This window comes from Rhinoderma darwinii, chromosome 5, assembly GCF_050947455.1.
Source record: "Rhinoderma darwinii isolate aRhiDar2 chromosome 5, aRhiDar2.hap1, whole genome shotgun sequence".
NCBI classification, from domain to species: Eukaryota; Metazoa; Chordata; class Amphibia; order Anura; family Rhinodermatidae; genus Rhinoderma; species Rhinoderma darwinii.
Window position 1 is genome coordinate 22,352,968 of NC_134691.1, and position 120,162 is coordinate 22,473,129.

General features: G+C 43.4%; 1 protein-coding gene across 4 annotated transcripts; it reads right to left on the reverse strand.

Moving 5' to 3' along the window:
- Positions 1-12,552: 12,552 nt before the first annotated feature.
- LOC142651274 (E3 SUMO-protein ligase NSE2-like) lies at positions 12,553-118,895 on the reverse strand. 4 transcript variants are annotated; one of them, XR_012847594.1, is made up of 4 exons: positions 80,310-80,331; positions 17,008-17,114; positions 14,103-14,209; positions 12,553-12,891 (listed from the first exon to the last, which is right to left on the reverse strand). XR_012847594.1 is itself a non-coding variant. In XM_075825739.1 (4 exons), the coding sequence occupies exons 1-4, from the start codon at positions 118,808-118,810 to the stop codon at positions 12,777-12,779; spliced, it is 345 nt and encodes a 114-aa protein (XP_075681854.1). In that variant the 5' UTR covers positions 118,811-118,895; the 3' UTR covers positions 12,553-12,776. The 4 variants fall into 4 exon arrangements, 2 of the variants coding, with proteins under 2 accessions (XP_075681854.1, XP_075681855.1); XR_012847593.1 differs by lacking the exon at positions 80,310-80,331 and adding an exon at positions 53,823-53,845; XM_075825739.1 differs by lacking the exon at positions 80,310-80,331 and adding an exon at positions 118,795-118,895.
- Positions 118,896-120,162: the final 1,267 nt, after the last annotated feature.

Consider the following 120,162-nt stretch of genomic DNA (forward strand, 5'->3'; position numbering starts at 1 on the left):
CGAACGCCTTTTCAGCATCCGTGGACAGGAGCATGAGAGGCGTATTAGATATCTTGGCTTTGTGAATAAGGTTGATGGCTTTAGTCGTGTTATCCCATGCTTCTCTGCCTACCATAAAACCCGCCTGATCTGTATGAACAATCTCCCCAAGCAGCGGTGCAAGACGAACAGCCAGAATCTTAGCAAACAATTTGATGTCGGTGTTAAGGAGGGAAATTGGCCTGTAACTAGCACATTGTAAGGGGTCTTTACCGGGCTTGGGAATCAATATGCGCTCTAAGGGCGTCGGGAGGGGTGGGAGACGAGGTGGAGAAGGAATTGAAGGAGGTTAAAAAATGCGGTCCCAGCGCTGACAGAAATTTTTTATAATATGGGAGCGTAAATCCATCTGGGCCAGGGGCTTTGCCCGACCGGGAATGTTTTAGAGCGTAGGAAAGTTCTTGCAGGGTGATCGGTTCTTCCAGGTCAGAGAGATTGTCCTCTGATAGTGAGGGGAGGCCAGACTCTGCGATATAAGCCGAAATATTTGACCTGGAGTCTCTGGCTGACGTGGAGGGGTTAGTTGAATCCGTATTATACAGGGAGGCGTAGAATTCCCGAAATGTGGAAGCTATATCCATAGGTAATCGGGCACGTGTTTGGGAAGAGGACATAATCGAGGGTATGTAGTTCTGGGCTTGTTGAATGCGTAATGCTCTGGCAAGCGATTTGCTGCTTTTGTTGCCGTATTCATAATAGTGGTGTTTACATTTGGAAAGCGTGGCTTTGGCCCTGGACATCAGGAGAGTTCGAAGTTCCTCTCTTTTATAAAGGAGGGTAACCCGGCAATCCAGATCACGGGAGCGTTTATGATCGATCTCAAGGATTTCAATCTCCGATAGCAGACGGACCGTAGCTGCAGCACGTTCCCTCTTTAACCGGGCACCGTGTTTGATAAACGTACCCCTAATCACACATTTGTGTGCCTCCCAGACAATACAAGGATTAGTGGCCTCTGTGGCATTATTCGCGAAATAGTCATCTATGGAGCGTTGAATATCTGCGTTAACGACCGAATCTGAGAGAAGAGACGGATTCAATTTCCATTGTGATTGGCGGAGGAGGGGGGAGTGTAGAGAGAGGGTCAGGGTGACGAGGGCATGGTCCGCAAAGGAGATTGTATCAATGTCCGCAGAACGGATGGAGTGGAGAGAATGATGTTTGGTAAAAAAGAGGTCAATTCTGGAGTATGTGTCATGCACTGCGGAATAGAAAGAGAAGTCCTTGTCAGCTGGGTGAAGGAGTCGCCAGGTGTCTACCAATTGGTGCTCGTGAAAGGACCTCAGAATACGGCGGAGTTGGGACATCGAAAAGGATGACGACCCACTTGACGTATCTATTGTGGGATCTAATGCTACATTAAAGTCCCAACCCAGAACTATGGTACCCTCACCAAATTCCTCCAAAGCATTCAAAAAACCAATAAGGGCTGTGCCCTGACCAGAGTTGGGCAGGTAAAAAGAGGCAAAGGTGTAAACTTGAGAGTCAATAGTTCCCTTAAGTAAGAGCATCCTTCCCATATCAGCACTGCGAGATCCCAAGAGTTCCCAGGGGAGGGATCTGGAGATCAAAATACTTGTCCCCCTTGATTTCGTGTCAGGAAAGAAACTATGGTATGCATTGGGAAACCAAGTATTAGACAGCTTAAAGGGCTTCTGTTGGCACAGATGAGTTTCCTGAAGGAACACAACCTGTAGGTGTTTGCTTCTCAGCATATTGAAGAGTATGGATCGCTTTCCAGGGCTATGTAAGCCCTTGACATTTAGTGATCCTATTTTCAGGTCCACTTGTATATGTTGCGCCATTTTCGCTGTGGGGTGTAATGGAGGGAGGGAGGGAAAGGTGGGGGAAAGGAAAGACGGGGGTAGAGTAAGTGGGAAAGAGAGATAAAGAGAGAAAGAGAAAAAGATCGAGACTACACAAAAGAAAGAGGCCCAAGGGCCGGCTCCTCGTAGGTGCGAGACCTGTGGAGAAAGGGTGTTAAATTTGTGGGGACCTGGAAAACCACGGGGGGGAGCCCCGCATAGCTAGCACAACCATCGAATAGTAAACCATTTCTTCCATCACTCGCCATAGGGAGAGCGACGGAGGCACATACATTTATAGAACCGAAATCAGCGACTCAGTCCCTATCGGACTGGGGCGAATTACATAGGTCCTGCAAACCATGGTGGTGTGCAGTCCAATAACCTGTTCCAAATATCAGTAAAGTAGTACCCAACCGAACAATAAAAAGAGGCTGTCATGACCGTATGTCGAACGCAAATCAGTACGAATACTTGTCGTGGGAGCCTGTAGCATAACGAGCAATAGCAATATACATGGCAATATCAACAACATAAGCCTGTGAATATGAGCTATATTAATAATGACTCCCCCAGTTTCTTAGGAATGATGTGAGGTGCGGGGGGTACTGTTATAAGTGGCATATAATTAGTAACAGGTAATATCAAACCCCAAAATCAAAATGTTAATCATACATGTGCTGTTCTACACGATGTAGGGAGACTAATACGTTGCAGCCGTTAGTCGGCCCGAAGTGAGTGGTTAAATAGCTGGAGCGGCCACAGTTCCTTAATAGGAATTATGGGCACTGATGGGTTTTACTGAGAGGAACATTAGCTGTAAGGAATCAAATAAGAGAACCAGAGAAATGCATAAACAAGACATAACATATTAAGTCCTTGGGAAGCCATAATTGCAGGCAACATAAAAATAAAAGGATATCAGCGCGTGTGGTCACTCTTAGGCCTCAGGTGGGATCCTGTGGGATAGATCCACTATCGGTAGATGTGGCGCCCCAGGGATAGATCTGTTGAGGGGAGCATGGTTGGTTCTTCTGAGACGGCGTCTTTGAGGTTGGTCGACTCTCTCCAATGCTAACCAGTCGGGAACTGGAAAGTGGTCGATTTGCAGAAAACGAAATAGGCCATCAAGATCCGAAAGGTGACGTAAAAGGTAGAAGCCAGAGTTATTCTTGACGACAACATGGAACAGGTGGCCCCATCGGTATGTAGCGCCTGCCACCTTGATTTTTTCCAATAAGGGGTGGAGAAGTAGTCTCATATAGAGTGTTCGTGGCGAGACATCAGGGTATATAGTGATCGTACTACCCTCCACGGACATAGGACCATGTGACCCGAATAATTGCATCTTTGTCAGTGTAGTAGTGTAGATGGCATAAAACGTCCCGTGGTGTGGACGGATCGAGCGGGCCTGGCCGACTCTGTGAATGCGGTCTATGAGGAAAGTCGCGTCTGGCGGCCTGTTGGTGAGCTTGTTGAAAAGAATAGGGACCCTTATTGATAGCTCATCTCGTGGGCCCAGATCTGGGAGTCCTTTCAGGCGGACGTTGTTCCTGTGTCCCCTATTTTCCTGATCATCTAACTGAAGAGCCAGGGACTGTAAGTGTATTCTAGTGTCAATGGCAGTCCGTTCCAGGGAGGCCACTCTGGAATCAATAGTAGATACAGTTTTCTCAGTATAAATAGCCCTAGCATCAATTCTGTCTACTTCCAGGCGCAGCGCTGCTATGTCTCGTTGGCGTGCTTGCTCAATCCTGGTAACCAGGGAATCAAGGTCCTGTCTAGTGGGGAGGGCCTGGATCATTTCCCTCAGCAGGTGTAAATCAGCGTGTAAGCCCATTGGCCCACTTTGTACTTCAGTACCACGTGGGTGCGGTTGAATGGCGGGCGATTCCCTCATGGGAAGTGTGTTAAGTGGGGATGCAGGGCTTACCGCATTCTGAGCACTGCAGGAGAGAGGGTCAGCGTCTGGGTTCATGTCTGCTGGTGCAGGCCGCGACCGAGGAGGAGGAAGGAAGGGAGCCGACATCTCAGTGGCCAGAAGCAGTGGCAATGCGTCCGCCATTGCTGCTGGAGAGGCCGAGGCTGTTTGTGAGGAGGAGAGGAAGCGTTCCATGCTCTTGCAGCGGCCAGAGGAACGGGGTAAGGAACGAGAGGCTCCAAGGCAAGTTCCCCTTCGTTTACCTGGAATCACCTGCCGGGTTTACCCAGTGTTAATTGCTGTACTGTGCCTGCTTATCCGGAGCTCCCCCAAGATGCGTGCTCGCAGCTCCATAGCTAAGCCACGCCCCCCCCCTTGTCTTCACCATTTGACACGGTCACATCGATAGAACGGACACAGGAGCGCCTCCATTGGGAGTTTTCCCTGTCATTCCTAACTAGCTATTGAATATATAATTTATAAAATACAGAATCGCACATATAGTGTTTCTCACAATTTCAGATATCTGTAATGACCCTACATACAAAGTTTTAGGCTTCTCCCTTAATGATAAAGGGTTAAGATACCTGTACGGTGCAGGGTCATGTGAGTGTGAAGCTGTTAGCAGCTGGGGACATACCTGATATCTGAACGACTATTATAAGAAACGGTATAAATAGAACTTTCACTACAGTTTGTGGTAATTTCCTGTATGTTGCGGTTGTCACCCGCTCCTGTCAGCGTCTGAATCATAGTCTGCATTACAAGGCTGCTCCACCTGCTTCGCTCTCTGCGGTGACACAGTCTTAATCAGGAACTACATAAGTCATTTTCATCTTGAGCAAGAGATATATTCCGCACAAATGACGTCATGTGGAGGAAATCTGTATACTGTAAAGAATCAAATGTCATAAGGTAAATATATTAGTATATATGAGGTCCCTATTCCTTTATATGAGGAACATTCATTTAATTGGGCAGGACCATAGATTCAACCTCACAGATCTGCCCAGCGATTATTTAAAGGAATTCTCTATCGGTATCTAATTTTTTTCAAAAAATCTGATTAATGAAGCACATATGGGGACTCACATGGAAATGGGTTGTTGATCCAGAAAATTAATCAGATTGTCATATTTGGAGTCAGTAACAATTTTTTCCCCCTGAGATGAGAACAATGGGGATTTGCCCTTACTCTGGATCAACGTTGCAGGATAATAGGCCGAACTGGATGGACATATGTCTTTTTTGTTGTCACACTGATAGACTGCCAAGCTGAATTCCCCTGCCAATCTATCCGAGTAATTTTCGACAGGATGGTTTTTAAGGATACACTGACAGCTAAAGCCATTTATATGGGGTTGTCAGGCAGCGCATGGATAGCAACCAGTTTGTCTTAAAGAGACTCTGTCACCACATGATAAGTGCCCTATCTTCTACATAAGGTGATCGGCACTGTACTGTAGATTACAGCAGTGTTTTTTTTATTTAGAAAAACGATCATTTTTGACGGAGTTATGACCCATATTAGCTTTATGCTAATGAGTTCCTTAATGGACAACTGGGCGTGTTTTGCTTTTTGACCAAGTGGGCGTTGTGGAGAGAAGTGTATGACGCTGACCAATCAGCGTCATACACTTCTCTCTATTCATTTATTCTGCATATAGTGATCTAGCTAGATCACTATGTGCAGTCACTTACTCACATATTAACATTACTGAAGTGTCCTGACAGTGAATAGACATTACTACCAGCCAGGACGTGATGTCTATTCAGAATCCTGACACTTCGGTAACGCTTGTGTGAGATTTACAGAACAGCAAGCGTAATCTCGCTAGATTACGCTGTAAACTGTCATTTAAAACGTGATTACGCTTGCTGTGCTGTAAATCCCACACAAACGTTACCGAAGTGTCAGGATTCTGAATAGACATCGCGTCCTGGCTGGAAGTGATGTCTATTCACTGTCAGGACACTTCAGTAAAGTTAATATGTGAGTAAGTGACTGCACATCATGATCTAGCTATCACTATGTGCTGTGTAAATGAATGGAGCGAAGTGTATGACGCTGATTGGTCACTGATTGGACAGCGTCATACACCACTCTGTACAACACCCACTTGGTCATATAGTAAAACACGCCCAGTTGTCTGTTAAGAAAGTCATCAGCATAAAGCTAAAATAGGTCATAACTCTGTCAAAAATGATCGTTTTTCTAAATAAAAAACACTGCTGTAATCTACATTAATAGGGCAAATCAAAGGAGGCTGCCCAAAGTAGACAACCCCTTTTACCCCTTAAAGGCGTGGCCTATTCTGGACTTCAGGACGCAGTCCCGTTTGTCAAATCTGACATGTGTCATTTTACGTGTTAACAACTTTGGAATGCTTTTACTTATCCAAGCGATTCTGAGACATTTTTTTTTAATTGAATAACATTTTTATAAAACATTATAAGGCTTGTAAGTTCAATAGCAGTTTTTATATTTTTCAACAAAACTTGCAAAACCAATTTTCTTGCGGACCAATTCAGCTCTGAAGTGGTTTGAGCCTATATTTTAGAAACCTCCCATGATTCACCCCAAATACTGCACCATCACACTACAGAAGGTGTTAACAGAAGCGCAACCAAATATTTATTACCCAGATTCTGCAGTTTTTAGAAATATCTCTTATGTGGCCCTAGTGCGCTACTGGACTCAAACACAGGCCTCAGAACTGAAGGAGCACCTTGTAAATATTGAGGCCTCGTTTTTATTATGATTTTCTCCAGGCACCATTTCATGTTTAAATAAGCCTAGGCGGAGTTCAATCTGACGTCATCCAGGCCGATCTCCTGGCCTGATGTTTCATCTCATGTGATCGCCGCTACAGCGTCATTTTTACCCAACAGCCGTTTCATAGAAGTTATTAGAATTGGGTTGTAAGAATAAAAAAAATTACATTTTTCCAATCATATGCCGTTTTAGTTTAAAAATGTTTATCTTCACAAGGAATTCAGGAAAAAAAAAAACACACCAAAAATTGTTAGACAATTTGTCCTGAGCACGGCAGGGAATTCGCTCTATTTTGCTTTTTGAGTGCAGATTTTGCTGGATTGGTTTCCTGCTGCCATGTCACATATGTAAAGCCCCTGAGGTCCAGTACAGTGGAAACCCCCCCAAAAAGTGACAGGAAACTATCAAGGAGTGCAGTCAAGCTTTTAGAGCGAGGATTTTGCTAGATTCATTTTTAGGTCGCCATGTCGGATTTGCAAAGCCCCTGAGGTACCAGTACAGTGAAAACACCCCATATGTGATCCCATTTTGTAAACTCCTCTAAAGAAGTTCATTGAGGGGTGTAAGTGATCGTTTTGACCCCACAGGCGTTTCTCATAGATTTTATTAGAATTGGGCTGTAAAAAATAATTTTTTACAATTGTATGTAATTTAAGTAAAACATTTATTTTTTTACAAGGAACAAAAGGGAAAAAAGCAGACCACAATTTGTTTCAAATTTTCTTCCAAGTACAGCAATACCCCATATGTGGTCCTAAACTGCTGTTTGGGCACACGGCAGGGCTCAGAAGAGAAAGTGCAGATTTTGCTGGATTAGTTTTCGGGCGAAATGTAACATTTGCAGAGCCCCTGAGATACCAGTACAGTGGAAAACCCAGAGGTGTGAGCCCTTTTTTTTTAGAAACTACACTGAATTCTTCTAGAGTTGTAGTGAGCATTTTTACCCCAGAGCCGTTTTGTAAAAATGAGCGCGCAATGGATGTTGCAAAGAGAAAATTAAAATTTTTCCACAGATATGCCATTTCAGTGCTTAATATGTGGTGCCCAGCATGTGCCACTATGAATGGACACCTCTCTGATTATTATGCAGTTTCCTATTTTTAAACAGCCTACATGTGGCCCTAATCTTCTGCCTTACGACAGGGCTCAGGAGTGTAAGCGCACCATATGCACTTGAGGCCTAATTTGGTAAATCACACCTCACTGGCCGCCTATTGCGGAGGCTCTGATGTAAAGTAAAAAAATAAAATTGAGAAAGTGGCCCTATTTTAAAAACGACATCCCTCAAGACATTCATCTAGAGGTGTAGTGAGCATTCTGACCCCATGGGGGTTTTCCAAAGATTAGTGCTTAAAGGACGTTGTAGAGTGGAAATTGCAATATTTCCAGTTATGCCATTCCAGTGATAATTATATTGAGCTCAGCTTGTGCCACTGGAGACATACACCCCATAAATTGTAATACCCTATACAGTATGTTGTCATAAACTGCTGTTTGGGCACACTGCCAGGCATGGAACGACCAATATTTGACGTTTGGAGCATGGATTTTGCTCAGTAGTTTGGTTTGGGGTTTCACTGGTATTTCAATTTATAATGTGGGGGAATATGTAATCTGTGTGGAGTACATCAGGGTATATGTAATCTGTGCGGAGTACATCAGGGTATATGTAATCTGTGCGGAGTACATCAGGGTATATGTAAGCTGTGCGGAGTACATTAGGTTATATGTAATCTGTGCGGAGTACATCAGGGTATATGTAAGCTGTGAGGAGTACATCAGGGTATATGTAAGCTGTGCGGAGTACATCAGGATATATGTAATCTGTGAGGAGTATATCAGGGCATATGTAAGCTGTGCGGAGTACATCAGGGTATATGTAATCTGTGCGGAGTACATCAGGGTATATGTAAGCTGTGCGGAGTACATCAGGGTATATGTAATCTGTGCGGAGTACATCAGGGTATATGTAATCTGTGCGGAGTACATCAGGGTATATGTAAACTGTGCGGAGTACATCAGGGTATATGTAATCTGTGCGGAGAACATCAGGGTATATGTAATCTGTGCGGAGTACATCAGGGTATATGTAATCTGTGCGGAGTACATCAGGGTATATGTGAGCTGTGCGGAGTACATCAGGGTATATGTAATATGTGCGGAGTACATCAGGGTATATGTAAGCTGTGCGGAGTACATCAGGGTATATGTAAGCTGTGCGGAGTACATCAGGATATATGTAATCTGTGCGGAGTACATCAGGGTATATGTAAACTGTGCGGAGTACATCAGGGTATATGTAGTCTGTGCGGAGTACATCAGGGTATATGTAATCTGTGCGGAGTACATCAGGGTATATGTAAACTGTGCAGAGTACATCAGGGTATATGTAATCTGTGCGGAGTACATCAGGGTATATGTAATCTGTGCGGAGTCCATCAGGGTATATGTAATCTGTGAGGAGTACATCAGGGTATATGTAACATGTGAGGAGAACATCAGGGTATATGTAAGCTGTGCGGAGTACATCAGGGTATATGTAATCTGTGCGGAGTACATTAGGGTATATGTAAGCTGTGCGGAGTACATCAGGGTATATGTAAGCTGTGTGGAGTACATCAGGGTATATGTAAGCTGTGAGGAGTACATCAGGGTATATGTAATATGTGCGGAGTACATCAGGGTATTTGTAATATGTGAGGAGTACATCAGGGTATATTTAATATGTGAGGAGTACATCAGGGTATATGTAAGCTGGGTGGAGTACATCAGGGTATATGTAACATGTGAGGAGTATATCAGGGTATATGTAATATGTGGAGTACATCAGGGTATATGTAAGCTGTGCGGAGTACATCAGGGTATATGTAAGCTGTGCGGAGTACATCAGGGTATATGTAATATGTGAGGAGTACATCAGGGTATATGTAATATGTGCGGAGTACATCAGGGTATATGTAAGCTGGGCGGAGTACATCAGGGTATATGTAATATGTGTGGAGTACATCAGGGTATATGTAATCTGTGCGGAGTACATCAGGGTATATGTAAGCTGTGCGGAGTACATCAGGGTATATGTAAGCTTTGCGGAGTACATCAGGGTATATGTAATCTGTGAGGAGTACATCAGGGTATATGTAATATGTCAGGAGTACATCAGGGTATATGTAAGCTGTGAGGAGTACATCAGGGTATATGTAAGCTGTGCGGAGTACATCAGGGTATATGTAAGCTGTGAGGAGTACATCAGGGTATATGTAATCTATGCGGAGTACATCAGGGTATATGTAATCTGTGCGGAGTACATCAGGGTATATGTAATATGTCAGGAGTACATCAGGGTATATGTAAGTTGTGAGGAGTACATCAGGGTATATGTAAGCTGTGCGGAGTACATCAGTGTATATGTAATATGTCAGGAGTACATCAGGGTATATGTAAGCTGTGAGGAGTACATCAGGGTATATGTAAGCTGTGAGGAGTACATCAGGGTATATGTAAGCTGTGCGGAGTACATCAGGGTATATGTAAACTGTGAGGAGTACATCAGGGTATATGTAATCTATGCGGAGTACATCAGGGTATATGTAATCTGTGCGGAGTACATCAGGGTATATGTAATCTGTGCGGAGTACATCAGGGTATATGTAATCTGTGCGGAGTACATCAGGGTATATGTAAGCTGTGCGGAGTACATCAGGGTATATGTAATCTGTGAGGAGTACATCAGGGTATATGTAAGCTGGGCGGAGTACATCAGGGTATATGTAATATGTCAGGAGTACATCAGGGTATATGTAAGCTGTGCGGAGTACATCAGGGTATATGTAATCTGTGCGGAGTACATCAGGGTATATGTAATCTGTGCGGAGTACATCAGGGTATATGTAATCTGTGAGGAGTACATCAGGGTATATGTAAGCTGTGAGAACATCAGGGTATATGTAATCTGTGAGGAGTACATCAGGGTATATGTAAGCTGTGAGGAGAACATCAGGGTATATGTAAACTGTGCGGAGTACATCAGGGTATATGTAAGCTGAGCGGAGTACATCAGGGTATATGTAATATGTGAGGAGTACATCAGGGTATATGTAAGCTGTGCGGAGTACATCAGGGTATATGTAATATGTGAGGAGTACATCAGTGTATATGTAATATGTCAGGAGTACATCAGGGTATATGTAAGCTGTGCGGAGTACATCAGGGTATATGCAATCTGTGCGGAGTACATCAGGGTATATGTAAGCTGTGCGGAGTACATCAGGGTATATGAAAGCTGTGCGGAGTACATCAGAGTATATGTAATATGTGCGGAGTACATCAGGGTATATGTAAGATGTGCGGAGAACATCAGGGTATATGTAATCTGTGCGGAGTACATCAGGGTATATGTAATATGTGCGGAGAACATCAGGGTATATGTAATCTGTGCGGAGTACATCAGGGTATATGTAATATGTGCAGAGTACATCAGGGTATAATAAGAGGGTATAATAATGGGGTAAATAAATAAAATAATGAAATGAAAGCAATCATTTATTCACAGGATACATGTCACACTGATAAATGGTGTCCATTATTATATTCTTTTGGAACACACGCTGTACCTTTTTTTTGGGTGCCTACCGTCTTGTCAGTTGGGGGAACTTTGCTGGGAAGGTGTTGCCCCGGATTCCAGCGGAGATGATGACATGGAATACATGTGCTTGGGCCCTCGCCTTCCTGGTTCCCAAATATTAGGGCCTTGATAACCATCTCTTAAAACTGAGGAAATGTTCCCATCTTGCCTGAACATTGGGATAGCACGTAAGCGTTATATAATGCCATCTGTACCACGGGCACGCCCAGCTTTTTGTACCATGGGACATGGCTGTATTGCAAATTGGGCTATTGAACAAAATGTCCGTGCTCAGTATTTCATGATATTTGACTTCTTCACTAGCCCCGTTTACACCACAAGGCCCATAATATCATCATCTCCGCTGCATCTACAGGGTCCACCTGTGGGGTCTAGCAAAGGATGACGTTGAGTTTTATTGCGAGAAACTGCTGGGTGAATAAATTTATCTGGGCCACCTTTTTGCATCATTGCGTTCCAAGAGTCATAACGTTTAAAATTTTTGTCGAAACAGCCCTATAAGAGTTTTTTTTTTCAAAGACGGGTTGTATTTCAATGGCATTCTTTTGGGGTACATATGTTGTTTCAAAAATCTTTTTTTTTTATTTGGGGGTTGGGATAGAAAAAAACCAGTAACTCTGCAATAGTTTTGGGATTTCTTTTTTGCAGCCTTCATTAAGCGTTAAAAAGGGACGTTGTGGGTCAGTATGTTTACGACGATACCGAAGATATATACAGTATATAAATAGATATGTACATGCTAGAGCAACCATCAGCACCCTGTGATCGCATCGCAGGGGGGCTTCTGCCTCTCTGAACCACATCGATTCCGCTGTCGCTATTAACAATGGCATCTTTGGGGCCGGAGCTAGCTTCGGTCCTGGTCCTCGCAGTGGAAGCCCAGCTGTATATTACCTGACACTCGCATGCTTCAACTGTACGGCATTTTGTGCAAACCGCTACCCACCCATGACCCAAGGGTCCTTTTACATGGTCCGACGTGGGCCGTGTAAACGAGCGCCAGTCATCGAGACAGCTCGTTGATCGTCGCTTGTTTGCTCCTTTACGAGGGACTATATATGGGAACGAGTGCTCGTTACTACGATCGCTCGTCCCCATACAGTTCTACCGGTTTACACAGGGAGATGTGCTGCCGACAACGATAATATTTTAGGCTACGATCAGCCGATGAACGAGGGTTTGCCAAATAATTGTCCCGTGTAAAAGAGTCTTAAATGTATGTCATGGGACGGGAAGGGGTCAATTCTTTCTTCATGTATTAACTAAATGTTTCTCAATTACTTACCATAAACCTGCTGTACATGATTCCGGTAAGGAGACTCCGTATAATATGGTAAGCGAAGTAAGTAAAACAACGAAAAAGCAGCAAAACGGGGTAAAACAGCTTTATTAACAAAATAACGAACTAAAATAGAACTAAACTAAGCAGAGTACATAGACTGTGTATGTTCTGGGTTCTTCCCCCCCGTCCGTACATGTTACTCAAACCTTCAACTTTGCTTTCTCTTACCACAGGGTTACACAACGTATGCGTAATCTGCGACCAAGTCACCGGACTATAAACTAGATCCTTTTTTTTTTTGTGATCGAGATTCAGTGCTTAGCATGACCTTGCTTCTTATGTATGTCAATGGCTCTTTTGAGCAAACTGTGTGGAACAAGATCTGAAATATTCATGTCGAAGACATCACAGCCGATTTTTGGACACCTATGAAGACAATACAGATACCACACATTTTAAATTCCCTACGTTGTTTTTTTTTTTAAAGAATGCAAAACAAATTACAGTGCAACACATATTAAACATTATAAGGACTAAATTGTAATATTCGTTATAATATTCTGTCTGGTTTAAAAAAAACAACAAAAAAAAACATTTCTAAATATCCTATTAGGGAATCCTGAGTTAATCGAGAGGTGTCCCACATTTAGGATCCTCATTTATTAGCGACTAAGGCTACAAAGAGTATCGAACCTTAAAGAACCAGTAATGTTCATGCATTATGTGTAGTCCATTGAGGTCAATCGGAAACCCGGGTTATCCAGGACTTTTATATTGATGGCCTATCTCTATCAGGTCGGTGGGGTACGACTCCCTGCACCCCCACCGATCAGATGATAAAAGGGCTGATGCCTCCTCATCCTAAACCAGGAAAAGCGCCATACACTTCCGTAGCGACTGTGCCCGGAATTGCATTTCCGGTCCGGTTAAAGTGATTGGTACTAGGCTGCACAGAACTGTAGTCCCAGAAACAGCCACTATGGAAGAGAACGGCGCTGTGCCTGGTAAACCATGAAGAGGCCGTGGTGCTCACCACCGTGGCCCTTTAATCAGCTGATCGGTGGGAGTGCCAGGAGTTGGACCCCCAACGACCTAATATTGATGCTCCAGAATAGTTTTTATTTTAATGGAGAACATAGTTATTAACTAAAACAGACATGTCAGGAGAGCTTTAATCAAAGGCATGAAATATTTATCTCAGTTCGGTTTCAAGAATCCCAGCGTGTAAAGATTTTTACAAGACGGTTTATTTTTGGGGGCTTAAAGAGTCTGTTTTATTTATTTTCTACTTATTCATATGTAGGTTTAGAGACCCCTTGCATGGTGGAGCCATGGGAACAGGAGGAGGGGGTGCAATATATGGTGTCCGATATATCCCTTATAACAGAACCTCACACTACTGTCATTGCAATTTTTTTTACATCACCCCAATAATATTTAGGACATGTTCCTCCATTGTCTATTTCAACATATTCGTTTTGACACAAGTCCCAGCGCATGGTGAGAACCGTAAATTGCCACGTGAAATGGAAAGGCACTAAAGCTTTATTTATCAGGAAGCAGCAGATCCACTGTCCATCACACAGCTTTTACTTCCGTATAATATCGAGAACAAAAACTGATTTTTGGGAACCCACCTGGCATTTTTATTCTTCTCGTGTTTGCTCTGAATCATCCTTTCTATGGCTTCTCTCTCATACGTGTGACCGCACACTTTGTTTTTCACTGGGTGCACCATATCCATCTGCGACATAACAACAGATTAACGCTAGAGACTTACAATGTCATTTCATAAACTAGAGCAAGCAAAGCGCGTAGCTAATGACCATGATGGGTATCGTAGTGTAGATGGTGTCATGGGGGTGGTGTTGTCCGATGCAACTAATCATATTCCAACCATTACTTTACAAAAATGAAAGACGGTCTCTGCTTGCTACACCACACCGCCCCATCGGTACAGAGATAGAAGGTGACCTACAATCTGTTCTTATTCCCGCAGATTTTCCACCTTGTCTTGCTTGTTTTTGCTCCTATAGTTGCAATCTCCAAATGATTTATTCTATCTATTGAGAGAATTTCACAACAAGTCTGTGCCCTGCTAAAAGGCAGTATGTTGTATAGCAGTATTGTATAACAGTGGATTCACATATTTAGTTGATGGTTGGCCGGATAGTTGCTTCTAGGAAGTACCATAGGCTGAAAAAAAAGATGGTTTTGTCCAATTGGGACGAGCTCTATCCATATGCCCAACTGAGGCACATGAACGTCAGACGTGGCTCTCTCAATCAGGACTTTATTAGCAAGAACAATAAGACTCGAATAATAATTCATGGTCACATTAAAGTGTTTTCCCATCCTAGAAAGTGCCTATCTGATAGTGGGGAGGGGGAGATTACTGGAACTGAGAATGAAGGGGCCACAGCGCTGGTTTTGTGCCCTGCACAGAAGGGGGCCAGGAGCGCCGCTGTGCAGGGAAACCTGTTCCACAGTGCTAAACCAGCGCTGCGGTCCCTTCATTCTAGGGATTGTGGCGGTCCAGCAGGCAGACCCAAACCGATAAGTGATGGCATATCCTAGCGATATGCCATCACTAGAATAGGAAAACCCCGTCTATTTGAATGGGCGCGGTGTAATACCTGCCACATATGTTAAATTTAACTGTGTATTTAAAGGGCACTACTCCATCTTCATTCATCATTACCATTAGAAAGCCGTGCTGCAATGTGTTTTTTGCATAGAAGCATTTCTAGGACTATTAACTGGAACAGTTCCTTTAAAAAAAACCCTCTATACTTAAAGTGAAACTAAACTTTGAAAAAAGTTTTGACATGTCATAATGAGATGCCAGATGTTTTGATCGGTGGGTGTCTGAGCACTGAGACCCATACGATCGCTAAAACAAAGTGACAGAATTGCTCGGGTGAGCGATGTGCCGATCGATACGCAGCTCGCCGAGTCCGTACACCGCTCGTTCGGCTTTTCGAGGAAAGCCAATCAGAAACGAAGCGGCACAGCGCTAACCCGAGCGATTCTGCCGCTTCATTTTAGCAATCGGTGGGGGTCTCAGTCCTCGGAACCCCACCAATCAAAACTTCTCACATGTCACTATGACATTTCAAAAAGTTTTTTAGAAGTTTTGTTACCTTTTAAATAGAATGAAGCAAGGTCTGCGACCAACAAGCCCCTGAGGTGGAGGGTGCATGTATGTAAAGGCTACCATCTATATGTATCTATATATACTATATACTATCTATACTGCATTTGCAAGAGGATCCATATACCTTTTTTTTTACAATGGGGTCCTATGGGCGAAGTATCCCACTGTATGCCTATACAGTGTGACAGCTCACAGCAAACCCTCCTGACGTATACGTCCGACATTGGGCTCTGATAAAATATGAACAGAGTCTTAGCAAAAGGTGATAGTCACATGAGATTTCTCTGGCACCTCAGTGGTCAATTTAACAATTTCACGAAGGGGGGGGGGGGGGGGGGGTCCAATTCCAATTAATCAGCGGTTTTTACTCTTAGCATCTCAGCTTGATCACCTTTACATTGCTGAGGATTAAGTCATCTTGAAGCCTTTAAGCTGATTTCCAGGTGTCTATTTAAATATTACAACCAAAAAGAGAGCGATGATGAAGAGCGTGCGTGTGTCCTGCTTATAACACAACCCTACGGTCTTGGATGAAGTTTGATCTGCTGCAAACTCCAATGACCACATGCGCAGGAACCAAGAATATAGTGATCACTGATCTGAGGGTCAATGAACCTAAACATGTGCAATCAAAGCCGGGAATGCAGCATCTCTTACTGACTGTCTGCCGGTGGAGAAACTGAAGATCGCAATACCTGCAGTGCACCACAGAAACTCCCTTACAAACAGTAACAAAAATGAGCAACATCCTTCATCCTATCCTAGTGACCACCTGGTTAGTTCTGCAAAAACTGGTACTTCTTTTGTTACTTTCTAGCATTGTAAGAGGTCTGTAAAAAAATTAAGATGTGGCGGTACAACCCCTTTATTAAAAAGGGAAGCGATTTATGATATGTGTATCCTACTGCAGACAGAATAGTGTGGGGGGGGGGGAGGGATGGGGCTCCTACTGCAGACAGAATAGTTTTGATCGTTAAAACTAGGCCAGAAATGCTCGGGTGAGCGCTGCATCGCTTAGTTTCTGACTGGTTTTTCCTCGAAGCGGTGTACGGGCTCAATTGAAAGTCTATGAGCTCGTACACCGCTCACTCAGCTTTCCGACGAAAGCCAATCAGAAACAAAGAGGCACAGCACTCACCAGAGCGCTTCTGTTGCTTCATTTTAGCGATTGGTCGGGGGTCTCAGTGCTCGGATTCCCACCGATCACAACTTCTGACATTTCACTATGATATATTAAAAGTTTAGTTACCTTTTATATAGAATAAAGCAAGGTCTGCGACCAACAAGCCCCTGAGGTGGAGGGTGCATGTATGTAAAGTTACCATCTATATGGTATATATTTCTAGGCATAGATAAGACCTGCAGCACTTAGTTAAATACTATACCTGCGTTATGGGACAGGTGAAATTAGAAGTGCTCTGAGTGACTGCAACATCTTCATCATCATCATCCTCATCCTCCGAAGCGTGATCTGACTCTTGAGAAACGCCCACTAGAGGACAAAAGAGAAACAACAACATTAAACTCGTGCGCTTTGCTCTGGTCACTCTGCTAAACACAAATGCACCAATAGGACCTCATAGATTCCAGTTTATCAGATATTCTGACTTATCAGACGGTCATAGAAAAGAATATGAAACTCATAGCCCTCGGCTGTTTATGCAGCTCACTCGTCCTGAAATCAAACCAAGAACAGGGATTTGGGGCCCCTTGTTCTCTCCCGTTTGGAGCCCCTTGATTGCATGAATTTAAATACTCTCATACTTAGAGTAAAAATAATTCTATATCATTTATCAGATCAGTGGCTGAATGGGACGTAAAAAGTGACAACTGCTCAAAAAAAGGTTGTCACTTCCCTCCCCCCACTTCATACAAAATTCACTATGTGACAACAATGAGCACAGGGGAAAGCTCCACCCACTTTTATAAGAATATGAAATCTATATTACAGCCTGAGGCATGAGGGGAGCAACTATGAGAATACAATTTTAAGGAATTTAGCAAAACAATATTTATATAAGTCTTCGCAATGAAACTTAGAAACATTTCTTGTACCATTAATGTTAATATGAATTTTTAGTGGAACTGCCCTTTAAGCCGGTCAGTGACTATGGTATAGAAAGCAATACCCATTGTTCCTGTCCAATATACAACAGGTAAGTGACCTATATTACCTGGTACTCTGAAAAGTGTTTGCTCAAACAGTATAAAACTGATAACGCTTCTTCAAAACAAGCAAATTAGTTTTTTCTCTGCGGATTATTGGCCGGTTTCCTGGAAGACTTTGCCGTAAAGCTTTGAAATTCTTCTCTGGGAAAGGTTAAGCAACTCTCTATGCCCTGTCATCCTGAGCAGTGTTATTTTCTACCAATTCACCGGCCACATTTTCTAGTCTTGCTTTGCAACATTCCTTTCGAGCCAGATGTAATTTCTTGTAAACGGGTTTATTTTAACCCCTTGCGTACCTTCGCCGTAATAGTACGTCGCTGGCCGCATATGCCAGCGTACCTTCGCCGTACTATTACGTCGAAGGATCAAACTGTCACTCTGTGAAATCACAAAGTGATAGCGACATGGCGGCAGCTGTCAGTGATAGCTGACCGCCTCTGTTGCCGTGCTGGGGACAGATCTGCATGCCCCGATGTCGGCGATTGCTGTGATTGGTCAGTCTTTAGAGACTGACCAATGACAGCTATCTATGACGTAGGAAACCGGAGAAAGCTCCTGTCAGCGTCTCTGATCTCCTCATTTCTGTGAGAACTGTGAGGAGATCGGAGAGTGACAGAACTACAGTTGAAAACAGTGGAAAAACAGCGTTTTTTTAGTGCCCATCTGCCCTTTATAGTGCCCATCTGCCATTTATAGTTCCCATCTGCCCTTTATAGTGCCCATCATCCCTCAGAATATAACTAATAATATTCTTTAGTGCCCATTAGGGCCCAGCAGCCCTCTCCAGTGCCCACCAGCCATCTTTAGTACCCACCAGCCATTTTAGTGCCCACCAGCAATCTTTAGTGCCCACCAGCCCCCTTTGCTGCTCATTATAGTGCCCATCAGTCCTCCCTAGTAACAATCAAACCTATATAATACTCTTCTTTAGTGCCCATCAGTATATTAGCCCCCTTTAGTGCCCAGCAGCCCTCTCCAGTGCCCACCAGCCATCTTTAGTACCCACCAGCCATTTTAGTGCCCACCAGCAATCTTTAGTGCCCACCAGCCCCCTTTGCTGCTCATTATAGTGCCCATCAGTCCTCCCTAGTAACAATCAAACCTATATAATACTTTTCTTTAGTGCCCATCAGTATATTAGCCCCCTTTAGTGCCCATCAGCCCTCTTTACTGCCCTATCCTTTAGTTCTTCATAAAAAAAATATAAAAAAAAAAAAAAAACAAAAAAAAAAAATACAAAAAAAGTTTTAGTAATTTAGTAGTAATTTTGTGTGCTACTTTTGCACGTCACAGTTTCCTTGCCAATACTGTTCAGGAATTTAGTTTTGCACGTCAGGGTTAGTGCAGTGTTATTACACACCCGTAATGTCTCGTCTATTTAGCGTGGAGGAGGCATATGCCATTTTATGTTCAGATACAGATAGCGCCAGTGAGGGTGGATCTGAGTTTGTGTTATCCTCCTCCAGTGATGAGGAACCCCCTCAGAAACGAAGCAGGGCTAGTGATCCGAATGAGCCCAGCACAAGTGACCCCAGCACCAGTGACCCCAGCACCAGTGACCCCATATGGCTACCGCCTACCTCTTACACACCTGAAATTCCTGCGTTTACCTCTGCCCCTGGCATAAAAATAAATCCAACTGACTTTCAGGAAATAGATTTTTTTAAATGTTTTTTTTCGGATACTTTAGTTGACCTAATGGTTGTGCAAACAAATTTATATGCACAACAATTCTTAGGCAAAAATCCGACATCCCATTATGCCAGAACCCAAGCTTGGCACCCAACCAATGCAAATGAAATTGCAACCTTCTGGGGGCTCTTGCTCCACATGGGCCTTGTAAAAAAGCCCACCATCAAATCGTATTGGTCCACAGATATTTTGTACGATACACCTGTATTCCGTGCTGTGATGCCGCGAAAACGTTTTGAGGCCCTTTTAAAGTTTTTGCACTTTGCTGACAATGAGCAGTGCCCCCCCCCCCGGATCATCCAAATTTTGATAGGCTGTTCAAAATTAGGCCCATCATCACATATTTTAATTTGGTTTTTGCAGAAGTTTATGTTCCTGAAAAAAACATAGCCATTGATGAATCGTTAGTCCATTTCAAAGGACGGCTTCATTTCCGACAATACTTGCCAAACAAAAGAGCCAGATATGGCATAAAAATATATAAACTGTCCGAGAGCCAGTCTGGATACACACACTCCTTTCGTGTGTACGAGGGGAAAGACAAACAGATTAGTCCCCCAGAGTGCCCCCCAGTTCTTGGCACAAACGGTAAAATAGTGTGGGACCTGCTGCATCCTCTGATGGATAAGGGGTACCACCTATACCTCGACAACTTTTATACCAGCGTTCCGCTTTTTAAGTGCCTTGTTGAAAGGAAAACAATGGCCTGTGGCACTGCTCGCAGGAATCTAAAATACCTCCCAAAGCCTTTTCTTGCTGAGAAACTGTCAGTTGGCGAAACCAGGGCACGATATGATGAAAATGTGCTCCTGGTAAAATTCAGGGACAAAAAAGAGGTCCTCATGCTCTCCACCATGCATGGCAACACCACAAGCCCAGTTTCAGTGCGTGGAACAAGCACCACTGTTTCAAAGCCTGTATGCATACAGGCCTACAACAAGCATATGGGAGGGGTGGATTTGGGAGATCAACTAATGAAGCCATACTGTGCCATGCGAAAGACGAAAGTATGGTACAAAAAACTGTCCGTATATTTAATTGAAATGGCCCTCCTCAATTCTTTTATTTTGTACCGAAGTGCTGGCAATCGTTCTAGGTACCTCGAGTACCTTGAAAAAGTAATTAAAAAATTAATTTTTAAAGACCAAGGGGAAGGAGCGAGTAGCAGGGCTTCAGGAAGTGAGGCAAATAGAATTGTCCCTGGCCAGCACTTCCCCAGTGAAGTCCCCCCAACCGAAAAAAAGAGCCATCCACAAAAACGATGTCGCGTGTGCGCGAAGAGGGGTATCCGAAAGGATACAATATATCAATGCAGCACTTGCCCCTCCAAACCAGGGCTTTGCATGAAAGAATGTTTCAGAATTTACCATTCTTCAGTGGACTACTAATTTTTTTCATGCCATTTTCAGGATGTCCATATAAACTTCATCTTAAATTTTATGTCACCTTCATTTAAAAATTGTCCACTTGTGCACCAATTGGATATATAAAACAAAACAAAAAATCATTATACCCCTAGATGAATACCACCATGGTGGCCCAAAATCACACAAGCAAAAACTAGGCCTTGAAGAGGCTCATGGTACACCTTCACTTCCGGGCCTCACCGTGTGCCTCAATACAAAAAGGTCCTATATAGGGTATCAATGAACACAGGAAAAAAAAATGAATGAATTGTGAGTTCTTTTTTTTCTCATTGGTGCTTGATACATCCCCAAAATGTTTCATCAAACCCACGCGTTTGTAAAATAAATTAAAATTAAAATTCTACCAATTTTGTTTTAATTCCTAATCTGAAAAGTAAAATTTCTCACTATACCACTAGATGAATACCTTGAGCGGTGTCGTTTTCTTAATTGGGTCACATCTTGTGAGTTTCCTCTATATTGGTACCTCATGGGCTCTGAAAACACAATATGATGCCTGAAAAATATTCCAGCAGAATCTGTGATCAAAAACCAAATGGTGCTCCCTCCTTTCTGACCCTTGCCATGTGCACATATAGCAGTTTACAGCCACATATGGGGTATTGCTGTAATCAAGAGAAAATGGGTAACAAATTGAGCAGTGCTCTTTCTCCTATTGCCCCTTGTATAAATGAAAAGTTTGGGGCTTAATCAACTTTTTATTGGAAAAAATGCAAATTTTCACTTTCACTGCCCAATGTTTATGACTTCTATGAAACATCTGTGGAGTCCAAATGCTCACTACACCCCTAAAACAAAATCCTCAATGGGTGTAGTTTCCAAAATGGGGTCACTTCTTGGGGGTTTCCACTGTACTAATACCTCAGGGGCTCTTCAAATGCAACATGGCGCCTGAAAACCATTCCAGCAAAATCTGCGCTCCAAAATCCAAATGGTGCTCCTTCCCTTCTGAGCAGAAGTTTATGACCACATATGGGGTATTTCCGTAATCAGGAGAAATTGCTTTACAAATGTTGGGGTGCTTTTTCTCCCTTTTTCCTTGTAAAAATGTGAAAATTCTATGTTTTTTCAGAAAAAAAGTATATTTTCATCTTCACAGACTAATTTCAATAAATGCAGCGAAAAACCTGTGGGGTCAAAATGCTAACTATACCGCTAGAAAAATTCCTTGAGGGGTATAGTTTCCAAAATGGGGTCACTTTTGGGGGGTTTCCACTGTTTAGGTCCCTCCAGGGCATTGCAAACATAACACGGCACCGAAAACCATTCCAGTAAAATCAGCACTCCAAAATCCAAATGGCGTTCCTTCCCTTCTGAGCCCTGCTGTGGGTCCAAACAACAGTTTATTACCACATATGGGGTATTGCCGTAATCGGGAGAAATTGCTTTACAAATGTTGGGGTGCTTTTTGTCCTTTATTCCTTGCAAAAATTCGAAATTTCTACTTTTTCAGAAAAAAAAGTATATTTTCATCTTCACAGACTAATTCCAATAAATGCAGCGAAAAACCTGTGGGGTCAAAATGCTAACTATACCGCTAGAAAAATTCCTTGAGGGGTATAGTTTCCAAAATGGGGTCACTTTTGGGGCGTTTCCACTGTTTAGGTCCCTCCAGGGCATTGCAAACATAACACGGCACCGAAAACCATTCCAGTAAAATCAGCACTCCAAAATCCAAATGGCGTTCCTTCCCTTCTGAGCCCTGCTGTGGGTCCAAACAACAGTTTATGACCACATATGGGGTATTGCCGTAATCGGGAGAAATTGCTTTACAAATGTTGGGGTGCTTTTTGTCCTTTATTCCTTGCAAAAATTCGAAATTTCTACGTTTTTCAGAAAAAAAAGTATATTTTCATCTTCACAGACTAATTGCAATAAATGCAGCGAAAAACCTGTGGGGTCAAAATGCTAACTATACCACTAGAAAAATTCCTTGAGGGGTATAGTTTCCAAAATGGGGTCACTTTTGGGGGGTTTCCACTGTTTAGGTCCCTCCAGGGCATTGCAAACATAACACGGCACCGAAAACCATTCCAGTAAAATCAGCACTCCAAAATCCAAATGGCGTTCCTTCCCTTCTGAGCCCTGCTGTGGGTCCAAACAACAGTTTATTACCACATATTGGGTATTGCCGTAATCGGGAGAAATTGCTTTACAAATGTTAGGGTGCTTTTTGTCCTTTATTCCTTGCAAAAATTCGAAATTTCTACGTTTTTCCAGAAAAAAAGTAGATTTTCATTTTCACAGACTAACTCCAATAAACATAGCAAAATACCTGTGGGGTCAAAATGCTAACTATACCCCTAGATAAATTCCCTGAGGGGTGTAGTTTAAAAAATAGGGTCACTTTTGGGTGTTTCCACTGTTTTGACACCACAAGACCTTTTCAAACCTGACATAGTGCCTAAAATATATTCTAAAAAAAGCAGGCCCCAAAATCCACTAGGTGCTCCTTTGCTTCTGAGGCCTGTGTTTCAGTCCATTATCACACTAGGGCCACATGTGGGATATTTCTAAAAACTGCAGAATCTGGGCAATAAATATTGAGTTGCGTTTCTCAGGTAAAACCTTCTGTGGTACAGAAAAAAATGTATTACAAATGAATTTTGTAAAAAAAAATGAAATTTTCAAATTTCAGCTCTACTTTCCTTCAATTCCTGTAAGACGCCTAAAGGGTTGAAACACTTTCTGAATGCTGTTTTGAATACTTTGAGGGGTGCAGTTTTCAAAATGGGGTGTTTTATGGGGGTTTCTAATATATAGGGCACTCAAAACCACTTCAGAACTGAACTGGCCCCTGTAAAAATAGCCTTTTGAAATTTTATTGAAAATTTGAGAAATTGCTGCTAAAGTTCTAAGCCTTGTAACGTCGTAGAAAAATAAAAGGATGTTAAAAAAACGATGCAAACATAAAGTAGACATATGGGAAATGTGAAATAGTAACTATTTTGTGTGGTATTACTATCTGTTTTACAAGCAGATAGATTTAAAATGTGAAAAATCATAATTTCTTCATATTTTCTCTAAATTTTGGTGTTTTTCACAAATAAGCAATAAATTTATCGACAAAATTTTTTCACTAACCTAAAGTACAATATGTCACGAGAAAACAATCTCAGAATCAATTGGATAGGTAAAAGCATTCCGGAGTTATTACCACATAAAGTGACACATGTCAGATTTGAAAAAATGGGTCTGGTCCTCAAGGCCAAAATGAGCTGGGTACTCAAGGGGTTAAGAAAATAAAATAATTTTGATGAATTGTTTACATTTTTCTTAGAGGGAAAACAAATATTTAGGGTCACAAAAGAAATGCACATCACGCAATATTCTGAAAACGTGTTAACATCGGTCCCTGTCTTCGTTCGGGCTCACAATCTAAATTCCAAATGAATCTGTTTCTGGGAGAACAGACCAAACACGGAGAACAACCAAACTCCGTGTACATGTTGTCTGTTCTTGGTTGGATTCCAATCCAGGACCCCAGTGTTGCAATGTGATAACCATTGAGCCACCGTGCTGCCCGTATGCCACGTAGTCTTGAATGGGGTTTGCTGCACGCTTGGCCACCTACTGGTTTGGATAACCGCAAAAAGGATAGACCTCTTGGAAGAGCTGGTTTTCTCCGGCTCGCAAGCTGCATGGTTGAGGCGGTGTCTCCTTTCTCTGGAGAGGAGATGCCGCCGTAACAGTGCAGCTTGCGACATATTCCGCAGCGCTGTACAGAAGTTGTCCTCACTCACTGCCCCCGGTGGGGCTCACAATCTAACTTTCCTATCTGTATGTTTTTGGAGGGTGGGAGGAAACCAGAGTACCGTGGAAACATGGGAAGGACATAAAAACTCAATGCAGATGTGGTCTTTGGTTGGATTTGAACCCTGGTGCTAACCACTGAGCCACCGTGCTGCCCATGTTGATTGGTCAGTTCCAATTACCCGTTCTACAGACTACCTCCTGATGAGTCGAGACTGAGTATGTAGTAAGGTCAGTCAGAGCAGGCGGGCAACCATAGGGTTTGCAGGACAGGTGCTGGATGCGGAAGGGCACTGAGCTAGGGTCTGGGGTGCCGGGGTCTGGTATTTTGGAACTTGTAGCATGTATAAAGACATGGTACATGCCTCTAGTACAGTTCATGTGCTCTAATCGAAGGCAGTTGTTGGGTCAGAACATTTGGCGGCGGTGAGGTCACAAAAGTAGGCAGGTTTGGGCTGTGAATGTGGGACCGGGCACCGTCATTCTCAAGATTGTGGGGACGTAGTAGATGGAGCGCCACCGATCAGGCATTTATGGCTTACAAAATTAATATGTTGGAAACCCCAAACACCCAGTTTTATTTGGACAAATTTTTTTTAAACGTTAACTCTTTGTTATCTTTATATGAAGATCCAAGCCAAATCCTAACGTTGATGAGGAAATAAAGAACAAATAAAAGGGGATTTTGCAATTTTCTGTAAATAAAGCTTAGAGGGTGTGCCCACCTTTTTTATTGCTCCGAAGCATCTTAAAAAAAATGAGGCAACTTTACAAATAGCCTTAAATAAACAACCTACCATTTTATTTATAAAGCTCCTGTGCAGATGAGTTTAACATTGTAAGAAAAAAAAAAAAAAAAAGAAAAAAAAAAGATTATTTTTTTTTTTCATTATTTGGTTCAACTCAACAGTTTTACATTTCTAAAGGCTATGGAAACCTTTGAGGGGCATTTTTTTTCTAAACAGGTCGGTCAGTGTGTTTGGTGTAACTTTTTAATTAGTCTATTAAAATATTGTTGTACTTTTTTCTCTATACAGATCAGTTGTATCTTCCGTTTTGACCTGAAACAGTCAGTCCCGCAGACCTGACGGGTTCAGTGTCAGCGGGTCACGCAGGATCCTCCTGTAATCTATCACATCTAAGTTATGAACTTAGATGTAATAGATTACAGGTGGATCCTGCGTGTCAGAGACACGCAGGACCCGCCACTGAACCAGTCAGTCCCGCGGAGCGGACGGGAACAGGATTTAGTGCTGCATACTGTACAGCTGCTCTGTATAGAGAATACAAAGCAGCTGTATCTAAAAAATAAAATTGTTTTAAGAAAGACTAACTCAAGTTACACCAAACACACTGATTGACATTTTTATAAAAAAAAAAAAAAAAAAATGCCCATCAAAAGTTTACATATAAACAGTTATGCCATAAAATGGAGATTGGTGGAGGTCTTACCACTGGGACCTCTAATTATTCTAAGGGGGCTTAGGCCCGGGACTGAGTAGCTATCCAAAGTAGCGAATGGGAGGTAGGGACACAAACAAGAACACTCACTTGGATGTTTTTGTATTTCCCATTTACTGCTATGGAGAGATGGGGCAAGTGGTACCCTATTTTGGGACTGAGGTGGTCCCAATGGTCAGATCCCCACTGATCACAATTTTATGGTATATCTTATTAATATTTCATTCTACTACTTATTCAACTTATGCAGTTTCTTTGTGAATATGATATTCTATATAATGACCTGTAACCTCCCTATGAGGCTCTGGAGTTACACAGCAGGAAAACCCCTAAAAACTCTGAATCCTCTGTATAATCAGTCAAAATGTTAAGATGTAAAGTATGAATATCCTCCCACCACAGAAAACCCTGAAAAGAGACTTAAAGGGACATAGAATAAAAAATGAGTTAACCCCATAGGCCATGTACTGTTGTAATGGAATGCTAACTGTACGAAAACGGTTAGAGATAAAATTTGTGTTTTGTCACCATATTCTCAGAGCCATAACTTTTTTTCTGTTGATTGAGCGGTGTGAGGGCTTAACTTTTGCTGGGCGAGTTGCAGTTTCTGTTGGTACCATTTTGGGGTACACGAGACTTTTTTATCACTTTTTATTCCAATTTTTGTGGGAGATGAAGCGATTAAAAAAACAGCGATTCTGTTGTTTTAATTTTTTTTTGTTTACGGCGTTCACCGTGCGGGTTAAATAATGATATATTGTAATAACTAACTTTTACGGACATAGCGATACCAGTTGTGTTCATTTTTTTTTTTTTACATTGTGCTTGGGGGAAAATGGGAAACGGTTTTTGTTTCTTTTTTTAACTTACATTTTTTTTTAAATATATATATATATAAAACAAATGTAAACGGACATAAGCATGATATACTGCAATACTAATTTATTGCAGTATTTCGTTATACTGACACCCTGCTTCCAGCAAGGCTTCATAGGAGTACAAAGATGGAAGACCTGGAGGCCTTCATCAGGCCCTCAGGCTGCCATGCCAACCATCGGCAACCCACGATCATGTCGCGGGGAAGCTGATGGCACGTCAGAGGGGGCAGCCCTCCTGTTTCTAACCATTTAGATGCAGAGGTCGCTTTTCACAGCAGCATCTAGGGGGTAAAACGAGCGACACGCTCGTTCTATGGAGAGCCCCTTCCATACTCCCCCCACCCGATCTGCGCCGTATATATATGGCGGATGTTGAGAAGTGGGTTCTTCAGCTATTTGTAACTAAACCATAATGATTGTATAATGAAAAATTGTGCAACTTTTTATCAATTCTGCATTTTCAAGATCTATTAAAACTCTTACCATTCCCATTAATAGGTTGCACGTCCTGATGATAATAATCCTGCTGGTCCGACATGGCGTCATTTTCTGACACTTTCTAAGTCCCACCCTCTGAAGCTCCACCCACTGTCCCCAAACATTCGCATGTGTGAGGATTCATAAATATGGCATTTAGAAAACTGGCAAAAATACATAAAAAAAATATGCCTCATTCTTGTTTATGTCCAGAGTCTGAAAGTCTGTCCTAAATTAGTCCTGCTCACACAGCTGCAGGGCTCGCTTCAAGAGAGTTGCAAGGTTGGGTCCTTTTACACGGCCCAATATGGGCCATGAAAATGGGCGCTGATCCGTGAGATAGCTCATTGATCAGTGCTTGTTTTCTCCTTTCACAAGGATCGATAATGGGTAATGCATGGGGACGAACGATCGTTACTACTACACAGCGTTTGTGCATTCGTCTACTGATTGTTGCCCTGGGCATTTATATGAACGCTCGTTTGCCTGATCATTGGCCCGTGTAAAAGGCCCTTTAGGGTGAGAAGCCAAAAAGGAACCAAAACACCATTTTACTAAAGCATCTTGGAACACGGCAAGTGAACGTGCTAATAAAGGGGTTTGTCCCATCAGGACAATCCCTTCTTAGAATTTAGTAATCCGGCAATCAACTGATCCTGTGCGGCCGAGGCAGGGTAGTTACATAATACATAGTCATGCCGAGTCCACCAAAGCGGAAGCTGCTCTATGAGGTCCATATGTCCTACCAGGTGATATGGAAAGGGGTTGTCCAGATGGGCACAAGCAGAAAAGTATTAGGGCAAGTTTTGTTCCTCTGCATGTAAACAAGAATGTTTCCCATCATCGTCGGCAAGCAGAGATATTGAAAATGGTGAGGGATAAACTCTTTACGTACAAGAGTAAAACTGACAAGTCTATTTTTTTACCTTCAAATTGAGGTGTGTGGAAATGTGTTATATCTGTGATATTCAGTAACCATTTCTTCTATATGGCCTGGCCTTAAAGTGGTTAATGAATCCTCCCAATCTCATTGGTCAGCCAATGCCTTACTTTTTAATATGGCAGAACTGGAAGAGATTTGTTTATTCACTTGTTCTGGAAGATGACCGCATATAGGATGGAGGGAGTCATTGTTAGACTGACCTTATCCAATACTGGACAATGATTCTCCTTGATAAATTAAGCCTGAAAATTATATAGTTAATGGAGACAATGGGTCCCAGTCACATTCAAGTCGAAATTATGCTCTGTGACCACAGTCTGCTACTTTTTCTACTATAATAGGATCCCAGTATTGTTTTTACACCATGCAGATAAACTTCCGATGTGGCAGTGAAGCTTTGTACATATCCAGTCCTGGAAGGAACACACTGTATCAGAGGACAGCTGCTCCATTCCCATTTTCAGGCAGAGATTGGTGCCATTATAGGAAGTTTTATGTCGTGGCCTGTGATAGGAAGCTGAATGCAGATAACCTATTAGAGAAGTAATTAAAGGGGTTGTATGGGATTAGAAAAACACGACTGCTTTTTTTTTTTTTTTTTAGAAACAGCACTACATTTCTCCATGGGTTGTGTCTGGTACTACAGTTCAGTTCCATTAAATGATTGGGGCTGAGCTGCTAGACCAGGTGTGGACAGGTGTGGCGCTAATTTTGAAAAGAAAGCAGCCATGTTTTTCTAAATTCTGTACAACCCCTTCAACAAAGCTGCACTGAGCCAACAGCCATCACAGCAAGCCATGGTTCAAGCGTCGAGGCCACAGACACAAGGGATGGAACATGGCACCATTTGATTACCAGGGAAGCTTGGCCAGTCAAACTCACGGGAGAAGATGATAACTTGAAGTCACCAGGACGTGGACACTTGTCCTCAACCTCCAAAAGGAAACCGGACTTATTCCACCGTATAGGCATACAGTAGCATACGTCCAATGTTAAAAAGAAATATACCCCATGGAATACTTTTTTTGCGGCGTGCACATGTATGGAATAGCATAGTTGACTACGCTATTTCATGAAGTTCAAAAAAAGGTATACCAACGTATATGGCCACGACGGTTGCCAAAGGACCCTCTTCTGGCATCAGTTTGGTGAATGGGGCCATATGGGTACGTTTGGCGTAGGTAGGTTTAATGGCGTATAAACTGAACATGCACTGCAGCGTGAATACACCTCAACATGCTGTGCAGTCACCAAGGGGCATAAATTCTACATGGCTTTTCCATTGAACCCTTCTTGCCTGATCTCCTCCTTTTTTACATTCTATCAAAAAATTCCCGGAAATCAGTGTTTCTTACATCAGGCAATTGCTAGAAGAGGAATTGTACAGCGTTTTGAAGGATTTTGCTCCAAGAAATTCCTGTCTTTACTGTAACCGGACTTAAACAGTACTATAAATGGTGTCAGATTAAAAAATGGTAATAAATATTTATAAAATTTTTTTTTTTTTTAAAAAACAAGAAAAACAAAAATAATCTAAAGTCAGTAATGTCATGTCTTTCGTATCCCGAACCTCCTGCCCAAATGTCTGTTCTTGGCACAGTGTGTATGACTAAGACAGTCAGCACTAAGTAACAGCAGGAAGGGGTGAATAATAACATGGAGACAGATTTCTTGTAATTCCTTAAAGGTTTCAATAAGATTACATTTTTTGTCTTAATTATTTCTCAATTATATCTGTACAAGTGAACTAACTTTGAGAAGGGACAAAAGTAGAAATGACCTACCCATCAACATGCCACCACACCACAATATGCAATCCAAAAATGGATTATCTTGAGTGCTGCAGTTCCTTTCTTCAATAGCACATTGATGGTCTCCCTTGGACCCGGGATTCTTTGCTGCGTGCACCACCCATGTTTGGGGAGTTGTTCTTTCACACTGAGGAATTTTTTGTGGCTGTGCTGCTGTTTTCCTGAATATTTGCCACCACACCACATCGAGGGGCCGCATGGCCTAATGCATATCCTTCCTGTTCTTCCATCTATGGAAAAGAATCTCTAATGCTCGTCTCCTCCCACCCATCATTTGTAAAAAAACAAAATTATGGGGCTTGGTTCACCCCATTTTTTTTCACTCCTCTCCACTAGATGTGCACCATAGCAGAGAAAAAGGACCATATACCCTTACCCATGAATTTATTAAATATGCAAACTGTAAAACGATGTCTGAAGGTACAGTAACTTGTAACATTACATTAAATATCTTTTACTGATCCTAAGTTACAGCCTGTATTATACTGCAGAGCTGCACTCACAATTCTGCAACTTCAGAGCTGAAATCTACAATTATTCATTGCTGGTTCAGTGTTGGCATAGAGCTTGTTCTAGATACATGTGGAAGGCGCTGTACAGTTAGTTATATGATGTAGGAAATACTAAGTATCCAACTGCATTACAGGAGCTTAGCTAAGCTGTTAGAGGTGTCTCAGTTTCCAATACCAACCAGCAGAAATATAAATGCAGCTCTGGAGTAACTCAGGATGAGTACAGGATAAGTAATGTATGTATTGTATGTACACAGTGACTCGACCAGCAGAATAGTGAGTGCAGCTCTGGAGTATAATACAGGATGTAACTCAGGATGAGTACAGGATAAGTAATGTAATGTATGTACACAGTGACTCCACCAGCAGAATAGTTATTGCAGCCCTGGAGTATAATACAGGATGTAACTCAGGATCAGTTCGGGATAAGTAATGTCATGTATGTACACAGTGACTCCACCAGCAGAATAGTGAGTGCTACTCTGGAGTATAATAAACGATGTAACTCAGGGTCAGTACAGGATAAGTAATGTAATGTATGTACACAGTGACTCCACCAGCAGAATAGTGAGTGCTACTCTGGAGTATAATAAACGATGTAACTCAGGGTCAGTACAGGATAAGTAATGTAATGTATGTACACAGTGACTCCACCAGCATAATAGTTATTGCAGCTCTGAAGTATAAATAATACAGGATGTAACTCAGGATCCACACTGGATAAGTAATGTAATGTATGTACACAGTGACTCCGCCAGCAGAATAGTGAGTGCAGCTCTGGAGTATAATACAGGATGTAACTCAGGATCAGTACAGGATAAGTAATGTATGTACACGGTGACTCCACCAGCAGAATAGTGAGTGCAGCTCTGGAGTATAATACAGGATGTAACTCCGGATCCGCACTGGATAAGTAATGTAATGTATGTACACGGTGACTCCACCAGCAGAATAGTGAGTGCAGCTCTGGAGTATAATACAGGATAAGTGATGTACTTACAAAGTGACTGAACTATTTTTGTAGATTCATTCTATATTTAAACCTTAAAATAGTGTTTAAAGTTAGGCCCGGCTCACACCTGCGTTGGTATTTCCGTAGTTCTGCTCCGTTAGAGGAGCAGAACAACAAAGATACTGGAAGCGCTGGTTCTATTGTCCGATGGATACCATCTGCATCTGACGGAACCCGTTGACTTTAATAGGTTCCATAGGAGTTCCCATCAGGGTGTCCGTGGTTTTACCTATATTTTCTGTGGCAGAGGCCCCTGACAACACCTCCAATGCAGATGTGAACAGGCCCTTAATCTGGACAGAGCCCGGTTCGGACTATAGTAGTGCTACACTGTGTGTGTTCACAGGACAGTCAGGAGTTTTTTCTGCAGTCCGCTAATCATGACATTCTTCCCCTATGATCTTTTATGCTGATCACTGAGTTTTTGCAGGAGGAAAACAGTTTACTTGTTATGACTGCACAAGGTGATGTTTATCTGTGACCTCCTGCATAATAGAAAGACGTGGTAAATTCTGGCAGAGCGTAAATAAATGCATTCGATAAATTGCCTTCTAGACCTGGATACAAGCCCATTCCCTGCAGCGACAAGTGCTGACTGTACAGCTCTTACCAGAACTTATAATTAACCTGTTCAAGACCAGGGCCTTCAGGTGCCTCATTGCCTCAGCAATATTTCACCTTTTAAAAAATGTTCACACCAATGGTGTGTTGTGGGTGCTTTTTTTAAATATATATACTTTGGCTAGCTATTTTAATTTTCATTTTAAGGGAACAGATAATAAAGGATAATGTGATACAAAAAAAGTGCAAGTTTTTTTTTTCCTTTTTGAATTCTATGTTATTAGTTAAACCGGACAAATGTATTTCACAAAAATAATCCCCGCTCTCTTTCGTATATAATGATACCAAATACGTGTACTTTGCCCTATGTACAACACCACTATGACGCCTGAGGACACGGATCACCATTTTTTTCTAGTATGTGGGATGTGTAAAATTTGATTTAACATGTTGTGTGATATGGATGCATTATTATATGGGTCCATGATGTCCATGTCACAGAGGATAGTACCTGACAGTGGGGGTGGGTAACAGGAAGGGTTCCTAGTTTGTTATTTTACAAACTTTTTACTGTTACTTTTTTCTTCTTCATTTTTTCCCCCCCTGGGTTTAGAGGCAGCTGGGAAAACATGATCTGTGGTATCCCACAATTCATCTGTATTTGGATCATAGATAATAGCGAACAAATGCCTGCTGGCCGTTAGATCACTATTAGTAGTGATCTGCTTACAGAGGAATGCTGGGAGGACACAGATGATGTCATCATGCTCCTCTACCCCCATGTGAGAGCTGGAGGCCCATGACATCACACTGACGTTTCCATGGCAATGGTCAAGATGCCGGAAAGAAGCTCCCTGCATTCGGGTCTCCCTCTAATACACAGCACTCACTTTAAGTGCTGCGTTTAGCATTTTTTGTGACATGGAGCCGATTATTTCAGTCTTCCTTCTCACAAACCTCAGATCAGATTTATCTCTGACTGTACAGCAAGTGTCTGCACCAGGAGCCCTCCCCCGCTGCTCTGTCTACAATAGGAGACCAACACACAGAGCTCCGTCCCCTATTGAAGCAACTATAAAATTAGAGGTTGGAAATAATGAATCATGGGACAAAATCTAGGAAAAAAGTTATTCCGCAATAGGCATTCTACAAGCCGTTGATACGTATCAAGCTGATCATTAGCTTCATATTGGCAAATGTATGGTAATGTGCCAGGTATAGGCTTGTCCATGTAGTCATCTAAATGCATTAATCCGCAGAGGTGATTCCAAAAGTAAAAAAGTCAGTCGGCTGATTCTTGCCCAGTTTGGCAATCCATGTATGCGTCACCAATCTGAATACTGTGCCACCTCATCTATTTATTTCTATTCACTGACTGCATCTTCAGCTGTGGTGTAACCCAGGTCTCCATTGAACTGAGTGGCACAACATTTACTGACTCAATGCCCATCTTCAAGCACCAGCATGTGTCCAGATTGAAGATGTATGATGCATGGGGCATTGTTTTGTTACCAAGATCTCCTAAAATTATTGGACTACTTACAGAAATGTAAAAAATTGGCTGTAGTTAAACTGCAAAGCACCTTACAGGCTATGACCACAACCACAAATGTGGTTCTGCAAAAGAGTAAAACTGAACTTTAAGAATGATTGACTTGTCTTTAACAAAAAAAGATTTTGTGGGTTGAGATAAATCTGTTTCTAAAGGACAATTTACACAGAAATTTTTCAAACCACCAATGAATGATACGAAGCTCTAAATTCTCACAGCAATAGAGTGAAATGATAAAATTCTGTCTTCCTGCAGCCACCACTAGGGGGAGCTTATTATACATTGAACTCCACAACAAAAAAGTTTGCAGTAAATATCTACGCTCCCTCTAGTGGTGGCTGCAGGCAACCAGAATTTAATTATCTGTTTATAGACGCTCTTGTCTGTGGGCTGTGTCTGGTATTGCATTCACTTGAATTAAGCGGAGTTGTAATACCAGAAACAGACCATGGTGTGGGTTCTGCGGGGAAAAATAGTACTGTCTCCCATTCTCTCCCTATACATTATGTAGGCACAAATAGTACTGCCTCCCTATCTTTCCCTGTACATTAGTCACAGATAGAACTGCCTCCCTGTATTTGTTTGTACATTATATAGGCACAGATAGTACTGCCTCCCTATACATGATGAAGACACAAATAGTACTGCCTCGCTGCATATGATGTAGACACAGATAATACTGCCTCCAATTCTCTGTAAATGACATAAGCATAGATAGTTTTCTCTACATAGATAGTACTACCTTCCTATCTCTCCTTGTAAATTATATAGGCATTTATGGTTTTTCCTACACAGATAGTACTGCCTTCCTATCTCTCCCTGTGAATCATATAGACACAGATAGTACTGCCTTCCTATCTTTGCTTGTACATTATTTAGTCACAAAAAGTACTGCCTCCCTGTATCTCTATGTACACTATATAGGCACAGATAGTACTGCCTCTCTGTATCTCCCTGTATATTATGTAGCCACAGATAGTACTCCCTCCCTGTACATGATGAAGATACAGATTGTACGACCTCCCTGTATATGATATAGACACAGATAAGATTGCATCAAAGTCTCTCCCTGTAAAAGATGTAGGTACAAATCACACTGCCTCCCTGTGGATTTTTAGCAATTACTGCAGAAAACAATTGATGCACCTTCCCCAATTTCTCAAAAATCCGGTAATCGCATCTCACGAGATCACAGCACAACACATTGTGGGCTATAGACGTCGTGGAGCCCTAGACTTACTTATATGCCACATCTGAACATGGACTTACAACATTTTCTGGTTAAGAGAAAAACAGGGCGACTCGGACTGGGTCAATACTGGAACCACTTTTTGCAGGTAACATACATTCTGTTTAATATGTACATCTTATTGCATGAGTGTGTGTGATGACCTACAAAGGAGTGTCATTTTATTTCAATTATTTTCTTTTTTCAATTCATTTTTTTTTTTACTTTTAATTTTTAAGCCATATTCACATGTTCAGTATTCTGTCCAGATTTAGACACCTACATCCTGACAGAATCTGCTGACATTCCACCTACAATACACGTGAGTGGGGTATTTTATACCCCATTCACATGCTCAGGAAAATATGTGAGAGGAATAATGAATGAGCTGCGGAGTTTAACCCCTTCCCACACCGTAACTGTACGTAGAGGTTTGAAGCAACTTCCCGCACTTAGACGTACAGTTAAGTCACAAGGATTGTGCGGAATCAGGAACGGTGTCATCACCCTCCGCAGCGGCTGTCTGATGTAACATAAGGCTGGCATCCTGCTGAGGTAGCCGTGATCGGAGCTGACTCCGCTCGCGGCTTTTTAATTCCTAAAATACAGTGGTCAATAGTGACCATGGCATTTAAAGAGTTAAACAGAGGGAGGGCGCTCCCTCTGTTACCCCATTGGTGTGATCACGGGAGGCCAATGGGTTGCCACGGCAGCCGGAGGCATAACAGAGGCCCACATATCTGTCATGTGTATTTATTTACGCAAGACACTGAAAGGAAAAAATAAACTGCAGTAGAGAAATATTTCAGTGTATTATGTAAGTGGGCAGGAGATCGAACTAGGTCCAAAATAGGCTGATCCTGAAGGGGTTAAAAAATACAGCATATTCATTATTGCTGTGGACTAGCTCCATTATATTATAATTGGGCTAATAAATGTGCAGAGCTGATGGCCAATCCGAGTTTCAGACACAGATTTTAGAAAAAATCACAACGGATGTGCCTATGGCAAATCTGTGCCGTGTGAACATGACCTTATATTCTTCTTCTGGGGCTCAGAGCAGTAAGGATAACATGACCTGTTTTAACTTTTATTGCATTCCCTAAATACAGATCATAGGTAACAGTGATCCAATAAATCCTTATGACCGGTGAGCTGTATATAGAAGAATGCTAGAAGGCAGATCCTTCTCCCCACCCTGACATCACAAGTATTCAATTGTATTTAGGGTACTTACCATTTTTTTGTCAAAAAGGGGATCAATTAAACAATTATCATTACCATGTGGACGATTTTAGGCTCTTTAAAGGAAACCTCTCCCATTTAAATTGGAGTCATACCGGCGGGCAGCGGAGCAGGAGGAGCTGAGGAGATGGATATATAGTTTTGCAACAGAAGATTCAGTAGAACTTGTAATTTTATTTATTGAAACTTCAGCTTATTCTGGACATAGGAGTCAGGTGGGCAGCCCTAAGCAGTGATTGACAGCCTTCCCTGTATGGGCATGTTCACACAGGGCAGATACGCTGCGTAAAAGCACACAGTGTATCCACCCTGGTCGGCGCAGAGAATTGCGGACGAAAAACCGCACTACTTATCCGTAGTCATGGCGACACGTCCCTCTGCTGTCCTGGCCTCCTGGGGTGACGTTTCATCCCATGTGACCGCAGCGGTCAACTGGGATGAAGCATCCTCCCAGGAGGCCGGCCTGAACGGAGAAGCACAGAATTCTGTGTAAGTATAAGATTTATTTTCTCCTGAGTTGCGATTTTTCCGGCAGATTTACAGCTTTAATAGCTTAAATCTTTTGCTGAAAAACAAAATCTCAATCTACTCCGCTCCTCCTGTCCGGAGATTAGTCTGCATTTTCAACGTGACAGGTTCCCTTTAACGATACAAAAAGACGATGATGGAATCTACCCTGTTGGTTGGAACAGTTATAATTCCTACTTCAACATTTTTCTCATTAGTTTATTCTATAATTGTCTTTGAAAAATGTGTGGGGAAAAAAATCCATCTCATGAAAATTTTAGTGTCTAGTGCAAAAAAACGGTGGTTGGAAACCTGATGCAACGGATGGCAATTTTTGAATTTGACTCATTTGCCGCTAAACCAAAAAAAAGAAAAAAAACACCCAAATGGCAAATCTGGTGTGAGCAGAGCCTTATATTACAGAAATAGGACTTCCTGTGAATCAAATATACCCCAGTGGGAGGTGAAAGGGACTGATCAAATTACCGCTTTTCACTTTTAGTCAAGGGTCCGGTATTTTTGACAGTGAGAATACTGTGGTCTGCAGCATTGACATAAAAATACTAGGCAAAAACCTAACGGACCTTATTAGAAGTCAATAGTATCCATCAGCATTCGTTGTGATCCATATGAATATGGATTTCTTGACGCAGTCCTGGCTCTGTTCTGAATATAAGTGTGAACTAGTGTGAACAGAGCCTTTAAGGGGTTGTCCAATCCCTAATTGTTCAAAGGGTCTCTTGACAATAAGCGGATTAAAGTTTCCCATTAAAGGGACCCCTCAGCCGTTCTCTGTTGGGAAAGCTGCCAGTAAGTGCTGAATTTCCCTGCAGCGCCACCACTGGGAAAATTAAGCATTATAGAGTGTCCATTCAGATCAATAGGTTGTCTGCGTAACACAGGACAGGACGGGTCCTCCAGAGTGAGAGACGCTCTTAGTAACTGCTTACCACTCTGGCCAAGAGATGAGGATCCTGAACAGTGGACCCCACTTTATTAACTCAGAATTTACATATAGGGTATATGAAAACTAGATAACCCCTTAAAAGAGGATGTCCGAGATGAGACAGCCCCTTTAATTAATGAGGTATTTGCACCAATTTTTGGGGCTCAGTTCACGGATACATGAGCCCTAGAATAATGGCAAATGAATATGCAACACTCACATAAGTCACATGGGAAGACGGGGAAGTTATATTTACAGAGCGACTAATTAAGAATAAGAAGGATGGAGAGCGAGCTGCAAAAATTGCTGAGGACGAGATCATCTAGGTCAGAACATGATGAAACATTAACAAACGACGGCCGGCAGCGAATCACATGTGCTTGGCGCAATTATTAACTCTGAGAGCACCCATGGACTGAGCTGTTGTATAAATAGTCCTGTTTGTGTTAATGAAGGCAGGTACTAGTACAGTCGTGGTTAATTGATGACACTTCCATCTCTCCATGCCGCCTGACTTCACAGCTTCATAACCTTGGGTGACCCGGATGGGCATTATGTTACTCATTAGCATGGTGGGTCAAAAATCGAGAATAGTAGAAAGAAAAAGCAAAACTGCAAAGCCTGAAATGTTGTAATAGACAATTGTGTAAGCATTTATATACATTTGTTTTATGTACCAAGGCATGTCTCTCGCGCTGGAGGACCTGTCCTGTATTATACATACAGCCAATTGATATGAATGAGCAGTGTGTAATACTTAATTTCCCCCTGCGGTTGCGCTGCAGGGAAATTGAACATTTACTGCCAGGTTACTCCACAGATAACAACTGATCACTGGGGGTCCCTGTAGGAGGACACTTATTGATCAGCTTACGGTCAAGGGAGCCTTCTAACAAGTAAGGATTGCCCAAATAGGACAACCGTTTTAATTATGGTATATTTCATTTAAGCTTGGACATGCCATGTGAATAAGGGGTGGATAGGTAAAAAACATTTCTGATGGTCTTTGATCCGTTCTCCCCCTGTGACTTAGGACATCCAGTTTTTGATGATCGCTAAGCCTTGGTTTCATCCCAGGAGCATATTCTGCCACTTTTTCTTTCTTTCTGTCTCATGGAAAAAGTAAGAAAACACGAGATAGAGAGAGCGAGAGAGAAGAAACAAGTGATAAAGTAGATTTCTTCACCCTGAATCATATGCCATTGCTTTGCCTAGAGCCAGAAATAATTGTTAAGACGGATGTAGGGTAGATAGACTATGTCACTTGATTCAGAATGACTACATTTCCATTTAATTTCAGGCCTCACCATTTGTTTATATCATGAGTAATGGGAGAAATAGCATTCTCAGTAACACAGTCAACAGCTGAAAAGGTCTTAGGAGTCACATGGTCTTTCTTTATAGAGATATCTTTAAGGCTAGGGCTCCAGTTAATCAGTGTCAAAAAGTTTAACTTTATTATACCCAATATTATTATTAAAGTGAAAGCATACCTATTTTTTTTGCATAGAAAATACATGAAACTTTGTCCCAAAAAAATACATCTAGAGTGATACAGTACATAGAAAATGGGTAAGGGCCTGTTCACATCACCGTTCGCTTTCCGTTCCGGGGTTCCGTCGGGTGAACCCCGGAACGGAAAGTCAAACTGAAACCACAGCTTCCGTTTCCGTCACTATTGGTATCAATGGTGACGGAAACATTGCTAATGGTTTCCGTTCGTCACCATTCCGGTAGGTTTCTGTTTTTCCGACGGAATCAATAGTGCAGTCTACTCAGCAATTGATTCCGTCGTTAAAACTGAAACCTGCCGGAATGGTGACGAACGGAAACCATTTGTAATAGTGGGGGGGGGGTAGGGAAACGGACAAGTGAGCCCTAATCTACCCGCCACTCTGTCCCTGCCTACTTGCAACGACCCGCCCTAGGCGACGGGGTACAACTGGGCGGCGGTCCCTGCGCTCAGTAAGTGCATGACAAACACGACAAACAAACAAGGGAATACAAGCAAGGGAAATGGGCAGTTGCTCGCGGAAACACCGTGAGCAACAGAGTAGTGAACGAGCCGAGTCAAGCCAGGAGAGTGCGAGGTACAAAGCGAAAAGCAGAAGAGTAGTCGGTAAGCCGTGGTCTGTATGGAGCAGGATCAAAAATAGCAGGAGCTGTAGCTGGGCCAGGAAACCTCAAGGAAAGAAATTCACAAGCACAGATGGACAGGAAGAGCAGGCTTAAATAGACCGAGGGCGGGAGCTAGCTGAGTCTGGCCAGGTTGCGATAGGCTCTCCCACTCCTAAGCCTGCCAGCCTGAGTGGAGGAAGCTGGTGTCTGTCTCAGGGATGTACACTCAGGTGTTGACTGATTAATTCTGGGAGTTAACCCCGAAGCAGTGCCTGGCAGATCCTTTACAGTACCCCCCCTTTTATGAGGGGCCACCGGACCCTTTCTAAGTGGACCTGGCTTACTGGGGAAACGCAGGTGGAACCTCCTGACCAATACCCCAGCGTGAACATCCCGGGCGGGTACCCAAGTCCTCTCCTCGGGCCCGTATCCTCTCCAATGGACCAGGTACTGGAGGGAGCCTTGGACCATCTTGCTGTCCACGATCCTGGCCACCTCAAATTCCACCCCCTCAGGGGTGAGGACGGGAACAGGAGGTTTCCTCGAGGGGGCCAAGGACGGGGAGCAGCGTTTCAGGAGGGAGGCATGAAACACGTTGTGTATACGAAAAGACGGGGGTAACTCCAGCCGGAAAGAGACAGGACTGAGGACCTCAATGACCTTATACGGCCCAATAAACCGGGGAGCAAACTTTTTGGACGGAACCTTGAGACGCAAGTTCCTGGATGACAACCACACCAGATCCCCGACCACAAACAGGGGGTTAGCAGAACGTCTTCTATCGGCCTGAGCCTTCTGTATGCTCTGGGACGCCTCTAGGTTCTTCTGAACCTGGGCCCAGACTGTGCACAGATCCCGATGAACGACCTCCACCTCGGGATTGTTGGAACAACCAGGTGAAACGGAGGAGAACCGTGGATTAAACCCAAAATTACAGAAAAAGGGAGAGACCCCTGACGAGTTACTGACCCGGTTATTAAGGGAAAATTCGGCGAGGGGAAAGAAAGAAACCCAATCAAATTGACAGTCAGAGACAAAACATCTTAAGTATTGTTCTAGAGACTGATTAGTCCTCTCCGTTTGGCCATTGGTTTCAGGATGGAAAGCAGAGGAGAAGGACAGATCAATCCCCAACTTATTACAGAAGGCTCTCCAAAACAATGAAACAAATTGTACCCCTCTGTCAGAAACAATATTGACGGGGACCCCATGGAGACGCAGGATGTGTTTGATAAACAAGGTAGCCAACGTCTTGGCGTTGGGTAGTTTCTTGAGGGGCACAAAGTGGCACATTTTACTGAAGCGGTCTACCACCACCCACACCACCGACTTGCCTTGGGATGGAGGCAAATCGGTGATAAAATCCATGGAGATATGTGTCCAAGGTCTCTGGGGAATGGGCAACGAACGCAGTAAGCCCGCTGGTCGGGACCTGGGAGTCTTGGACCTGGCACAAACCTCACAGGCGGCGACGTAGGCCTTAACGTCTTTAGGCAAACCAGGCCACCAATAATTTCTGGTAATGAGGTGTTTGGTACCCAGGATGCCTGGATGGCCAGATAGTGCGGAGTCGTGATTTTCCCTAAGTACCCTTAGCCGGAATTGCAGGGGAACAAACAGCTTGTTCTCAGGAAGGTTCCCAGGAGCTGAACCTTGATCAGCAGCAATTTCAGAGACTAAATCGGACTCGATAGAGGAAATGACTATACCTGGAGGCAAAATACAAACAGGATCTTCCTCCGAAGGAGGGCTGGCCATGAAGCTACGCGACAGTGCATCCGCCTTAATATTTTTAGACCCGGCCCTATAGGTAACCAAAAAATTGAATCTGGTAAAAAACAACGCCCATCGAGCTTGTCTCGGGTTTAGCCTCCGGGCAGATTCTAGGAAAACCAGATTCTTGTGGTCGGTAAGGACCGTTACCTGGTGCCTAGCCCCCTCCAGGAAGTGGCGCCACTCTTCAAATGCCCATTTAATGGCTAAAAGTTCGCGGTTGCCAATATCATAGTTACACTCCGTGGGCGAAAACTTCCTAGAAAAGTAAGCACAGGGGCGGAGATGGGTGAGGGAGCTGGTACCCTGGGACAAGACGGCCCCCACTCCCACCTCGGACGCGTCAACCTCCACAATAAATGGCTCCCTTTGGTTGGGCTGAACCAGCACAGGGGCCGAGATAAAGCACTTCTTGAGGGTCTCAAAAGCCTGGACGGCCTCAGGGGGCCAATGGAGGACATCAGCACCCTTGCGAGTGAGGTCCGTAAGAGGCTTAGCGACGACCGAGAAGTTAGCAATAAATCTCCTGTAATAGTTAGCGAACCCCAAAAAACACTGTAGCGCTTTCAGGGAGGCAGGTTGGACCCATTCAGCCACAGCCTGAACCTTGGCAGGGTCCATGCGGAATTCATGAGGAGTGAGGATTTGACCTAAAAATGGTATCTCCTGTACCCCAAATACACATTTTTCGATTTTGGCAAACAGTTTGTTTTCTCGAAGGACCTGGAGCACTTTCCTGACATGCTCTATGTGGGAGGACCAGTCCCTGGAAAACACCAATATGTCATCAAGGTACACTACAAGAAATATCCCCAGGTAATTTCTCAAAATCTCATTTATGAAGTTCTGGAAGACCGCAGGGGCATTGCACAACCCAAAGGGCATGACGAGGTATTCGAAATGGCCTTCGGGCGTGTTAAACGCAGTCTTCCACTCATCCCCCTCTTTGATGCGAATAAGGTTATACGCCCCCCGTAGATCCAATTTAGAGAACCATTGGGCCCCCTGAACCTGATTAAAGAGATCAGGAATCAAAGGAAGGGGATACTGGTTCCTTACCGTGACCTTATTCAGGCCACGGTAGTCAATGCATGGCCTAAGACCCCCATCCTTCTTCCCTACGAAGAAGAAGCCAGCACCTACCGGAGAAGAAGAGGGACGAATGTAACCCTTGGCCAGGGATTCCTGGATATACTCCCTCATGGCTTCACGTTCGGGACAAGAAAGGTTAAATATCCTACCCTTAGGAAGCTTAGCTCCTGGTACCAATTCGATAGCGCAATCGTATTCTCTATGAGGCGGTAATACTTCGGAGGCCTCTTTAGAGAAAACATCAGCGAAGTCCTGAACAAACTCGGGTAGCGTATTCACCTCCTTAGGGGGAGAAATAGAATTAACAGAAAAACATGACGTACAACATTCATTACCCCATTTGGTTAGCTCCCCAGTATTCCAGTCAAACGTAGGATTATGCAACTGCAACCAGGGAAGACCTAGAACCAAATCGTACGATAATCCCTGCATCAATAGTACAGAGCATTGCTCCAAATGCATGGAGCCAACAAGGAGTTCAAAAACAGGGGTATGCTGTGTAAAATAACCATTAGCAAGAGGAGTGGAGTCGATACCCACTACCGGAACAGGTTTAGGCAAATCAATCAGAGGCATAGCGAGAGACATAGCAAATTCCACAGACATGATATTAGTAGAGGACCCTGAATCCACGAAGGCACTGCCGGTAGCAGACCTACCACCAAAAGAGACCTGAAAGGGAAGCAATATCTTAGTACGTTTCATATTTACGGGAAATACCTGTGCGCCCAAGTGACCTCCCCGATGATCACTTAGACGCGGGAGCTCTCTGACAGCATTCTTACGCTTGGGACAGTTGTTACTTGATGCTTGACATCCCCACAGTAGAAGCAGAGACCATTCTTCCTGCGGAATTCTCTACGTTGTTGAGGGGACACGGAAGCCCCGAATTGCATAGGTATTTCTGAGTCTTTAGGGGAGAAACGAAGCAACGGGACTTCGGGAGGCATCATGGGGGAGTCGGAGGAAAAAACACATAAACGTTCACGTTGTCGTTCCCTGAGACGTCGGTCAAGTCGTACCACTAAAGCCATAACCTGGTCTAAGGAGTCAGAAGAGGGATAACTAACTAGCAGGTCTTTCAGGGCATTCGACAGACCCAACCTAAACTGGCACCTTAAGGCAGGGTCATTCCACCGAGAAGCTACGCACCACTTCCTAAAGTCAGAGCAATACTCCTCAACAGGTCTCTTACCCTGACGTAAGGTCACCAGCTGACTCTCGGCAAAGGCAGTTCTGTCAGTCTCGTCATAAATAAGTCCGAGGGCAGAAAAGAAACGATCAACGGAGGAAAGTTCAGGGGCGCCAGGAGCCAAGGAGAAGGCCCACTCTTGGGGCCCTTCCTGGAGCCGGGACATAATTATACCCACCCGCTGGCTCTCAGAACCTGAGGAGTGAGGCTTTAAGCGAAAGTAAAGCCTACAACTCTCCCGAAAGGAGAGAAAAGCCCTCCGGTCACCTGAGAACCGGTCGGGCAACTTGAGGTGGGGTTCAAGGGGTGCGGTGAGGGGAACTACCAAGGTAGCATCAGGCTGGTTGACCCTCTGAGCCAGGGCCTGGACCTGTAGGGAGAGACCCTGCATTTGCTGAGCCAGGGTTTCACGGGGTTCCATAATGGTGTCAGGGACCAGGGTAGACTAGGTATAGGGCTTGTGAATTTGTAATAGTGGGGGGGGGTAGGGAAACGGACAAGTGAGCCCTAATCTACCCGCCACTCTGTCCCTGCCTACTTGCAACGACCCGCCCTAGGCGACGGGGTACAACTGGGCGGCGGTCCCTGCGCTCAGTAAGTGCATGACAAACACGACAAACAAACAAGGGAATACAAGCAAGGGAAATGGGCAGTTGCTCGCGGAAACACCGTGAGCAACAGAGTAGTGAACGAGCCGAGTCAAGCCAGGAGAGTGCGAGGTACAAAGCGAAAAGCAGAAGAGTAGTCGGTAAGCCGTGGTCTGTATGGAGCAGGATCAAAAATAGCAGGAGCTGTAGCTGGGCCAGGAAACCTCAAGGAAAGAAATTCACAAGCACAGATGGACAGGAAGAGCAGGCTTAAATAGACCGAGGGCGGGAGCTAGCTGAGTCTGGCCAGGTTGCGATAGGCTCTCCCACTCCTAAGCCTGCCAGCCTGAGTGGAGGAAGCTGGTGTCTGTCTCAGGGATGTACACTCAGGTGTTGACTGATTAATTCTGGGAGTTAACCCCGAAGCAGTGCCTGGCAGATCCTTTACACCATTAGCAATGTTTCCGTCACCATTGATATCAATGGTGACTGAAACGGAGCTGTGGTTTCAGTTTGACTTTCCGTTGTGGGGTTCACCCGACGAAAACCACCGACGGAACCCCGGAACGAAAAGCGAACGTTGATGTGAACAGGCCCTATGAGGGAAGAGGAGAGGGGTACAACTGCAGTATCTCTTCCTGTCTATGAGACAGAATGCTGTGAGGGGGGACGGACGTAGAAGTGCGGAAACACCTGATTGGCTGAGCAAAGTACTAGCATTAATATAAAGGCAGAGCCCACCCCAATAAGCAGACATGGAGAGAGAAAATATATTTTTAAAAGGCAAACAGAAGAATGGAAAAAGTCCCAAAATATGCAGTATGGACACACAACTGCGCCACATTTTGTAATCTGCAGAAGTGACTGATTTTGTTTTGTAGTGATAAGTAGAGTTTAAAGTGTACCATTGCCCAAAAAGTAAACTTTGACTATTAAACAGGGTAACTGTATAAAGTCCCTCTGAAACATGTCCTGCCACTTCCTGTCAGCCATGTTGGTTCCCATGGAGCAAATAACACTGGTCAGCAAAACGCATCAACATGTCTGTATCTGTATGTAATCAGTCCTGACTTTTCCTCAGCCCTCGTTCTGTCAGCTCTCCCTGGCAACCAATCCCTGTGAGACAAACCTCCTATCCTGCACACAATCACGTGAAATAACAGACCGAACATTGACCAGGGGCTAATCACTACAGGGGCAAGATGTTGCACATTTTTACTTACACATCTAGCAATATAGGATCAGGCTTCATGACTGGTCAGATGCCATTCAGCAGTGTGGGAAATCTGCTGTAGTAGTGGCCACATTAGATGTCACCCAACTTTCCCAAAAACGTATTTTTATTTTTTTTGCTTTAAGCTTGTTTTATTTTTGAAATATTTTTCAAAAACATATCTTAAAAACATGTAAACAGAACAACTTGACAAAAGAGGTAAATACATAGAAGGTTTTTCATGGAGAAATGTAAAAAACCCCAACCTGTTCTGCATAGTGCAAGGCCTGAGGGGGCGGAGCATGACAAAGTTATGAAGCTAAGCCCCACCCTACAAGTCCTGCACTAGACGTAACACAGTTTATCATGTTTTTTTTCAGTAATGTTCCTTTAAGATTATTGCCGCGTTCCAGGTGAGATCTTTCCATTGAAATCACGCACATTGTGATTAATATAATGACTGCTGATACATATAAACTGAAAGCAACGTTACAAAACAACAAGTGATTTCCACACGGTGACACTGAGTAAGCCCTGCATGACATCACTGTGCAAACAAAAGCTACTTCTGTGCAATGGGCTGATTGCAGGGCTATTGCAAAAGAGTTGTGCAACCGAATACTTAACTAATTATTGCAAGATCAAATAACCGTCTCCATGGTTACTGCTCGATGTTGCCCATAACAATATTTATCTATTACATAAATCTGGGTGACAAATAGGGATAAAAGTTTACAGCGACCGGTTTCACAGGGACTTTTCACTTCCAGAACGGAGAGGCAGGGAGGACATGTTCATCAGTTTTGCATTGTATTGCTAAGAGGTCGGAGGAACTATATTAAGATTTGGGAAGTCAATTTTACACGTTACATTAAATAGAAAAAGGTCTGAACCACACAGTAGTGGAGATTGTGTAGTGATTGCAGTATGGGTCACCACCAAGGTAGCAGTCTGGGGTCTAGGGTTAAAAAAAAGTTACAACCCGTGCTGGGAGCACAAAAGTCATTGTCACTTCCTATATACTCACCGTATAAATGAAGGGGTGGCAGGCAGAAGTTGGCACCTCCCCACAAGCATCATGGTGAGATATTTCAGAAGAATGGAAAAAGCCGTCCGGACGCAAAATAAAATTCAGGTTCCGTAAAAGATAAGTAACGCCAGATATAAACAAAGTTATGGAACTTCTTAAAGTGGTTGTCTGGTTTAGAATTTTTTTTTTTAATAACCATTAACACCTCTGATCTATTAGCCAGAGCAGGGCGGCTGCAAGGAGTATCTCTCTCGCTCTCTCTCTGGAGGACACAGTCTATTGATTTCAATGTAATACTTAATTTCCCCTGTGGCGGCGCTGCAGGAAAACTGAACACATCTCCCATATAGCCATAGAGCTAAACGATACAGCTATGGCTGCATTCAGCCCCCAGTTGGGGGAGCTTAGGAGTCGATACCAACCTGTTTTATTATTGAGTTCAATGGTGGACAGTTACTTTATTTCAGCAGTAATTTTTCTATAGGTGTCTTACTTTGCCTATTAGAAATATTAAGAAAAACTTTCCTAATATACCAGGCAAGACACAACACAAAGGCTGACTATTAGTAAAAAAGTTTTGATGCGATGGTACGCTGTGTTGCAAGGTTGTTTTCTCTACGGCATAAAAGATTGTAGGGCAAGTTACAATTCCCATATTTTAGATTTATTAAAGGAATACCCCACACAAATCAGAATATTCAGTTTTCTTGTGATGTGTCCTTCCTCATTACTTGTCTTGTGCCACGAGGATGGTGTGTCACAAAGGGATTTGACATAGGGCTAAACCAGGGAGCGGACTAGAGTAAACCCCAGGTATTAGCTTTTTAACCCCTACACAGGGATATGGACTTTGCTGCTGGTGAATCCCCAGGTCGCTACCCCCAGAGTAGTCTCCCTTGGTGATGGCCAGCGTAATTAGACGTAGTACTAAAATCGGCAGAGAGTATTCATAGCATAGCATTCATAGCAAAGATAGGGCATGTGGCAAACGGACACAGTTGGTCGAGCAAGAGATCAGGGCAGGCGGCAGAGGTTCATCACGGATCACTAGGTCAGAGAGGGTGGGAGGCCAGGATAATCAAAAGGCAAAGGCAGGGTCAAAAACAGGAATTCCAAACAAACGTTCAGGAGAGAATTCCTTGCAATCTAGGAAGCAATGAAATAAACCAGGAAGGATTTCTGGTAAAGCTGGGTGGATAATAAGGCGGACACTGGCACTTTAAGAAAAAGGAAGGTCAGCGTATGCACGCACGTGGGAGTGCTGAAGGAAAGCGGCAGCGATGGAGAGCATGTTCAGCCCGTTGAGATGGAGGGATGCGGTGGCGGTCAGAAGCTAGAGGACGCCGTGGAGAGGTTAGTATACGGCAGCCGCGTAGAGCGGCCACCATTACATCCAGGAAATTAAGAAGAGTTCTCCCTTGCCCATCTACCCAGTGCCTAAATAGTAATGTACGAATAGTCACTGCTGTCAGGGCAGAAATCTTACATTCAGGAGCTCTCCAAACACCGCCAAACTGCTTAATATAGTGCTTAGCAGAGCACCATATGGCAGCACAGGTCAATGACTTTGTAGTTGGAGCTGCAGGGACACCATGTACCTATTGTATGTAAATCCTCCGTCACACCGCTCTGCCGTCTGCTTGACGTCTTCTGAATCTACGGCACATTGGAAAACTATCTTCTATATCAGCCACCACCACCTTCTGATTTCGGCAGACTTCTTAGTCACTGACCTTCAACACTAATGATATCAAGGTCAATTCAAAAGTGTAATTGGAAGCATCACTGAGCTACTTTACAGCATACATCGAACTTGTTCAGCACAAGGCCACATTGCAGAATCTATATCTTATATAAGCTGTTTTTAAAACCCCATCCATACGTAGCGGAAAAAATCCACACTGAAATATGAGTATTTGTATAAATCTGGTGGAGTTTAAAAGCAGATTTTATACTTTCAATGCATAGGGTAAAATTTGCAGCAAAATTTTCATGTTTTTTTCACAGCCAAAAAAGTCAGCCACATCAGTACTTATCCAGTGGTGTAACTACCACCGTAGCAGCCATAAGGGCCGCGGCATGAGGGCCCATGCCCGGTGGTGCCACTAGCAGCCACTATGGATGGTACAGGGGTAGCGACGCCACATTTAATAGTATCTGCGTCCTTAGGACACAGATACTATTGAACGCTATGACAGAGCAGGGAGGCATCTCCCTGCTCTGCCATTTACTAGACTACAGGCAAACGGTCTACAGGGGCGACAGTATTGCACAATCTACAGGGGGTCTGTATGGCACTATCTACAGGGGGTCTGTATGGCACTATCTACAGGGGAGACTTTATGGCACTATCTACAGGGGGATTGTATACAAGAATCTACAGGGGGGCTGTATGGCACAATCTACAGGGGGGCACTATCTACAAGGGGGGCTGTGTGTGGCACCCAGGGAAGGGGAGGGGGACCCAGTCAAAAGTTTGCATTGGGGCTTAGTCTTTCCTAGTTACGCCCATGGACTTATTCTTGAAGTTGTTTGCAAAGCATAAGAAATCCTCCTCGACAGTCGTTCACAGGTGTGTCTACCTAAAGTTTAGGACAGCTGAAAGATCCCACTCTATGGTCTTAAGAAACACCCTTTTAAAATCGAATCTTTCCAAAAGGTTTAACTTTTTGATACTAAAAGCCTTTTAGATTCACTCCTTATATGTCTTCATGGAAGTGAATTGGAAGCAGTTGATGACGTTGATTCTAATTTCTTCTCCATAAGAAGGCAAAAACACTGGTGGTATTAAAATCTAGGTGAATGTCCACTTGAGGAAATGATGGTTCCTAGTGACAAATGCTAACGAGTTTGGTTCCCAAAAGACACTGGACCGCTACAACAGATGAGTACACTCATAAAGTGCAAAGTTAGGGTACGTTCACACGCAGTGATACACAATGGCATCACTCATTGCATATTTGAGTTAGACATATCACTCTGAATATTACATAGCTGATCGAGTTGAAAAAAAGACACAGGTCCTTCAAGTCCAACCTAGAATTCTAATGTGGATCCAGAAGAAGGCAAAAAACCCTATGAGGCAGTTGCCAATTGCCTAATATTATGGGGAATATATTCCTACCCGACTCTACATATGGCAATCAAAATAAATCCCAAGATCAACGTCGCATCTTCAGAAATCTAGTACCCATAATTTGTGATATTAGATCTGTCAAAAAAGGCATCCAGGCCCCTCTTGAACTTAGAGAGATTCACCATCACAACATCTTGTGAGAGTTTGTTAGTGTCACTGCTCTTACAGTAAAGAATCCTTGTCTATGATTATGGTGAAACCTTCTTTCCTCTGGACGTAGTGGATGCCCCCTTGTCATGGTTACAGGCCTAGGTAATAAAAAAATCATTACACAGATCTCTGCGCGGTCTATTCATATATTTGTACAAAAAGATGGCTTAGACCTTGGAGAGCGATCTAATTACAAAATGAAAAATCCCAAGTTTGATAACCTGTCTTAATACTGCAATCCACACTTTCACCTTTATTGGAATCTGTCAGCAGTTTTGAGAATTCAAAATAGGGGAGGGCATTGTAAACACACCTTTTTGTTCTTGGTCATGCATTTGATTCCCTCGGCACTGCGGTCGCAAGTGATCTGAGTGACGGCTCCAGCGGCCAATCAAGCGCCCACCTTAGTGCCACTTGTGATCATGGCGTCGGAGGAATTAAACATAATTTGCATGATGAGACAAAATGTATGACAGATTTCCTTTAATTATCTTGACAGCCATCGTTTGCACCCACTCTAGTTCAGATACGTCCTTCTTATATACAGGTGCCCAAAATTGTACACAATATTCCATGTGTGGTCTGATTTGTGATTTTTAGAGGCAAAATTATGTTCTTGTCATGTGCATCTGTATGCCTCTTTTATTGTATCCCAGGATTTCATTAGCCTCGGCAGCAGCTGCCTGGCACTGGTTGCTAATTTTAAGTCTACTGTCTCTCAATATCCCCAGGTCCCTTTCAGCGGCAGTTTTACACGGTATTTCACAGTGTAATGCATAATTTAGTCGCAGTAAACTTAATTTGCCATTTTTCAGCCCATGCCTCCAGCTTCCGTAAAATCCTTTGTAATATTATGGTAGTATTCAATAAAAATATTTAGAACATAAAGCCCAAAAGCATAAAATAAATTCCTCTAATTTTTTTCACTTTTTTAGCTTGGGTTTTCCATATTGACATTAATGGGGGAAAATTGGCACGTCAATTGCATTTTTACGTAGAAACAAATCTTAATACTGCTTTTTTACCTTATAAAAAAATAAAAAAAAAATTGGCAGAACCGGGTCTAAATGTCCTTTAAGAAACAAAACAGACACCTTGGAATCTAGGACACAACTTTCCCCACTTAAGTATTGCATAAGACATTTATAGCATCACTTGGCTACACAAATTCCAAGAATCCCTGTGAGTTTGGCCTAGAAATCTCTATTCTGAAAACATATTCCGAAGCATTGATTGTCTGTTCATGTGGACGTCAAATCATCTTCCAGGAGGTCACATAACTAGTTTTATGTCATCATACAGAATAAACAATTATTAACCAAAGTAGTTCATGACTATTTCCTCCCAGCCGCGGTGTTCTCAAGATATCTCACATATAATACAAACATAAAAACGATATATCAGCAAAATGACACTTATAACAAATGCCCCCTCTGTCCAGGAAGTGTAACCTAGGTAGTTCAAGCGATAGCCTAATAAACAGACTGAAGATTGATGGGTGATTTGTCTTGGTATTAGACCAAGAGGGAGGAACAAAACAAGCGCGGAGGGTGTTCTCGGGGGACTAGGTGAAGGCAAATGCGATAAAGAATTGTTGAGAGTGGGGTGAGTTAAGTTAATTGATCTCTAATGGGAGAAGAGGGAAACGGGGGGGGGGAATGGAGGAGAGGGGACAGAGTGGTGTTGTCATGTATCTGGGGTCAAGATGTCTTCATGTGACTGGAGATGCATTGCGGCTATTCTCCAGATCCTTCAAGGAATTGTGCAAGGTTGGGAAGATAGGGTATGTTTTTTTCCCCAGGACCAGCGCAAGCGCAGCACTTGTCAAGGGCACAGTCCATGGGCAAAGGAGGCAATGTTTTGGGAAAAATTAAAAAAAAAAAGTTCATCTTTTTTGTAGCACCGGAAACCCCTTAAAGAAAGATTTGAAACTTTTTTGAAAAAAACAAAACATTCTAGTGTGGTGCAACAGGATAAGGACGTCTAAAAACCTCTCTCCAGAAATTGTTTTTTTTTTGGGAAATTGTCTCAAAGAAAGGGCTAACTAAAAATTCCTATTGGTTTTGCCAGATCTCTCAAAAAATGCAGGAATGTCTGTGACTAAGCACGATAGTGGATACCTAAACGCATCCAGTAAGTGCTTTAGAACAACAAGGTGTTAGTTTGTAATGTTCTTTTGCCATTGGCATCGGTGTCAACTAAATGGCCTGATCTAATAAAAAAGGGCAGGAGGACTGTACACACTAAATGTTATTACTGTCCAAAAAGTGGAACTCAATAAAAATTAATCTTCACATATGTCATAGATACATGTGAGAAGATGACATAAGTGAAGCCTGTGACCATGGACCACCAACGATTACCATAACGAAAGATCTACAGAGCACTGAAAGCACCATGCAGAGTTTTCTCCTTAGATGGTTCACGAGTCTCCTCCCAACTGCACAGTGAGCTCTCTTAGCTCTCCTCATTGGCTAAAGGCGGCTCGGGACGTGATCACCTGATCTCGTTTACATGCAGCCACTGTCTGGCGGCCGATCCAATCCCACCAACTCCGCTAAATTTTATAGTCAGGGTTGAAGATTTCCAGCCCTTACCCCCAGATGTTCCATTACAGGCTGTTATACTCTAGGTAAATCATTGTTTTAAGGATTTCGCGCACGCATTACCAACTGGGTGCTAGTATTTTTTGTATTTCCTTAGTATATGTTTCTCTTTTTGTGTTTTTCAAAAACGGCAGCCATAAACGGTGGTCATTACAGCTTCTATCTCAGTCGGTGGACACCAAGCTTTCTTAAACTTTTGATTGACAAAACTGTCTAGTTAAGATACTGGAAAGACGGATATATTGTCACCCATCTTTCTCTGACACCGAAAAAACGGAAGTCTTTTTTTACAACTTAACGACCTGGGACTGCTGGTTAGATTGGCAAGAGTCCGACGTGCTCGGCTGTTTCCGTATCTCCCACAGAGAAGTTTTGACTGGCTGCACGCATGCCGGGCCACCGCACTATACATCTTATCCCATTACCGGACAATCATATTACAAGGAACCGAGGATGGGTGCCCCTGTTCTATCAATTAGTAGGGTTCTCAGTGGTCTGACCCCAAACGATCTAATATATAACACCTATCTTATGGGTGGGTAATAAATGTTATTCCTCGTTATTTGGGAAGCTCATAAATGGCTTCATCCACCATAAATTGGTCCTTTATCCTCAGCATCCTACTATTGCATTGATCAAATACGGAAGGTTACCAATGGCCAAAGGCCGAGAACCACTATAATGATGGTTTGAAGTCGTAAAGAGGTTAAGATCGGAACGTCAACTAAAGCATATCACCTTGAGTAAAGCAAAATAAGGAAAATAACATTCAGAACTTGGACGAGGATTGAACTGCTAAGGAGAACAGGGGGGGGGGGGGATGAGTAGACAAAGCCTTAGGAGGTTTGGCTCATGGAAGACACTGGACCGCTACCACATGTAAGTGCAAACTCATTAAGACATTGTAGAGTTAGAGCACGTTCACCAGGAGCAATTCCTTGAATATTTGCATTTGATTATGAAAATAAAACTCTGGATATTCAATTAAAAAAATGGCAAGGCATAAACGAAATACCCTTTAATGCTCCAGTACAGAATACAATGAAGACATTTGGAGCAACCTACATATTACCAAAGTTCCTCAGATATAACATGAGGTTATATGACTTTCTTATATAAAAACACTGACCCAGAAAAACTTGGCCTCATTCTGGTGAAAGATCTCTTGGTAAGTGGCACAGTCATCTTGGTAACGTCGAAGTATAGGATGTCCTCATAAAAAGCAGGTCGCCGCAGCCTTACACCGTTCTCCGTTACATTAATCCTTCTAGATTACGACACAAACCTTCTTCTTAATTAGGTTGGAAAAAAAATCTCCTTTCAAAAACACAGACGAACTAAACCGGTGTATTTCCTTTCTTGTCAATGTTTTTCCTTTCCAGTCAATTAAAAATATAAAGTAGTGAAGATCTGATACAGGAACAAGCCAACGAGCCTGGAAGGAAGCGACGAAAAACAAAAAGCCTCGGAAATTATAGGTATAAACACAACGACATCTTGGCAGCGAGCAGAATGAGATCAGTGACTGCTCTCTAGATATACAGAGACAACCCTGAGATCTAAACAAGATGAAAAAATAAAATAAAATAACGTGGACGCAGCGTATCTATGGGCCGCAGTGTTAAAAATGGAACTAGAAAATAAGAAAATAATCTTACAGCTGGTCTGCCCCATATTTAATATATAGATGAGACATTTTTGAAATTGCTACAGATATTAATATTACTTATCTATATAGCGCCATCAACATCCGTAGCCATTTCCATTATATATTTGATAGGTGCCCTACCCATAGAATCTCTAAGTAATAGGGAATACAAAAGGTCAGGTAAGGGAGTAAGCAATGCTAGACAAGAAGTAGTTATATTCTTGTATATAGGGGGCACTTTTATTGTAGTTATATTCCTGTACATAGGGGGCAGTATTATATTCTTGTAGATAGGAGGCAGTATTATAGTAGTTATATTCTTGTACATAAGGGCTGCTGTAACATCCGTGGTCGCTGACCACGAACTCCTTCCATCCAGCCGACACCCTTCTCTCAAGAGATGTCTGCACATACGGCCGTCCTGCTCCACAGTGACCACCAGGGTGCGCCCACAAGCTCAGTCCAGAGACTTAAGAAGCCAGAGTGCACGCATGTTGGAGATTGAGCTAATTGCTCCCAGAGCACACCGTGCTATAAGAAGGTTCCAGCCCCATCCTCCCACACCTGAGCGTTGTCGTATTCCAAGTTTGTCTTGAAAATGGTCCCCTAGTGATTCCTGCTCCCAGTGTTCCCTGTTCCTGTATCCTGATCTAGTGCCGTGCTGAGCGGTAGCCGTGCTGTATACCACGCCTATCCTGCTTCTCCACGCCTGACATCTACCTGCTGCTTAGTTCCTGCTAGCCTGCCTTGCTACTGTCCGAGCTGCCACAGGTACCCTATATGAACTATAGACTCTGACCTGCGCCCTGTTGGCCAGCTGCCATACCGCCAAGGCGGTACGGCTCAGTGGGTCCACGAACCCTACGTGACAGCAGTATTATAGTAGTTATATTCTTGTATATAGGGGGCAGTATTATAGGAGTTACATTCTTGTATATAGGGGCAGTATTATAGTAGTTATATTCTTGTATATAGGGGGCAGTATTATAGTAGTTATATTCTTGTATATAGGGGGCAGTATTATAGTAGTTATATTCCTGTACATAAAGGGCAGTATTATAGTAGTTATATTCTTGTACACAGGGGGTAGTATTATAGTAGTTATATTTTTGTATATAGGGGGCAGTATTATAGTAGTTATATTCTTGTATATAGGGGGCAGTATTATAGTAGTTATAGTCCTGTACATAAAGGGCAGTATTATAGTAGTTATATTCTTGCATATAGGAGCAGTATTATAGTAGTTATATTCTTGTATATAGGGGGCAGTATTATAGTAGTTATGTTCTTGTATATAGGGGGCAGTATTATAGTAGTTATATTCTTGTATATAGGGGCAGTATTATAGTAGTTATATTCTTGTATATAGAGGGCAGTATTATAGTAGTTATATTCTTGTACATAGGGGGCAGTATTATAGTAGTTATATTCTTGTACATAAAGGGCAGTATTATAGTAGTTATATTCTTGTATATAGGGGAAGTATTATAGTAGTTATATTCTTGTATATAGAGGCAGTATTATAGTAGTTATATTCTTGTATATAGGGGGCAGTATTATAGTAGTTATATTCTTGTATATAGGGGGCAGTATTATAGTAGTTATATTCCTGTATATAAGGGGCAGTATTATAGTAGTTATATTCTTGTATAAAGGGGGCAGTGTTCTAGTAGTTATATTCTTGTACATAGGGGGCAGTATTATAGTAGTTATATTCTTGTATATAGGAGCAGTATTATAGTAGTTATATTCATGTACATAGGAGCAGTATTACAGTAGTTATATTCTTGTACAAAGGGGCAGTATTATAGTAGTTATATTCTTGTATATAGGGAGAATTATTATAATCATTATACACTTGGTGGCACTCACACCAATGTATAATGTGCAAATCTCCTGCAGTGCCAATACAGGAGAAGTGAAGCATTACACCGTTCCCGTTGAAATCATTGAGCTGTCCACGTAATGGGTCCTCCAGAGCTAAAATGTACATCCGTGGCTGTAGCGGTTTTGAGTAATTACAAACCGAGCTTGCATGAAAGCCTCACCACTCTCTTCACTTCACAGTTCAAATACACAAATACAAGCTACATACAGGGCAACACCTTCTCTGGGCTTGACAGTACAATAATTCATACTCAGTACCAGGTTTGCACAGGAAACCATTAGAATCCTTTTTTCTCCCGAGTGGCTATTCTTTGAACATGCTTTTATTCCTCCGTCTGAGAATGCTTAGTGTTCCTACTCAAACCTCCTCATCTTGCCGTGACATTTTGGAGACTCCGCCCCCTTACTCACGTAAGACAGATCCGATTTACTGCACCACACAGGAGAACTGACAGATCCTCTGTACTAAGGGCCTGTTCACATCACCATTCATTTCCGTTCCGGGGTTACGTCGGGTGAACCCCGCAACGGAGAGTGAAACTGTCAGCACAGCTTCCGTTTCAGTCACTATTGATCTCAATGGTGACGGAAACATCGCTAATGCTTTCGTCACCATTCCGGCTGGTTTCCGGTTTTCCGACGGAATCAATAGCGTAGTCGACTGACAGATCCTGTATACTACACCACACAGGAGAGCTGACAGCTCCTCTATACTACACCACACAGGAGAGCTGACACATCCTCTATACTACACCACACAGGAGAGCTGACAGATCCTCTATACTACACCACACAGGAGAGCTGACAGGTCCTCTATACTACACCACACAGGAGAGCTGACACATCCTCTATACTACACCACACAGGAGAGCTGACAGATCCTCTATACTACACCACACAGGAGAGCTGACAGATTCTCTATACTACACCACACAGGAGATGAGATCTGACAGATCCTGCATACTTCACCACACAGGAGAGCTGACAGATTCTCTATACTACACCACACAGGAGAGCTGACAGGTCCTCTATTCTACACCACACAAGAGAACTGACAGATTCTCTATACTACACCACACAGGAGAGCTGACAGATTCTCTATACTACACCACACAGGAGAGCTGACAGATCCTCTTTACTACACCACACAGGAGAGGTGACAGATCTTCTATACTACACCACACAGGAGAGCTGACAGATCCTCTATGCTACACCACACAGGGGAGCTGACAGATCCTCTATACTACACCACACAGGAGAGCTGACAGCTCCTCTATACTACACCACACAGGAGAGCTGACCGCTCCTCTATACTACACCACACAGGAGAGCTGACAGCTCCTCTATACTACACCACACAGGAGAGCTGACAGACCCTTTATACTACACCACACAGGAGAGCTGACCGCTCCTCTATACTACACCACACAGGAGAGCTGGCAGGTCCTTTTTAAAAGTTTCAGCATCCACTTACTATTTTTAGCTGTTTTTCCAATTAATTAATCTTGCCTTGCAGGAAACTAGAACTGAACTTTTGCTTATGACATTCTTAGGTCTTACAACCTAATTTAATAATGGAAATCATGTATGACGAAACGGGTACACGAGCTCTGATACAGAACAGGAAGCATGGTTAGAGATAATTGGTAAAAATGGACATTTATGTAGTTCAATGCAGGCCCGTTCTCCCAAACTGTATACAAATACAGCTGAAAAGTTATGCAAGACGGTGACACATCTGTTTACAGTTCACTTACAGGAAGTTGAAACTTATTGTTTTTTGCTCAATTAAATAGAATTTTAGGAACATTTTATTGACATTTCTGTATTCGGTTGAAATGTTAATTCAGTTATAAAATAGAATACAATTGATTAGTTCATCAATATGACCTACTGGATATCCTATTACGAAAGATTTAAAAAAAAATATTCACATCCACTCAAATCCAGGAGAGACGAGTTTTAGGTAACCATTTTACTTCCTTTTAGTTTTGTTTTAAAGGGTATGTACATTTTTTATACCAATTTACATTTTTTTTTATTACTCCAATGTATCTAAAATAAAAAATTAAGTAACGCTGCAAAAAGTCTTGTTTAAAAAAATCTTGTATTTTGTGTATACAGCTTCTATGAATACCTATGTGTCTCCATGACAACAGACTACAAACAAACCTTTTGTAGTCTGATCCTAAAGTGATGTAGTACTCTTTTTCATCTGCCTGACTGTTCCGTTGTCTGTAGGTTAGCAAGAAGACATGACTGCAGGATCAGATTATACAGGATTTATTTGCAGTATCCATATTCATGGAGGGTCTGCATTGGAGCTGTATACAGAAAAACTGGTAGCATTGTTTTTAATCAAGACTATTAGCAAAGTTGTTTCATATTTTATTTTAGATGTATTGCAATAAAAACATCGCTTGAAACTGTACATATGCAGTTAGTTGAATGTCATTGCCAGATACACGTATTAGATGTTTTTATGTGTTGTGGTGAACTCAGCAAATCTCGTCAGTTTGACCCAAGTGTGCTCTAGCTGATAAAATAATGGCATCAATGACGTAACAAGAAGATAAACCTCATACGGCATTGCAGATAAAGGCTGTAAATATCTTTTGAGCGCTATAATTTACAGCAACCCCATAATGCAATGCACTTAGTTACTCATCATATAGCACTTATATAATACTAGTAATAATCAGTCAGCATAATTTTTTTACAGTGCACCTAATAAACGTTGATAATATAGTCATATTTTCAGCTGTACCATTAACCACATTCTAAGCAAAGGCCATGGTCTCCAGCTGTTGCGGAACTACAACTGTCCAACTTCCAGCATCCCCTGACAGCCCGTTGGAGCATGCTGGGAATTGTAGTTCCAGAACATCTGGAAGGCCACAGTTTGGAATCTCTGGCAAAACTCTGAGTTTCCCATTTTCATTATTCATTAGGAGCCTTTAGGATTCCCTAACTAATGTATTTGGGATGTGGTTGAAAACGCTGGATCTTCTTCCCGGTGGTATTCTGGTGTGGTCATTAACATTCCTTAGGTCCAGACCACATTTTGCATTTTGTTTCAATTATTTTGTTTCTGTCAAAATTGGAAATGGATCCAAAGAAGAAAAATCTAAAGCTCCTGATTATACTTCTAGTTTCCACTGTAGCCACTTGTGGCTTAAAAAGATACATAAAAACTGCAAAGTGTGAACAAGGCGCTAGGGATTATGCACAGGGCAGAAACAATTGCATGTGAGCAGTACAACTCCTTAGTATAGGGTCGTGCAGCCGCCTTGTGCTGCCGTACATGCTCCGCCATAATACAGCAGTGTGCATGCGCACATACACTAAATTAAATTACTATCCGTGATGCAGTTACCTACAACCATGTCTACCCTATGGAGACTTTAAGAGGGCTAATGGACTTTTTAATTTTTTCTCGATGCTTATACTCAAAATAGTTCTCCACTAGAAACGTAACTATCTCTCTAGTGCCACCTATAGATGACTACCCCGTAAATCAATTTTTGACTCCCTATAGGGCTTTGAAGCATGACTTGGGTTATCAGTCAAATCAGGGTCACCCATCTGTAGACCGCACTGTTTCGAAAATGATGCTCCTCATAAGTACAGAGCAGGGTCTTGGTTGGCTGAGTGAGATGCCATATGTACAGAATCCCGGAAGGTACTGAATTCTCTTTGCAGGGATCCAGCTAGTAGGACATTGACTTACAGGGTAGTTACCTATAGGTGGCACTGGAGAGATAGTTTTATTTCTTGTGGCAGAGAGCTATTTTGCATATTTTTCCCAGGAAGCATTGTCCCAAAGACTTCCTACAAGCTGAATCTCCTCAATGAGAATGAGTCTGCTGCTTATATAATGGACACACATATTCAGCAGTGCTGTGCAGATGTTGGAGGAGATTTACTATTTAAAATGTGTGTCAGAAATCAGGCTTAAAGGGGTTTTCCCACAGGATATTTCATACATGTGAGATCGATGCGTGTCCCACCTCAGGGACCCGCGCCTATCTCTAGAACGGGGCCCCCTAAACTCTGTTCACCCTATTTCTGCTCCCGCACCCTCCGGGCCACTTCGTGTGTTACGCGGTTTCCATAAGCCCCACAGTAGTGAATGGAAGTTACAGAAGCAGCGTAGCATGTGAGCTACGCTGTTCCTGTAACTACCATTCAGTTCTATAGGACTTACAAAAACAGCGTAGCTCATCGAACTATGCTGATTTCTTCTTCATGGTCTAAAATATCCTGCTTCAGCAGCAACACAGAGCGACACAACGGGGGTTTAGAGGGCACAGAGGTGGGACCTGCACCTATCTGACAATTATGACATTCTGTGGATATGTCAAATGTTTGGTGTGAAGGAACTTGAGTTGTCGGTACAGAGTCCTGATCTAAACCCCATCCAACACCTTTGGGAAGAATTACGAACCAGACCTTCTCTTCCACCTTTTCCCATCCCTTTTCCGATCCCTTGGTTGAACTTGAGGTACATGTGTCTTTTTTTCAACCGTACTCCCGATGTAACCTTCAGGGCCTGACCTTACAAATGTTCTTTTGGCTAAATGGGCAAAAATTCCAAAAAACACACTCCAAAATCTTGTAGAAAGTCTTCCCAGAAGAGTGGAGGCTCTTAAAAGGGGTTTTCCCAGTAAGAACATTTATCAACTGTCCACAGGATGGGTGATAAATGTATGATCACTTGGGGCACCTCCAATCACTAGAACTATGAGGTCTATATGACCACGGAGACAGCCGAGTGCAGTGCTAGACCGTTTCCGTCAGCCCTACAGACAGGACACATGTGCAATCGCTCCTCTGTTCAAAATCCTTCTCATTGCGATCACGCATTGAGCAGGAACGGGGAGTCGGGACCCCGTTCTAGTGATTGGTGGGGGGACCCAGTGGTAGGGACCCCAGCAATCATATATTTATCACCTATCCTGTGGATAGGTGATAAATCTTATTGGGAAGACCCCTTTAAAGTCATATAAGGGGCTTACATCTAGATCAACTCCCAAGGTTTTGGGGTGGGAAGTTCAACAAGCTCATATTGGTGTAATGCTCATACGTTTGGCCAGATAGCGTATCAATGACATCAAAGAAGACCCCTTTGTATGAAATCAACTTAGAGTAAATCCAGTACAAATCAAATGCAGTATGGATAATGTATTCACATTGGGGCTTAAAATCTGGATTTCCCTTTTTTGGGACTTAAAGAACAATAACGAGTAAATACTGAGTGATCAAAATAGAAGACGTCAAAACGATTTTGCAACGTGTTGCTAAATCCTCTCTACAGACAGTGGCTTGAGACAGCTTGTTATCTGCACATGCGATCATTGTGGGCAGTGTCACAGAACACATAGCAATATCGCAATATTTCATACCAATTATAGGCATGGGGGGATAGGTTACTATTGCAAAATATCCATTATTTTGAGGATTACCTCTGCTTCCAAAATAAGTGACATTACAAGTGTTTTCTCTCTATGGATTAGGGCCACACCGTCCATGAGGCGAGGTGAGCTTCTCGCCTCATGCGGCAGCCGGTTGCGTCTCGGAAGGGGCAGTGGCACCACTGAAACCTACCTCCTGCACTATAATTGTACCTGCGTCTATAGGACGCTGGCACGGCAAGGAACATAAGTTCCTTGCACTGCCATTCAGCGCATTTCAATATCGCAAGCGGCATAAACGAAACGTTCACATTTTTGACATGTCATGTCAGAAGTTTTGATCGGTGGGGGTCTCAATCGCTAAAATGAAGAGGCAGAGGCGCTCGTGTGAGTGCTGAGTCGATTCGTTTCTGTTCAGCTTTTCTCAAAAAGCCGATGCAGCGGCGTACGGGCTCAATAGAAAGTCTATGAGCCCGTACACCGCTACATCGGCATTCCAATAAAAGCCAAACAGAAACAAAGCGGCTGAGTGCTCACGCGAGCGCTTCTGACGCTTCGTTCTAGCGATTAGTGGGGGTCTCAGTGCTCAGACCCCCACTGATCAAAACTTCTGACATGTCACTATGACATGTCAGAAGTTTGCTGAACGTTTAGCTACCTTTTAACTTTTTTTGGGGGGGGGGGGGGAATAGAAAAAAAACGAAAACATTTTGCCACTCTTTTTTGCGTCATGAATTTACGCCGTTTACCGTGTGGTATAAGTAACAATAACTTTATTCAGCGGGTCATTACCATTGCGGCGATACCAAATTAATATTGTTTTTTTTATGTTTTCCTACTTTTACACAGTAAGGCCTCATGCACACGAACGTATTTTTTTCCTTACGTAAATACTGGTGTAAATATGGGTCCGGTGTCACCAGTATTCCACCCGTATCTACGGACCCGTTTTCTCTGCACTAATCGGCAGCCCCTTCTCTCTATCAGTGCTGGAAAGAGAGAAGGGGCAGCCCTTTTGGGCAGTTTCCGCAGCGATTGAAAGTAAAAGAAATTCATACGTACCGTTGTCTTGGTGACGCGTCCCTCTTTTGACATCCAGTCCGACCTCCCTGGATGTCGCTGCAGTCCATGTGACCGCTGCAGCCTGTGATTGGCTGCAGCGGTCACATGGGATGAAACGTCATCCCGGAAGGCCGGACTGGTGGAAGAAGCAGGTAAGTTAACTTTTAATACTATTAAATCCAGCGGTAGTCACTGTGCCGGGTGCTGAAAGAGTTACTGCCGATCAGTTAACTCTTTCAGCACCCTGGACAGTGACTATCCCCTGACATCGCCTAGCAACGCTCCCGTAATTATGGGTGCACACACGTAGCCACCCGTAATTACGGGAGCCTTATAGACTTCTATGGGCCTGCCCGTGGCGTAATTACGGCCTGAAATAGGACATGTTCCATATTTTTCAACGGCACGGGCACCTTCCCGTAAGCATACGGGAAGGTACCCGTGGCCAATAGAAGTCTATGGGCCCGTAATTACGGGCCGTAATTACGGGCGTATTTACGTTCGTGTGCATGAGGCCTTAAAAATTTTTTTTTTCAAAATCATCTGTTTTTGTGTGTCGCCACATTTTAAGAGCCATAACTATTTTATTTTTGTGTTTCCGCAGATAAAAAAAAGTGTCTCCCCTTTCTTGAAGTGTTTTCCCGCTTCTAAACTTCCATTAAAATCAGTAGTAGGCAGAAAAAACTGTGCCGTTTGTCTGGAGAATTTTTAGCCACAAACTGCCTGCAGTTTTTACTGTTGCAAAATTTTTAAAAAATACATTAAAAAACGCCCAAAAATTGTACATTTCAAAAGCTGCCTCAGAAATTTCAGAAGGAAAGTTTGAGGCAGTTTTCTTCTGCCTGACAAAAAAAAAACTGTGTGTGAACTAGGCCTAAACGTAACTCTTAGGTTTCAATGAAGAGAATCAAATGTCTGTTCTGCAATCAAAGAGGAAATCCAATCAATGCCATATAAACATGCAAACAGAAGACACTGGTGCAGGCCCTGTCCTAGTGGTAGGGCCCCCAGGGATTATACATTTATCACCTATCCTGTGGATAGGTAATAAATGTTCCTTGTGGGAAAACCCCTTTGGGGCCTAACTCTATTATAACACAAATGGTTTTAGAATGGGATGTCCAAAAGGCTCATATTGATGTGATGATCAGGTGTCCACAAACTTTTGGACAGATAGTGTATCCATAAGAAGTGATGTACAGTAGGTCCTTGATAGTAACTTTGTAAATTTATTATTTTGTAATTACTTATGTTGTACTGAGCCTGTATTATACTCCAGAGCTGCATTCACAATTGCAAGCTTCAGAGCTTAAATCGAATTGAATACCTTTCAGACGCAATGTCTGGACAGAGCCTGTGATTTGTATGCGTCATCATTGCACCAGACACTAAACAGTAATCGAGGAAGAACTAACTGTCCCCCTACATTATGGGAGCTTAGTTAAGCTATTAGGGGCGTGTCTGTCATCAAGCTTGTAGACTGTTTCCAATAACAACCAGAAGAATTGTTAATGCAGCTCTGGACTTCACAACAGCTCTGTCAGAGTGGTCATGGTGTCATTAATAACAGGAGACATGAGTGCCTGGTCTTCATTGCCAGTGGATACAATTTTCACATAATAGGGCAGCTGTATAGCGGTGGTCGTAACCAGGCACTCTCTTTAATGGAGTGACCACTCTTTAAATGTCTGATCCTTTAACTATGTGTTACTCCGCTCCCAATTACTCCTTTGCTTGCTAATCTATGGACAATAGAAGAGGATAAAGATGGTAAAAGAGGATAAATGGAGTAACCTGTAACCATGAAGACACATAGGTCTGCTTAGGAGCTGTATACATAAAACAGACTAATTGCAAAGTAGCTTCATTTTTATTTTAGATGCATTGGAACAATATAAGAAAATTGCTGGAAAAGTGGGCATGCCCTTTAAGGGATATATGCTATAAAATAGTTACTTAGTGACCCAAAACATGGGATTTGAAGACTAACCAATGGCAGCAGCTAAACTAAAATTCATAAGAATGCAACCCGCAGATTTACTTAGAAGCAAAATAGGAGATCTAATAAGTTCCCCTAAAAAAGTGAAAACCAGTATGTGGAAGTGAGCTTGGTCCTTGACGTAGATGTGATGCCAAATGACCAATTATCTGTAATTCAATGCAAGCATTAAACTGACGGCTCAGTATCTTCCTGGGAAATGGCACAGGTCACTGCTGTCTAAGATCTAAGTTTATGGAGCAGGACGGAGATAAGGTGCGTGACTGGTTCTCTGCAAACTTTGCTCATGCCAAGCCCCTGCAATCGGGCAGTAACCTGCGCAGTTCTTTTATTTGCCGTGACTCAAAGGTTACGCAGAAAGTGTTTGTAGCAGGAACTACGGCACAGTTTATAGGTGGCGGGTATATAAAATAAATCCTTGCAATACTAAATATAACCTTAATCTCAATACACACTGTATGCTCTTAACTGTGGGATTTTGTGTGGTGATTACATAGCAGTAGTCCCCAGACAACAGTCCTAAGGGCTATGAAACAGATTCTCCGGTGGTGCCTACGAAAGAAGACCATTATAATGTTCTCAGTGGAGAAGTTGGCCATGGTGAACCCATTAAAAGCTATTTTAGTAAAAGGAACGCCTGCAGTGTGCCAACAGGTTACCCAGGGTCCCGTCCTATTAATAAAATCCACTTGTATTCTACAACCCCCTTAACGCCAATCCAGGTGGATCACTTTATGACTTACATCTGCAGCAGAGGAAGCGATTTTGTTAGTTAAACTGTATAGTAAAAGAAAACACAGATATCAATGGAAGGATTTATGGCGGCAACGTACCGCAGAACCTCTGGGTACTCCATGGTATACTGTATGTGGGAGTTCTTCTCCCTAGGAACCATGGGGGTCAAGAATATGGACCCCTCTCTAATAAATCCATTTCCTCAAATAGGGTATATGGATAGGGTTGTCTCTGCACAAACATCGACAGCATATCCATAGAAAATGAAATCAATGTCCGATCGGTGGGTGTAAAACCAATGTGACCAACGCAAATCAGTAGACCGCGCGACACTAGAATAAAACTGTGCTACTTGGTCTCCGCTCTGCTTTTTCCAGAGGTTGTACGGTCGGTCACTGACTATAATCGGCTTACAGAAGTGGCGCCTTTCTAGTACCAATGCCACTTCATTCTAGAGATTGGCCTGGGGTCTCAAGGTCAGACCCCTACCGGTCTGGTATTAACGACATATTCTAGAGATATGCCATCAATAATACTTGGGCTGACAATTCTTTTAGCTAGAAAAACCCCTTACCTAAGACAGGGCCATAGTGCAGGTTTTACTTAAATGGACACTAACTTTTCAAGCAATTTATGCAAATCTAATAATATACCTGAAACATATCAACTTTGTCATTTACTTACTGATAAATGTAGCTGTTCTTATGAAAGCATATTCTGTGTGAAGTTACTGCCACTTGGTGTCTCCCTTCCTGTTGTCTGCTGTCCACCCCTTGTTGTCAAGCAAAGTCAGTCCATAGTTACAGAACAGAACCGACGGGCTGCAGAAGGCGGTGGTGTGTCACTTTACTGCCTGTTCATACAAGTCTATGGAAAGGGGAGGGGGAGCAGAGAGAGAAAGAGACACACACGCTGGCAATATAAGTCTATAGAGAGGGGAGGGGAAGCAGGAGGAGGGACAGTGAGAGAGTTACAGACATGCTGGCAATACAAGTCTATAGAGAAGAGAGGTGGGAGCAGGAGGAGTGTAGCAGAGAGATAGTGAGTCAGCAACAGACACGCTGCATACAAGTTTATGGAGAGGGGAGGGGTGAGAAGCGGGAGGAAGCAGGAGAATAGTGAGACAGACAAAGCCTGCAGAGGAGAAAAGTGATCAACATTGCAGAACACAAGTAATATAATGGTGAGAAAAAGCATTATTCCTCATGTACACACATATAAAGTCACCTCAAAAGTTAGGTGCACTTTTAGTTTTGCCACGAAAGATATATTGAGTTACGTACATTGAATGGCATGGATATCCATAGATTACAATAGGCTCCATGGCATGCACTGATTTCAATGCAGTGGCACTAAAGGGAGCATAAACACTGCAGCTCTCCACCCTCAAAGCCATTTTCCGATGTGCATTTAGATGCAAATCCACAGCAAAATTGGAATGTTTCACATTGCAGAATTTGCCACGGATTTCACCCTATGCATTGCAAAAGGTAAAATCCTCAGTAAAAATCCTTGACAACTCTGCCACGTCTGAACGTGGCTTAGAGAAGGCACATAAACAGCTGACAATTAGAATTTAATAAGAAGCAATGCAAATGTGTGTTCAACCCCTTGTCTTAGCAGGATGAAGGGTGTTTGTTAGACTGCCGCCTGCCTTTATATAGGTATGCACAGCACTGGGGCATTTCTTGGCATGGAAGTGGCTCCAACTATTGCACAAGAGGCTTTGCAAGAATGAAATGTATTGAGTGTTTTCCTAGAAAAAAAAAAATGGCAAGACTGCCTGCCAGCTGTTCAGATGTCACTGTCTAAAGCCGAGCTGCAAGCTCCCTGGGATGAGTCATGGTGAGTCACGCTTTAGTTATTTTTCGCTTTTCATGTACTGCCAGTCACTACGTTAATATTCAACTCAAGAGTAAATTTAGCAAACCGGGAAAACAACTGTTTCCATGGCAGCAAGTGAATAATATTTATGCTATAGACAGTAATCGGCGGAAGGCATTCACAGCACTAAACGGTGGGAAAATGTTTGGCTCATCAAGTTTATTACTCAGGGTCCATATAAGTTTCGTTTCGGTTCATGATAGCATATCGAGAGTATTGCACAAGGATGGATCGTTAGGAGAGAGGGGTCGAGCCAGTAGGATTTAAATCGACGGCCGATCCTTAGATCAACCAGGACACCTACCCGTCAGCAGAGCTAATGGGCCGCGCCGTGCCCTGGACTACCCATCAAAGCGCCAACCTTGTTCACGTGAATGGTGCAGAGCTGTGGTAACAAACGCAGCCCAAGAGTGGATCTGGTTCCGAAAAAATCTTTAAACGGATTAATCCCATCTCTAACATTTATGGCATATCCAAAGGATAAGCCATAAATGTCCAGTAGATGCAGTGTTCGGTCCAGGAAATGCAGGCGACATACGACTCGTATATCACGGACCAAACTCTGCCATGTGAATAAGCCCTAATAGTAATTAACCCCAAATTTCCCCTCACAGATTAAACCAATGTTGTCCATTATAATCATTATAGTAAGTGATCCCATCAAGTACCTCGCTCAGTCATGATGGGCAATATTGGGTTAAGGTGTGAGGTACATGATGGGGTTAATTACTATTAATGTGAGGCACATGGAGTTTCAAAAGTGATAACACCTCGTGCCTCACATCAGAAAATGGAAGGACATTATTGTGGGTTTTTTATTGTTGGCAAAGTATCGTTTTGGTATCGAGTATCGCAATACTACTCTAAAGTATCGGTATCTAAGTCCAGATTCTGGTATCGTGACAACCCTAGGAGTAACTATACACTGTCAAAATCCAGCCTGCGCTGACCTTTGGAAACTATTTTACAAATTATAGTATATTATATATCTACATAAAACGTTGAGTCACTGTGTACACACATTACATTACTTATCCTGCGTTACATCCTGTATTATACTCCAGAGCTGCACTCACTATTCTGCTGGTGCAGTCACTGTGTACATACATTACATTACTTATCCTGTACTGATCCTGAGTTATATCATGTATTATACTCCAGAGCTGCACTCACTATTCTGCTGGTGGAGTCACTGTGTACATACATTACATTACTGATCCTGAGTTACATCCTGTATCACACTTCAGAGCTGTACACATTCTGATCTGTATTATACTCCAGAGCTGCACTCACTATTCTGCTGGTGGAGTCACTGTGTACATAAATTACATTACTTATCCTGTACTGATCCTGAGTTACATCCTGTATCACACTTCAGAGCTGTACACATGCTGCTGGTGGAGTCACTGTGTACATACATTACATTACTTATCCTGTACTGATCCTGAGTTACATCCTGCATCACACTTCAGAGCTGCGCTCACTATTCTGCTGGTGAAGTCACTGTGTACATATATTACATTACTTATCCTGTACTCATACTGAGTTACATCCTGTATCACAGTTCAGAGCTGTACACATTCTGCTGGTGGAGTCACTGTGTACATACATGACATTACTTATCCTGTACTGATCCTGAGTTACATCCTGTATCACACTTCAGAGCTGCACTCATTCTTCTGGTGGAGTCACTATGTACACACATTACATTACTTATTCTGTACTGATCCTGAGTTACATCCAGTATTATACTCCAGAGCTGCACTCACTATTCTGCTGGTGAAGTCACTGTGTACATATATTACATTACTTATCGTGTACTCCTACCGAGTTACATCCTGTATCACACTTCAGAGCTGTACTCATTCTGCTGGTGGAGTGACTATGTACACACATTACATTACTTATCCTGTACTGATCCTGAGTTACATCCTGTATTATACTCCAGAGCGGCACTCACTATTCTGCAGGCTATTCTTAAAGCCAGTTAACAGTTTGTTGACAGATCCACCCCCTTAATGCATAGCTCCAGATACCACGTCTTCTGCTCAAAGTTTAAAATGGATGGCAAGAAATGCTTTATGGGAGACAGGGCAGGTTGGTTGCTAAGGCAGCAGTGACACGCTGAAGTCCCACCTTCATTTGTGGCACTAGCAGCTAGCCTGCCCTGCCTCCCCTGCTGCTGCTTCTGCGGGGTTTAAAAAAACAAAAAAAAAACAAACACAGAGCAAACTCTGTACAGACACTGAACAGGAATGGAATTCTGAGAGATTTGAGCTTTCTGCAGAATTGTGAATGCAGCTCTGGATTGGAGTCATAACGTCTGTACTCAGAATCACTATCTTTATCACACCAGTGTTAATTCAGAACCCCTCTACATACAGTAATTAGACTTAAGACTTGCTCTTTATGAAACAGGATTATTTTTTTCAGAACATCCATAGTCCCAGGAGCGTTACCATAGGGGGTGCAGAGGTTGCAGTTAAACACGGGTTCTGGAGCCTCATGGGGTCTAAAAGGTTCCTCTCCCCCATATAAGGAGACCCGTACACATGAATGTTGGGGGGGCTCGGTTAGAGATTTTACAATGGGGCCCAGGAGCATCAGATTCTGCCTCTACATAGTCCCCACATCTGCGCATCTCAAGCATGTCCTCAGCATCCACAGACATGGCGTTCTCAGGGACACAATATATTCTGCACTTCTATCCACATTCTTATGCGCTGCAGATTCACGTGGCGGAAAACTCACATTTATCGTAGCAAACACTGACACAATTGTATTTCTTCTGTCATATAAATCACCTCCATAACCAAATATTAGGAGTGATCAATCATGAGAGGCAGAGTCCATTCTACTATAAATAACAAAACAAAGCATGTGACGTGGAGAGATCGTGTTTATTATGATGGAAGTAGCGTTGTTTGCTTAGTAAAGAAAAGGGAAGCATTTATTCTGAGATACAGATAAAATGCCAGGATGGAATCTGCAATGTACACGCACTGCTCTCCCCATTACAGTCTATAGAGGTTATAGGCCGAGTTCACACGCAGCGTATCCGCCCTGTGCGCCGCAGGGAATTCCGGGCGAAAAAGTGCACCAAACTGTGGTGCAGTTTTTAGCCCGGCCCTCTGACGTCATGCAGGCCGGCCTCTTAGGATGATGTTTCATCTCATGTGACCGCCACTACAACCTGTGATTGGCTGCAGCGGTCACATGGGATGAAACATCAGCCCAGGAGGCTGTGCTGGAGGGAGGAACGTTTTATGCGGCGGTTTTCGCTTTGAACCCGCCGTAAAAAAAAAACACAACTGCTATTTGTTGCAGGTTTTACCTTCCCATTGAATTCAATGGGGAAAACCCGCAACAAATAAGCAGCGTTTACGCAAATACAATTGACATGCTGCGAAATAAAATTCTGCATCACATGTCAATTTCTGAGCGTTTTTTTTTCGCTCAGTATTTACGCAGCGTGTGGAGGAGATTTATTTTATCTCATCCACTGCTGCCACTGTAATTGCTGCGGATTTTTCGCAACTAATTCATTTGTGGAAAAATCCACAGCATTTATGTAACGTGTGAACTGACCCATAGGGACAGCTGCGTATATAACTCCAATAGACTGCAATAAGGAGAGTAGAGAGCATGCTCGGCCTGCAATGAAGAGAGTAGAAAGAAGGCTCGGCCTGCAATGAAGAGAGTAGAAAGAAGGCTCGGCCTGCAATGAAGAGAGTAGAGAGCACGCGCGGACTGCAATGGAGTAGAGAGCACGCGCGGCCTGCAATGAAGAGAGTAGAGAGCACGCGCGGCCTGCAATGAAGAGAGTAGAGAGCACGCGCGGCCTGCAATGAAGAGAGTAGAGAGCACGCGCGGCCTGCAATGAAGAGAGTAGAGAGCACGCGCGGCCTGCAATGAAGAGAGTAGAGAGCACGCTCGGCCTGCAATGAAGAGAGTAGAGAGCACGCTCGGCCTGCAATGAAGAGAGTACGCTCGGCCTGCAATGAAGAGAGTAGAGAGCACGCTCGGCCTGCAATGAAGAGAGTAGAGAGCACGCTCGGCCTGCAATGAGAAGAGTAGAGAGCACGCGCGGCCTGCAATGAAGAGAGTAGAGAGCACGCGCGGCCTGCAATGAAGAGAGTAGAGAGCACGCGCGGCCTGCAATGAAGAGAGTAGAGAGCACGCGCGGCCTGCAATGGAGTAGAGAGCACGCGCGGCCTGCAATGAAGAGAGTAGAGAGCACGCTCGGCCTGCAATGAAGAGAGTAGAGAGCACGCTCGGCCTGCAATGAAGAGAGTACGCTCGGCCTGCAATGAAGAGAGTAGAGAGCACGCTCGGCCTGCAATGAAGAGAGTAGAGAGCACGCTCGGCCTGCAATGAGAAGAGTAGAGAGCACGCGCGGCCTGCAATGAAGAGAGTAGAGAGCACGCGCGGCCTGCAATGAAGAGAGTAGAGAGCACGCGCGGCCTGCAATGAAGAGAGTAGAGAGCACGCGCGGCCTGCAATGAAGAGAGTAGAGAGCACGCTCGGCCTGCAATGAAGAGAGTAGAGAGCACGCTCGGTCATCCTCCTTCTCCCTTTCTCAGTCGCAGATGGTCCGTGTCATCACTGGACCTCAATTCAGTCCATTCATTTATTAAAGTGCAAATACCCTTGCTGATTAAGGTCCCATTCACATCATGTTTTTTCACTATGTCTAACGCCGGGAAAGCTTCCCATGTACATGCTAAACTTGTCCATAAGTCTCCATTAGCACGACGGATGTAAAAAGAGTGCTCTTTTGTCCTACGACGGGGTACTATACATCAGTAAACTTTCTTTTTAAGTATGGAATAGCATAGTAAAATACCATCCTGCGGGATACTGCAGAATCCTCGTGTGGTATACTTTTTTTTTTACATGGGATTCTATGGGTGACTTATTGCTGTGACGGATGCCTAACAGTGACATCCATTTCGCATAGGCCCGTACAGTACACATCACGAAAAACTCAGGACGTATACATTAAACAGATGCCATAATAGTCTATGGGTGACGGATGAAAATGTCACGCATCCGTCACAACCTCCGCTTAACATATACGTTGGGAGCTTTTCCCATAGCGGAAAATTGTTATGTGAATGGTGCCGAATATAAATTGACATCTTTATTTTATTGTCGCACAAAAACACAAAATTAAAACGCGCAAGAAATCATAAGGGCTGATCCCCCATTAAGGCTCCCAGCCCCACAGTCAACCCTGAACTATACAGAGATATGCAGACCTCAACTTCACATGATATGAATCAAACCACGGTCATGATATCTAAAAATACAAAGTCGCGATGCTGCATATACCTACAACAATAAAACGTAACGAGGAAAAAAGTGACCAGATATTAACTTAAAATAAAGTGCTCAGTGCTGCAAGAGAGTCAGTATGAATATACAAAGAAAAAATATTTTAGAAAGCAAACAATGTCTGTCATGGTCAGGCCCCTTGCACACGACCATGCCCATAATCACGGCCGTTACTACGGGCACGGCTGGCTCCGGACAGCCACCCGCATTTGCGGGCCGTGCTCCTATATAAAGTATAGCAGCACGGTCCATAAAAAGCAAAAAAATGGGACATGTCCTAGCTTTTGCGAAGCCTTTCTTCGGCTCGGATGCTTTTCCCTAAATATACCGGAAGGTGTCCGTCGGCCATAGAAATAAATGGGTACGTAATTACGGACACAATCTACGATCGTGCGCATGGGGCCTTAACCAGCTACTTATCATAAGCAACGTGGTGGCGGTCGCATAGACCATGGCATCAAGAACCCCACAAAAAAACAAAACTGTTTAATCAGAGCCTGCAGGGCTGGATTTACTTTTAGGTATAGTAGACCTAGGTATGTAGGCGGCCCTGGGGAAAGGGAAAAGTTTACATATGAATACACTGACAATGGTGCAGACATATTTAAATGATGTATATTTATATGTTAATTATGCACTCAAAGCGCTGTGGTAGAGAAGCGAAGAACCAGGGCGGGACAAGGGGAAGGCTGGATGTAGTGAGGAGCGCACCGCAATGTCCTGCTTCCTTGTGTAGAAGCAGACAAATATTTTAAAGCCATACATGACTAATTCATGGGCGGAGTCTACGGCTCCAGACAATGTGTGTTTACAGGTTCATGAGATGTAAATCCAGTTCCGATTGCCGGCGTAGAAAGCTACGGGAATGATTACCGTTTCCCTGGCTCAAAATTAAAAGCTATTGAGAAGCTCATGATGTTTACATCGAACAGATGTCTATGATGTATGTCATACAGTGGGATGTGTCACCCCTAGGCTTCAATGTTAAAAAACATCCCCGTTGTATGAAATAGCGGAGTCTACTATTCTATTCCGCACCTCAACAAAAGGTATACCGGCGTGTACCAGCCTGACGGAGACCTTTTAGGCCTCCGTCGGGCTAATGCAACCCTATGGAGATGTTTAGCTCATCGGGAGCATTCCTAGCTAAGCATAGGGCAAAAAGACGATGTGTACAGGGTCGCAGTTTAGAGCTCGCAGCTATGTTGTATGTTCTCCCTGTGCTTGCATGGGTTTCCTCCTACATTCTAAAACATACACATAGAGAATTCAGATCATGAGTGATGACAACTACTGTACAGCTCTGAGGAATATGTTGACCCAATATAAGCAACAGAAATAAATATAGTATTGAATGGAGAACACTGCACCAATTGGAACATCTTAAAGGCTATTTACACTTATATATATATATATGTGTGTGTGTGTGTGTGTGTGTGTGTGTGTGTGTGCGTGCGTGTGTGTGTGTGTGTGTGTGTGTGTGTGCGTGCGCATCAGTGTGTTTACACATACTTTTTATTAAAAATTATTTGTACTTTTTTTTTTAGGTACAGCTGCTCTGTATTCTCTATACAGAGCAGCTGTATCTAGCGCTATTCACTGAATCCGTCAGTCCCGCGGACCTGATAAGTTCATTGACAGCGGGTCCTGCGTGGATCCACCTGTAAACTGTCACATCTAAGTTATGAACATTGGACTTTATGTTCGAGGTAAAATTTGGTCGATGCATTCAGTATTTAATTGTGAAAAACAACAAAACGTAGCGAAAAATTGCAAAAATTAGCATTTTTATAAATGGAACTGTATCTGTTTGTAAAACACATAGCATTACCACATAAAATAGTTACTATTTCGTATATCCCATATGTCTACTTTATGTTGACATCGTTTTTTGAACATTATTTTATTTTTCTAGGATGTTACAAGGCTTAGAACTTTAGCAGCAATTTCTCACATTTTCAAAAAAATTTCAAGAGCCTATTTTTTCAGGGACCAGTTCAGTTCTGAAGTGGCCCATACTTCAAACCCCCATAAATTACCCCATTTAAAAAAAAACTGCACCCCTCAAAGTATTCAAACCAGCATTTAGAAAGTTTCTTAACCTTATAAGCATTTCACAGGAATTAAAGCAAAACGGAGGTGAAATTTACAAATTTCATTTTTTTGTTTGCAGAAATTTATTTTTAATCCAAACACAGAAGGTTTTACCAGAGAAACGCAACTCAATATTTATTGCCCAGATTATGCAATTTTTATAAAGATCAAAAAGCAAAAGGAGCACCTAGCGGATTTTGGGGCCTTCTTTATATTGGATATTTTAGGCACTATGTCAGGTTTGAAGAGGTCATGTGGTACCAAAACAAAAGAAAACACCCCCAAAAATACCCCATTTTGGAAACTACACCACACAAGGAATTTATCTAACTGTTTAGTGGGCATTTTGACCCCACAGGTGTTTTATAGAATTGGGCTGTGAAAATTAAAAATAATATTTTTCCCAATAAAACGTAGAATTTTTTCATTTCCACAAGGACTAAGGGAGAAAAAGCATCCCTTCATTTGTTAAACAATTTCTCCAAAAATACAGCAATAACCCATATGTGGCCATAAAAGGCAGGGCTCATAAGCAAAGGAGCGTGTTTCACGTAGTGCAGTGTTTTAGAGCTATCAGTTATTCACAGACAGCAAGCATATGAGGACCCGCCAGAGGCGGGTCCTCATAGGCATCCATACAAGGCAGACACAGAGGCCATTATTAGGCCTCCGGTTGCCATGCTATCAGCACCCCAGCGATTGCGTTGCTGGGGTGACGGTTGGGTAAAAAACCCTCAGATGTTGCGCTCTAAATCGAGCGTAACTGTACCACGGGAGCCCCTTTCCGACAGCGCCGTATACATACGGCAGATGGCGGGAAGGGGTTTAAGAGGATCTGTCACTAGTTTGACGCCCTATCTCTTAACTAATCTAATAGGCGCTATGATGCTGATAACTACAGTGTGATTTTTTTCCCAAAAATATTATTTGAAGTTATGAGCATTTCTATAAATATGCAAATTTGGTTATAATAGCCAAATAGGAGGTGACTCTTTCTTTTCACTCTGGGCGGTATAATGTTTTCTGTAGGACGCTGTCCAATCAGCATACAGCTTCTCCCCCTTCCCTGCCCAGCAACACAGTGTGATCATATAGTATACAGCTTCCATCCCCAACTGTGTTTTCAACTGGTGATACCTCCGGTTGTTTCACAGCTAGAACTGTATTAGAATCTCCTTTTTCATATGCCAACAGAACCACTGTTCTAGGTGGTCCATAGCCGGAGATATTGCTTTTTGAAGTGATCCCACATCCCTCCAGCCTCAGTCTCTCACACCGTGTGAAGCAGCTTCATGCTGATAGGACAGCGTCAGAGGCGGTGAGGTAGCTCCACCTCAGGAGAATCACTGGTGTTGACACCCAGTTGTCAAATACAGCGTTATTTGCATATTTAGAAAAAAAGCTCATAACTTTTAAAATAATAAACGTTAAAGTTTGTTTACTGTACAAGCAGAAGGACTAAGGAACTGTAAGAGCAGCAAGGCGCTGCCACTGAAAGTAATGGTGGCTAATGCATTCACACAATTTAACGGGAGATTGGAGGCATTTCTTTGAACAAAATATTGTTAGGAAATGTCCGTCACTTTAAGGTTGTCATGACTACTAGTCATGCTTCTGGATAGCCCTGGTTTGAGATGCTGAGCCAATCTAATTTCTCTGTCTACTACCTGTCAGGGCCAAGAGTGGAGTATTTGAATCTGTTCAGTTTTCTCAAAGTTGCTTGTTGATTTTCTTGCGTATGCATGTGTCTGATCAAGCTCCTGGTTACACCCTGTATCTCCTTGACTGTTTGAATTATTTGAACTGGACTTCAGCTTGTCTTTGAATTTACCCTCTGCTCACTGATTTAGGCTTTTAGTATCTCCTGCTTTTGTACTCGGTCTGCTGATTACCCCTCTGGCTTGTCTGGTTTTCCATTCTGGTATTGCCTGCAAGTGCACCTCCTGTCCAACACTGTATTCTGTAAAAGCAACCTGGGTTCTATGCAGCCAAATCCAAGCTGTCTTTGTGGAATTACTCATATAGCAATTCCATAAACTTGCACTCTGGGGAATTGCTCAAGTAATGATTCCTTGACAAATATGTCCCGATCTAGATTTCATTTACATGGATAATTAGTTAAAGGATCACTGTCATGTAAGGAACCAGGAAGAAATATATTTCCCCTTTCTTTGAGGACAAATTTGCAACAAACTCAAAAAGGGTTTTTCCCTTCTGGATCAGAGCGGTGAATGTGATGGACATTTCAGCCTGTATAACACACGTAATATTATCTCAGGCCAGGAACGCAGCATTCACTACGGGTGCTCCGAACACAATGCAGATATTGGGAAGAGATAAAGGTCTGAAAGTACAATTTACCATAAGATCTTTATAAGCCAATTACATCTGATCCGTCTATAATCTTAGGTCTATGAGGACAAAGCAAGGGGTGTAGCTGAAGGGGTTGAAGACATAACAGTCATGCCGGGGCCCTTGTGCCTGAGGAGGACCAAAGCCTCCTCCGCCAAATAAGAACACACCAATGGCACATGGTAGGTAGGAGTCCTGAAACAGATAACAACTCCTCAGAAGCCAAAATGTCCACTATGAGTTTGCTTATTAGTCTCTATTAGCCAAATGGCACAATATTTTTCTTCAGTTTTAACTAATAGTAAAGCGGACCTGTCCCCTTAAAGTGTAACTAAACTTTAAAAAAAACTTTTGACATGTCATAGTGACATGTCAAAAGTTTTGATCAGTGGAGGTCCGAGCACTGGGACCCTCACCAATCGCTATAACGAAGCGTCAGAAGCCAAGGTAAGCCGATCAGGAACTAAGCGGCACAGCGCTGACCCGAGCTCTTCTGCCACTTCATTTTAGAGATCGGTGGGGGTCTCAGTGATCGGACCCAATCCGATCAAAACTTTTGACATGCCTTAAATTTTTTAAGAGTTTGACTACCCTTTAGCTTTTCATCAGAGACATCCCTTTCATAAGAGTGCCGGTTCCAGACAAACAGCTGATTTTGCTGGGGGGAAACCATGGGCAGCCAAGTCCTCCAGAACATGAGCTGATTTTAGAGGGGCTCATAGCGGTGGAGTCCCAAGCGAGGGACCGATAATAGGGCAAATGGACAGGGGTTGTCTTTATGAGAAAACCCCATTAAACAGAGCAGCATAGTACGATGACAGACCCGCTCTAAGTAACTTAATGTTTAGAAAAGACACCTTGAACCAGAATCACCTTGTGCGGTGTCGTATCGGTGCAGCACGTTTCATCTGATGAATAATTAACCTCCATCCAGTCACGTCCACAACCACAAATCACTGGCACAGAGAACTAAATGATGTGTTGAGAAATCCCGGTGCAGAGACTGGGCGCTCAGTCAATACAAGAACACCTTGCCAGATTACACTGTAAACATCACGTGCCCGCACAATATCCTTTATCCTTCTGCTAAAAGACACCTATGGAGGGCCGAGACTCGTACACTTTCTCTATAGGATACACCATCCAGCAGTGTTAACTACAGGGTGAGGTAACATAATAAAGATATGAACTCATCAATGTTCTCATTACATTTTTACATATACAGCAGCGCATTAACGTAACTCTCTGCCACATCCGGACGTACTAAACCGGTTCTGACAGCAATGACCCGAATGGCTTTTAGTTATAATTTATCTGAACATTAATGGTGCTGTAATAATAAGATACAGGGCTAAAAACCTAAAAATAAAACAAAACCTAAATATAGTATTTATACTGTCACTCCCATCATGCCTCAGGATGGAGCCCAGATTTTATGTTCTCTTTACTCTGGAAGAACTTTCTCCTGGGCTCACTGTCACCCCCTGCTGAGTAAGGACTCATTCACACGAGCGTGAATCACGTCCGTGTGCTGTGCGTTGAAACAGCGCACAGCACGCGGACCTATTGATTTCAATGGGGCCATTCAGACATGCGTGATTTTTCACGCAGCGAGAGTCCGTTGCATAAAACTCACTGCATGTCCTATATTGGTGCGTTATCACGCACCTACGCGCCCATTGAAGTCAATGGGTGCGTGAAAAACCCATTCATCATAAGCCATGACTAAGGACCTAGCGAGGGTCTGAAACGCGTAGGCTACCGCCTATCCTCTCTTTCTCTCTGTACTTTGGACTATACCTACCCGTCACTAACTTTTGTTCGTAGCTTCTCTGCTGCGATTTTAACCAAGACAAAATAAAACTTGGAAATAGATTCCCGTTTTAACAGAATTTGCACTCTCAGCGCTGGATCCAACTCCCCTGTTTCTAAAAACCCATTCAGTCATTGTCCTGACAAATTAAAGGGCCAACCTCTGCCCATACACCCTACTTTGTCCCATGCTCAGGACCCCCTTCTATAAGCCAAAAAGGAGAGATGCTTAGTAAGAGCGGCTCCCGTTCCGATGAATCCGATCCGCCTCTGTATTACATGGAAGGCCATTTATTTGAATGGCCGCCATATCATACTCCATTTCCCCTGTTTGGCTGACCGTGGCTTCCCCTGGAAAATCAGCTGTTTGCTGGGGGTGTTGTGAGCCAAATCCGTGTCAATCAGCTGATCCTTTTTGAGAGGGGTTGTCTAAACTTTAAGCAAAATAGAATTATCTTCTGTTTTTATATAACTTTATATTTAATCAGTGTGTATAATGAAAAGCTATGTTAAATAGCTTGCATTTTAACGGCACACCTTTTTTTAAAAATCTCTACTTGCTGTCAGTGAACGGAAACAGAAGGCTGCAAACACAGTCTAAATACCGCTGACTGCGTTGCTACATTGAATGTAGTCTTAACAATCCTCTCAAATAAAACAGGTCTGTAGAGGTATTGTTGCCATTCATTGATAGCAAGCAGAGATTTAAACAAATGGGGAGAAACTGGAACACAAAGTACGTTACAAAGTTGCAGAACTTATGATTGTTCAATTAAACTTTATTGATAAAAGATCGGGGGACTCCTTTAAGGCCTTTTTACACAGGGCAATGATCGGGTGAACAAGCGTGAATATGAACGCTCGTTCCCGATCATTGCCCTATGTTTACATGGGAAAGACAGCAGATGAACGAGCAAACGCTGGTTCATCAGCTGATCGCATCTTTTATGTGGCCACAAAAATGGATGCCAGTCGGCGGCACATCTTGTGTAAACAGGAGATATGTTGCAGACGAAATGCAAACGCACGGGGATAAATAATCGTATTAACGATCGCTCATACTTAACAATCGTTGCTCCTTGTGAATGAAGTAAAAGAGCGCTGATCGATGAGCCATATTGTTGATCGGCACTCGCTATAGGTGGTTAAACACAGGTGATATCTGCCCATGTCAAACCACCTTTAGGCCAGGATCACGCAGACAGATTTGATGCAGTTTTTGGAGCCAAATACAGGACTGGACACCTTTCTTTCCTTCTGGATCCACTTTTGGCTTTGGTCCAAAAATGGAGCCAAAAATTGCATCAAAACTGTGTGTGTAAAACCAGAAATCCTTTTAAGGCCGGGATCAAACAATTTGGGCAGAAAGTTGCAAAATAGAAATGTACTCACCATACAGATTCTGGTCCGGTCCCCGTCATTTGTGTTGTGCATCCTCTGCCGCACCTGTTGTCCCTCTGTGTGCGCTGAAGAGGCATCAATCATGATGAGACATCAGATGACTCACTATGGATGTCAGAGCAGCAGGCAGAAAGGGATAACAGGAGCAGCGGGGTACACACAGCACCAATGACAGGGAACTGGAGCAGATTCAGTAAGTTGCACATTTAGCAATTTTGATTACAAACGTATACATTTTTAAATCCCCAAAAATGTGCTGACGAAACGATAGGATCAGCCGTTGAACGAGCCTTTCTTTCATCGGCAGATCGTTGCCCCGTTTACACAAGGCAATGATTGGGAATGAGCATTCGGTGAATGATTGTTTGCCCGATAATTGGCCGGTGTTAAAGGTCCCTTATAGCCCCCAACGAATACAATCCAAACAGCAATCTCTAAAACACAACAACTTATCTAGCAAAATTCTTTACTTTACTGAATCCAAAAAGGCGGCAGCCAATTTCTTATTTTTCACTGGAGCTTCCCTTTCACCGGTGTACTATATCGTACTAGGCTCAAGCAGGCACAATTATAAATTCAAGTCTCATGTATACAGCATTACTCACCTGTAGAGGAAAAATACAAAGTAAATATAGGACATAGTGTAAAATTTATTTTCAAAATGTCACCATGGTCAAAATGCCCATAGTTGCCCCGGTCACCCGATAATTCAAAGATGATACAAGGACAATGTTATCAAGGTTGAACCAAGCCTTAAGTCAGCGTACAGACTTATAATAAGGTCATCTGAGGATGAGCAGGTTGAGGACCAGGACGCTATGGTGACGTAACCAAGACTGATAACCAGGTGAGGTGCAGATCATTCCCATGTCCGGCTATGGATCTGAAGGTAAAATATAGGCTGCAGAGGCTTGAGCAGACTATGAGCTTGCATCGATGTTTAGCTTGACCCAATGAAATCCGTATTTATGTTTGTTAACTGTATATATGGCCGCGAGTAGACCCCAAAACACCTCCCAATGAGACCTCTCAGCACCTCAATTTGTAAATATTGCCCGAATAACACATTAATCTGCGAGTTACTCCTTACATGAGAGAATACGAGCCTCGGATACAGAATGTTTAATATATAGATCTAAAAGGACTTGTCCCATCAGGGGCTGAGACAGGCGGAGTCTAACTGCTCTTCAAGGGACGGCCTCTCAGAGACACCAAGCAGAGGCGAGAATGGGAGGAGCGTGGAGGGACTAGTTGGAGGTATATGTCATAAAGCAGTTTGCCGGAAGTCAGGGACACAAGAGAATACTGACCTCTGGTTAACACAGGGCTTGCTGTTGCTGGCAGGTGGTCAGAATCACATGATCTAATGGCCCGGAAGGACAAGAAGTGGGAAAAAAACAAAAACGGGATGAAAAGAGTAAGGCCCCATGCACACGACCGTATTTTTCATCCGTAACAGTCTGTTATTACGGACCCATTAATTTCTATGGGCTACGGACACCACTCCATATTTTTACAGATGGGTGTCCGTGCCATAGAAATGATAGAACATGTCCATTTTTTTGTCAGTAATTACGGCACGGACTCTCCATAGAAGTCTATGGGCGCTTCCTTAATTACGGACGGCTACTGATGTGAACCCGTAGCTGTCCGTAATTAAGTGTTGCTTTGCGACGCCGGGTTTTCAGATGTTGCATATCACTTGTGATTTTCTTCCTCTTTTTGCGGATCTTTAAATACGGATACATTACAGATGCACTATGGACTGTATCTACGGACACCGTTCCATATACGCGGATGATTTACGGATGAGTATAAATTACTACGGATCAGTATATACGGACAGTATTTACGAATGGATGAAATCTACGGTCATGTGCATGGGGCATTTCCCGGACCGAACACCGTTCAGGGAGCCGGGCTCCTAGCATCATAGTTATGTATGACGCTGTGATTCACTGCCTCCCCGCGGGAATACTGTCCCGTATCAAAAACATGTTTCGGTACGGGACAGTATACCCGCGTGGAGGCAGGGACACCTAGCATCATACATAACTATGATGCTAGGAGCCCGGCTCCCTGAACGGTGTTCGGTCCGGGAAATGCGGCCAACACGCGGTCCCGTATATCACGGACTGAACACGGTCGTGTGCATGAGGCCTTACAGAAAACGTTTAGACACCAATGATGGGGAGTGTGATTGATGGGGGGACCCTGAGTGCTTCTTTAATAAATGTGGGCCGGTGGGTTTTATTATACACCCTGTAACACAAACCTGCATATTTTTTTTAGACAGTCCACATTCCTCCGGGGATGTGTAGTCTGCAGGTGGAAGTCTTGAGTGTACTCATATGAATACCTGCAAAGTGATGAAAGTCACACCATGTCGTGTTCAGCTCCCCGGTGAATCATGGATCTCCACGTTCTGTCCTTTGTAAGTATCATTATGTCATCTTCTCCTTTGATACGTGAAGGATCCAGCAACTCTCATGCCATGGCTTGCTCTTGTTAAAAGTTGATTCAGCCCGGCGCCACCTTGAGATCATTCCCATGAAATACCGTAATGAAACTCAACCAGAAGTCAGCACAGGTCGGACGGCTCATCATTTAGATCAATAATGACTTGGCCAAAGCATTTTCTTATCTGTTACATACCGGTAAGTATTCTAGCAATGACCATGCTCCGTATATAAATCAAAATAAAAATACTATAAAGACTAATGTCCCAGGCAATTATGTCCCATGGCGGTATAAAACAATATTAAAAAAAAAAACAAAACAAAAAAAAAAAACAACACTGTAACAAAGACTTATATGGATTTTTCGGTTTTCTCTATATAAAACATAAAGGGTTACGGTATTTCCTACTGATCATGCAAGGCAAGAAGTGGACCAGCCAGCTGAACACTCTGTCCTATACAAGGGCAGCAAGTTACAGCTACAGGACTCTACTCCTAGGATAAGCCATCAACATTTGATCAGTGGGGTCCGAAAACAGGGCCCCCTGGCAAATCAGCCCTATGAAGTGGCCGTGGCACTCCTGTGAGTGGCACAGCCCTGTACATACGAGTGTGACTGGTACTGCAGCTCAGTCCCATTCAGTGTTTTGTGTATACAGACTTCTGTGTCTCCATGGTAACAGACTACAAACGAACCTTGTGTAGTCTGATCCTGCAGTCATGTGTTTCTCCTCCTGCCACTCTTAGCAAGAGGCACATACTCCATTCCATCTGCCCCCTACTTATTGCTAATATACATTAGGTATGTTAGTTAGAAGTAGGGAACATATAGAATAGTGTATGACTGCAGGATCAGACTACACAGGGTTTATTCATGGCTTCCTAAGGATAGGCCATCAATGTTTAAGTCCTGGACAAATTCAGCTCTGCTATATTCATTTACTAATTCCTAATGACTGTGCTTCCAGTCAACGTCTCTATGAGATGGCATTTTTCCAGCGTGTAGTAAGTGAGCCGCCTGCAGAATCATTACTTGAATGGTTTTCAGATGGTATTTTGACATTCAGTTCTGCCCTAAGGTTTGTTGAAATGTACAAAACCACAATCACAAATACAGCTGTCTGCAGGCATCGACCCAAGTTATGTAACGTGGTAATAATAATCAGATCAGAGAGGAGCCGCCGAGATCAGGGAGACGCTTCTGCAGAAACGAGAAAACTGATTTGTGATTACATTCTGCTGCAATTCAGCCGCGATCCTTCCCGCTCCAGCAGTTTCATTATTATTTATTGTATCAACTTCTTCCCAGGAGAACGATCATTGTCAGAAAGATTTCATTGGTGTGACGCTAATAACGTCAATTATTTTTATGAAGATGATCTATTCCATGTGCACAGTTCTCTATGTATTCCAGGTCCTGCAGCTTCAGACAAGAACTCCAAACTCACAGATGTAGCAGAGTTGAGTCCGCTGTTTGGCACTCAAACATCGGTTATTTTCTGCTTCTTGTCTCGCCAGCTGGATATCAGAGTATAATGTTTCGCATATTGCAGGAAAACATCCACTTTATATATCTCCAAGGGTGATTATAAGGCCCTGTTCACACAGAGTTTTTTTTGCAGGCAGAAACTTCTGCCTCAAGTTTCTGCCTCAAAATTCCGTTTTGCCTGAACGCCGTATTCCGCTCGCGCCCATTGAGCGCCACGGGCAAAAACGCCACGAAATACGCTTTCTCTGCCTCCCATTAATGTTAATGGGAGGTCAGAGGCAAAAACGCCCAAAGATAGGGCATGTCGCTTCTTTTGCCCGCGAGCGTTTTTTACCGCCCACGGGAAAAAAACACCTCTGCCTCCCATTGAAATCAATGGGAGGCATTTTTTTGAAGTTTTTTGACGCGTTTTCCGTGTAAAAATACTCAGTGTGAACAGGGCCTAAGGCAGTATGAAACATTGACAAAGTCCTCTCTGCTATATCACTTACACAGCCACCATCATAAAACAATCTATTAAAATCTGACAGCAACAATGTAACGTCGGCTTTAAAGGCTATATATATATATATATTTTTGCAACTGAATTTTCTTTTCTCATTTCAAAGCATCTCAGAAAAAGCAACTTTGCAAATAGTTTTCATTATAAATCGTCTACTGTTTTGTATCTACAGCTCCTATGTAGACTTGGGTGTCTCCATGGTTACAGTCTACAAACAAACCCTGTGTAGTCTGATCCTGCAATTATACTAAATTTTTTCTGTCTTCTACTTCTTACTAACATATCTAATAAACGATGGAGGAATCCTCCAGCTCACTAGTTTGTATGTACAGGTTCAGACTGCGCACAGATCCACGTGGCGGCACACGGTGTAATCGGAACAAGTAGAAAGGATGCGATCCAGCGCAGGATTGAATCCTTTCTATTTGTTCCTAACATATCTAAAGCATGACTGCAAGACGTAAGGGGCAGATGGAAGAAAGTAGGCCCCTCTTGCTTCTTACTAACTTACATACAGTAGAAAAGGGGCAGGGGGGAGAACACATGACAGCAGGATCAGACTGCAAAGGGTTACTTTGTATTATGTAACCATGAAGACACAGATGTTTGCATAGGAGCTGTATACACAAAACAAAAGGAGATTTTTAATCAAGTTTTTTTTTTCTTCACCGTCCATTAGAATACTCAAAATAGGCTGACATTTCCCGTTCTCTGCAGTTCACTTGTCAGCTTTGCTGAATAGCCTGGGACAGGGTCATTAACGCGTGGGAGATTTTATGACACTTTTGTACTGCTGGAGGCCTAGATAAGGCAGAATAGTAACACTATATACTCTATGCAGCTCCCCTTCACTCAGTTGTCTCTGAGGGGGGCGCTGTACTCCATTATTTCCTGAACACTATAATAATCTATGACATTTCTTTGTCAATTGACTCCCATTTATTTCAGCTGCCATAAAGCACACACATCCTGCTGCACGGTACACACAGGAAAGAAGTGTGTGTCTCAAACATGGTCGTACCCTGAAGAGTTTTAACAAATAAAATATAAAAATAGCTACATTTCAAAACACAGAACAAAACACATCAGCCCACATTTATCCTACAGGTTACCTCAGGTTTTGGCTTAAACTGTGACCAAAAAAAAAATGTAAAAAAACCTCACATTTAGAAAGTGAAAAGCGGACAAGGACTGCGAGGGGACGTAGTTTTAGTCAAATTTATGAAGTATGATGCCTGAAAATGGCGCAAATTTTGTTGCAAATCTACAGTTGCTTCTAGCAGACGTGAATTTGTTTTTCTGCCTTATTTTCATTAAGAGGCTTGCACCTTTTAATAAATTTGGCGCAATCAAGCCAACTATCTCCTTTACTAAGTCTAGCCTAGTATACGCCAGTCTTAGTAAATGTGGTTCATTGGGGAAGATTTACTAAGATAAATGCGCCAGAATTCGGGGCAACAAATTGCACCAAAAAAAGGGGAGTACATGGCCCACATTTATTAAGCGTTTGAAACACTTTTTACGCCTTTATTGACAATTTTGAAGTGTCTATAAAAAAGTGTCATGGTTAAGAGTTGTCAGAAAATGCGCCAAATACACAGTCAAGTCACATTATTATGACCAGCAGCTAATATCCTGAGTAACCGCCGTGCGCAGCATAGACAGCACTAGACGGGCGGGAGTGATCAATAAGGTGCTGCTCGGTGGTCTCCGGTATCTGGCGCCATGCTGACTGCAGTGCATCCCACATTTGCTGGAGGGTGCGTGGGGGAGGATCCATAGAGCGAACAAGACGATCGAGGTCCCACAGATGCTCAATTTGGTTAAAGTCTGGAGAATTAGGGGGCCAGGGAAGTACTTGGAAGTCTTGGTCGGGCTCTTCCAACCACTGTCGGACATTTCTAGCCGTGTGACATGTCGCATTGTCTTGCTGGAAGATTCTGCCCCAGGGAAGACAAACAGCATGTTTGGGGGGGACGTGATCTGCAACGAGGGATTCATACCCAAATCGGTGCCTTCCACATGGATGAGTGGCCCAGAGAATGCCACGAAAAAATTCCCCCAACCATAACGCTGCCGCCACCGGCTTGTGTTCTTCCAGCAATGGTTGCAGGGTGTTTGTTCTCTGATGTTTCTCGCCTGACACACTAAGGTCCATCCGATGAAGCAGAAAACGTGACTCATCGGGGAAGACAACCCTTTTCCGATCATCAGTGGTCCAATTCCGATACTGCCATGCAAATTGAAGCCTTTTTTTCCAATGCACCTGTGTTACATAGGAGCAGTGACCATCCGTTTGCTTCGGATCCCCATACGCAGCCGGGTTAGCTGAACTGTTTTAGACACACGTCTGGTAGCCCCCTGGTTCTCATGGTGAGCTGCTCCACTGTAGTGCGTCGTTCGGCCCTCCCGCACCTTCGTAGCCGACGTTCACCTCTCACATCAATGGCACGTGGTGCTCGGCAGTTTCCATGTCTGTTATTCCCAATGGTGCCATTTATCCACTCACGATACACTTTTACCACAGCAGCACGTGAACAGTTCACAAAATGCGCTGTCTGAGAAATACCACCACCCTTGGCCCGAAAGCCCCTTTTACCCATGACAACAACGAGTGATATGTGGTCAGACAGCCTATCGCACACCTTATAGTCACACCAAGCCCACGACACATCACTTCCTTCATGGGCTACGCGCTGCCGACGTCGAAAGTACAAGGTGGTCATTATAATGTGACCAGACTGCATATATTAACTGTGTGCACCATTTTTTTTGCAGCACAATACTGGTGTAAGGTGCCCCAGTCTAGACATGGCGTAAGGAAGAGAATAGAGTCTAACATGTCCAGCACGGTCCTATCCTATAGTGTTTGCCATTGTGATAAATTTGGTGACGTTTCTGCCTGTCTCGACTAGTTTTATATTGTCCACAGTTAGAACAAAATTAATAAATCTCCCCCATTATTTCTCTTCTATAGACGGACATCTAATTCATGAAACTAAAATAAAATATATGACATGTTACCTTTAAGGCGCCGCTTCACACTCCCCCTTATAAAGGCTCAAGTGTCTCAATGGGAGTGCAGAAATGACCTGATAATCTTCTTTTTCTGGTGGTCTAGTAATCTGTATTTTATAATCGTTCTATCCTTGCTGTAATAGAAATCTGTTCTCCATGCACTGACCTGTTTACACACAGCAGCCAATCTGCAGAGGTAGAGCTGAAGTGGGCAGGGACAGAACAGCAGCCTAAACCAATGATGAGACAGGAGGCGTGTCTCAGACTACCCCAGACTCCCTGGAGACACTCTAGCTAAACTGTAGTCACAGGTCACAGCTCTGTCCTAATGGAGCAGATCTAAAAAGCAGCCAAGCAGCAAATCTTGAGGAAACTATATAGCAGGAAAGAATCATCCATAGATACTGACTTAGAAATAATTTTTATGCTCACTACTGGATGGTCGCTTTAAGCATCAGTCTCGTGAATCTATCCTTCGGTATTGAGGCCTGATGAAAACGATTTGCAGCAAAAATAAAATATAAAATTAACTCCTAACATACATTCTATTAATAGAATATTTATTATTATTGGTTTCCAGTATTGCAAGATTCCAGATTATGAAGCAGTTTTGTGCTGGACCATTGGAATTGGGGATTAAAATAATTTTTGTAAAGAGCTGAGACAGGGTTAGGAGACTCAAGGCGCTTGTCCATTTGTTTGGTGTACAAATAGCTAGAATTCTCTTAGCTAATAAGAACATTACACGCGCTGCAAGAGAAACACAAACACACTGTCCTCTGCGCCGCATGTGGGGGGAGCGCACGGTTGTATTTGTGTTATATCTAGTTCACCATACTTTAAAGTAGAGCTCTAGCTTAGAGGTACTTATAATAGATCATAATATTGCTCAAATATAAATTACATAATATAATGTAATTATCAGAATCTCTCAATCTAAATAATCCTGAAAGATTCTGAATACTGAGGTTAACTTCTATATTACTATACAGACTCCTGACTGCAGATTATGGCAGCCTGCAGTATGTTATTGGGTTTCAGAACACATGCGTTGTTCTGCAGGGTAAATAAAGGGAGAGATACTGATAGAAACGTGAAGAAAAAGAACTGTTATTTATAAGGTAATCTACATGTTACATGGGCGGCCCATTGGTTTTAATGGGAACTGTGTAACGATTCAATTCCCCCTGTGGTGGCGCTGCAAGGAAATTGGACACTTGCTGCTGGGTTCCCTACAGATCACAGCTGATTGGCCAGTTCTCACATTAAGTGGCAATAACGTAAAGTGTTAATTTAAAGGGACTGCAAGTCTTAAAGGGGTATTTCCATCTTGTAATGTTATGGAAAATCACTAGGATAGGTCAAAAGATTATAAACAGGGACCCTAACAATCCAGAGAACGGAGGTCCCATGAGAATATCTAGCGATATGACATAATGGAGGGAAAACTCCTTTAAAGAGGATCTGTCACTAGTTTATTAATTCCCTATCTCCAAACTAATTTAATAGGCGCTTTGATGCTGATAACTAGAGTGTGATTTAAAAAAAAAAAAAAAAGTTTATTATTTGCAAAGTTATGCACATTTTTCTAAATATGCTAATTTAGCTATACTTGCCAAATAGGAGGTGACTCTTTCTTTTCCCTCTGGGCAGTGTAAGGTTTTCTGTATGACGTTGTCCAGTCAGTATACAGCTTATCCCCGTTCCCTGCCTAGCAACACAGTGTGATCACATAGTATACATCTTTCGTTCCCAACTGTATTTTCAACTGGTGAGATCTCCAGTCTTTTCTCCTCTTTCATATGCTACCAAAACCGCTGTTCTAGGTGGTTCACAACCGGAGATATGGCTGTTTGAAGTGATCCCCCTTCCCTCCAGCCGCAGTCTCTCACACGGTGTGAAGCAGCTTCATGCTGATAGGACAGTGTCAGAGGCTCCACCTCAGAAGAATCGCTGGTGTTACCTCCCACTTGTCTAGTACAGCCTCATTTGCAGATTTAGAAAAAAGCTCATAACTTTTAAAATAATAAAAGTTTTGGGTCACAATTATTACTAGTATTATCAGTGTGACAGCGCCCATCAGATTAGCTAGGAGATAGGGCATTACTAAACTAGTGACAGATTGACTTCCCATGTGATGGCGCTCTAGGGTAATTTAACACCTGCAGCTGGGTCCCGAACAGATTACAGCGGATTACGACAGTTTGTGATCTGATTAATATAGGGGCAAACAAAAAAACTGCCCAAAGTTGACACTCCCTTTAAGCCATTCCTTGATATATTATTTTTAAAAAGGACCCAGTTCCCATTTTAAGTGGCAATGATGGGGTGGCTATTTTCTCACCATTTTTAAGATTTCGGCTTTCCTTTAGAGAATGGCAAGAATACATCTCCTATAATGCAATACAGTAGATATCAATATGAGAAAGCATCCAGTATTGTATCCATTGTCTAGACCCCCCTAAACCGGCACCACCTTTTAACGTCAAGCTTGACACGTGACCGCACTCACAATGGGAGGTACACTTTAAAGGGTTGTACAGGATTAGAAAAACATAGCTGCTTTCTTTCAAAAACAGCACCACGCCTGTCCATAGGTTGTGTGTGGTATTGCAACTCAGCCCCATTCACTTCATGCTGCAATACTAGACACAAAACAGATAAAAACAAGGACATTTATGCAAAAACACCGAAAAAGGCCATACTTACAAATGGACACAGCCAGGTCTGAAATGCTGATGAAGGCGAGTGAGCAGGTGCTTTAAATAATAATAGCCACTCCCACTAGTCTTGAGGGGAGTGGTATGTGGTGCATGGGATGTGTAGTAAGAAATAATAAATAGTGTATGTGCAAGTGTAATAATGTGAGTGAAATATAGGGGGCAGTAATGAGTAAAGTGCCTAAAAAATAAATGAATAATGGGATGCAAGTGTGTGAAACATGGAGGAATAGTGTGTAAGTCATGAGGCGCAACGTGACTAGCCAGGTAGAAGCCTATTTGTGACGCCTTGATAATTCATAGAGCGGGCTACCCTGCTTGCTAGGCCAAACAACAACACACCATGCTCTCCCAGCATCAAAGACCTGGCTGTGTCCAAAAGAAGCGAATATAAGTAATAATGAAAAATACCTGGGGTATTAGTGATCATTTTGGCCAAAAGGACGCAAGCTCGCAATCCTAGACACAACCTGTGGACCGGTGAAAGAAAGCAGCCATGTTTTTTCTAATCCTGTACAACCACTTTAAAGAGGCTCTGTCACCAGATTTTGCAGCCCCTATCTGCTATTGCAGCAGATCGGCGCTGCAATGTAGATTACAGTAACGTTTTTATTTTTAAAAAACGAGCATTTTTGGCCAAGTTATGACCATTTTTGTAGTTATGCAAATGAGGCTTGCAAAAGTCCAAGTGGGTGTGTTTAAAAGTAAAAGTCCAAGTGAGCGTGTATTATGTGCGTACATCGGGGCGTTTTTAATACTTTTACTAGCTGGGCGTTGTGTATAGAAGTGTCATCCACCTCTCTTCACAACGCCCAGCTTCTGACAGTGCAGATCTGTGACGTCACTCACAGGTCCTGCATCGTGTCGGCACCAGAGGCTACAGTTGATTCTGCAGCAGCATCAGCGTTTGCAGGTAAGTCGATCTTACCTGCAAACGCTGATGCTGCTGCAGAATCAACTGTAGCCTCTGGTGCCGATGTGGCCGTCACGATGCAGGACCTGTGAGTGACGTCACAGATCTGCACTGTCAGAAGCTGGGCGTTGTGAAGAGAAGTGGATGATACTTCTCTTCAGAGCGCCCAGCAATAGCAGATAGGGGTTGCAAAATCTGGTGACAGAGCCTCTTTAAGCTTTATTTACATAAGGCGTGACAACCCCTAGTACCATAACGTGGGTGCACTTTAATTAGGGAAATCTACGTGATCCTCAAGGGCCTGATGTGACTTGTAGTGCCCCAACCTATGGATTTCACAAGAAGCAGATGAATTGTGCTTCTGTAACCTTATGTGCAATCCACCTGTCACGATCTGATCACTGCGTAATAGTAGATCTGCCAGGAAGAACGATATGTAATCATTTCAAAGTAACGAATCAGACATGGGGTGTAATACAGTATTACATACAGGAAGTGATCTCACAGTCCCTGTCATTATACAGTCTGAAAAAGTCATGAAACATGTAACTAATTCTTCATACGCTTCACGAATGAAATTCCTCATGTAGAAACATGTACTGTGTATTACTGCTTTAGAGAGGGTTGCCACACAGAATTATAACAGGGTAACATGTCAACTAATATGGACACCTTTGCAGACATTTTTCTTCATTATATGTATTTTTTTTTAAAATAAAACAGATTAACAATTGGTTTAAAATTAGAATTTTGGAGCATTTTGTTTTCTGCAGCTTGTATGTCTTACAATACAATACAAGCTGCTCGATGCCGTTTAGTGATCATTCCGTCAGATGTGCTTACCGTCAGCTTGTCTGCAGCCCCTCACTCTGCTCTTCTAAACGTCAAAGGCTATGTACACCTTTGCAAGGCAAACATTTATTTTTTAATAAAAAGGTGTATCGGTGTGTTTGGTGCAACATTACAAACACTTTTTATTAAAAATTATTTTTACCTTTTTAGATACAGCTGCTCTGTATTCTCTATACAGACCAGCTGTATCTTTCGCTAAATCCTGCTCCTGTCAGGTCTGACGGGTTTAGTGACAACGGGAACGATCTGCTATCGATCACATATAAGTTCAAAACTTAGATGTGATAGTTTACAGGTAGATTCTGTGTGTCAGAGACATGCATGACCCGCTGTCACTGAACCCGTCAGGTCCGCAGGACTGACGGATTCAGTGAATAGTTCTAGATACAGCTGCTGTGTGTAGAGAATACAGAGCAGCTGTATCTCAAAAAATAAAAAAAAAGCTTTAATAAAGTACTTTTGTAAAGTTTTTTTTAAACTTTTGTAAAGTTGCTCCAAACACACTGATGCACCTTTTTATTTAAAAAAATAAATAAAACTTTGGCTTTTGGCTTAAGCTGACATCTTTACAATTGTAGAAAATAAACCTAAATCAAAGAAAATGTCAGCTTAGATTAACATTTAGGAGAGAGGGATTGGAGACGAGCCGACAGTAAGCTCATCTGACGGAATGAGCGGTGAACGGCATTGAGCAGCTTGTATTGTATTATGGGACATACAAGCTGCGCAAGACGAACGGTGCAAAATGTTTCAAAACCCTTTTATAGAAAGGTGATAAAATCTGATAGGGCATATAATTGTCATAGAGGGGAGTACCCTACTTTGGACCCAGATAACAACCAGAGTGGTAAAGAGCAGCTCTTGCTCTGGAAGGCTTCGTGCCACAATGTATTACATGGCCACCCACTGACAGAACTGGACCACCTTCTATCACATCATTGTGGGAGGAGCTGCCAAACAAAAGTGGGAGGTCCTGGTTGGACAACTCATTCAATAGTTATTTTTTAAAGAGCATCAAAACGTTTCGATAGTTTATGGTAATGTTAAAATCTATGACCACCACAAGACACCAGATGGGAAGGAATGTGTCGAACATAGATGTCGCTCTTTCATGACGGCTTGTACTCCTGTAAGAGGGAAACAATGAGGATCTGCTTTATTTAGCTAGAAACGACACCACTGTTGTCCGCAAGTTCAATCTAGTATTTGAATAAGCTGCTATACCAGACCCGGCACAGAGACCAGGGTGGCGCTGTTTCTATACTAAAAGAAGAGCCTTTTTAGTAATCGCAGACATCCCCTTTAAATAAATCCACCATGTTCATTCTACCAAGTTTCCATACAAAAAAGGGAAAGGCTCTTCTCTAACCATGCCGATAGCCTGGTACTACACGTAAAGGGCAAATAAAATCCCATTCATCTCCTATAATGTAATCCAGAAAAGCATGATCTGTACAGAAAAAAAACTCTGAAGCCTGTAAACTAACAAAGCGAGCAGCAGAAGTTGGAATTCAGCTCTGGAAGTGCTAAGTAAAGCAAATCACTTGTATAGATACCGACTGGATATTTGTCGATTTAGAAAGCCCAATAATTTTCAAAAATCGAACTACACTTTATGGATGGTCGACCCAAGATCACTGGTGGGATCATAATAATTTAGAGACGCTCTTGGCGGCCATCATTATGGTGTGTGGCATTTTAATAGAGAACAACATTATAGATAGATCTAAACACCGCTGCTCTGTTCACTTATTTTTAGCTTCTGTAAAGCAAACAGGCTCTGTTAAACTTTGCCACCAAATATAGGCAACGTGCAGCGTGAACGAGCCGGGTTTCATCATCAGACATACTTGTTTACTGGAACTAGATTCCTGGAAAGAATGGAGGCAGGACGGGAGGATAGAGACGCTACATGATTTTTTTCGCATTTCATAACAAGCTAAACATTTCTCTGGAATATTTAAGATATATTGTTTGCATTTCACTTAAAACGGGTTCTCCATTGGACAATCTTTACTTTAGAGAAGGGTTTTTTGACAATGAGCAGAGCACAAAGTCTCCCCCTGCTGGGACCTCTAGCGATCAGCTGTAATCTGTGGAGAAACCTTGGTGTAAGTGTTCAATTTCCATGCAGCGCCACCACAGGAGAAACTAAGCATTACACAGTGCCCATTCATATAAATGGGTTGTCTGTGTAATACAGGACAGGGCAGCCAGAGCAAAAGACGCCCTTTATAATCACTCCCCAATCTGGTCAAGAGATGAGGATCCTGAACAGAGGACCCTCCTCTACCAACTCAGAATTCCCTAATACGGCGTATGGAATCTGGACAACTCTTTTGAAGGGGTTCTCCAGTAATGTTATGTTATTTAATGGGAAAACATTAGTGAAGTTTGTGATCTTGGTCCACCACTGATTTCCAGAATGAAATGCCTCTAAAAACACTGTTCATAGATTTCTGTAACTAGAAATCTGACAACATTTTAAAGGTGTTCTGTATAATCAGGACGTTTCGGTCTTCCAGAAACAGCGCCACTCTTGCCCATGGGCTAAGTCTGGTATTGCTACTCAGTATCTCCGCCCAATTCAAGTGCATTGGGATGCAGTACCAGACACAGCCTATTGAAAAGTCTCCTAATTCTCCTTTAAAGCGACACCCAGGGCAAAAGCTGAAAAAAACAGCATTTGCCCAGACTGGCGGTGCCACTGCCAATCTGAAGATCCACAGGTGTCCTCTTGTCTCAGGTCAAGGGCAGCCGTTGTCATGACCAAGTAAGGAATATGTATAGAAAATAACTCAAAGTTGTCTCTGTGCATGCAATGGGTAATTTCCTATACAGGTTAGGCTCTGTTCAAATCTCATTTCGGGGAACACATTCAATCCCAGCACATATGTCTAACATAGCTATAGGCCCCATTCACCAGATCCATATTGTCCTTTTTTACTCCACTGGGGCAGTATGCGGCAGCTTGCATTTTAAGTTACTTAATAGGAAAGCGCAGCAGACTGGAGGCCACCGCAAAAAAAATAAAATATATATATATTTTATATATATATATAGTGTTGTGGCCAATTTCCGAGGTATGCTACTGTATGGCTATACAGTGGCATACACCAGAGGTATACATCAGAAGATACTGCTGATGCAAACCTCAGACGTATAGATGTGAACAGAGTCTTGCCGTTTTGGTGATCACAACCGATGCCTGGGACCTGAACGTGCAGCCAGGTGTCAGGGGCGGCCAGCTAGGAGTCCTCTCATAGGCAGGTGCCACGTAGGTATATATTGTACTATATAGATCACGTTATATAAGTCCACCGCACTACTATGCTACATCTCGTTTTCTTAGCTAGTTTCCGCATAACAGAAAATACAAAGTACACAAATACCCAAGACCATCAGAAAAACTACCCCAGACCATCATGGGAGCTGGCAATAACTTCTTGACTACCAGGGAAGCATTAAAGGGGATGTCCAGTCCCCAAAAATTGATGTCCTATCCTCAAGAGAGGCCACCAATTTGTGATCGTTCGGAGGCAGACTTTCGGCACCCCCACCAATCAGCTGTTGTGAAATTGCCGCATCACGCATATGAGCGCTGCTTCTGTTTCATTTTTACTGCTCACACTGAATCGCTGACATACTTGTAGCGGAGGTTCACAGGATTAGGGCTTATTCAGACGTTTTTCACATCCGCGTTGCCCCTGTGCTGGTCTCGTTTTCACGGAAACCTATAGACTTGAGTCTATTGAGGGATCCGTGAAAACGGAAGAACATAAGACATGTTCTATTTTTCAACGGACCCTTCACATTGTCCGTTGAAACAATGGCCGTGTGACCAGCCCCATTGAAATACATGTATCTGTGTGATGGCCGTTGTTTTCACGGCCATCACACGGACGTATACTACGTTCGTTTGAATAAGCCCTTACAGTCTTCACTACAATGGGAGAAGGCTGTAATACTGTGAACCGCCGCTACAAGTGTGAGCAGTAAAAATGAAGGGGGTAGCATCGCTCGTACAAGCACCACGGCCCCTTCAAAACAGCTGATCGGCGGGGGTGCAGGGACTCTGACCCTGACCGATCACATATTGATGTCCTATCATGAGGATAGACCACCAATGTTTTGGGACTGTGAAACCCCTTTAACCACTCCACTACCCTAGATCACCAAAGAAGTCTGAATTTAGTCTGAAATCTTTTAGTTAAACTTCATCTAACAGCTCAGTGTGTCTTATAGTAAAAACATAAGGTATATTCAATAAACCCTCTAAAGTATATATAAAAATTGCAAATAAGAAAAATAGTGCGTTTACGCTATTAAGGGGCATCAGGTACAGTCTCCTGAATCCATTTGGTGTCCGTATAGACTGATAGTGTAATCCAAAAGCAGGTTGGAGGATGATTCAATAGCAGTCAGAAGAAGCAGTAAGAAAGTCCTAGGCTGGGCAAACACTTTGCGTTTTTAACAAGCAAAACAAAAAAAATGCATGTCAAAACCCCAAGAAAAAATAACAGTGTGAACCCCATCTTATCATGTTAGCTCACTATTAATATAGAATTGTGCCATCATATGCCTTACTTCAGCTGGGTCACTCACAGGTACACGGATTACACTTTATGCATTGCAAAGGGTGAAATCTGTGGTGACAATTTGCAGCATGCCCTCTACATGTGGATGGGGATGGGGGGTTTTAAAACCCCATTCACATGTATTGTACTGTAGTTTTCAGCAGATTTTCAGTGCGCAATCCGGACTGAAAATCTGCAGCGTGTGAATTCACACTTATTTACAGAAAATTGTATAACTTTTAATTATACAAAAAAGAACATTTATTTTTCTGAAATCACAATCCCCTGTACTTATTTGACATTTTAACTACGGAACATTAAAGTATTAAAATTGTCATTACTTCTACATTAGACCCCATGCACAGGACTGTGCCCGTTAGGAAACGTCTGTCACTTTACGGTTGTCATGACTACTAGCCAAGCTTCTGGGTGGCTTTGCTTTGACCTATCAGGGCTGAGAGTGGAGTATTTGAATCTGTTCCGTTTTCTCATTGTTGCTTGTGATTTTTTTGTGCATTCATGTTTCTGATCAAGCTCATGGTTACTCCCTGTATCACCTTGATTGTTTGCATTCTTTGAACTGGACTTCAGCTTGTCGTTGAACTAACCCTCTGCTCACTGATTTGGACTTTTAGTGTCTCCTGGTTTTGTACTCTGCTTGCTTATTACACCCCTGGCTTGTCCGGTTATTCATTCTGGTATTGCCTGCAGTTGCACCTCCTGTCCAACACCTTATTCTGTAAAACCAACCTGGGCTCTATGCAGCCAAATCCAACCTGCCTTGCGGTGGGCTCTGGTGAAAACCATAGAGTAGCCTTAGACTCTGCTGACAAAAGTGGCAACGGACTTGAGGTAGCTGATATACCTGCACGCTTGATCCAGACAGTCTCCAGCTGCCTTTGGGGAATTGCTTGTATGGCAATTCCATAAACTTGCACTTTGGGTAATTGCTCAAGTAAGGATTCCTTGATCGTGCCCATAATCGCATTCCGTGATTACTGGCACGGCGGGCCACGGACGGTCCGCAACATACAAACAGTTTAACAAACCGAACAATACCCCAATTGGTACTAGTGGTCCTAGTGACTAATTTTAACAAAACCAGAAAAAAGAACAAGTCCCCTCTCCCGGTCCTGGTCTCCTATTTTCATCTCCTGCTACGTAGGTGTAGGTATACTATATTGCCTTGCATGTTATGTATACTTAGGACTGCACTTTATATATACTTTATATATACTTTTTTATATTGCACTTATGTGTCCATCTGTGCAGGGTGTACCACGCCTAGCACCTGCTCAGTAATCTATATGTATGCACTTTAGCCATGTATAGGAGGTATTGGACCATTTGTACATCTGGGGGGCCACTCTGCTTTTATGTTCGGATTCCGTTTCTGTTTGAGGGTCTATGGTATTTTATTATGTATAACTGTTATATGTTTTTTTGTGTGTGTCTAATTGACTTTAATAAAGATTGTTTGTATTTTTACCTGGTCGTGACTTGTTCTTTTTTCTGGTTTTGTTAAACATACAAACAGTGTCATAATGATGGGGGCTGTGCGAAAATCACACAGCCACGCATCATACGTGGCTGACACACGGAGCTGTTAAGTACCTTTTGCGCGTGCAAAACGCCGCGTTTTTTTGTGCGCGCAATACGCACACGCTCGTGTGAATCCGGCCTAATGCTGGTTCCTACCATCCCCAAGAATATGTAGGTTTGGTCCCAGTTCTGGGTGTATGTGCAGCATAGGTTCTCACCTCATAGAGGTCGCCTTGTCATGGCAGGTGGGCTCACACAATTTGATCAGAATGTGCGCTAGGAACCTTCCTATTTTAAGTAGATTTAGCAGTAATGCATATTTATTTATATGTAGCGGTTTAGGTTAGATTGGTGTTCGCAGAGTGCGGTCGCCATTTTCTTGTGTGCGATATACATATACATATATACATACACACAAAGCCTTTTCCCATTTCCCCCAAGCGCATTGTAAAAACATAGTAGTAAAACATAAAAAACTACATAAAATTGGTATCGCCGTAATCATATTGACCCGCAGCATAAAGTTGAGCCAAACATCGAGGAATCTCTATTTTTTCCCAATCCACCCCACCAAGCAAGAATTTTTTTTAGTTTTCCACTACTAGATGGTACAATACATGGTGCCGTGAAAATCCACAACTCGTCCTGCAAAAAAAGAAGCCCTCATACGCCTAGATCGATCAAATATTTTTAAAAAGTTACAACTTTTAGGGAAAAAAAAAAAGTGAAAATCCGAACAATGTCTACGACGTGAAGGGGTTAAGAAAAGATTAGGAACAGTTATTATCCAAGCGCAGATTGCAGATACAGTATGTACTCGTTTTTGTAAAAACCCTGTACATGCCAAAGTGAGTAAAAACACATGTTTAACAGGATTAAACAAACCATGGAGAACACAGACCAACGTCCTGGACATGTGGAGGTCGTGTTTCCGGCAGGTTACTAGAAGTAATAGCCTCAGAGATCAAGTCACGACACGGTCTAATCACAATAATCTGCTGCGGTGCTGGTACCTGGGCACGTCTCCCGTAGTGATGGCAATGGAAGGAGACATATGTACTCCTTTATCTGCCTTCTAGAATAACGAGCACCAAATGGAATTACTCATCACCAGAATCAGATGACACCAATGAAGAACACGTGCGCGATCATCACAAGGGGTCCCGGGTCATGGGTGCTGCCGCCAGCTTGAATGCATTACTGTAGCCAAATGTGGGAATTGCTATGAAATGCGTTTTAATGTCACAGCGCAGCTCCGCTTGCACTTAATATGACATTTACAATCCTCTCAGTTGCTCCTTCGCATCGGACGGCTGTTTTGTAATTAAGACATGGTTAGAAAGTGGAATTTTGTTGTCCGTTTCTAAGGAGCAATACTTTATAAAGTTGGCGAGTGCATAAAGTTTGGGAAGGCCGGGGTTAGGCTGTGATTTTGGGCCCGCACTTCTATACGCAATATAAAGTTGTGCTTGGGCCTAATGACCGTATTGTCCAAAAATAGTGCAAGAGACCAGCTGAGCATAGTAACCAATCAGGTCTGCTTTCAACCCCTTTAATGGTAAGGTCCCATTGGGCGACATTAAAGCAGGCGCTATGTGACGAAAACCGCGCCGGCATGCATTTTGGCATTATGTTTAAATGGATTGTTAACGGTCACCTGGTTTTACGGGTAAAAAACAGCAAAACTGCGGCTATTAACTATCAATTCGAAAACTGCGCCAAGCACCATGCCGATGCAATTCAGCCTGCGTCTTGGATGCCTTTAGGATGTGGCATATTTTAGCCTTCATTTTTCATTACCACATGACGAACTTATTTGTATCTTTATTGGGAAAAAATGGATTTTATGTTTTTCGCTTTACTTTTAGCCATTAAATTTTTTTGTTTTTATGAACTTTAATTATTATTTTTTTTTTATAGTCCCACCAAATTCCGGCTGTTGCAACAGGGTGTCGGTTGTATGTTACAGCTGACACCCACCGTTGGTGTTGCTCCGGAGCCCACGCCAACCCTGCGCCGTAAATTTAGGCCTATTTCACACATTGCGTAAATCTGCAGCACAATACAGTAGCAGCAGAGTGGATGAGATTTGAACAAATCTCACCCACTCGCTGCGGTACGTTTTTTTAAAATCTGACTGATAGTTACGGAAACAGCATAGAGTTACAGTGAGTTACGCTGTTTCTGTAATTCGTGGTCGGAAATTACACGCTTCAACCACAACACAGAGAAGTAGAACCGGGTTTAGGGGGCCCCGTTCTAGATATAGGTGCGGGACCCAGTGGTGGATATCCTGTGGATATGTCATAAATGTCCCTGACGGGAAAACCCCTTTAAGGCCCAGTCACCTGCGCTGTAAATGTGCGGTGCATGGCAAGACAGGGTAAATCTTGCAAAGAGCCTCTGAAAAATTATAGCTGGAATCTAATTGGCTGCTATTGGCAACTGCTCCCTCTTCCCTTGCACTAGTTTTGCTAAATTTCCCAATAAATGCAGGAAAACCTGAGAACGCGGAGGAGCCAGCCATAGGTGCTTATAGCCGAGACGTGCAGAATGTAATATACTGTCCTGAAACAGACCATGATAGTATTCTATACTGCACATCTCGGGTACAAGCACCTATAGTTGGCGCCGCCATGTTCTCCTGATAGGTGGTACTCCCAATTGGTACTCCCATAGATTTCAATAGAGAGATGACCCCACTTATCTGCATTGAAGTGAATGAAGACCACGGAGGTTAGGAGTTGGCAAACGGCCGTCACCAGAGCCCCGTTCTCTTGATAGCGGCGGGGTCTGCACCTATCAGACATTTATGGCATTTCCCGTTGATGCCCATCCAATACACAATGTATATCATACGGGTCTTGCTGTGTATTGTATAAAACCTCCTTCCGTTTCCTGTTCTGCCACAGGCTACCAACGATTCATGAATGGACGTATTCATGCGATATATTTTATGTTCTGGTATCAGACAAGAGTCATAGTCATATTATCGTGTATCTGACTTTATTAGATGTGTTTTGCTGTAAGGCGTGAGTCATGTAGGCCGATGAATGGGCATTGTGTCGAGTATTATCATCACTTTGTAAAGCTTTATATTATATGCCTGGAATACACAGCGTATTCCCTTCGGCTGGGTTCACACTGTGCATTTTAGTTGCATTTTTCACATGCATTTTTTTTTTTTTAATGTAGTTCTGACAGCAGCTCATCAGCAACACGTGAATGGTCTCTTAGGCCAGGGCTACACCAAGACTTTTTGTAGCGCTACTGATTGTTGAACGTTTAGTTACCTTTTAAAATCAAACGATCACAGGAGCACTTCTGCCGCTTCGTTTTAGCGATTGGTGGGGGTCTCAGTGCTCGGACCCCCACCAATCCAAACTTCTGACACATCACTATGACATGTCAGAAGTTTGTTGAACGTTTAGTTACCCTTTAACTCGAGTGACAGCTGCAGTCCACAAGATAGCATGCAATTCAAGGTGTTCATGTGGACTGCAGCTGTCACTCAAGAGTCAAAATTAAATCAATCAAAAAGTCTAGGTGTAGTCCCGGTCTTATACCTTATGACTGACAGCACATCCCCATCTATATGCGGAGCACTAAGTGGGACAAGTCAGAGGGACAACATAACAAAATGTGAAATCACACGGGTGCAGGCAGTAAACAGAGGCTGGAAGGTGATGAGGCCACATGACTGATCTTTCTGCTCTTTTGTCTCCATTTTCGGAGGTTTCAGAGCCCTAAACATCCTGGTTACTGAACGTCCTCTGAGGCCTCATGCACACGACTGCATATTTTATTCCGTAATTACAGACCCATTCATTTCTGTATATTTACCGGGCCGTTGAAAGTTTCCATAAAAAATAGGACATGTCCTATAGTTTTATTTTACGAACCGTGCTCCCATAACTTATAATGGGAGCACGGCACGCAAATGCGGAGGACTGTCCGCGGCCTGCCGGAGCCGTAATCACGGACAGGCCTTACTCCCGTGTTCCTCAATTTTCTATGTCTTTAGTGTCTAGCCTTAAAGGGGAAGTTCACAATGAAGCTACATTAAAAGTAGTGGTCCCATAATGACACCCGCTTTCTAAATAGAAGACGGGTCCGGCTTTTCTAACCTCCAGTGATCGCCTGTTCTGGCCGGGGGAAGCCACATCTGACCAGACATTTCCCCTGCAGAATCCATGAGCAGCTCTCCGTTCTCCTAACGAGCAGGTTTTGTCTTTAAATGTCTGGAGAACATCCATAAACTAAAATTTGCAGCGCCACCACAGGGAATATGAAGTATTACACAGTGCCCATTCACATCAATGTGTTGTCTGTGTAATGTAAGACAGTACAGGTCCTCCAGAGCGAGTGACACTCTTTATAACCGCTCTCTAGTCTGGCCAAGGGATGAGGATCCTGAACAGAGGACCCCCTCAATATACTCAGAATTCCCTAATAGGATGTATGGATATGGGTTTTCAAAACTGGACAACCCCTTTAAGTAAATAATTTTCCTAGTTAGTCAACATTATAGCCTTTGAATACCACTGAACAAATTATATGAAAATATACATAAAGAGTTTAATCAGAGGCTTCAGGGGTCACGTGCTATATTCATGACATCATAGCATCCATGGCACGTGATCGCTAAGGACTCTAATTGGCTGCAGAGGTCACATGTAAACGAACATTGGGCGATTACTGACTTTTTATTCTTTTAGGACCATTGCAGCTTTTTCTTAAAAATTTTGTTGGAATAAGTTGAATGGCCCCTTTAATGATTACGAACTAGAAAATCCACAGCACGCCCTCAATTCTGCCATTATTTTTGTACTCTACATGTGGGCGGGTTTTTTAAAAATTCATCCACATGTATTATACTGTAAATTGCATTTTCAGTGCAGAATCGACACTAATAATCTGCAGCAATTCCGTAGCGTGAATTCCCCCTTCAATGAAGGGACAGGCAGGCAGTACTATAGTGCTAACACTTACAGGAAGGGACAGGCAGGCAGTACTATTAGTGCTAACACTTACAGGAAGGGACAGGCAGGCAGTACTATTAGTGCTAACATTTACAGGAAGGGACAGGGAGGCAGTACTATTAGTGCTAACATTTACAGGAAGGGACAGGGAGGCAGTACTATTAGTGCTAACATTTACAGGAAGGGACAGGGAGGCAGTACTATTAGTGCTAACATTTACAGGAAGGGACAGGCAGGCAGTACTATTAGTGCTAACACTTACAGGAAGGGACAGGCAGGCAGTACTATTAGTGCTAACACTTACAGGAAGGGACAGGCAGGCAGTACTATTAGTGCTAACATTTACAGGAAGGGACAGGGAGGCAGTACTATTAGTGCTAACATTTACAGGAAGGGACAGGGAGGCAGTACTATTAGTGCTAACATTTACAGGAAGGGACAGGGAGGCAGTACTATTAGTGCTAACACTTAAAGGAAGGGACAGGGAGGCAGTACTATTAGTGCTAACATTTACAGGAAGGGACAGGCAGGCAGTACTATTAGTGCTAACACTTACAGGAAGGGACAGGCAGGCAGTACTATTAGTGCTAACACTTACAGGAAGGGACAGGCAGGCAGTACTATTAGTGCTAACATTTACAGGAAGGGACAGGGAGGCAGTACTATTAGTGCTAACATTTACAGGAAGGGACAGGGAGGCAGTACTATTAGTGCTAACATTTACAGGAAGGGACAGGGAGGCAGTACTATTAGTGCTAACACTTACAGGAAGGGACAGGGAGGCAGTACTATTAGTGCTAACATTTACAGGAAGGGACAGGCAGGCAGTACTATTAGTGCTAACATTTACAGGAAGGGACAGGGAGGCAGTACTATTAGTGCTAACACTTACAGGAAGGGACAGGCAGGCAGTACTATTAGTGCTAACACTTACAGGAAGGGACAGGCAGGCAGTACTATTAGTGCTAACACTTACAGGAAGGGACAGGCAGGCAGTACTATTAGTGCTAACATTTACAGGAAGGGACAGGGAGGCAGTACTATTAGTGCTAACATTTACAGGAAGGGACAGGGAGGCAGTACTATTAGTGCTAACATTTACAGGAAGGGACAGGGAGGCAGTACTATTAGTGCTAACACTTACAGGAAGGGACAGGGAGGCAGTACTATTAGTGCTAACATTTACAGGAAGGGACAGGCAGGCAGTACTATTAGTGCTAACATTTACAGGAAGGGACAGGGAGGCAGTACTATTAGTGCTAACACTTACAGGAAGGGACAGGCAGGCAGTACTATTAGTGCTAACATTTACAGGAAGGGACAGGCAGGCAGTACTATTAGTGCTAACATTTACAGGAAGGGACAGGCAGGCAGTACTATTAGTGCTAACATTTACAGGAAGGGACAGGCAGGCAGTACTATTAGTGCTAACACTTACAGGAAGGGACAGGCAGGCAGTACTATTAGTGCTAACACTTACAGGAAGGGACAGGCAGGCAGTACTATTAGTGCTAACACTTACAGGAAGGGACAGGCAGGCAGTACTATTAGTGCTAACATTTACAGGAAGGGACAGGCAGGCAGTACTATTAGTGCTATCACTTACAGGAAGGGACAGGGAGGCAGTACTATTAGTGCTAACACTTACAGGAAGGGACAGGCAGGCAGTATTATTAGTGCTAACATTTACAGGAAGGGACAGGCAGGCAGTACTATTAGTGCTAACACTTACAGGAAGGGACAGGCAGGCAGTACTATTAGTGCTAACACTTACAGGAAGGGACAGGCAGGCAGTACTATTAGTGCTAACACTTACAGGAAGGGACAGGGAGGCAGTACTATTAGTGCTAACATTTACAGGAAGGGACAGGCAGGCAGTACTATTAGTGCTAACATTTACAGGAAGGGACAGGCAGGCAGTACTATTAGTGCTAACATTTACAGGAAGGGACAGGCAGGCAGTACTATTAGTGCTAACACTTACAGGAAGGGACAGGCAGGCAGTACTATTAGTGCTAACATTTACAGGAAGGGACAGGCAGGCAGTACTATCTCTGCAGAATTCATTTTGTAGGCAGAACGATGTACTGGTTTCTCATCAAGGTGACCATTACATTAAAATGAAACCTTAGCATGGCAAAGCTGCTCATAGGACACATTCGGCGCATAAGGATTAAAGCTTAATTTTCAGGGAGTTGCTTTCAGCTTCAAATAAAATCACACGTCTTATAGCTCCACATGGACGTGTTTGTGTTACACGGTTTCCAATTAAAAGATATGTAACGATACAATAAACAGCACATCAACACGTTCCCATAAGAACTCATTTACAAAATATGTGGAAAAACAAAAGCCAAGCAGCGATCCGCTGATCCCTATGATCTCTAAGAAAAACACAAGAAAAGACCTCCAGCAGAAATACAGGGACCGTCACTACCACCAGCACTGGTCCAGCAGAAATACAGGGACCGTCACTACCACCAGCACTGGTCCAGCAGAAATACAGGGACCGTCACTACCACCAGCACTGGTCCAGCAGAAATACAGGGACCGTCACTACCACCAGCACTGGTCCAGCAGAAATACAGGGACCGTCACTACCACCAGCACTGGTCCAGCAGAAATACAGGGACCGTCACTACCACCAGCACTGGTCCAGCAGAAATACAGGGACCGTCACTACCACCAGCACTGGTCCAGCAGAAATACAGGGACCGTCACTACCACCAGCACTGGTCCAGCAGAAATACAGGGACCGTCACTACCACCAGCACTGGTCCAGCAGAAATTCAGGGACCGTCACTACCACCAGCACTGGTCCAGCAGAAATACAGGGACCGTCACTACCACCAGCACTGGTCCAGCAGAAATACAGGGACCGTCACTACCACCAGCACTGGTCCAGCAGAAATACAGGGACCGTCAGTACCACCAGCACTGGTCCAGCAGAAATACAGGGACCGTCACTACCACAAGCACTGGTCCAGCAGAAATACAGGGACCGTCACTACCACCAGCACTGGTCCAGCAGAAATACAGGGACCGTCACTACCACCAGCACTGGTCCAGCAGAAATACAGGGACCGTCACTAGCACCAGCACTGGTCCAGCAGAAATACAGGGACCGTCACTACCACCAGCACTGGTCCAGCAGAAATACAGGGACCGTCACTACCACCAGCACTGGTCCAGCAGAAATACAGGGACCGTCACTACCACCAGCACTGGTCCAGCAGAAATACAGGGACCGTCACTACCACCAGCACTGGTCCAGCAGAAATACAGGGACCGTCACTACCACCAGCACTGGTCCAGCAGAAATACAGGGACCGTCACTACCACCAGCACTGGTCCAGCAGAAATACAGGGACCGTCACTACCACCAGCATTGGTCCAGCAGAAATACAGGGACCGTCACTACCACCAGCATTGGTCCAGCAGAAATACAGGGACCGTCACTACCACCAGCACTGGTCCAGCAGAAATACAGGGACCGTCACTACCACCAGCGCTGGTCCAGCAGAAATACAGGGACCGTCACTACCACCAGCACTGGTCCAGCAGAAATACAGGGACCGTCACTACCACCAGCACTGGTCCAGCAGAAATACAGGGACCGTCACTACCACCAGCACTGGTCCAGCAGAAATACAGGGACCGTCACTACCACCAGCACTGGTCCAGCAGAAATACAGGGACCGTCACTACCACCAGCGCTGGTCCAGCAGAAATACAGGGACCGTCACTACCACCAGCACTGGTCCAGCAGAAATACAGGGACCGTCACTACCACCAGTACTGGTCCAGCAGAAATACAGGGACCGTCACTACCACCAGCACTGGTCCAGCAGAAATACAGGGACCGTCACTACCACCAGCACTGGTCCAGCAGAAATACAGGGACCGTCACTACCACCAGCACTGGTCCAGCAGAAATACAGGGACCGTCACTACCACCAGCACTGGTCCAGCAGAAATACAGGGACCGTCACTACCACCAGCACTGGTCCAGCAGAAATACAGGGACCGTCACTACCACCAGCACTGGTCCAGCATTTTTAACACAACTTAAACCAAACATCGTATAAACCAGAATACATGAAGAAGTTTCCTGAATTGCAGCTTAAAGGGGGTTTTTCCGTTTGTTTTATTTTTTGTATAATTAAAAGCTATACAATTTTCCAATATACTTCCTGTATTGATTCATCAGTTTTCAAGATCTCTGCTTGCGGTTATTCAGTAGGAACATTCACCGTTTACTTCCAGTGTATAGAATTCTGTCCATGGTCATGTGATGGACACACAGGTGCTGGGATCATTAGTAGACACAGCTCTGATACACGTACTGCAACTGCAACGAGCCGTGCACCTGTGTGTCCATCACATGACCATGGACAGAATTTTATCCAGTGGAAGAAAACAATGAATGTTTCTACTGAATAACAACAAGCAGAGATCTTGAAAACTATGAGGAATTAATACAGAACGTTTATTGGAAAATTGTATAACTAACATACAAAAAAAATAACATTAATTTGCTCAAACCGGAAAATCCCTCTAAAGAGGACCTGTCACTAGGTCATAAGTTTAACTTGTTTACTGGCGTGAATAGCGCGGTCTCCCTGATTCCAGCGCTGTTTTTCTTTTTTTCCTGGTTCCAGAGATATGGCCACGGTTTTGTTGGCTCCCTATATGCTAATTTGCTGTAGTTAGCCAACAGGGCGTGAACAACCCTCAAGCTGCCTTGCGACGATTTGTCAGCATCAGAGACAGGGTAGCGAGCTCCACCCTGTTGGCTACCTGCAGCATATAGGGAGCCAACACAACAGTGGGCCATATCTCTGGAATGGGGGAGTCCAGGGAAAAAAAAATAAAAACAGCGCTAGAATCAGGGAGACAACGTGATTCACCCTTTCAACTTATAAGATCCTAGTGACAGGGATAAAGGAGAGGACCCCATAATCCTGAAAAAGGGGATGCATAAAGAGCCAAAGATGGGAAGTCTTAAAATGTGTAGACAAGACATAGGGGGCATAACCGTGGAGGTGGGGAATGTGAAGAGACAGAGAACGGGGAGAGAAAGTTCTGCGGAAGAAGCAAACAATGAAGACGCACGTAGAGCGGCAAAGATCAGAATGGAAGTGCAGGGGGGGGGGACCTCAGGAAGAAAGCACAAAGTGACGAGCAATGTATAAGGTCACCCCACTAATGTACCATAGGTGGGGGGAGGACTGAAAACCCGCTGGCTTTTTAATGGGAAACTTCTTTTTCCTTGTCAGATGTCTCTTCAGTCATTTGTCACAATGCAGCATCCTCAGGTATTCCTGTTATTTTATAACATTTTATCCATAATCTTCTCTATATGACTTCATAACCGCCAGGAAAGAAGCATTTACAAAATGACACTGAAGAAAAAATCCTCACCAAAAACATAAAAAACGCATGTAAAAAATGCCATCAAAAAATGCTGCTGCTTTTACGTGCAATTTTTCATGAAGTTTCAAAGGCCAGATGAAAACCTTGTGTGAAGGAGTCCAAAAGCTGCTCATACACTCAGGGGTCGTTCAGACGGTCAGTGATTTTCACGCAGTGCATGAGCGCTGCATAAAACGGTCCTATACATGCCCGTGTTTCGTGCAGCACCCACCCATTGATTCGCGCAACTGTAGTAAAAAGAATGAATGAAAACAGAAAAGCACCTTCTGCTTTTATGTTTGTAAACATAAAAACAGAGTGTCATAATGATGCCGGCTGCGCGAAAATCACACAGCCGCGTACCATATGCTGATGCCACACGGAGCTTTTGCGCACGCAAAACAGACACGTTCGTGTGAATAAGGCCTTAGGGTAAGGCAACACATTGCACCAGTGACCCAGCCGAGATGAGGCCAACAACCGCGCTGGCCCCATGTTCGGAGCGGCTGTCAAATAGTCTGTTAATGGCCGCTCGTTGTTGCGGGAAAATTGGCCATTTACCTGGAACAACGCGCAGTCACTAACAGGATATTTGACAGCCGCGCCGGACATTGTGCCGGAGCAGTAGTTGGCCGCATCGCTGCCCGGTCAGTGCCGCTCCGTGTGGCCTTACCCTTACAATAACTGTTGGCCGACAGCTATTCCTCCAGATTTCACCACTTACATGCATGTTTTTGCTGAGCTGAGCGTACATGTGTTTTCAAAGGGGAGAGGAGAATAAGCCGCTGCCAGACACCTCTGACTACCGCTCATCTCCTGTGGGAAGAAAGGATTGGGCGTATCGAGACCCAACATCGGAGGAGAGTCAGGGCCTCCTGATACTCATCCTGTCCCGCCGAAACGCAGCTGTTTCTTTATCCGTCATGGAGTTTAACGGACAGCGAGCAACTGTTTCCTGCTATTTCACATATATACATAATAAAATGCAACTGAAGTGCCAGAAAATAAATCTACATTGTCACCCGTCTGCTCAGGTCACCCGTTGTGGCCCCAGCACCTCATGGAATAAACATTGGACAATATTATGGCAGCAAAGTGCATGTATTGTGTTCTATGTCTCAATTGTTCCATTCATAGACAGACGCTGCTGTTCTGCTGCCAAAGACAAAAGGTGTGGAGCAATAACGCACAACAGTCCTCCCTTTATTTTGTGTTAGAAGTGGAAACAGATGTGGTATGAGCAAAGCTAAACACTGCAGGTTATGTCATAATTAACCGATCACGTCTGACATAACCGGGCAGCGGCACCAGCGAGCGCTACTGCCAGGAAGGCGGAGATCCAAAACTGTAATCAGTCTGTACAAGGTGCCAGCTCCATAAGAAAACGCTGACCAGTCTGCATTGAACATGTCCCGCAGATCGCATTGTTCTAGCTCTGATGGTCCCACGTGGCTCACCCAGTGCACACCCATAATCCAAAAACATGTCCAAAAATCATTGTGGAAAAACAAACATCCCATTAAGGTTGGTCTCCCAAGAACAAATTAAGACGTTCAATATAATCGAACAGGAGTTGATTGTTTTAGAAAATTCATTTTAAAATACCCTATTTGGGAATTCTCAGTTAACAGAGGGGGGGGGGGGGGGTTCCTCCTATCCAGGACCCTCATCTATAAACCAGAGTGAAGAGCAGCTACAAAAAAAGCATTTCCTGCTCGGGAGGACCCAGCACGTCCATATATAACACAGACAGCCGAGAATGGTGTAATTCACTTTTTCTCCTGTGGTGGCGCTGCAGGGTAAATGAACCATTACTGCTGGGTTGCCCCTTAGATTATAGTTAATTTCTGACCATCCTGGCAGAACACCCTGTGATGAGCTTCTAACAATAAGATAGTGTCCAAAGGGGAAAACCCCTTTAAAATGTTATACCAATCTTAGACATTTATGGCATATTAATAGGATTTATGGCATCTCCAGAAGGGTCACCCGATCCCTATCCCGGCACATCCAAGTGGAGTACGAGTGAAGAGGTGGTGCGCGGCTCTCTCTATTTTGTTCTATGGGAGTATCAGAAACAATTAAGTGGGCTCGGCCGTCACAGGCGGGTGACTCAGCCGCTCCCCATAACGAGTACTTCTTAGAAATGTGGGTGACTCAACCCCGCAACCACATGACCTCAAATTAATAGCAGCATCTGAATCGAAGGATCAGGATAAATAACCAAGCAGGATAAATAACCAGGAAACATGGTAAGTGTGGCTGCTGTGATATAACCCTCTCTACCACTCTAGTGCATACTAACAATCCTCGTAGGGACTCTGCTGAACACAGATGTGCGGCCAAATTCTGAGAACAGCCATAGAATAGCCTACTGCCAATGTGGGGGAGCCAACCATGGAAGTCACCGTAACTCCCATAAATTTGAATGGACAGAGTCGCGCACTTGTGCAGCCACCCCCCTATTCAATCTCCACCCGAATGTGGCGGCTGCCCCTCCCCACCTATCAGACATGAATGGCATCCTGTGATGGGGAAACCCCTTTAAGTACTGGTACTGTCCACTCATTCACATTTCTAGACCCCCTTAGGGTACTCACACACGTGGCAAATTTGTTGTGGATTTTTCAGCAGCAAATCCACGCACAAAATCTGCATGTTTTAAGTGGGGAATTTTCCTGCGGATTTACCGTGGATTTCACCCCTTCTACATTGAAGAGAGTGAAATCCGCTGTGAACATCCGTAACATGCTCTGATTTCCATGCAGGAAATGTTCCGCCGCATGTGGATGACATTTGTCCATCTCTCATCCACGTGGCAGGTACTGTAATCCGCTGCAGATTTTCCGTGTCTAAATCGGCATGGAAAATCTGCAGGTTTTCCGTCCCGTGTGTACTGCGCCTTTGAATTATTTTCTGATACAGAGAAAAAAATCCAAGACCGGGAGTTATATCACAGTGTGCGACCTTCTTAATAAGACATCTATGATACAAGGCTGGGGGGGGGGGGGGGACTTTGCTTTCTCAGCCGCTGTATTAATAGTTTTTCATGTGCAGCCTCTGACGTTCTTCAGTAAAGATCCCGACATTGATTATTTTACTTCTATTCTTGTTCTGTGTATACAGGAGAGCTGCAGTATATCCAGCTGTATTCCATGTTTGTGGCAGCTTCACAGAGATATAGCAGAGCCGGAACAGAATGTAGAGCAGATCTAATCTACGAATCAAACAGCGATGTGGTTACCGATAATAACAGCGGCGCGAGGACGAGTCTTCATTCAATCCTTCTGCTGCTCCATGAGTGACACTATTCACACCCGGCAGTCAAATCTCTTTTTTGCCACGTTTTATGAATAATCGCTGCTAAAAACACAATATAAAGACAACTGTTGAAAACCCTTTTTGGGGTAGTGGTCCCCTCTTATCCCCCACAGAGCAGATGAGAAGAACGGTCTCCTCTTTCTACATCCCATGAAGGTTAGGAGATGATCCGCTCAGTATTTCCGCAGTGTGAGGATGAGATTTGTTTTATCTCATCCACTTTGCTGCTACTGTATTTGCTGCGGATTTTCCGCAACAAATTCCACGTTTTCACGGCTCAAAAAACGTCCCAAAAAGTGTCCTGCACTTTTTTGACGCGGGCGTATTTTAATTACACCTCGTCTGAACAGAACATCGTAAAACCCATTGCAAGCAATGGGCAGATGTTTGCAGACGAATTGGAGCAGTCTTTTCAGGCGTGAAACGCCTGAATTACGTCTGAAAATAAGTTGTGTGCACATACCCTAAGGCTTCGTTCACATCTGCGTCAGGGTCACGTTCTGGCGTTCCCTTGGAGCTTCCAGTCAGAACGGGACCCAGACTAAAACCAACTGAAACCATAGGTTTCCGTTTGCATCACCATTGATTTCAATGGTCACGGATCCGGTGGTTTCCGTTTGTCTCAGTTGTGTAAGAGTTCCGTCGTTTTGACTGAATCAATAGCGTAGTCGACCGCGGTATTGATTGCGTCAAAATGACGGAACCCTTGTACAACTGAGATAAACGGAAACCATTGGCACCGGATCCGTCACCATTGAAATCAATGGTGATGGAAACGGAGACGTACGGTTTCAGTTGGTTTTAGTCAGGGTCCCGTTCTGACTGGAAGCTCCAACGGAACGTCAGAACGGGACCCTGACGCGGATGTGACTAAAGCCTAAGACCAATCTGCCGACAAAGGCTATTTTAGGATAGCCAGGCCTGTTTCTGCTGCTCTAAAGCAAGAGGACTGTAAAGCCGACCATACATATGCAATAGCTATTGGCCAAACGTCTGACCGGCTGACTGCAATTTCACCCGACCCCACCATAAATATGCACCAATCAGCCATAACATTAAAACCACTGTATTCCGCTGACGGTTTTGCATGACGACGGACGGCAGTTTGAATTCCCTACTATATACACTGTAGAAAACGTGTTTATTTAGCACCCAATGTCCCAGAAATCCTGCTAATCTGATAGGAGACTAAATCATCCTAATGTTGAATTAGTGGGAATTTATTCTGCCACTAGACTCGCTCTTCCCTCTTTTTGGGGTGTCTCGTGAGGTTCTTCTCTCCTACCACTTCCTGTGACGTCGGCTCATGTCCTGTATGTTATGTATCCGTCCATCTAGAGATTCAGATTTTCCTTTGGAATTTCTATCATCTGGGAGACCCCAGCATGGTGGATTATGGGTATTTTTCTGTATAACGCCTCATTCAGATGGATTTATTGTACCTGGGTAACATTCGGACCCCCCTGCCTAGATCCCTGTGGCGCTTTAAGTTTGGTCCAGCTTTTCAGGTTTGGGAGGGGTATCCAGGTGTTGCATGCGGCATACAGACAGTTAAACATGGGCACATTACGCCCGTCTGAATGAGGCCCTCCCTATTATATACGTAAATGGCGGTTTCGTCCTAATCTATTTGTTGAATGAAAACTATATAGAGACTCGCCGTGAACCTTCTCAACTGATCTTTACTGATCTTTAGTCTTTTCTGCTTCCACTTCCTCAGGTAATCCTCTTAAGAGACTTAGGGAGGAATCTCTGAATATTTGCTAATTTTCTTGTCAAAACAGCCGTGCAATTTCCCACGTCGGCGATGAAAAGATCCGTCTGCCCGGCTTCCTCTGCTATGTAATGCCTTAATAACAGCAGACATTGGTGGAGTATTGGTATAACTTCTTCCATCTCATTTGCTATAATTTTTATTGATTTTGCAGCGTAAGTACAACACGTCACAGCGACACAATGTCACGGATCGGTGCGGTTTGCGGATGTGTTGTACAGTGGTGTAACTTTCTGTCTACGTTACTGTATTGTCAGGATGATGAATGAAGCTTTTGTAGTGATCCTGCCGGGTTTTTCTTAGCTCAGCTCCTTTTGTTCTGGGAATGTACACAGAAGCTTCCACCTGTGATCGCTCTTATGATTGTGTGCACGAGAGCCCCCCCTCATGTGTATATTGCGTGAAAACAGCACCAGGAAGGAAACGGTGTCTAAACACTCCTGCATTCAGAACCATGTACATGTGGACGCTTCATTGTCTTGTCTACCTGTGGGGTGATAACCCGGAACATCTACCAAGAATACATCAGGCTTGTACCAACGAACAGCAAGGCTGCCATTATGTTTCTTATTATTATTAAGAATCTTCCAGTGCTTCTCATTAAACCAAAGAAGAAGTAAGGACCAGTAGGTACCCCGTACGCCACTGTATGGTACCTCAGAAATAGTCTCCCCTAAAACAGAGCCGTACCTGCGATGATGGCGAGTTTAAAATTTCGCCTTAGGCGGCGGAAAAGTTAAGGCCTCATGCACACGTCCGTAGCCATGTGCACGGCCGTGATTTTCGGGTCGGCCGGCAGCGGACTGTCAGCAGCGAGTCGCCCGCAAATCGCGGGCCATGCACATGGCCGCGGCCATTATATTCAATGAGCCTGGACACGGCCGTAATAAGGCATGCCCGTTCTTTCTGCGGTCCAGGCTCCTGGGCCATGCAGGGACCGTGAAACCCACGGTCGTGTGCATGGCCACATAGGAATGAATGGGGCCGCAATTCTCCCGTGGATTTTCGGGGGAATTGCGGCCGCAAAAGCACATTCGTATGAATGGGGCCTAATTCTTGCCAGCTTGTTTGCTGCACTGCCTGCTCACTTGCTTTTTGCCTGATGCGGTAAATCCCTGGTCACAAACCTGAACTGAGCAAGAGTCGGGGGTCGTTCAGTACTTTAAAAAACTAGGTCTACACGGGCAGATTTAGGCCCATAACGAGCTCCAATCGCCGTTATAACGCCTCATTCACACGACCGCGTGTGCCGTCCGAGTCCCGTCAGTGATCCGAGGAAAGATAGGACATGTTCTATCTTTCCTTGGATCGGACACTCGGACCATTTTTTACGGACCCGATTCACCCGCTAAAGTGAATGGCTCCGTGAAGACTATCAGGTGCCACCAAAACGGCCTGAGTGGCACAACGGTCGTGTGCATGAGGCATAACAAGTCAACGCTCGCTTAAAGGCCCTTTTACATGGGCCAATGCAAACAGTACGGGGACGAATGATTATCAATATGATCATTTGGTCCCCCAAACGATTTGCATATTGTCGACAGCATGTCCCCTGATTACGTTGGAGATGACAACGATGATTTTTTTTAGGTTACATAAAACGTGCGAAAAGCCGACAAACAAGTTGATCATCAACATGTCTAGACAGGCAATGATTGGGAACGAGCATTCAAAGAAAGATTGTTCGGCCGATTATCGTCTCGTGCAAATGGGCCTTTACTCAGTACTAGCCAATGAGTGGTCGTACTACTGTGGTAAAACAGGAGAGGACTCACCAATGGCTTCTGTATCACCTGCTCCACATGACGTTCAACCCCCCCCCCCCCCACCCAGCCTTCAAACAACAGGGGGCTAGGATTGGCCACAGTAAACAGTGCATCACATTAAGGGCAAGTAGATGCATCAGCGGGCGCTGTATTATTGAAGTGCCTGCGCTGACTGGTACCTCCCTGCAGTATTGTGTAGTGTTATATCTGCTATACTGCCCTCTACCAGTGCCAGGATGGACTGCTCCTTCGGTGAGGTTCCATTTTCTTTATATTGTACTACTGTGTGCACTATACAGAACCCTAACAAAGCTTCTATCCTCAACATTGAAAGTGATTCTCCAGGGCTCTCTGACCTGATCTTTATTTTTTTGGGGCCTCGTAACCAATTATACGTTTTCCAAAGTTATGCTTTACAGTTAATATTTAATCTATTGATTTTAATGCGTGCCATTTAATACTTTTTCGTCGCTGAATGGAAAACAAGCAGTTATACAGCCCCCCCCAGATATTGTCTGACTATGGGAACCCCCCCCCCCCCCAAAGCAAGAACCTCACTCGCGGATAGTCTCAAAGAAGACAAGTCTCGTCAAAAGAACACGAACATAGAAATCTCACAGAAGTCACATGATCTGCGTTCTCAGATGGCACGATGTTAGCCGCGTTGTCATTCATTTCCCGTAACTCAGTAAGCTGCATTCTTCCGCAGGACAAGCAACGAGAACACGAGAAAAAGTCGAAAACTTTCTGCAATTTCATCAAAGTGTCGTGTTCTTCCCCTGTCACGCTGGATACACGACTTCTATAAATACCGCAGCTCCGAACAGTTTTAACTTCTGATAGACTGACAGATAAGACGACAGGCGTAAACAGAACTGACACACCGATGATTGTTTTCAGTACGGGACAGTTGTCCTGCAGCGTGGCAGGGACTCCTAGCATCGTACATAAGTATGATGCTAGGAGCCCGGCTCCCTGCACTGTGTTCGGTCCGGTACTTGCGGCCGAAATACGTCCGTCAATTACGGACGTAATTAGTGTGTGTGCACATACCCTTAGGGTATGTTCACACGACCTATTTACGGCCCAAAAAACGGCCGAAAAATCGGAAGCAGAACGCCTCCAAACATCTGCCCATTGATTTCAATGGGAAAACTGCGTTCTGTTTCGACGGAGTGTTTTTGACGCGTAAAAAAAACGGCCGCCAAAAAGAAATGCAGGATACTTCTTAGGACGTTTTTGGAGCCGTTTTCCAAAGACTCTATTGAAAAAACGGCCGTAAAAAAGGCAGCGAAAATCGCGAGTGGCACAAAAAACGTCTGAAAATCAGGAGTTTTCTCTTGTATTTTGAGACGTTTTTGACTCTGCGTGTGAACATACCCTTAACTTTACTGCTACTGTAGGTCTTCCAAAACCCCCGAGCAGTTCTCCTCCAGTATAGTGGGGGACTGCTGGTCTTTACATGGGGGATTAATAGTACAGCAGCCCCTTTGACCTCTTCCACAACAGCGTCACCTCTGACCAAGAGCTGTAAAGGAATTGTAATACAGCCCCATCCACATATTCACCTGTATACAGGTCCTATTGGGCTCTATAAAGTCTGTACATTTGTAATCCGGTCACTCACCATAGACCCACGGCTCTGTCCGCACCACATTTTTTGCCATACAGTTGAGGAACATGGTTTTTTGTTACTGTATACTGCAAGAAAAGTGTGCAATAGGAAACCTATAAAGCCGAATCCTGTTGCCATAGACTTCCGAAAGAAAATCGTAGCAGGCGCACTTTTCTGTGCTGTCAAAAGTAGGGTTGTCACGATACCAGGATTTGGACTTCAACACTGATACTTTGTGTAGTATTGCGATTCTCGATACCAAAACGATACTCTGCTAACTATAATACAAAAAAAAAAGTTCTTACATTTTCTGATGTGAGGCACGTGGTGTGATGAATTTTGAACCTCCATGTGGTAATTTACCCCATCATGTTCCTCACAGTCATAATGGACATCATAGGGTTAATGTACATGATGGGGTTAATTACTATTAATGTGAGGCACATGGAGGTTCAAAATTCATAATGCCACGTGCCTCACATTAATAAGTGAAAGAAAGCATTTTTATTTTATTTTTTTACAGCGCACAAAATTTGTTGCGCAGGTTATTACGGTCGCGCCTAATGTGAGTATATTTTATGTTTTGAGACTTTTATTTTATGGTTTATTGTAAAAATGTGTATGTGTATTTTACGTTTTTTTTTTTCCCTTTTTTTTTTTTAAACTTTAATGTACTGGCATATATCTATACACTTATAGTACACAGGCAGTTGTTAGGACATACCTAAGTATGCCCTAACAGGAAATATGGTCAGACAGCCCTGGGGTCCTTCAATGTATACCATATATGGTATGTCCCTTGATCGCGTAACAGGGATTCCCTGTGATGCGATCCAGGGGGCATCCCCCCTTTGCATTTTCCTCTTAAATGTTGCGGTCAGATTAGATCGCAGCATTCAGGGGAATAGCGGTGGAGATCAGAGGTTTCTCTAATCTCCATCGTTAGAGTGGGGCTGCGGCTGTGTAATACAGCCATTGCCCCGCTCCTGACAAAAAGTCTGCGCGTGGTCAGCATGAGGTAATGCTGCCGGCGCTGCGCTAATGAGCCGCAGCGCCAGCACTAAAGACAGAACATGAGGGTGTTTTGCAGAGCGCCCGCCATGTTCTCTGTCTTCAGGGACGGCGGCCGCGCCGCTCATTAGTGCAGCGCCAGCCAGATCACATCATTCTGACCACGCGAACACTTGTATTACACAGCCGCAGCCCCGCTCTGACTACATTCTTGTGTTACAATACTAAGTTTAACGGAATTGAACAGAGGGTGCACGGAAACGAAATAGTGATCGATATTTTGATGCATCGTGTGACCCTAGTCAAAAGGCGTCCAGACGTATTGTAATATTTTTTCCAAGGGAAGTCAATTGCAACAGGATTCAACTGTAAAGTTATCCTACTGCATGCTTTCTTGCAGTATACAGAACATAAACACATGACTCAACTGTAAGGCAAAAACGTGGTGTAAACAGAGCCTTAAAGGGAGTCTGTCGGCAGTTTTGTGCGATATGAGAGGGGGAGGGCATTTTTACGATACCTTTTGTCTCGGTCATGCAAGTTGCATGACCAAGAAACCGATTTTTAATAGCCCTGGAGTCGTGGTTGCAAGTGCCACTGAGACTGGCACTTGTGGTAGTGCTCCTGGATTCTGCTCACTGCAGGCTGCTAGCCCCGCCCCTCTGAGTGACGACTCTAACGTTCTCCTGATTGGCCGCTAGAGCAGTCACTCAGAGCAAAGACTGGCACTTGCAATCGGCGCGCCGAGGGATTCAAAAGTCTGTTTCTCGGTCAGGCAACTTGCATGGTCGAGACAAAACGTTTGTTTACAATGCCCTTCCCCCTCCCCTATATATCTCTATTTAGGCAGTTTTGAGGCCTCAAAACTGCTGACATATTGCCTTTAAGCTGGCCATACACAGACAAAAGTCACTTGAACGAATTAAAAATTCGGAGGGATCGGCCATCTAGCTAATGCGCACAATTTGGACTGAACCGCACTACCAGGATAAGCCATCAATGTTTTACTTCTGGAAAACCCCTCGAACCCTTTACCTGCCAAGGACATATCTCAAATATTCTGGCAGGGAAGCACTTCGGTAGCCCAGGACGTGTGTAATACGTCCTTGCTACAAGAGGCTCAAGCACGAGCTAGATCTTTAAAACAAGAAAAAGATCGCGGCTCTAGCCATGATCTTGCCCGAGCTAGAATGGTCTGAACTGGGAACTGCTTAGATGTACAGCTCTCGCTTCAGCCAGAGTGAAGGAGAGCCGGGGGAGGGTGCAGCAGGGGATGTGCTGAAAGTGGGCAGGGAGAGAAAGAGGGTCTGTGATCCTCCTCCTTGCTTAGATGACCACGGAGGATGGGGGACAATGTCACATAAAGGGGGGCTCCATTTCCAGAAAAGGGGTGATGATGTAATCTACTCTCTGTGCCTAATTAGGTCGTTTACAGAATCCCCGACCCAGACGTTTACCAGCGTTCGGATTGCTGCATCAAGAAAGTCGCAGTAAGCACTTACACCCCACACACACAAATATCAATAAAGTTTCCACATTTTCCGCTGTTCTTATCCTGTCAACATCCGATCTTTAGAGGTAAAACCCTCTGACCGTTTCTCTAGCGACACCCGTTACATGGTACAGTCATAGTGAGAACGAATATCACTAGGGAAGAATGTCCAATATATTACGGTCAGACAGAATGACATAATGTCACCATAAACAAACGTTGAAAAAATAAATAAATCGATGTTGGTTAACACATTTGTTTAGGTATTTACGATTTTTTTTATCAGATTTAGAGTTTGTATAGGGGGATGCGACATTATATCCCTCTAGAATTCCAAATTTAATTTGCATACGTAAATGTTTATGCATTTCTGCGGTTTCATTAACATACGCAAAG

What these genes read in the sequence shown, in the direction of transcription:
- LOC142651274 (XM_075825739.1), bottom strand. An exon ending in TCACCTGTCCCATAACGCAG is followed by an intron (nt 14,210 to 17,007) that starts GTATAGTATTTA and finishes GTTATGTCGCAG; the next exon opens with ATGGATATGGTGCACCCAGT. An exon ending in GAGAAGAATAAAAATGCCAG is followed by an intron (nt 12,892 to 14,102) that starts GTGGGTTCCCAA and finishes TTGTCTTCATAG; the next exon opens with GTGTCCAAAAATCGGCTGTG.